We start from the raw sequence: 144,179 nt of genomic DNA, 5'->3' as shown, positions 1-144,179 counted from the left end.
ATCAACAACTCATGACTATGGGCAGAAAAGTAGACCTTATAGCAGAACAGTTCTACTGGATTGCATTAGATTGTACAGGTGAACCCAATAAATAAACAACCTGTACATTCACATTATTGAATGATGAAATCCTGTCCTTGAGCAATTTTCAAGACTGTACTTACAGAATAATTGGATTTTTTTTAGAAAGTTTTGTGCAAGAGATGTGGAATTGCATTTAAATCTCTTGTGCAAGTTTCATTGACTGTCTAATGGAAATCATGAGTCATTTAACAAGCACCAGCACCCCCACCATGAACTGGCGCACTTCCTGCAGCGTGTTCCACTTCAGTGTTTGCCTCTCGTCAGTCAGAGCCCGTCTGATGTGAAAATTAAATACGTACAAAAGAGAGTGACTGACTGCTCTGTGCCCAACATGTGCAGGAGACACAGGTCAGTTACTGCGTTGAGGCGGTCCATTCACCAGGAAGATCTTTTTAATTAGGCTATGTTCTTTTAATTAACCAGCCAGCATAATGTCTGTGTCCATTTGTCACCCCTGCTTTGCTCAGGCAGAGCTGGGCGACTATACCCTCTACTGTCTTCGCAGTTCCAGAGGTCGCTGCTTCCTATTATGTTTCCTCATTCACTGAAATGTATTTTTTCATCCTTTCTTTTAGATTAGCATGATAATACCCCATGGAGGGGAGGCAAAGTGGTGAAGAGCTATTGCGAAACTGCTCATCAGATTCACTGTGTGCTAGACCGTGGTCATTATCATACTGAATGCACGATCAGTTAACAGCCCGAATTCCGCCATTTATCTCCAATATCATAGACTGACTGTCAGTTGCATAGGGAGCACCGTGGCAAATTATGGGTTATGTCTTGCTCCTTGGAGTCTGAATCTCTCCCCAGTGTAATTACGCTATGCTAATTCTGCCCCCCTCCATGCACTTCTCATGACAGAAACAACTGTTGGGATGTCACAGACTTGGGCAAAGTAAAATATGACTGAATAAATGTGTTGGTTTATGTTGAGACTCAAGCGCATCCTCTGTTTCTCCCCTCAGCTCTAGGAGGAAAGGCTCAGCTGGGGCTTGCAGCTGTGTTTCCAGAAACGGGGTCAGATGCAGGTCAGGCCACCTTGAACTCCTCAGCTGGATTTATTGTGCTAGAGCTGGACAGGGTCAGGCCTACACTCTTCCCCTCCCATCCTCCTCAACACGAGGACTTTGTTAGTGTCAGACATGGAGCAAACCGACAAATCCCTATTACGCTGTCTGGAGAGAGCCCTGCAGGGGTCAGAGGTCATGTGTTAAGGGGGGCATCCCTGTGGCATGACCTGAATACTGATTGATTTGCTTGAGTGGGTGTCAGGGGAGGGTGGCCCCTGCCTGTTGATGGTAGGGAGGGGTCAAGCCACTTACTCCTACCCCATGTGGCGATGTGGAGTGAGGGAATGTGGTACAAAGGAAGAGGAAAGACACTGAGTTGCAACATGTCTGACTCCTCTGCTCGACTGTGTACCTCAGCGGGTGTGTGTTTTCACTTTTCCTCAAACAAGACACTAGACCACATGTTTTCCTTTAATAGCAAGCTGAGTGGAGACAGGGCAGGCTTGTGGTCTGTTTGCCAGATGATCATTAGGGTTGTTGGCATTTGGTGGAAGACAGAAGAGGTCACCCTCCCCAGTTCTTCTTCTAGATTTATTGGTTGTTGGAAAAAATTGCATGGCCATTGTGGCGATTGACAATTACATCAATCATCCATTTAGTGCCGTTCAAAGTGCTTTATGGGTGACTCACAAGCAAATGCAAAGTTACATTTCCATACGAGGGTTTATTTTTGAAAGAACATGGTGACAATGCGAAGAAGTTTGACAGGCAAAATACAATCAGCCATCATACAGACTGTAGAGGTTTTTAACAAAACCTGCATCATCAATATTTGTTGTGACCTTTGCCCTCAAAACGGCATCAATCCTTTGAGGTACACTTACACAAAGTCAGGGGATTTGTAGGATCACTGTCAGGTGTATGATTAACCAATTATACCAAACAGGTGCTAATGATCATCAGTTTCTTATGTAGGTTGAAACACTTCATTAACTTCATTTCATTAACTGAAGCAGAAACAGCTGCAGGAGGATTAAAACTGGGTGAGGAACAGCCAAACTCCGCTACCAAGGTGAGGCTGTCATCTGACAGGTCGTCATGGTAAGACTGAGCACGGCAGCAAGACACAAGGTAGTTCTACTGCATCAGCGAGGTCTCTGCCAGGCAAAGATTTCAGAGCAGACTGGGGTTTCAGGATGTGCTGTTCAAGCTCTTTTGATGAAGCACAAAGATAAGAGCAACGTTGGGGACCATAGATGCAGTGGTCGGCCAAGGAAACTCAGTGCAGCAGATGAAAGACCATTATGCTGACTTCCCTATGAGATTGGAAGATGTACAGCAGTGTCATTGGCTCAGAACTAGCAGAAACCAGTGGGACCCAGGTACACCATCTGCTGTCTGGAGAAGTCTGGCCAGAGGTGGTCTTCATGGAAGAATTGCGGCTAAAAAGCCAAACCTCTGACGTGGAAACATTTCCAAGTGACTTGACAATACACGAAAATCTAGGAACTGGGGTGCAGAGAAATGGCAGCAGGTGTTCTGGACTGATGGGTTAAAATGTAAAATATGTGGCTGTAGTAGAAGGCAGTTTGTTCACTGAAGGGCTGGAGAGCGGTACGATAACGAGTGTCTGCAGGCAACAGTGAAGCTGGTGGAGGTTCTCTGCATTACTCTGGGTTTGATCAGGATTAATGGTGTCCTCAATACTGACAAATACAGGCAGATAATTATCCATCATCAGTACCATCAGGGAGGCGTCTGATTGGCCCCAAATTTATCCTGCAGCAGGACAGCGACCCTAAACATACAGCCAATGTCATTAGGAACTATCTTCATCATAAAGAGGAACAAGGAGTCCTGGAAGTGATGGTGTGGCCCCCACAGAGCCCTGATCTCACCATCATCCAGTCTGTCAGAGACAGAAGGATCTGAGGCAGAATACATCCACAGAAGATCTGTTTGGAACAACCTACCTGCTGAGTTCCTTCAAAAACTGTCTTCTGTTCGCTCACGCATAAAACTGAATGCAGCATTGAGTTTAGAATCAATGTAAAGCAAAGTCAGAGATTTGTTAAAATCTGTTAAAAAAATGACTGCTGTGAAAAGTCTGAACTTTATATTACTCATTTGTGAGTTAGACTGTTAAGTGTTTCACCGTTTTGGTTATTTGGATTTTGGTGATGCTAAGCAAGCGTTACCAGTAAAGTCTTTTCACTGATAACCAGTGTTAAGATGGCTTGTGTTGGCTGTTTCAGTGTTGTAGACAGAGCTCTTCTAGAGCGACGTGTCTGACGGAGCACTCTGCTATCACTACATTAGGTATCACGAGCACTACAGTCTCTCCGGTCTGTCTCTATCTGTCTAACAGCTGAGCAGTCAACACAAGCCAACCGACACCAGGATCACGTATCAAGTCTAAAGTGATCTAGACTGAGCAGCTTAAAGGAAGCACTGCTAAAATGGCAATGGAATCGTTACTGGCTAAGAAATCAGAAATCGAACAGATCACAGGAGCATCAGATGCATGGAGATCCTAGTGGGTGTGGTTTCAGGACAGTCGTCCTGGTTTCAGTACCGTCAGCGGACATGCTTCCAGCCCCAGAGCAGAGAATACTGCTTATTTTCTCTTTATTTTGAAATCCAAACTCTACATACTTGCCGATTCTTAAATCATTCAAATTTGGCTGGATTGTCAATATCACATTTTTTGTGCTTTGACAAACTCTGAACATATTTATTGTTGCCTCACACAGACTAAGTTAAACTTCATTTTTTTCTTCCAGTATAGTTTACTTTCAGCCAGTGAGCCACTATATTATAAAAGATGTGGTTTCCTAATGGTGCTGTATCTAGAATGGCATGATGTCATTTAAATGTCTCCCATCTCCTCAAGTAAAATAGAAAAAGGTCACAAATAATATTGAAACCGAGAACTCATCATCACCCTCAAACCTGACTGTTCCCTATCAGGATGGCAGTGATATTTGAAGTTGACTTGTTTCTGCTTGAAGAAGCACCAAACTTTAGAGGCACCATGGTGTCCTTTTGCTAAACCTCTGAATAAAGACATTTTGAATTTTGATATTAAATGGAGCTCTGATTGGTTGATAAAGTTTGAACTCCGCAGTTAAGCTTTAAAAGCTGGCGTTCCAACACATAATCAGTTTTGGACTTGCCTGCAGCTTTGCAAAATACTTTGTTCCCCATCCAAAAACGAAGCCTTAGACTTGTTCAGCTGTTTTGTCTTGGTTACAAGTCATGGATATCTATTAAATTGACTGAACAAAAGAAATGGTTGTAATAAAGGGTGAGTTTTCTTTTATATCTCCCTCTCTTGCCCTACATTTGTTATGCAAACTCCACCCAGCTGGAATGTGTTGTACATTCAAAGAAACATTAACTAGTGTTGCTTGACACAGAGCTAATCATTCCTTCGATGCATTCCACTGAACATGTTGTGTATTCTTGCGTTATTAATGGCACCTGACATAACCGGAGTGGTGTTGGTATCATCTTCAACAAATCAATAGAATACTCGATGCACAAGGTTGAGGTTTAAAGAGTCAGCGCATCCATTAATAATTTTGCAGGTTATGTAGGCTAAGCACTCAAGGTAGCCCAGGCAAGCGAACAAGCGAAACAAACGTCCGGTCAGATGCTTCACTGGCAAACATCGATTTGATTACACTCTCATTTGTGGGTCCAAGTTATGTTTGTGTTGTGAACAATTTAAAAAAGAAAAGTGTTGGTGGATTTGATTTTGTCAGGAGTTGAGTCTGGCCCAGACTGGAGCAGAGTTCTTTGGTCTCTTCATTTTCCCAGAAAAGATAAACCCAACACTATAAAATACAAACCTCCCACGTCTAGTTTTTTCTTACTTTGAATGTGTTTTGTTTTGACTGTTTAATTCAACATGTAACTTCTGACTCTCTATTTTTGCACCAGTCACCCCACAATGGTATTGGCTTGCAAAATCAGACTTTTCAAAGGTTTAGCTGTCACCTGTTTCGTGCCCTCTATCTGCTAAATTACAAGTGAATGATAATGGGAGACACGTTGGCATGATTCTAACAGATGGCCGGCTGACTGACATTACTAAAACCCTTCTTTGTTCTGGTATAATGCACATTTTTCAGATTTAGCACTCTGCTAAATTAATCAAGATGCATTTAGGGGCAATTTGTAGTCTGGGAACTTAAAGTGCGTCAGATTGTCTGGAACTCTTGTTGAGCCTGCACTGGAATTTGTTTTCCACAAGGCCTTATCTGCCTTTTTGATGTTTTGTCTTTTCCCCAGTCAGTACTCTAAGTTCAGAGCTAATCTGTTAGAGTTTCTAGAAATGGTGAGCACAGACCCTCGTCGATTAACATTTCGATCTATACCACTGAAACAAGAAAATAATGACGTTATGCCCCAAGGTATCATGCTACCCAGGATAGGCTGTTATTGATACACAACACAACAGTTGTACTTTCCATCTGGGGCTTGCGGTCCTTTTGTCAAAACAAAGAGAACTTGAGAGCATGGAGGAGAAAAATAAGCTGGCGAGCTGGCTCTGCCTTAACCTTAACTGAACCATGCTCAGCATGTGGCTAGCAGCTGGGGTGCTCTCTAATCCAGAGGACGCTGCCGCTGCAAGTATTCCTGGACTCTGTTACTTGAAATGTGCTGGGCTTGAGGTCAAAACCTCAATCATCACCATTTGTCAGAATTAGTGTCTGTGCAGGTCAGGATCCAGCTACGTCATTACAGTTCATAGCATCTCCAAAAGCTTAATAGATGCTTATGGGTGACTATCTTCACGTTCAGGTATGGATAAGCTGCACATAAAGTTGCTAACTTGCTGTTAATGAAGTTCTAAAACTACAAAGAGTGTGGTGAACATGATGTCTTTCACTATTTGAATTCGGCACATGAACCCCTCTGAGATTACGCGTAACATTGAACCTCTGCTGTTTTTATGCTTAATGGTCAATTGAAAACTACCTACCCACCTACTTGTTAGTAGTAGTAGTTGTTGTTGTTGCCCTGATAAAGCAGCAAAGTCTCTATACTTCATACAAACCCTGTAATGCAAAAGGGATTTGCATAAGAGCTCAAAATGGTCCAGTGTTTGAATCTAACTATTTCTGGCTGTTTCTCACTTAAAATTGAGGAACGTTTATCAATATTACTATTGATGTACATTCTTTCTGTGTTTGCATATAGTGCAGTATGTTACATTCAACCATTCAATCCATTGATTTTATGCTTTTATGGTAATTTAATAGTTTGATTGTCCAATGTCAGGAGGGAAAGACAAAATCAGTGAATTGATGGTCTGTGCATATACAACATTTAAGGAGTATACATTATCTTGCATGGATTTGATGAGAGTTTTGTTGCAACTAAAACATGGTCAAAATAAAAAAAACAAGAGCAACATATTAACACCCATACATTATTTGAACTATATACATTTTACAATGTTTTGAGATTTGCTCGTTTTTATGAGCAGAGTGCAAAGGCGTTATCTGCAATACAACAATTTCCTTATACGCCTTAGGTTGTCCTCACTCTAGCTTTAAAACTGAGCCTGCTGCAGCCTCTGAAAGATAATGCTCCCCATCCCTTTGGCGGGGCCATGGCACTGCAGGTTGTCACAACATTTTGCACTGCATAAAATGTGTAATGACGTCACCAACTTGTGGCTCAAGTCAAGACTGAAGTCTCAGTTTTTGACTGCAAAATAAATTAGAGTTTTTATTTTAGATTGAATGACGTCCATAAGGCCGTCCATGCGAGGTACATTTCATAAAGAAACAAGCTGTTTTTTCTGCACACAATGATTCTGCTGGATCCTGTCTTTGAACCATATGATTTTCTCCATTCACTGTTCTTACAGTGTTACTGTCAACCCTCCAGATTCTCCTGAGAGTCCTATTTTTCATTGCCCGCTCCCCCTCCACATTTTGGCAACAGTTAGTCCACAAATTCACTAGTTCAGGAAAACTGTATTACCTGGTAACATTACCTATAACATCCACAACCATTACAATACCTTGGTTAGGTTTGGTGTCCCAATTTAGGCTATGGTGTCTGGAAGTTGACAAGTACGCTGCTCAAACATACTTATTCATAACTGACCATATATATTGACTCAGCTTTTCATCTGTAAATGCTTTAAAACTCTGACTTTGGCTGCTGAACTGCTGAAATTTCTGGGGGTTGAGGATTAGTGACCCCATCCCCTGCAATCTAATAGAAGGCCTGCTCATAAAATGAAACTGAATCTGATTCCAAAGTAAATTGAAAAATTGGCAGCCCTAGTCTTGAAGCATTTTATTAAGTGCAATTCCACATCTACAGCTGTGTACAAATATGTGTCCAAAGCCCGTCTCATGTTAGAGGATGCTGTGGGAAAACTCCTAGGGGAAACACTGAATTCTTATCAAGCCCATTGAGGTTGTCACTTAGGCAGAAATTCACTTTTTGGACGCATCAGTTTGCAGATGAAATATTTTTATTTATATTTATATAGGTTTGTGCTTTGGCAAGGTGAGGTTTTTCCTGCGAGCAGATTGCCACAGCAGATTGTCAGCTTAGATGCCATCATCAGATTTGGCTAGTTTGAGCTTTGGGATTTGTCAAAAGATTTTGTTCACTTATTGCAAAAGCAACCTGCTGTCATGCAAACATCACCAACCATGTCTCTTCACAAAAGTTCAAAGCAAATCACTTTTTAATGTCTCATTTTGGTGCTTTCCTGGTGAAAGTGAATGATATGCTCAGTAGTAATAGTCTGTCATTGTTATATTTAGGGCTGTTTGAAGAAACAACATGATTGCTCTGACTGTTCATAGAAGCTTAGGTTGCATCACTGTAAGATGTCCTGCATCATGTCACAAATGGACACACATGTAATAGTGATCTCTTATTTTCCTTCACAGATCCTTCACTAGCAGCTGCTGTCTTAACCAGCCTGCACCAACCTGCTACACTTACTTGCTTGGTGGATTGCTGTTTGAAAGCTAAGGTAGAGTACAAATGCTGTTCCTCTCTAAAGTGGGTCCTGTTAAATTAAAAGTTGAAGAATATTTGATTTGGGGAGGCTTGTGGTCTCTGTTCACTGATCTTTCAAATGCTGGATTTAGACCAATTGGGTTTACTGTGACAGAGTAAGGTCCACTTTCAGGAGACATCTACAAAGACCACTTAATTAATGGGTGCTTTGTGGAAATACTGCCACTGAAGCAGCTTTTTAAATTGGATATTGTCTACTCAATTACTTATCTACTAATTGTAATCAAATTTCAGGTATTAACTCTTAAATATTTAGCCTATTTTTGTGGGTTTTTCTCCAACCAAGGGCAAACTTGGAGATCAGCTGATGCAATATAACCTCATACACACTGCAATGATTTGGCTTAGTTAGAGTAGTAGTTGTGCTCATTGTTTACTATGCAGTGTTGTATTGTTGATTACCATGTTAAAGGTTTTTTACCAGGTTTGATGGAACCCAACGTTTAATCAGTTGTGGTCATGTCACAAGACAGATTTCTGTAGTTGTGGGGTAATCCACTAATGCTGCCAGGTTACTGTCAATCACGTTTTATCAAACCACAGAATCCTGATAAACCAGATTACTTCAGTTTTATTAAACTCTTCGTAGTTAATACATTAGGATATGTATTTTTTCTGAACTTCAACTTTAATTGTTGTTATTAAGTTGTGACTATTTAATGAAAGAAACCACATTTAGATTTAAAGAGTAACCTGAGCCATTTATTACATTTTGTGATCAACAGGCATCAAGAAGTAACCTGGTCTTAGATTACAGATTTGAGTTCCTAGAAGATGCAGCTCTGTAGTTCATCGTTTGTGTGTACTGGCTTTGTGTGTGTGTGTACGACCTACTTTGTTATTCCATTACTACATTTGTCTGCATTTGTCGAGTTTTTCTTTACCTAATGGTCTGAGGATATAAATTGTCATGTGCCGAGCAGATCACAGTTCAGTAGACTGGGGTACATATATAAACTTGACTACTTTTATTACCAGTCAGTCCATTGCATACTAAGAAAGTGTATGCACCTGACTGTAATTTCTCAGCGAGGTGAGCCTTGTTTTGCGCTTGTCAGGTAGTCAAAGTGGAAACACCTGCGGAAATGCAGAAACCTGTAGAATCACTGAGAAGCTATTGTGTCTAACCGCGCATCTCCCCAGTGAGCTTGAATGTGGACAGTAGAGGACAGGGCCAAGGAGCGGCGATGACAGGACACCTCACGGGATGGTTGGAAACAGATGGCTGGCCAGATGCAGGCCTACTGTGACCTTGAAAGCATCTGAGGGTAAAACCAGCAAAAAATGTCTCAAAAACTAGTGACGATAGACAACACAGTGGCACTTTTGTGTCTTGTAATGTGCTTCTCTTGAGCTTTTCTATTGTCAGACTTAATAGTATGGCAGTAGATGTTACTGTGTTGCATTAGTGTGTGATCACTCATACACTTAATTTTCTTTGGTTTGTAGCTCATGAGAGAAGTTGACCTTTTTTAGCATGTTCTAAGTTGGCTTGTTTTGGTTCATGCTGTTGGATTGCAAGTAAGCCGTGGCATGTAAACAAGGGATTCATGGACTCCCAAAGCTTTATTAATTGGAAAACGTCCCGGTATCCTATCACCCTGCATAGTTGAAGAGAAATATTGTTGTAGAGAGGTCAAATTATTCAGGTTCCAGTCTAGTTTATTTCAATTGTCCGTTTATGAGATGGAAATTTTCTAGACCAGTCAACTAACTGGTTTCTGTGGTGCATGTTAGAAAATAGTGAAAAATGTCCAGAATTTAAAGAACAAACTGCAATTTTGATGATGAGAGAATAGTCAGACCTGATGTTCTGATCAAAAAGTGTTTCAAAGAACCCTTTAGGCACACCTCCACAGGTTTCACCTCACTGTGTGTGTGTTGTAGGCAAAAATACTATTCGATAGTCACTGTGAACTATTTGATATATTATTATTTATTCACTGCTCTGTGCATGCATGCCAGAGAAAGATGCTCGATATCAAAGTCAGGAATATTTTAATACACAGCTCATAGAAACATCATTGGCAGTTATTTTGCCAGTGTTTATTGATGCAATGTGTTTCACACAGTTTTCTAGCTGGAACATTACTGGGTTTTCACAATATATTATTCATATTGATAATAATTAATTGGCCATGAACATCAATAGAGATTACAAGGAGAAAGTTTAGCTGTAATCTAATCTGTTTCTATTGAATTTAACATTAACTAGTTGAATCTACCTTTTCTCTTGTTCTCCGCTCTGTCAGTCACTGTGCCAGAGGAGACTGTGTCATACTTGCGCTGTTTATTTGGTTGTCATGACTTTGCGAGTGATTGACATCCCATCAGTACTCCGGTTGCTCATCCTCAAAGTGGAGAGAGAGTGGATGGCTGTGAGGTTGAGTTCACTGGAGCGGACAGTTCAGCAGTCTTGTAATTGCAACATCATAACATTGTATAAAATACTGAAGCGGCGGCGGCAATAATTCTGATGCTGCGAGCTGCCACTGCAAAATGTATATAACAGAAAAACTATAATGGCTGAAAAGAACTGATCTTTTGTCAATACTAGAAGAGATACATTGCTGATGCAATTCAGGCAGCAAATGCCACCAGCAGCCTGATATTGTGCAGGCCTCTGGGGCTTTGAGCCCAGCAAAGGGAGAGCCATGATCAGAGCTGGGAAGGGGGGATGAGGAGATGGAGGAGGGTAGAGGTGTCAGGCGTATAATTGGGGTGAGGAGATCTCTGGGGTGGATAGAGGGAAGCTTTATTAAGACCGCTCAAGTCTGATGTGCTGCACGGCCGCCTAGCTCTTCCTCGCACACCCACGCCTATGGGCCAATCTTCCATTTCCACAAGAGACTCTGTAACAACAAAAGGATGAAGGGCAAAGTCCTCAAGCTCCTTTCAGTCACAGATAAGACAAAAGACCCCATTACTTGAAAAGCACTGATGGGGAGGCAGCAGTGTAGCAGTGTGTTATTCAAATCAAGGCCTATTGTCCCTCACTGGTAAGCCAAGTTGCTATAGCTTATTGATAGTGCTGTAGTATCATGAGACACTGCAGACTTTGTGACTTAGTTGCACTTCAATGACACATTCCAACAATTTGTTCAATACTGGTGACTACTCTGAATTCACTGACTCCTGGTAGAAGAAGTTACTAACTGCCTTTCCCTACGCTTGTTTGCTAAATAAAACATTCTAGTGATACACTTGAAAGGAGCATCATTATTTTTGGTACTTCTATTATATTTTGGTCGATAGGCAAAAAATACATGGCTTTAAAAAGTATTGAGAGCAGAACAATTATGAAATATTTACGGCCCAAAGTGTAGGCAAACATTGGAGCGCAGACTGGATAAAGGAGGAATAATCTCACAAGGGAAAACAAACTTTCCAGGGTGACTTCTCCTGTGACCGATCGTATCAATTCTGATGGTGAGATTAGGAGCTTAACTGCTTATTTTCCCAACTCTGTTAGCATTGAAATGTTACTTTTGAATCAATAAAGTTCCAGTATCAATAAATGAGACCTTAGCAGATGTATGCCTCCTTGACTTGATAATGTCTGACAGCTCACAAAAGCAGATTTTCTGGTGAGTGACATAACAAAGATTTTGGGTTGAATCAGGAGGCGGTTATGGGGAGAATTAGTGGCCGCCCTCAGTTCACTGCTGTAAATTGGTTTCTTCTGAACTCATGAAAAAGGGGCTGGAGGTCTGTTCTCTGCGTCCTCAGTAGCTTGTTAATCCCCCGCAGCTCTGGCCGGAGGGTGAGCTGCTTGCACATACACAGCCCTTGTGGAAATGGCGGCACTCCTCCTCCAGCCCTCTTCCGTCCTCTTTCCACTCTGTCCTGCAGGGCTTGGCTAATCCTCTGCCTGGTCATGGTGGGGAGATTGCAGGCTTTTTTCAAAGCCCTTTGCTGGCTGGACTTCAAAGTTACAGGGATACAGAGACTTGAGGAGGTGGGAGAAAATGAGGTCCACCCCAAGACTGCAAGGGGCTCACCTCCGCTTTCCTTGTGCTACCCATGATACTTTGTGGTGTCATGGGAAAGGTTTTGTTGATTGGAATGACAGGGCCATGGACTAAGTCTCTGGAAGTCAGTTTATAGTGATGCATGCTAAGCTTTTTGGGTGTAGCTGTGAGATTGCTGTTTTATTCTGTCAAAAAACTACACAGCATTCCTTTTTACAATGTTGAAACACGAACAGGTCTGCAGCCATGCAGGGATTTTGCAAATATTTAACATCTGCAAAAATTCACTGTGCAAGGAGAGGCTGATAACCCAAAAATTTGCCTGACAATTTAATTCACTTTCAGAAGTTGATTTGCTTTGAAAGGAAACTGCTCATTCAATGGTGAACTCTCTTCTTAACCTTATCGTCTGTCTTGGACTAGTCTTATCGGGGTCTCATCAGTTGGATTTGGACATACAACATATATTATGAAGAATTTTGGTCCTCTTATTTTTTTTTAATTACATTTGTGTCACAGATTTCTATAACTTGGTGGAAATGACCCGATGCTGATCCCCTTTTAAATACGAAGATAACACTGATTAAGATAATAGTGAGTTCATGCCAGATGGAGAAAACTCTGGTTTTAACATTTTTGTGCATAATAATGGTGAATTGTGCCATGTTTATAAGCACTATAAGTGAAATTGGAGCTTAACTTGGATAGAGGGTTACATTTATTGTTATATTCTACTTTTAAAAACACAGACCAGGTGTTGTGAATTTCAAGTTTCTGAAATGAAAGTCGTAAAATGCAGCCACAATTTGGCTGTGACACTCAGTTCAGTGAGGTAATAAAAGTAATATAAAGTCCATGGCACCCTACTATTTGTATCAAAAATCACACTCCTTGAAAGTTAGAATTCAGTCAAATCTGAACACACAGACATGATGCACATATTTGAGATTCACTGTGTGAGATTCACTCCGGATGTGCCCATTTTTCATCGCCTATAAACATGATGAACATAATTCTGCTTGGAAATCATAGAAGGTTCTTTATAACTCCAGAACTTGCCTGAGAATCCTCACGTTTTTCAGTTTTCTAGGTTTTCTTTCTTGCTAATTTGGCATGCTTTTGATGGTGCCAGTTTACGAAAATGTAAATGAATCTAGGCAATACGGGCTTAAAAAAAACAAGGCTGGAACCTGAAGTGTAACTCACTGAATCAGCAAGGTTATTGCTGCACTCCTATACCCATACTACCATACTATTTAGTGTGCAAGAAAAAGGTTAGATTTAGACCTAATACCTAGTATGTCAAACGCAGTATGCCAAACATTCCAGGATGTAGTATGCAAGATGCGACCAGATTTTGCGACCACATTTTCTGGCTCCTCTGACCCACAATCCTCACAGAGATGCATCACATCGACTTAGGGTACAAACTGCAACAGATGTATGAGCAAGGTGGTTCAAAGTGCAGTGTGACAGTATGAAGAAGTAGTATGTCCAAGATATATGCATACTGCATGCAACAGACCACACTTTGTAAGGACAGCTCTGTACTAAAAGTGAAAAGAAAAAGTTATGTTATTTTGAGCGCAGTACGTGCTTTCATTTTCAACTTGGAACATGTTCATACCCCAAATAGAGGCAAGACAAAGAATTATAAGAACAGGGATGACATCCATCAATATTAACTCTTTCACTTCTGAGGAAGTACCTGTAATTTGATTTCTAAACGAAGCGGTTGCTTAGAACCTGCCTCTCATTTGTTCAACAGATAAAATCTGCATGTGCAACAGGGTAATTACTTTAAATGGTGTCTTGGGGTTAGGGATTATACATTGTTCCCCTTCTTGATGTACAGAAAGTGTGCAGTCAATATACGGTGACTGAGTCAGACCTCAATACAGACACACACACACACAGACACATTCTACCATGTGAGCGTGAGATGTCAATAAGCCATTTAAAGCTCCACCCTGGGGTAAACCTTTTGTAAAGGTTGGTTAGCTTTAGCTCAGAGAGGCAGATTATGTCGTTAACTATGGCTTCCTTAGTCATTTCATTAGTGCCACATACTTGAAATGGATTGTAGATGATATCAGTTTGCTCGGGGAGCAATCAGACCTGCAGTTTGTTTACTTTGTTTTGAACCGTAGCAGAAGTTTACTTTGTTGGAACCACTGACCAACAGCTTGAAACCAAAAGTTGCAAACGTGCCTGTGAGCCCAAGCTTAGGAATGGGCTTTGATACGCTCTCTTCATTTTTGTGTTTTTATTGGGATTATGGCTGCAAGTACTGATGAAACCCTGTTGGTAAGGTATTAAACTCACAGTGAGAAAAGTAACAAACCTCTCATGACGGCTCATTTGATAAAGTATCAACATTCAATCCATAAAATGAATTTATTATTATTTTGATAACTGATTAGTCATGTAAGTCACATTTAGTGATTCCAGCTTCTCACATGAGAGGATCTGATGCTTCTTGTTGTCTAATGTGGTAGCAAACTGTATATCTTATCTATTATCTGAGTTTTGGATCGCTAATAAAAACCAATTGAAATACATCACCGTGTGCTCTGGGAGATTATGATGTGTTGTTTCCCTATTTTCAGACATTTTATTGACAAAACCATTAATGGAGAAACTAATTGGCAGATAAATCAGTAATGAACAACAGATTGGGTATTTCCTTTCCTTTCCGTACCGCTCGTCTCATTCCCCACAGGGCAGTGAAGACACTATTGACCCTATTGACCACAAAAGCTGGTGGTTTATGAGTGCAGTTGATGCAGCTTGTGGTTATTGACCAGAAGCTGTAGGCATAATATGGATGGACCAGTCTGATTGGTCACATTGACAGTGGAGCAGAGGGATTTCCTTTACCTTCTCAATCCAATTTTCCATTATTATGTCAACACATTATCTACAGCTGTTCAACACAAATACAAATATTCAACATTTTGAAACCAAATTCTGTGTGCCACTGACGATTATTTTAATTACTGATTAATCTGTGCATCACGTGTAGATGAATTGTTTAGGAAATACTGAAAAAACTCATCACAAGCACCAAGAAGCCACGGTGATTTATTCAAAATGATTGATCGGCCCGACCAATAGTCCAGAGAGCATTTTTGCTGGTAAATTTATCAAAATAGCTTCTAATTTCTTACTGAACCACTAATTGATTGACTGTTTCATCACTAATTAAAGGTGTGAGTTCAGCAGTGTGATAGTAAAACATGCCACCAGTTGGCCTTGTAGGACTGAAGTGCACTGAAATACATTCGGAGCCTTGTGTGCCTTTTCCCTCAGTAAATGCGTATATTTATATCTCTATGAACCCATAATCACCTAGTTTTTCATTTCTGCTTATGCAGTGAATTGATGAATTACCTTTTTTGTCCTCCAGATCAGTGTGAGTTGAATCATGCAGCCCTGTATCATGACCACCCTCAGCTTGTAACTTCCCTGTGTGACTGCCCCATGATAGATTCTTCTCTGGTAGCAAACGCGTGCACTAAATCTTCTTTTGTCCCAAGACCTCCCACCGCTTTCAGTAATGTCAACCATCTCATACCTCTACATGTGTGTGGGTGTCTGAAATGTGTTCATCTTCATTCATGCCTTCTCAGTGGGCTTCGCCTCTGCACTCAACATCCAATTTCTGTCTATCTGTGCGATGAAGAAGGAGAGCACTCTCTCCACAGCTGCTGAGTTTCTCTACACATCAGCACACACCTTCAGTGGGCCCGGACCATGGAGAGGGGGGTTAAGCGCTCTCCTCATAAGCACATGTTTCTCAGAGATCAGGGGGATGAGAGTGGGCGGATGGGCCGAGACCAGAAGGCGAAGATGGAGCAGTTGAGAGGGTGAAGAAGGTGATCACTGAGGGCCGGCTTCAGCGAAAGTGACACTGGGGAAGCAAGATGATTTTTTTTCTTTGCAGTCTGTCAGACACACACACTCATCAGTCCTTTCTTCCTGTTTGTGAATATTTTCATTCACTCCCTCTCCTGCCTCCTGGAGCCCATTGTCCATTGCCATTATTTGTTCTGTCCTCTCTCGTATTCCTTTTCACCTGTCTTATCACTTCACTCTCCAGAGCTGTGATTGGAGAACACCCAGCACCAATGATCCAATCTCATCCCTATTCATAGACTTCAGAGCACTTTTCCCCTCTTCCCCTCCCCCTGCCCAGGCTCAACATCACTCAATATCGAACCTGCCGCCCCCGCTTTTTACCTCTTTGTTTCACACATTTTGTTTAGCTTCTAAGTCACCCTTTTACTTTCCGACTGACTTGCCTACAGTAAAAAAGTTGACATGGCATCACAAGCAAAAGGCTTGGTAAGCTTTTTAGAGCCAGTCACGGTGCACCATTCCCCCATCGTAATTACTGCTGAAACAAGCAGCTCTGGGAAGTTTCAGCGCTGGTGGACCCGTCATTACTGACAATCTTCCAGCCTTTATCTGCCATAGCTAAGACGCTCGCGCACTGCAGGGCTATGATGATTGCCTTACTAGGCTGAGGGAGGAAGAGGAGAAAAAAAGAATGATCAGAGAAAGAGAGTGCCGTGCGATGGGAGGTTTTTCATAAGCATGAGAGCGCTGTAGCCGAAGCCCCTAAACTGAAAGAGTCTCAAACCAAAAGCCACTCAAACCTGCCAAACTGCCGTCTCGGTTTCCATGGTGATTCGACACTCTCCAGCTCCAAGTGCAGAACTTAAAATCTATTACATTCACATTGCCCTGTCAAGCATGCTTTTGCAGGGGTACTGTCCGCTGCTTGGCTCCCGGCCTTCTGTCAACACCGAGGGCAATAGAGCACTGGATTGTTCATGCTCTTCACATCAACTCGTCAACACTCGGGCATTTTCAGCTCAGGAGGTGTAACAAGCCATTTGCTTTCCTCAAGGAGTGCTTGCATCTGCTAGCAACTTTTACCTTGTTTGCAGGATGAAACTGTGGCTCACAGTTTGATTGACACTAGATTTTTATATCACAACTAGTTTGGAAGCTGATTGTGGTCCAATAACACAAGTGACATTTTGTGGCCAATAATTAAATGTTTGACATGGAAAATAGTCGCATGTTAATAGATTCCAGATTTCTCAATGTGGCAGAAGGAGACGTGTTTTCAAGAATTTTAACAAAGTAATTCAACTTTTTTATGAAAACACGCATTATTGAAAATAGAATATTTCTATGTCCTTAGACATGTCTGGAGGGGGGTTTAAAGAGTTTTCATAATTCTGTACCTCTTAATATTTACAGTGTAAAAGGAATGGGGACTCATTGCTTTAAAAAAAAACTGTTAAGTCTCATAGCATAAATCTGGGGGCCCATTTATGGTCAAAATGCTGTTTCAAAAAGCTTTTCTATCCTTCTGAGGAAACGATTAATTTATTTCTGGCATTGAAATGAGTGGCCAAATATTAGCATAGTGCTATCAATCCATACTGACCCAAAGGCTCCGGAAATGATCTCTGCTGTAGACCAAGCGTTATCAGCAGCCACTCTGCAGCACATACACCTTCTGTGCCCAGTGTTTGTGCTTCAGTGTTCCATGAAATAGCTTGGCTAAATTTACAGCTTGTGGGTGTGTGATAGCATGCATCCTGTCTGTAGCTCCATTCAGTTCCAAAGGGGCGTGGAACTGTGCTAAAAAGGGAGAAGGGTGGAAACTGCTGGCAGTGAGCAACTTCAACCCAGCAGGTGGAAACAGGTGTCTTAACCTAACTGGTCTAAACTGGTTCTTAAGAAGGCAACACAAGGAATTGTGCCCTTTTTGTTTTTCCATTCCCTCAAAACTACATATTTTAGTCATTGTGCTTTCATAAAAGCGCACAAAAGTGTTACAGCACAATTGCCACAGATGGGTTGAAAAGGGCCCGTCGTAGTTCTTCCTCTCGTAGTGTAACACGTTATTTGTTGGATTGAGCTCATGCGACTGATTCAGCCACTGTTTGGCTGTTTGGGTGTCTGAAGTTTAGGATCATTATCCTTATGCGTTTTACAAAGGCTTACAGGACCTTCACAGTTCATCCAATATGGATTCAAGCACCCTCAAATTAAAACGGAAAGGTAACACTTCAACATCATGGCCATTTTTACATTCCAGATTTATCTGATGTACACAGCCATGAACACAACGATGAAAACGATGAAAAACATGCCTGTCCTACTACTTTGTGACCACATTGTACCCCCACACAGACACATACTGTATATGTTTGTTACTGCATATTTCTTTGGGCTCTGCTACCAGTTTTAATAACCTTAGCACTCTACTACTCCATAATCTCATAAATTAGTTATCCCTTTATTTCCACCCAGAGGTCATATATGTAATTCAATAAAGAATTATTCTAAAATCCAAACTTTATTGGTGGATTGTCTCACATTACTGTTGGGTAGGAGTTTGTAAAAGTGCAACTTGGTAGTTTGGTTTTCTGAGTTTGGTGTAGTGAGTTGATTACTTTTGTTGTTGATTATTAAGTCATGTATTCTCCTCTCAGTTCCCACATGAGCTCAGATGTGCTCTCCAACTGCCATATTACCGAGTCAGACCAGGCTGACGTTGTCTCAAGGGCAAAACCTGAATAGGGAGTAGCTCCAGTGCTCTGTTGACGGATGAAGCTCATCCATGCGCCAAGTTCAACAAGTCAGCTGCTGTCCCCTGGCTGCGCCCCCCTTCTGCCTTTCTTTCTGCACACTGGTCTATCTCCCCCCTGCTACTGCACTCATCTTCTCCCTTTTCAAATGGTAATGGCACTGAACCATGCTGGAGCTCTTCAGCTAGAAGTGAACTCTCTCTTCTTAGAAGAGAATTTATGGATTGTCATGCAGAGTTTTTAAGGTTTGGCCCAGCAAGCACTGAGAATTTTTCCTTGTGGCCGAATCATTTTGGCCACAGTCTCAGCAGCTTACCACAATACACCACGGGTCTCTGGCTTTTGTTATCATGCATAATGGAACAAAATCCAGTTTCAGTACCCTCTCTGTACACCCACCCCCCCACTCTCTGCTCCACAAAATCCACTGATGATATGTCGGGTGTTGCCTGGCTTCTGCCTGCTAGTGCGCTGACGACTATCTAAACTGTTACAAAGTGAACAAATGAAATGTGACTCTTGGGCAACATAAACAGCTCACATCCGCAGTTGTTCCCCCAACCCTCTCATCAAAGCTCATTTAGCCAAAGAACAGACAATGACGATCAAAAGCTGAGCTCTAGCATGTCTGCTCTACCGACGTGACGTGTTTGGTTTGTGGAGAACGTGCACACGATCACACAAACTCCAGAGAGAGAAGCATCCTGCTGCCTTCTATTTTACAGTTCCTCACCCATTTATCCCACAACATCAGCTGTCAGGGCAGCTGCCAGATAATGAACAGGTAATATTTGTCCAGACTGAGCTCGATGAGATGCAGCACTAGTTTCAACTTGGCAGTGATTTGTTAATGTAATTACATGACAAACACGAAAGCAAATACTTGAGGGTACTAATCATTTAAAATCACAATATATAAAACATACATTCTTATTATGTTTATTAATCTTAATTTCTTGTAATGATCAAATCATGATCAAACATCTTAAAAGAGTCATCCTTGGCTGCTATGAACATTTTACATAAAGTGCACATGACTTGATCCATGTACTGTAACTGTATATAACAAATGAACCAGGCCACCTTTCCCACCCACACTCCATGAACATCCACCTCTGGTTGATGAGGTTTAGGCATGATCCTCCTGTGATTGGTCAGTCACAAGGTAATCTTGTCGTAAAAAGAACCCTGATTTATTGTGTATTTTATTCTAAATGGGACGATAATTTACAAAGTGAATGTGACGCTGTAATGAAAGAGACTTAAAACTAGTGACTGAGACCATAAACTTGTTAGGAAAATGTTTACTGAGGTAATGAATCCAGTAAGAAGGAGGGTTTTTTCTCATAGACTTCTCTAACATTGGAATTCCTTTTGCAGCCAGTAGAGTCCCCCCCCCCCCCCTAATAGCTATTACGTGTGTGTGTGAGAGAGAGAGAGAGAGAGAGAGCATGCATGCTTGATTTTCAGTGAGGCAGCAAAGTATGGCTCTGTTGCCTTAAACTCTTGCCATACAGGAAAAGTGGTTTATAGGACAGTGAGGTGCATCCCCTGTATGTTTACTGCAAGTTTATATTAAAGGTTTAAATGAAGAATTACAATGATGAAACAGTCACAAACCGCGCTGGTCAGCAAACTAAAGTGATGTCTGTCTCTTGGCTTTATCTTGGCAACATTGATTTTGTAAACAGCCAGACCAGAAGGCGTTGGCCAAGTCCATTAACATTAAAATGAAAAGCTTGTATTCAGTTGTTGTCAAGCATAAATAACAAGTTTAGACATGTTTTTGGGAGTCAGCAGTTAAAGCAGCTGTTGGCACATTACCAAAGCTGTTCTAACATCCAGTAGCTGAGTGTGATCGATTGTCAGCTGATCGGGTAATACCTACTCTAATCATTGTTAAACAAAATCAAATTAATTGAAAATGAATACAAAATAAACCCCCAAACTATTTATTAACTTGTTCTTGGGGTGTAAGAGTGGCCAAGACAGCTAAGAGTTCATGTAAAGGAAATGCAAAGTATAACAGTCCAGTGCTTATTCCTGGAAATAACGCTGAACAAATTGGGTGCAGAGGCTGTGGAGAGAGAGGACAAGCAAGACTAGATGACCATCTGGCCCTTGCTGTGTCAGTGACCCCAACTGATTTGCTCTCAAATTTTCCCTTTAAATCACCACAGCCTTTATTGCCAGACCCTTTTCAGAGCCGCAGATCTTGGAAGAAAACTACTCTATAGTAAACAGTGGGTTGTGTGCTTGATTATAGTTGCATACTTGTGTCAGTGTGTGTGTGCGTGAGCAGAATGCGCCTCGGATGATTGTGTGCACGAGTTGATTGGTGGTGATTTGTGCGAATTAGTGAGGGATGGATAGAGGGACACAGCAAATTGAGGTGGAGAGTGGAATCGTTGACTGCCAAGTCGCAGAGTAACACTGCATTTAAAGACTGGACTAAAGCTTTCGGCATTACTCATCTGTTTGAAGGGCCTTTCACTACATAAAAATAGGAAGAGGCAGACAAGCACTTATACAAATCCTCTCAGCACAGATCTACCCCAGTTTGGCACCTCTTTCAGATGATCCCCTCTCGCTCCAAACCTCTTCATTACTCTCTAACAAGCCTCTCAACTTGAGTGTTGTGCGTTCTGGCAATTTCAGGCATTTCTCAATAATTAAAGCACAGGGTTAAGAAACACTAGCTTACCTCTTAGCTGTTTATTTATTCCTGTTGTGGGAGCCCATTGGGACCAAAGATTGGTTCACCATATGAAGGTATGGCAGCAGGCCGTTCAGCCTCAGCGTTGTCGCTCGGGGTGTTGAGGCTGCTGCAGCAGTGTGTCACCACCACTGCATTTCAACATGGCAAACACGGCTGCTCCTGCAGGCTCCAGGCGGGTGATCAAAAACCTGGCAGTTGTACCATTGAGCATGCCTGAATGACTTTTCTTTCCCCTCGCTTGCCTCTTTTTGTCATATTCACCGTTAATTACTGGTGTATAAATAAGTCATGCAGGATCAATCAGCTGAAACTTGGCCAAGGGGGAGGCTCTAGGATTTTATAATGAGGTCATTTAAATAAGAGGGTGTGTGGCTTTGTTTTTTAAGAGTTTGTCAGAAAACATTCCCACTCTCACTCCCGGTGGATTTGGTTCTTAATTGAACGCTGCCTTAAAGCAAATTGTACATAATTCATGACTGCATGATGACAGGAATGGAAGAAATCCTGTTTCTACAGCAGATGATGTTCTCACGTCTGACCGTGCGGTGCTATATTCATCCGAATGTTGTCTTCTGCACCCGCCCCAACACGGCTGTGTTTGTTCTCAGCCGCTTTCTTTCATTTTTCCCTTTGCTTCCCTCCTTTGTATCCTCCCTTTTCCCTTTTGTTCTCCGCTTCCCCTGTCATTACCACAGCAAAAACCCGTTTGCTGCTCCTGAAACACTTAATTGACTTTTCATTGACGGCGTGTATTGACCCTGAGCCCCATTTGATGCTTATGGCTTTAAAAAAGCACCTAATTCTGAACAGCCCAAATAGAAAGAGTTCTGCCAAAATTGGTGAAATGTTTTCCTGAAGATAAATGTTAGATGTGTTCATAAATAAATTGCACTTATAATAACCTCAGATCTTGCCTCATAATAATTACATTTTCATTAGTATCAAGTTATACAAAGTCTTATTTGCATATGATCAAAACCCAAGAAATCCTGCACACTCTCCATCCCTTGTATTCACTTTATTTAAGTGCTTCATCATTTCTTCCAAAGAAATCAAATCGAGATAGCAGCATGAGTTTGCATGGCGCAGATTCATTCATAAGCAAATGTAGGCAGAAAGTAATAGGGGTTAGAGTTTGGGTTACTGACTCCATGGCAACATGGACATTTCCTCTTTGGGTCAACCAAAGCATGATGGGAGCTGTAGTGCCAAAACTCATGACTCATTCATTCCCATTGGAAATATCAAAAAGAAAAACATGAAAATTTCATGAAACTTTTTTTTTCAGTCCCAGTACATGAATAGCACCACTGATATGCCAAATGATTGACAACCTAATTTAAACTGAAAACAACAATGCATAGCATTCCTGCCAGGCATGTAATGACTGTGCCAGAAGTCTCTAAATAAAGAGAGTGAAAACTGCAAGAACAGCCTCTGGTCAACTAGATGAAGTTTTCTACCAGTGTTCTGAGTTAAAAATGCATTGTGTTATGTAAACATTGCATTTGCATTGCATAGTACTGGTGGGGAGAAATGTGTATCTATATAGGTTTATTATAATCAATAGGTTCCCTTTTCAAACAGACTGTATTATGGCAACATCAGGCATGAAGATGTGTGTTGCGAGTGCTTGTCGATAAGTCGAGGTCAGTCTCCGCCTCTGCTTAGTGCTCTAAAAGTGGTTCCCACGCTCTTTGCAACCAGTGCAGGAAAGATTAGAGTAGACATAGATCCTGTAGACAGCATCAGTTTGACACAAACAAACTTTTTCCTCCTTCTTTGTTCCAACTGGGAACATGGCAGCAAAACCTGGGCACTGCTCTAAGATGTCCATAAACTGGTAGACTTTAGGATGGCCTGTTGTTGTTTATGCATTGCTTGGGTAGCAAACATGTCCAATCCCTTGACGGTTTCAAGTTCTGCAGCTCAGTAGCCTTTTCTCACATTAGACAGAGAGCCACAGGAGACAGGGATTAGCATGCATGAGTATTTTCTCACTTTCTGTCCCTCTTTCTACTTTTTACTCCCATGTCTATTTTTTTAGTATCCCACCATCAACGCCCTCTCCTTTCTCCCCCTCTTTGTCACTCTCTGTCACCGTCTCTCTATGTCTTTCTTTCATTTTGCCCTTTTTCACTCTCCTTTGTTTACACTCTCTCCTTTCCCTGTTGGCTGAATGATCATGAGTGACGTTTAGCAACTCTTCAGCCGCCGGGGAAGCTTTGGGAGAGAGCCCGCTCCTTTTAGACCGTCCGTGATGCTCCCCAACAAATTGTGACACTAAGACGAAACGTAAGCTGGCAGCCAGCGTGTAAACCATTCAACTCCCTGGACCTTGGACAGGTTTTTTTTTTCACTGCTCCATAAGACTCATTCCCCTCTCCTTTCACTCTCCCTTGGCATCAAGCAGGAGAATAAAAGCATTTCTTCTTTTTCTCCTGGAGGAGGGATGAGAGGCAACCTGAAGGCTTGTGAGTTATTATATCAACAACGCCTACTACTACACCTACACCTTCCTGCAATGCCTTTTACTAACTGTCATTTCAGTAATTGTTTGGAGATTATTAAAAACGTCACCTCTTTAGTTTTCATATTAACTGTTACAACCAAACCAGGCTAAAAAGTCAAAGTTCTCTTCTCACCTTAACAGGAAGAATTCACTTTGCAATCCTCTTCCCCTGTGTGATTAATTTTGGTGGAATTGTGAGGGAGGGTTATTATTTCAAGTAATTATAGGTATTGCTTAATATTCAGTGGTTACCCAAGGCCATTCTTTAGACACTACATTAACTATAAATCATGAAAAATAGCAAGACTGTAACAAGCACAGCCGGAAACCTGAAAGAAAAGTATTGCTCACAGTGGAACTTCTGGTGATTCTTGGTGGTAAAACCATGCACACTGTGTACAACTTCTGTCCAATTCATGATTACTAATACCCTATCATTTGAGTCTCCCTCATCTCTGAGGCTATGAAACCAGGCTGATAAGGAGGCCTGCCATTTAAAAGGCCAAGTATTCTCACTGTGTCATGTCTCATTACAAATCACTGTGAAATTTGTTTACACTTCTCTCCTGGCCTCCTAGCTCTCTTATCAAGACCCGTCTTTACAAGAGCCATAGCAGTCTAAAAAGCCTTCATTGAAGAAATGGGTCTAAAAATTTCTACATTACAGTCAAATATCTGTGCTGTCTATATTTTCCTTCCTCCACTGCCCCCTCCACAATGTTTTTTAGTGAGATCAATCTTGTTTCCGCACAATTGCACAGATTGTAATCTATTCCAGCTAAAAGAAGAAAAAAAGCACAACTTGAAATAGAGCCATTCATCACAGAGTAAACAGCATAACAGAAGGCCAGAAAGAAGGAGCAGGAGAATGTTAAGAGAAAATGCTCGGGGTAAAGAGAACAGAAAAGAAATTGCCACTGGAAAGGCAAACAAACCATGACACCCTTTGCTCGACAGAAGTCAACGAAACCACTTGCCATTCCCCGCTCTCCTCATGAGCATGTGACTTTTAAGAGGGAGGTGTCTTGTCATTGCAGGCCTAATTAACATTCCACAATATGCCAGCTGGAGACGGACCCCTGCTAGTGCTGTTCCCCTTTTCACCCTCGGTCGTGTTTGTCCATGACGTTCTGTACTTCCTCTAAATGTAACTGGCTCAGTGACTGTTCCCTCGTGCCCCGAGGTTTTTATTGTGTGACGATGCACAAAGGCTCTGCCAGTGTCGTCTCAAATGTTCCACTGTGGTCAGTCCATTTGCCATAGCCAAAGGTGTCAGGCAGTGGTAACCATAGTGACAGTGTTGGGCTTGAATTGTTGGAGGTGTCGGAGCCCCCAGGGCATCACAGATCTAACTACAAGAATCTGTCTTGCTCCATGCATTTTCTTTGACATTGGTCAAAGGACTATAACCGACCTGGTAAAGAAATAAGTCATGAGCCCACAACCTAATTTCAGCACAGAAGTGAATTCTGGAATATAATTTTCACGTACGCAGTACAGAAATGTCTCTTTCTAGTTTGGGTGACATAATTCTCTATTGCCCTATGGACATTGCTCTTCCTAGAGATCTGTTGATGACGCAGGTGGTTGTGTAAAAATACCTGTAAAACAGTCAAACTGGAGGTGGCTTTTTTCAATGTTATTATGCCACCATAATTATTGCTGTGCGTGCTAACTAGCCTGTGTTGTTAATATTTTGTGCGTTATTTGTATTAAAAACAATTCTGAGGAACCCAAAAAGAGTGTATTCACCCACTGGCCATCACGGCTGTGCACTAGCATCTGGTAGTTTTAGTGTCTGAGCTTAAAGAATCGTATGACAAGGGGGGGGGGGGCAGCTCACACAACCGAAAGAAAACACCTAAAATGTTGTCTCAACCTTTTTTTTAGACGGAAAGGTTAAAAGTAGCAAACCTCTTTGATACATGGAGAGGGGATTTGAGGGAGAACTGCTCTTATTGTTTCTGTCCACTTTCTGTATAATGAATAGCATCAAAGCCTGTAGAGTTCCTGGCTATATCCAAAGCAGAGGAGGGGCTTTTTTTTTTTTTTTTTGTCTGTTCATGTTGGTTTATCTACAATATTCTGATTATAGATCGTAAATGTGTTGCCAGCTGGATGTGAAAAGGACTGAATACCCCCCTAAACCAAATTTAGAAAAGTCTAATTTATTACACAGTTGAAATATTTTGCTTTGCTCAGTGCCTGTCTGTGTGGATAGCACCTGGGAAAAGACACACCGATACTACCAGCAGTGATCTTTGAACCTTAATTGAATGAGAAGGCGTGAAGCACACAAGATTTAATTCAGAATTTTCCAGAATAACCAAAAATACACCGAATAAATAGGCTTCCTCCTGGTTTCAGTAAGTGTGTATGTGCTGTATTGTGATTTATTCATCACCTCAGTGTTTGGCTGCTTATCAGCAGGGCAGGCAAGTATTGCGCTTGTGGAGATGACAGAATTGCAGGGCTTGCTGTGCCGGGCTGAATCTCTGAGCCTGGAACAATAGATGACAAAAAATGAGAGTGGCAGTGCAGAGTTGGGGGCGTTGTCACTTGTGTAAAAGATAGATGCCACACAGAGCCTGGGCAGAAAGTGGGACAGCTCTCAGAAGGACAACAGAGGGACAAGGGGGCAAGATATCAAATAGCCTGTATTTCTGTTTTTTCAAAATCAGCAGTCTGGGCAGATCTTTCTAGGACTGATTCAGCAGTCTTCAAGACATGCCTATCTTATAAATAATAAGCATGAGTGATTTAGTTTTGATGTTTGGGGGCCCTCCCTTGCTGTAAGTTTGAATGCAAATTTCAATTTAGACTGTGTGCCTCTTACTGTAGGTGGAGTTTTCTCCCACTTGCAGTAAATTCCAGTGACATTTCATTGTCTTTGATATCCTTGATGGTGTACTCTACCTCAACTAAAACACAGCCTCTGCAGAGTCCTTGCAGGTCTCTGTTGACTGTCTCCACTGATCAATTCCTCAGCCCATCTGTCTGCCAGGCTTATTCACAGGGCCGCACAGTGGGCGAGACGAACCCTCGCTGCTGGAGTCTTCATTAAACCAATCCTCCCTACCTCCTCCTTTCTCCAGGCCTGGACAAAGTTAATGAGAAGATTCGATCAGCTGGCACCCCCGCCTCTCTCCATCCCCTTATCCTGGCCATTGTATTCCTCCCATGTCAGCTTTGACTCATTCAAATAGTTAACAGGGGGCGAGTCAATCCTGACCTCGACTCCCACTCCAAGCCCAGTCATCTTTAACAGGCGTTCGGCCAGTCATTTGATATCAGGTCTAGTTTAGACCAGAGCTGCCATTCGGAAGTTTCTCCTTGACCACAGCAACTTTAAAACACTTCAGTTTATTTTTGGAATCAACAGTCCAATTTTTCATTCATGATGACTTGGTTGGCTCACTTAAATGATCACCTCAAACTACTAAGTTATGAGCTCATAGTGATCCATCAATCCACCTTATGCAGCAAATCCAAACAGTGACCCAAACAAATCTGGTATGGAACAGACATTAAATACAGCTTCTTGGTCTATGTCATTGAAAAAGCTGATGTGGTGAGTCACTCCATTCTGACAAATCTTATCCACCTAAACAATAGCTGCACCTATTAAATATATATCCTTTACTGTGTGAAACAGTGTCTCTGTCCTTTTCTTGAAAAATAATTTTTCATTAAAATGCACAATGTTTCTGTTAGTGGAGGTGGTCTTTGTTTCAGGCTCCACATAAACACTGTAGTAAACCATGATCTGGAGCTGCAGCCTCATGTTACTTTACACTTGTATATTAATAAAATAATCCCTAACACTGGTATCAGATCAGTATTTGATGGTGGCACCAACCCAGGTCTATATGTCAGAATGAGTTTGGGAAGATAAAAAGTAGGAATGGTGCGTCCCTTGTTTAAGTGAGTGTTGTCCTGTTTTAATCTAAATGGTGTTGCAAAAGGTGTTCAACCTTCACAGAGAAACTTTTGGAGCAAATTCTGAATATTAATAGGATTTTTTGCATTTTGATTGTTAAATGTAAAGATCCTGGACAATTTAAAATATATAAACATCTTTAGCCCAAAAGAATCCAAAATTAGTATTGAAAACCCCTTATCGGTAGAACCCCATCTCTCCAGCTGCTGCTGTGCTGTTCTGTGTGTGGGAGGTGGGGGGTGACGGTGTGGCTCAGTTGCTCTGCCACAGAAATGGATTTGTAGTGATGGATGGCATCAGTGGTACTGTACAGGTCTCAGCCTGTTGCTGAATCATAGCTTTAAACTAATTTTGTGGGCACAGCGGAGCCGTTGTGCTTTGTGCCTGAGCTCAAGACCTGGCTCATCTAACCGTCCTGCTGAAGCTTGCATGCCAATTACCCCCGGCGACTTGCCAAGAAGAGCAGGCAAAGCAAGAACATAAAGAAGTATTTGCTCACTTGCTGAGGCAAACACTTTCGTTTAGTGTCCTTGTTATTCAGTGCCATAGGTAGCAGGAGTGGCAACACCGACGACCTCTGACTTAATTTGATTATACTTGTCAATGTTATTTCCCTTTTGTTGAAAGACTGTCAGCATACATGTACTTCTTATAGCAGCCATTTCTGTTTGATTCATCATCATCATTTTCTTCTGTGTAGGATTCAGATCTGACTTCAAACTATTGGGCTCACCACACAGTTTACCTTCTGCATGCTTTGCAGAAAGTCAAAAAGTAGCTTTGAGAGGTAGAATTAATTTCACTCAAGACATTTTCCCGCCACAGCGGGGTGGATGATCACCCTGGGGGGAGAAGGGAGAGAGCTGGGATCAGAGCTAAGTTGTACCTAAGGCTGTTCCTAGCTAATGTCCGATCGAGGGAAGATGGACTGTAAAGATGTGGGCACAGTCAGTCTCTGATTCTTCGTTGCTTAGGCAGCCTGTTTGTGCCCACATCTTTACAGAGATCTGGCTTCATCCCAATCTACGGCTCCTGATGGACTTACTACCAGGCGCTGGTAAAAATGAAGGAAAATACTTCTTAAAACATGACGATGGACGTATAAACTATTCAATTACTTTATACTTTAACGACTATTCAAATATTTGAAATCGTGGCCCATCCAGTCCACATCGCAGCAAAGAAGATTTAGTTTTTAAGGGCATGATATCTGCCTCCACTGTATCCCTGGAGGTGCTGAACTCTCCTCTCCTTCTGCTGTAAGCTCTTTATAACAGGTTTTGATATGGACGATGAATCCAAGAAAGGATCTTAAGCTGCGCATGGATTCACCTGATTAGTAGTCTGTAATGCATGCATGTACAGTACGTATCAAAGGACAAATCCTCTTACATTGTTAGATGTCATCATTATATATTCATTGCCTTAGTTTATGTTGGGTTGTAATTTTCTCTCTTGCAGAGAACGAGTATATATTTGTTTTCAGTCATTGTGAGTAAATATAAACAGCTTAAAGGCATGCATGTTATGTGGTGAGCTGCATATAATTATGGCTGTGCTCCTGACTCACATTTCCTTCTGGGTACATTGCATTATTGTGTAGTTAGATTAATGTATCACGATTCTAGCCCTTTCAGACGGGGAAACGTCAACCACAGCAACTGCTACTGATCCCACACGGCTCTCCGCAGAGTCACACAGCAGCCCTCTCTACGCCAAGCAGCAAAATGTTGACATGGTCAAACCTTAGCAGCAGTGAAATAGAATCGGGAAAATCTGTGTTCCTTCATGGTTCCCCCACCCCCTGTCAGCTCTGTGATGCAATGCTTCTCATTCATCCAGTGGAACATTAAAGGGTTACTTAATTGATTTTCATCATCACGTTACGAGAAACAGATTTGAAAAGTTTCAAAATGAAAGCAGTATTGACCAAACGATACCCTGACTTCTTGTCTTTAGTATGGGCTGAGCTCCACAGACACGTAATCCTATGTTTCTCAGAATGCAAACAAATAGACTTTTACTAGACCGTCCTTTGGTGGTAACTCCACACCCCCAGGCTTTCTGTTTCTGTTTTTACTGTAAGATTAGCACAATATAAGTACGAAGACATAATCAGAGCCATCGTCAGACTTGACAAAGCTCCTCCAGAGCCACAGAAGACAACATTTTTCACATGCTGTGTAATCCTACTCATGACTAGTGCGCTGACGTTGATGTGTAAAATCATTGGATTCTTTTAATGCTTGAACACTGTCCTACAACAGTGGTGGCTTAGGAATGCAAAGTGTGCTGCCAGTAGCTGTTTGTGACAGCGTTAAAGTGCTTTCAGGGTGGACATTGGTAAAACATTCTCTTAACAGAAACCAGTCTCTTAGGCCAGGCTGCCCTGATGCAGGTACTGTTAGTAAGGTGATCCAAACATTAAACTGACAGTACTGTTCTGCTCATATCTCTGCACCCCCCACATCTCTCCTCCCCTCTCAGAATCAGACAAAGGAATTCATGACCGCAGTGAGTGACCTCGGACCTGTTTGGGTCTGTAATGCATTAAGATGAACGCAGCTGTCCCACTGTCAGGTGATGAATTGCGGGCTCCAAGGGAGGCTCCTGCTATGTAAAACAGGCACTTGCAGACATGGCGCTTTCATCAATCAGAAGGAGGGCTGCCGTAATGTTGTTGCACTGCAGAAGGAGGAGCCTCTGTTTATATGCAGCGGAGAGATCGAGCCTCTATCCATTTCTCTTTTTAAGCTGTTAACCTTTTTTGGGGCTTCAGAGGTTTTCCACTGTGTAATCAGCTGTCTTCACACAGGTATAACGTTGCCATATCTACCCTACAATCTTCTCGTTTTGCAATATCAAGGTCTCAATTAAAGTGACAACAGAGGTCTCGCATTCACACTTCCTCTCAAAAACCCAGCAGAGCTCCCTGACAGTGAGCCTGGTGCTGCCTAGTCAACACCTCAGAGGCCCTGGAAGTGATTTTGGGCATAGTGTAATGCCCCTGGTGGAATGATGGTATGCTGCAGCAGAGTTGAACAGCTCCAGTAAGATTGGAGCAGAGGTTCATGGGGCAAATACAGGGTGAACAAAGCCAGTGTCATTTCCACATGACGGGCAGAAAAACTAGAGGAGTGAGAGGTTTTTCCTGTTTCCTTGTTTCTTATTTCCTTGTTGTTATTGTTACTTATTGTTTCAAACTAGAACTGGGCATCAAGATTTATCATAAATGTTGTCTAGTTCAGATCATTAAGGAACCATTACAATTAAGTGTGAGAATTTTCTGAGCTTATGAGGGTTGTAGGACAATAAGAAGGATAAATGAGTGAATGAGGTTTTCTTAAATGACCAAAATATCATATATTGCCCACTGCATTTCGAATGGTTGAATTACAGGCCCTTTGAATACCTACTGAAGTGTGTCCATATACTTTAATGTCAGACTGCCAAATACAGGAAATAGGGAAATCAAAGTTTTGAGTGTATTTTGAGAGTATTTTGTTCAGGCAGTGTTGCTACATGGCTGTAGAACCAGTATCAAAAATGATACCCAGCACTAACTTTGAGAAATATGGATATTGTTACATATAATGACACCTAATGGTAAAGAGCGTCTGACAACCTACCCCTTGAAATACTGACAGTGTTCCCTTCTCTCTAGCTTTGTCTACAAACAGCACCTTCTTATTGCTCACAGGATCTAATGATTCTCTGCTCTTTTGTGTGTTGCTGACCTCCTCCCAGAACCTAGCATATATCTACCTCTCTGTTCCCTTGTCTCTCCCTTCCTGTTGCTACCCTCTCATTCTCTCTGCATGTGGTCGTTGAGTGGTGGCAGTTGTTGCAGCAGGAGGTGTGGTGTAACCCTGGCTGTTTTGGCAGATAAGCCTCAGCCTGCCCACCTGCTTCCCCGCCACTCGTCAGCCAAATAGGACCTGCGCTGTCGCAGGCATTCACTCAGCAGCGGAAGGTTGCCCCCTCGACAGATCCACTGCAACTGCCTCACCGTTTCCAATTCTCATCCCTGGGAGGGATGGGGAGCGTCTAGATATCCTTAAAATAAATGACAAATGTAAAAGTCTCCAAAGAATGATGCCATCGAGTGGAAAAATGGCTCCACGTGTCAGTCTGGAATTATTCATTTCTTGATTTTCCCAGGATAGTCTCTTGAGATCAGGATGTTGCTTTTATAAGAGATCCTGCCAAAATGGCTGCAATTTACAAACAACAAGTTGACTTACTGATTACAAAATGCTGGTGATGGTAATTGTTTTTGGGCAGATAGCTGACCCTCGTCAATCGGTTCTTACTGGTTAACTAGCAGTTATTTATAATGTACAGATGTCGTTCTGTTACCCATGAAAAAGAATCAACTGTTCAACATTGTTTTATTCATAATGAAGTACATGTACATTACACTTAAGTAGATACTTGCTACTTAGAACTGCTGAGCCTTCCGTTTTTGTGTGGTAGCATCCCCGGCTCTCCCCCTCGTGTTTCACAATCTCTAGCTTACTAATCTCCTCAAGTCTCACTGTGTGTCCCTGCCGGCAGCCGCCCCAGCGAGGCAGCCTCTCTCACCGCAGTGGCCTGTCAGCAGTCCCACACTGACATGCTTTTTAACGCTGGTGTGTGGAGAGGGGCACAGATCCCCCACATCGCACCCTCTGTCTCGTGTTGATTTAACTTGTTTTAATTAAGCCAGTACTTTTTCTGCTTTGTATTATTTGTATACTTTGTACAAGCACTGTGTAAGCAATTTTTATATGTGACACCATTTAACATTGGCTAATTTTATGCATTGTTTGTTCTATAACTTTGTAAACTTTGGATTTTGGGGTGCCATTTGATGATGCCACATTGATTAACTGTCCAGTTATATGATGTTGAATGGGCATGTTGTATGGTCATTAAATTTCAATCAATCTTTATTTATATAGCGCCAATTCATAACAAGAATTCAAAATTAAGAATTCAAGAATCCCCACATGAGCAAGTATAGTAAAGGCTAACCAAAAAGACTGAAGCAAGGAGGAAACCCAGTGGCAACATAATGTTGTCAATTTTTTTTATTTTGGATAGACTACTGAATAAAGTATTTTCAAATGTTCCAATCGGATAAAAACTGTTTTAAAGATTTCCAATCTATAGAGGTGAAGCAAACATCAGAGCTTTCTTTCCTAAATCTGCACGGGTTCTGGGAATGGACACAAGGGGGGCAACAAACCAGTAAAACAGTTATTAATACAAGTGCAAGTTCAACAACCTACGTTTAGTCAAGAAGGGCCAGTTTGACCTGCGTCATTGTTGTACTTTTATTTACAAGGCCCTTGCTTAAGGGCATTATCTTTACTTCAGGGAATTCACAGACAACCTGTTTGTAGCTGTGAAATTGGCCGTCTGCAGTCAGGTTCCGGTCTGAACGAGACTGACCGTCAAATGGTTTGTTGTGAATAGGCCCATACGCCTCTCAGGCACTTGTGTGTACACTTAAGTGCTGTGATTCCCTTTAATTGATTTGTTGCCTCACTAATGATGGTTATAACATCAAGTTGTCTTTTTTTGATGATCCAATCATCGTGGCTGTCAGGCAGGCACTCCCTCCCCCAGGCACTGGCTGGATCCTGAGCTGTGAATGTAAGAAAAGCCAGCTGCACGGTGGTGGATTTATAGCACCGAGCAGTCTCCGCTATATTTCTGTGCCTTGAGCCAAAGAAGCGATTGCCTGGTGAAAAGCGTCATGGTAAAGGTCAATAAACAGTGGCTCAGTTATTGTGTGGTGGATGGAAAAAGAAATGATTTTGTGGTGGAGGAAAAGAGGTGCGTGTGTGTGTTTGCATGTACTCTTTTTGTTTGTGTGTAAGTGTGAGAGTGTGTTTAGGCGCAGCCCTATGGCCTGTTCCTTCCGTTGAGAGTTTCTCTTGGCAGCGAGTCTTCCAGCTGACCTGTCAGTGTTAGTCAGCCTACAGGGCTGTGAAATGACCCACCATGGGGCTCACCTGGGGCTCCCGCAACCTCTCAGCTCTTCCCTTCATACTGCTTCTATGCTTTTTTCCATCTCCCCTTTTTTCCTGCTTTATATTCACCCACCACACCTCATTCACTCACTCTTTTCTCTCCCTCATGCAGGCAGAATCGCTTGCCTTCGCTCTTCTCTCCAGAGACTTGATGTTTCCTGTTTGGATCCTGTTTGCAAGTCTTTAATAAGAATCACTTAATGTAGTGAGAGATGAGTCGGACCCCTGGTTTTTCATAGACCACTGAAAACGTTCCAGGAATAGGAACAGCCCATCTCAACAGCACATCTTGCTTTCTGTGGTTTTTGGCTGCGTCTGATGCTCTTCTATTATGTTCAGAATGAGAGTGCCAAGTTTTTCCTTTTTTGTTTTGTCTTATTTTTCACTTTAGTCCTGCAGTACATTTATTTCTTCATCCTCACAATACTCACACACGTTCTATCAACCTGCAACATGAAAGCTTGAATGTTTTTTCATTTGTGGAGTTTGACTCCAGAAGCACATCCATGCCACTCTGGCCCAGCACACCGGAGTGCTGTACTTTTCCTCTGATGGTGAGGAGATGGATGATGGAAAGAGATTGATCCTCATGGCGCACACATCAGTCAAGCTGACAAATGGCAGCCCCAAACTTGGAAAGCTATTAGCCGACCGGGGCAGCAGTGAAGCCGGGCCAAGCCCCACTGATTTCCATGAGTCTCCCTCCCAAAGTGCAGGCTCGTGCCAGGCCACGACATGGCGGTGGGTGTTAGCACCACCTCATGTCCCATCTAGCCTTTGCTGCTACCGGCCAGCATGTTGACATATGGCCGAGCCTCAGTCATTAATGAACAAACTCTCCAAAGAAACATGGAAGGGGTCAGCCTGTCTTTTCATTTAAACGTTATGACTCATGGAATTGGCTAAGAGCTCTGTGGGAGTTGAAAATAAGTGCTTTGACAGGCATTATGTATTCACCGCCCAGTGTTTACAGTTTGTCAACACTGACGTCATGATTCACACTGGAGTTTGGACAAAGTAAAACAGTTTTTGGAATAAGGCTCCTAATGTGAACATGTGCTGCATTAAGTGCCCGTGAAGCCTCTGATGTTGAACATTTTCTCCTTTATGTCTTAATGCTCTCCTTCTCTTGCTGGACACGTGCCAATTTGGAATCAATTTGATTTTGAATCACATTTTCACTATATGGACCAGACGAACCAGCTTTTTTTGAGCTTACAAGATCAGGTGATAGATTAGCTTTTCTGCCTTTTGACTGAGCTCCACAGCGGACATCAGAGACCACTGTTTTTCTTTTTGGGTCTTTCCTTTAAGCAGCTGCTTTTGTAAAGGAAATATTGTTTTTTTTGCTCAAACAGAAATAAGGAGCCAGCTGGGAGAGAGGGCATTAGCTTCTCTAAACGCAGTGCCAGAACTCTTCTTCTACAGTTACTGTAAAGTAACACTGAATATGCCAAGGCATTCATTTATAAGGATGTCTTGGAAATCATGTCCGACTTTGCGTCTTGTCTTCATACAAAACGTTTGAGTGAGAAGGATTTTGGATTGATAAACACTGAAAGAGAATCAGGGCTGCTAAATGTTTTCAACAAAGCAGTTGGTAAGAATTACATTATGCGGTGTTTGCCTGGAGATAAAGACTCTGAAATGCTTTGGCAGTCTGTGTGTAGGGTAGACTGTCATGCTAAAGACAAAGAGGAAATGTCAGAGCATGATTATAGTGTGCTGGTAAACAAAACAGATACTGAAGTGTGAGATGTTTGAAAGCTGTTGCCTCGTAATGGCAGACTGTGTGTGTGTGTTGGAATGTAACACTTGTGTAAGACACCACAGTGACACACAGGTAAGGGAGAGAAGTCACTCTACAGGAAATGTCGTGATGCACATGTAGATATAGCATGTAGAATGTGACCCGACAACCCCTTTGCTGATGAATGATAAACTTAGGCGCTTTAAACCAACGCAAGAAAGAAAACTGCATCATACGGATAAATCTTTGGATTAAAACTTGACTTCACCACTTGTGGAACGCTCAAAAGGCATTGAGTAAGTAAGTAGGGCCTATTTACTATTTCTGCCTCGTCGTCTTCTCTGCAGTAGAACACTTTGTCTCTAGCTCTGTATGAGCAGTTTAACCTTTAACGTTAACCAAATCATCATTGTGATGATTGTAAAACACCCTCACTCCTCAGTTACAATGTGAAAACCATCATAAACACAGAGGAAATTGTGAGTGTGAGATTTCCCTGGGTAACAGTTTTTAAATGAGACTCTAAAACAGCCACCATGGACTCAAAGACCCTGAATAAATAAATAAACAAATTAGTTAAAAGTATTTTTATATTTTGACCAACTTATGGACAATGGAAAAACTAATTGTAAACTTAATCTCCTGTCAAAGTACACGGTCATGGAACACAGGTAGATAGCTGATAATCACTTTATGACAATTCAGACAGATCTGCCTGTTTAAGTAGCTGATGCACCCTGAACTCAAATTGGATTAGATTTAAAAATATATATATATTTTTTTAATTTATGTATTCTGTTTGACTTTTATTGAAGCAGGATGGTCTTTTGAGATGGAAACCTGCTGCCCCTGGCCAAAGTAGCAGCACATTTGTTACATAAATGAACACACACACACTTTATATTGTAAAAGAAGAGGAATGAGGAAAACAAGGGGGAAAAAAAAACTTTCAAAAGGAGTTTGATAGAAAAGGATAAGAAAACACTAAAGAACTTCACTCTGCCAATGTCCAGAACATTGTTTTGAAAGCCTTCTAACGTCACTAATATCTGTAATTTCCAAGTCGGTGAAATGACCCATCTGAAGGCTCATTACAAGGCAATTTTGATATGTGATAATGATGGTACTCAGAAATGAAAAAAATCCTCAAGAGTGAAACATCTCTTTATTTAAACCTCTTCTTGCATTCAATAGTTTCAGTGACTCACCTAGACCAAGTGAAGGACACACAGACACATCTGTCTGGTACTTCAGACAAAAATGCTATGATCTGTCTCTGCAGTTATGCCCAACAAGTTCGTATTAATATTTGTATGTGATCTCTGGAGTGTGTTTGTATTCTCTTGGTGTAAGCAGCCCAACCATCCCATCGACCAGCAATTGACACTCTTCTCGTGGCTGGATTGTCCATCTGTGGTTGCCTGTTGGAGGGATTTTAAAACGATATGAAATATCATCTACCACCTAGATGCCTTGTTTACTGAAGAGCTCTGCACACCTGGAAACGGGCAAACTGGAGTTTAAGAGCGCGGCTGTTTGGGGATGGGGGGTTGTTGCATTGACAAGGCTATGGGAGCTCATTATGTCATAGTCTATGCTGGTTCACGGCGTGCCATTGATGGGTGCCAGAAGAGAGTTTGGCGCAGACAGATGGGGTTGCACCCTACGTTTCGCACAAAAGACAACTGAGCAGGAATAACATGTCCACGGAAATGACATGTCGGTGCTGTAATCCTGGATTACCTGTCTGTCTCGCTCTCCTTTGCTATGCGTCTACATGTCGCGCATTCCGACTCAGACAAGATAACACACAGTGGCTCAGCCTCCACTGCTGTGAGACTGTTTGATCACTATTGTCAAGATAGAAAATATCTGCAGCCGGAGCCCAGCTTTCTAACCCTCCCTGTGCTCATTTGCTGCTGACTAATTTTTGACAGGGTCTATGATGCAGGGACAGGTGAGACTGGGGCAGTTTAGGTAGAGGGGAAGGATTTGTCACTTCAGGTCATGCAGTTGGCATTGTGACTCACAAGTGATTACTGCTCACATCTGATTTTGTCTGGGTGAGTGATCATATCTACTGTATGCAAGGTTGCAAACCATATCTGCTGCAGTTATCATCTTCTAGTGATGTAAAGAAGGCATACCTACACAGAGCCTTAATGACGAAAGATGCCACATCTGTTTTGTTTAAAGCTCTTTTAAACTTAAATATTACAGCATGTATCAAAAGTTGTCACCCAGCGACAAGTGAAGGTCCAACACTGATTGAGGCTCACGAGTGCAACATTAAATTATGGAGACAAGCTGGTGCATAATGCACCAATCAGGCCAATAAGGAGATGTCCTGAATAAACTTTTCAAAAAGTTTTTAAACTTTTAAAAAACAATCACATTGCGATCTCCCTCCAGCCAACACTGGTTGTGCCATTACAGCAATTTATATTCACATCACATTGTCAAATGTATGTCATGTAAAGCCTCTTTCACACATTGTTTCTAGTAAATTACTGGGGATAGCTTTTCAGGCACTGCTGGTGATTGTCACTATGAACATATGCAGCTACTTTCAGGAACATTTCTCTCTCCTTTTCACACACGCCATGACAATGCTAGAATAGAGGGGTTAAGGGACAGTCCAGCAGATAATGATAATGCAACACTTGGATGGCAATGGATGCCAACCACAATAAAACTCAGAACAGAGTCCCGTTTCCAGCCATTGTTTGAAAAACTTTGCAAACAAAAAAGCTTGTATTACCTGTTAGTTATGAAATGAACCACCAAAGTATTGGAAGGAAACTGTAAACAAGTTACAGATTCAAATGCATCAACAGTGAAGTCTTGTGATTGGTTCACAAGAAAGCGTCTTCATGTGCTTGTCCCTGCAACGTTACTGCTTCCATTCATACGAGGTGAAATTGGTTGTACAGATTTTTCTGAATATCGATCTCTGCTTCCATCCACACATGACCCCTTGCAAAAAAATGCTCCCAAACATTTCAGGGACACACTTCATGTGAAAGAGATCCATTGAATGCAATTCCATGTAGCATTTTCATACAAACACCAATTTCAAGTAGCTTTTCAGCTTCAGTGTGCACATGGCTACAGAGATGCAGCTCTGAGGGTGAGCACGGTACTCAGAGATTGCCTTGGACTGCTGCCACTGGTCAGACAACAGCCAAAGGAGTCTGGAGAAGAAAATGCCCTGGCTCATGCCATTTTTAAATCCCCATCCTCATTGTTTTATTTCTAGATTGTAACAACTTCCTTTCTGAGAGTTTCTGAGCTGTTTACATTCTTGTCTCTCAACTGTTAAGCCTTCTTTGCAGGATGTGTTCTGCAGCCGCTGTTTACTGAAGGGTGCATCTTGTGTTGGCAAGAGCTGAGTGGGAGAGAGGGATTTAGTGTTTTTCCTGCACACAAGTTGCATGACTTTAGTTGTGCGCACTGTGGCAGCCTGCATGATTTTTAGTTGCATTTAGTTTGCACAAATGTCCTCTAGCTGTGAGAGCAGATTTGATTTGGCCTTGTTCCTCACTTGTTTGTCATGCAAATGTGAAATCTTTTGTCCATAGTCACAAAAAACTAAAAAGAAGCTGGTGAGTAATGTTTGGTCGGCTGAGCAGAGCAATGATGCACTTTACAATGCAGTTGCATATATTCTTTTATATCTTGGTTTATTTTGCAAAGCACATATGGTGTAAAGTAGGTTTTTTTGTGCAGTAATATAGAAGTGAGGCATTAGAGTTGTTTGAACAAATATTCAGAGCCACATCACAGTCAGCTGCAGCCAAGAAATTACTTCAGAACAAGCCTTATGTATGCTGCAGAGACAACACACACAGGACATAACTGATTTTCATTTGGGTGTCTCTCCAAATATTGTCTGCAATCTTGTACTTTCTAGGGATAACAAATCTGCAAACGTGAACACATCAGACCCCAGTCTTTGATTAAGGGCTCTTTGCTCTTTTGACGCCTTTCTCAAAGGCTCCCACCACAGTTGTAGATGACAGTGGAGGGAATGTGACATTCTTCAGGCACTCCTGAGCAGAGTGTGGCGAAAGGTATACCACAAGGTTTAGACTTCACATTGCTTTAATTAAGGCAGAGGTCCTCAAGAGCACCGTAATGTCTAATGAAGTCTACTATTTCGCTTCTGCATTTGTTCGTATGAAGTCTTGGTCTGAATGTTTCCACACTGTCAACATACTCTATAGGGTCTATATTGATGCCACATTTCACTTTATTGCCATTTCTTTGTCAGCTCACATGACGCTTACTTTTGACATTTCCCAATATAGCTGTCAAAGAAAATACAAAAACAAAAAAATAATCAACAAAGCAGAACACACACACACACACACACACACAGAAATACCACACTCTGTTGTGTACACAATTTGGCCAATAACATTGAAGAGTGTCACTAAGAAAAATCAGATATGAATAAACATTCATACATCCAAATGGATGCGTCTCACAGTGGGAGGGAGACGTGCTGTAATTGTGATGCGAGAGGGTGACATGTCAATGTAGAAACAATGTCAGTCTGTCTCTCTGTCTCATGCACATATTATGTATATAAAAGCTCTTAGAAATGTATTTGTGCCTGCAGAGGAACATATTTGTATCCTTGCGTTTGCATAAATATGAGTTGAGGTGTTTATAGCAGGGTGATGTAGGGGTAAAAAAGCCTCCTTTCAGTATAATGTGCTCTTTTAATAAAGACACAGGTTGGCAGATTGGGAGTGTCAGTGCATGTGGCATACAGCCTCTTCAGGTGATTTATGAGCGCGCTGCTAGGCTATTACATTATGGGCCCCAGTCCTATTCAGTGAGGGTGATAAGAGCAGCCCACCTCTATTGAAACACTGCAGGTACAAGCGTTTGGTTTTAGCGGAATATCACTGCTCTTTGATAAAGGAATTAAGTATGAGTAGAATCTAATCATGCTGTCTGTGCTGCAGCTGTAGCTCATCTATTAGGTTAGTGTTTGTGCTTTTGTCCTTCAGAGTTTGCAGAGCATGTTCAAGGGAAGATGCCTGGGAATTGTTTGCATCTACATTGAATTTCAAATTCTAGACTCCTCTTTATTGTGTTAACAACATTATGCATCGGTTACATTTGCATAAAGCAACCAAAGCAAAAACAAGTAGAACAGTTCTCACCAGAACAATTTCTGCTAACCATACCACAGGAAGAAACGGTGGAAGCCTGCAGTTTCCTCCAGGTTTTGGACCTGGCCTTGTGTTTGCAGAGAGAGGCCAACACAGCGAGGCCAGAGTTCATGCCGCAGAGCGCCGCAGCCCAAAGGCCAGTTGTCAACCGCCAGCGGAGGCAAAAACAATGGGGCATCAGCCAGAGCAGTCTGGAAAAAGGACGAATAAGGGTCGCTTTCAATTAGCACAGCATGTCATCACTGCATGAGCCACAGGGGCTGAGAGGAGGATGTAGGAGGCAGCCTTGGACTTGGGGAATGAGAGAGGAAAGAAATTAGACTACGATTGACTGGACTCAAGGCAGAAAGACAAAGTCAGCCAACAAACAATCATCAGTATAGTTTTATTGAGTTTAGGTTGTATTAATACTTTGTCTTTATTGGAATTACAGACTAAACAGATTACAGTGAAATCTGTAGAATTTGTTTGCTTACAAGCTGCTTTATTTTGGCTGGTACGTCGTCTCTATGTAGGTGGATGAAAAATTGGTCAATCATACCTGCTTTCTGTCAAAAGCGTCACAAGATCTGGTTTTTGTTTGTTTTGAGGTTGTCTAGATTGTTCCCCGATTCTCAAAGTTAAATGGTATTCTACTTTCTTCCCAGCATTTTTGTGTTTCTGGTCACGGTCCTGAAGGCATCTAAAGGCCAACGGCAACTCTTGACAGTTTTCTGAATGCCGGGTGAATGTGTTGGCTTTATTGTCCTTTGGGGTGATGTGCCAACAGATTCCAGTGTTGGCAGTCCAGCGAAATTCATCTTTAGACATTTGCTGCTACAGCAGTGGAGTTGAGCAGAGATGAACGTTGTCAGATATGAGAGACTGTCTCCCAGCAGAATGGAAGAGCAGAATAATTAATTGGTCTAATGTTCCACTTCACCCTGACAGCCCCTCAAGTACTCATTTGTGACAAGAAAGCATAAAGATCCATCTCACTGTCAAAGATACTGATAAAGACCCATCTTCATATGATTCAAGTCATGAGAGAAGAGGTCCAAAAGAGCACGCCCTATGTTGGGAAAACACTTTACTGATGCCACCACTGTGTCAGAGCTGTGAGACTGATATGGATAGCAGTTTGTATATTTGAATGTTTTCTCAATAGAAACTGAAAAAACATATGTGGATGCAGCAGACTGTAATACGTGCTAATGGCTTTTCTTCAATTGGGCCAATTGGATGTCTTCTACAAGCTCACTGGAAATAAATAATTTTCCAAAAGTTGAAAAACGGCTGAGTTATTGCACTAAACATACCAATGCATGATGGGACTCTTGTCCCCCGAGGTTGGCGAGCACCAGCAAACGAGGATTCAACTCGCCATGGTCTGCTAGTGCAGAGGCAGCAGCGACAAATACTGCAGCTCCCTATTTGGAAGGCATTATCCCCTCAGAGGTGTGTGGCTATTTATATTGGTGGGGTGTATGTAATGTGTGGCCATACCAATGTGCCAATTAGTCTAGTCAGAAACTCACACATACATGTCTGCCTCGCCACTTGTTGGGAATGAAGACGTGATTTTGCTGGAAATGTTAGCAGCAGTGATTTTGATATTTTGATTGGATTTTAAGCCTAATGCCAGTTTTAATTAGTATTCAGTGTTTTCCAATGATGTTGGTATCAGGATGGAAATATTCCAAAAAAAAAATCTTTTGACAATGAGACACTTAACATTGTTAATTAAAGTCAAGGATAATTGAAATTAAGAATAACAATTTCCCACAGACTGTTAGTTCAGTCCTGATCAATTCTGCAATAAGCCCGTTCTCAAAACAAACATTCAGCATATTCATCATGTTGGAGGTTAGATAATGACACTAAGTGGCCAGTATTGACTTTTGATCAAAGGCAAGTATCATTGTGGAAAGCAGTAATAGAATAGTTAAAACAATAATTAGTATCTTTAAAACATTTAAAGTCAAAAAGAAAGCTTTACCTCAAGAAGTTTGCCCCTTCAGACCCAGGTGTGTATGCCACAGTCCTGATGTGCGTTTTATTAGTTTTATCTCTAAAGGACAGCAGGGAGATTAAGTGGCACTCATTCTCACCACACCTCTGCACCCCAGCAAATGACTGTGTTCTGCAACACTATTATTGCCCACATTACATGAAAACTGCAAGGTAGTGGGACTTATCATGCCATGGCTTCCAGATAGTGGTGGCTAACAAGACACAAATGTCGGAACAGCCAATAACCCCAGTGTCTTCCTCAGTTAGCAGTGTGAACAGTGCAGCTGAGTTGTTTTCTTGTGCTGCATGCAGGCGCATTGTAGAGAGAGGCCTGCAGTGAATTGAGCAATTTATTAGACATTTTTAAAGTAAAAGCTAATTGGATGGACTCCAATTGAATTCTTGTTTATTACACAGATTTAGGCTATTTTTTTCTGAATTGTATAGAAGAGAAACGTGCATTCGTAATCCGAAAAGTCCTTTTTTAAACAGTGTCTTGGATATTTTTCAGCCGGCCAAGCTCCTCTGCCCTCGCACTTGTCAGGCCCCCAGTCTATTACATTCTCCTCCTTTTCTAAAAGACAGCAATTAATCTAATTAGTAATCAATCAGCCGTTGGGCCTCCCGCCTCCTCTGTGCTAATGGAGGATATGACAGGCCTGGACCTTGCATTATTAATACCTCCATTCCTGGAGCCCAGGGCCCCCCTAACGCCCGCAGCCAGGGGCCATTGATCACTACCACAACCCAGTGAGCACTGCAAGGCCTACAGGGAAATATCCAGAGTAGTGGGAATGGAAAAAGGAATTTAGTGTGTCAGTCTGTCTGGGATGAGTCTGTTTAGGGGGCTTTAGGGTTATTTTGGAAAAAGAAGAGGATTTTGCCAAATTTATTGATGGGAAGTTGAATAGATGCCAAACTCCTAAAAGCAACTTGTTTGCTTGGTGTGTAGGGTCTGAAGGGAAGCTCAACGTGCACGTTTGAAGGAGATGAGGGATTATATGAGTGGTGTTAATGGGAATATTGTGCCTGAAAAGCTCATTTGGTTAATGGGGCTCACCTCAAAACTATTATGGCAGAATAAGGGGACCTCTCTGTGGGACTGTTTCTACAAAATGAGATTACAAATTATAGGATGCCACCTACGTTGGGGCACAGTGATTGCAGTGTGGCAATGAAACAATCACAGCATTATCATTAACATTATCCTTCATCTCCCATGTGTCATATGAGAACCCAATCAAAGCAGCTGAAGTTACAGAGCTGGATAACAATCCCACCAGCTCATTCTCTCATTCTCATCTCATTCACTGAAATCGATATTGGAACCTACTCTGTGCAGGCTCATAGGGAAAAAAGAAAACATCTGAACCAAACAACAAAACCTCTTTGCTAATGGTAACCTTTTACTTTCTACATCTAATAGACGGACACAGGGCCCCCATCAACTTCAAGAGGAATCTAACTGGATACGATCGTATATAATTTCAAGCTAATTTTTATGAAAAATCTCCAACTAAAGTTTTTATTACATGTGTGGAGGGTTATTGCACATTTGCACTGTAACTGTACAAAGAAAATCCTTTATGGAAACCAACTTTTGTAGACTTAGTTTTCGCTGGCCCCATGATTCGGGCAATAAAGTGTACAGACATATCATCACCTTTTAAGTTGGTGGAATGGTGAACTTATTTCCACATCCAGCAGTTACTGAACAACTTTAGCTTTCATTTGAACTTGCCTTTGACATTTCAGTGTATCAGTAATATTTTAATATCTCTTTGCTAATGGTAACCTTTTACTTTCTACATCTAATAGACGGACACAGGGCCCCCATCAACTTCAAGAGGAATCTAACTGGATACGATCGTATATAATTTCAAGCTAATTTTTATGAAAAATCTCCAACTAAAGTTTTTATTACATGTGTGGAGGGTTTTGTCAGATCTTCAATTCAGTGGCTTGTTTTGCATTTGACTTGATGTCACTTGGATTATTTTTGATTTCGTACACATTTATAATGGCTTAATTGATTAGGTTATCGACAGAAAATTAATTACTCTAACTGCAACTATTTTAATTTATTAATCGACTTTTTTCAATTACAAATGCAGAAACACACGAAATGTTTGAACTGTTGGTTGAATCAATAATGAATAAAACAATTTGAAGATGTCACAGACAAATCTATACCAAAAGTAATGCTTAGATGCAGCACTTCATGTTAAGACAGGTGACAACTTAAAGAAAAGACCTGATTAAATGAGATGCCTCCATATAAGGCACACCGGGCCATTGAAGGCTGTAGCACATGATTTACATTAATGCCATATTAATCAAACATTCACAGTCCACCCAATCAGAAACAAACTGAACACCTTCGGGACATTTTGAGATATTAAACAGCACTCTCGGCAGATATTAAACGGCACTTTATGTCTGTTTTTGCTTCAATCGTTCACCCATCTGTATGTTGGTAGCGAAAAAAAGACATTCTTATTAACAGTGCGATATTAATTTCAACCTTACCTCCCAGCCCAATTGATGGTGAAAAAACAGCTGTATCCTGTCCATGGTGTGACAGATGTGTGGGAAGATGGAAGTAAGTGGTCAGAGGTTGTGTGTAATTGAGCCTAGTACACTTTAAATACAGTTTCAGAACTGACATTACTCTCTTTACTCCACCAGGCCACTTCCCATGACTAAGATCTAGTGTCATTTGGCACAGTGGCCATAACCTTTCCACTAACAGCCACACATTCTGACACGAGCCCCCTCCCCCGTCTTTACACCACACAGGTTAAGTCACCATAAGCCAGCGTGCCAAAGCTGTCACACTGCTCTGCTTAATTTGCAGAAGGCTGGGGCTGTTAAGTATTTACAGGCCTTCGGTGGCTTTATGAAGCCGCGATGGGAGTCAGCGGTGGTGTTGAGCTCACAGCAGCTGCAGTCAGCTGCCTCATTCAGGAGGGATTGGGAAAGCAATGCAGCTCATCTGCTGTGCTGTGCGAGTGAGTCAGTGAGTTGGACATGCTTTATCCATGGCAATAGGATGTGAGGAATCGCTCTGTGGTCACAACCTCCATCTCCCCTCCTTATTTGAGTGCCATGAGGTATGTAAGGAGCTGAAAAAGTCTATAGGAGGTAAGCTTAGTAACAGACAATCCGTGAACCACTTGCCATTAGTCACCACTGGACAGCCTGTGTGTGTGTTGGTGTAAACCCCAGCTGTATGTCTTCAATGAGTCTTTTGAGAGCACAGACAAGCTTCAAGTGAATGGAAAAAGATTTGAAGTTTTGAAAAGTCCAACAATATTTAAAAAAAAAAAAAAAAAGTTACAAGCAACGTGATGAATGATAAGAGACCCGAGAGGCTTGTAAGAAAAAGCTGGACAGTGCAGGAGGTTTCTCTGTACACGAATATCTTTCTACTACGCTGCTTTATGTGCTCTTTGTTTTTTGAGAATTGTTCATCTTTGCAGCATACATGCTGAGGTACGTCAGTCTTGCTGCTCCACACAATGTTTCCCATTGTCAGTTACCAAAGCAATCTTTGGATGAAGTGCCCACGCAGTTTACCATAAGCATAGGCATCTTAAACCACATGGTGCGTTCAGTCTACAGTAACATTTCTGACTTTGTATAAAGACACAAAGAGTGTAGGCGAAGGGTTGGGCATGAAAAATGAATAATCATGAACTCATGGGTTGTCTGTATTTTTTGTCATTATATAGACACTTGATCATGTTTGTGTACATTACAGCAAACGTACACTTTTTTGATCCAACAAAAATCACATCAAACAAAACAGGGATATATTGGCAGGTTAATGCAAACACACATAGTTGTGTGGTATAATGGTAGTAAAAAGGCAAAACACTTCACAGTATTTTTCATATCGCTCCCATCTTTGGGCCTGTCACATCTGGCTCTATTTGTGGCCTCTCTGCTTGTATGAGCTGTGATGTTGTGACAGCAGAGTGACTGAGGAGATCACACTTGGGGACAGAGCCCTTCTTCATGGTGCCCTGTTTAAGCAAAAAAAGACAAACCCCTGATGTTTTTCAGTGGTGTGTTTGCCAGGCTTCTGGTTCTATTGTATTGTTCTCATTCTCTTCTTCTTTTCTTTTTGCACTCACAGGAAGTTTGTTGAGGACTAAACGTTCTTTGAGGGAAAACCTCCAAGGGGGTTTCAACCCCTCACACCCCACCTCCTGGACCCTGCTAAGGTCATTAGCTAAGGCTGAGAGAAGGAGCAGGAGCTAAAGACGAAACCTGTCTGTAAGTTGGCTTATGATTCCTGATTTTTTAAAAATCTTTTTCTTTGTACACACCTTGACTGCCACCAGTTGTAGCTATTTTGAGCCTTTACTTTTTTGACCTCATAATAGTTTGGAAAAAGCAAAAACAAGACATTTCAATCAAGGATCAATACGGAATCTCAAAATCCTATCAGTATGCTTCTAGTATTTATGCATGACAGAGATAATCAATGCAACTCCAGGAATGTTACATATATTCCCTTAGAAAACACAAACAAAAGTCAATAATGTCAAAAAGTCAACACAACCTGAGAACCTGGTTCTATTTCTACATATTTCAGTATAATTTTGAATATATGTGACTGAAATATGACTGAATAACCAAACATCCACCATTTCAAGATCTCTAAGCTACTATTGAATAACAGTTTAGCACTCAAACAGTTAGCTGCGTGGGTGTCCTTCGATCAGAGTTTGATCTGACTGGCAGCGATGAGCACCACATGTTATATCATATTCATACCTGCTGTCTCACATTGCACATTTGCACTGTAACTGTACAAAGAAAATCCTTTATGGAAACCAACTTTTGTAGACTTTGTTTTCGCTGGCCCCATGATTCGGGTAATAAAGTGTACAGACATATCATCACCTTTTAAGTTGGTGGAATGGTGAACTTATTTCCACATCCAGCAGTTACTGAACAACTTTAGCTTTCATTTGAACTTGCCTTTGACATTTCAGTGTATCAGTAATATTTTAATATCTTAGGCAGAACCTCAAACAACGCTGAAAGCACTGGCAAACATTTATCTGAAGTATGTCCCCATTTTTATTCACTCTCACACACTCAATCGCTCAAATTCCACACTGTAGTTTGTCCGAATGGATGTAGGACATAATGACATATTTGTGTGCTATTATTTCAAGTTCACACCCCGTGAGGCTGAAATTGGCCACAATATTGGAGAGACAACTGCCTACCAATGAATAGCCTTCCCCTATTACAACCACACCTGATTGTATAAGCCACAAACAGGTCATGGTTTTCAAGTGTTTTTCCAAAGTGGCAAAAAGACTGATGAGAGCTTTTAATCACAGCTCTGCCTCACACACCCAGGTAGATGGACATACCACGTAGACATACTTTATTCAAAACTCATTGTTTGTCCAGGGCTAGCTTGGGCATTGTCCCCATGAGCTCTTATTTTAAGCGATTTGAGAGTACAAATGCTCATGTTGGGTGATCTCTGTATTCATGTCCCCTTTCATTGCGCGACTATTGTGCTGTGATCCCTCTTTTGGCTGTCCGTGCATATGTGCAACACGGGGCCATTGTGGAGCATTGCGTTAGTCAAAGTGAATGGAAGCCCACCACTTTTGCATAGCTCTCTCTGACAGCAGGGGAACAATGCACGATGGTTTGGTAAAAAGTTTTGAGTAAACAGGAGTGAGGTGTTGAACTGCACTGCTGGCATCATGGTGGCACAAAGGCCCCGATGTGGACAACCATTTTCTGCCTTTTCTGTCATTATTGATGACACAAAGATGTATCAAAGGGGGTGAAATGGGACAGAACGGCAGTCAATGCGGGTGCACGGGCGTGAAACATGATCAGACCGCTGAGTTGAATAGAGGTATTATCGTGCCAAAAATGTGAGAGGGAGACGGAGGCAGAAAGAGAGTGGCATTGCTTTCGTGTTTTGTCACCCACTCACTTGACAATGCAGGACTGTGTCCTTCCCACTATAAGTGAAGCATAGTTTGATGCATGTTTTGGATGTATGAATGTCTGCTCACGGCCCACATACTTTACAGGAAAAAAATTATCTTTGTATGTCAAACCAAAACATGAGAAAGCTCTTGCCTTGGCCTGTGTCTCAGTTTGCACAACAGTTCATGCACACGCACTGAATGACGCTGTAAAACCTACAAGATGTGACTGATGAGGTGTTTTTGTTTTTTTAGAACCATTTAGCATGTTGGGCACCCCACCACCTCTCTGCAGGAAGCTAGTTTTAGCACCTGTCTTTTCAGCTACCAAATTACGGAAACATTCTTCCAAATGTGTGCCACACTGAGAATGCAGCTGTCTCAGTTTGTGTTGTCATTTTGTTCAGATGGTTTTTTTTGGATTTCTGTCTTTGCATAAAAAGATTAGACCAGAGAACTTGGTAGAAAGGGGAGATGTGACAAATGTCCTGGTTCAGATTTAAACCCAGGGTGTTGCCGGTACATTATGTGGTTTGTACCTGCGCTAACTGAGCCACCAGGACGCCCTCTGTGTGTATTTCTTGTCTTTGCCCTCTGATAAACTCCAGTTGACCCCTCTCACTGTTCACCCAGAGGGCTGCAGTCTTTGTCAGTGCCCTTATTTTCTCCTCCCTCCCTTTTCTTCCTCACGTACTTCTCTGAGTCGTGCTCTTGCTCAATGTTAAATGAGGGCATGGCCACACTTGGATGTGCTGTGACAAATTGGCACAGAGGAGGCAGATGGTGATGGGGAGGAGACTGGTTGTCATGCCGTTTGCTGCAGCGACATGAATTGATCTCTGTGCCGCAGAGCAACCACACTTGCTCTACTTGTGTAATCCTGACTTTGGTTACCCCATATGCACAAACACACACTCCAGCGAACTCTGACACAAATGCCAACCTACACCAGCCCTCCGTTCCCATTAGTATCAATGATGTGTGCAGCAGAGGTGCTTGCTAACTGTCAGAGGCTCTGCGCTTGGCTCCACTTGGAGAGGCAAAGGGATGCTGAGGGATTTGACAGAGAGACAGAGCTCAGACTAAAGGTAGGCTGGTGGGACTCTGGGAGGCACAACATACAGCCTACTACAGCAACACATGCCATCACTGATGTGCTGCACATGTCAGCAGGCTGTTCTATTTACAGAGTCGCTGTCTTAACAATGTTCACCCACGAGGCTTTGCTACAGCTTGACTAAAATCCCCATGGGTGTTTTTCACTGCAACATGACTTCTGGTAAGATCATAGTTTGTCTGGCAGGACTGGCATTTGTCATTAGACTGTGTCCCATGGATGTGAAAATGTTCCCCAATAGGGTTTTCTTAACAGCTGTGTTGGGAAGGTATTTTAACATAGCAGGTCACATGTGGTGGAAAGTGATTCCTAAAGAGGGCAGCAAATTGCAAGAGCTGTTGATCTGTTGACCTGTTGGCATAAAGCTTCACAGATGTGCAGAACACAAAACGGTTTACAAGGTCCGCTCAAGAGCAGCTATGTGGTGATTATTGTACCTCACTGGATGTCATGACACTTTTCAGTGTCCTCACTGTGCAGTTTGAAACAGAAAAACAAACACTGAACTTTCTTACACTGAATTATTTACCTGACATATTAGTAGGTCATTACCTTGAGGCCTGAATTTTAAGTCTGTCAACTCTATAAACAAGATCACATTCATATTAATATCAAATATACATGAATAAAAACCATCATTATTGACATAGGGATTTTTAACACCCTAATGCCCCCTTGATCATCTCCCAATAAAATATGGCCAAACTGCAGTTCAGTGGAGACACTGCTCGATGTCATAATGCTAATAGTGACACTGGTGAAACGTATGAGTCTCATATTTAAATAACATATTTGAGTTTTAGTCTGATTGAGACCGTTCATACTTAACTCTCTGCCTGCAGCGGATGCAGAACTGGCCGGGCAGGTAACTGATATTTATAATCGGTAGACATTTATAATTGACGCTATATTCTCAGCAACTGTAACGCCTGCTTTCATGACAGAAAGATCTGTCTAGTCACGTTATAGCTCCATATGGACTTAAGCATGAAAATACAGGTTTTTTAATGAATTGGGTTTCTTAATGGATCACATTCTCTTTTCATTGAAAATTGCTCTGTTGGCAGGAGTGTAGGGATAATTGCTGGCTTTAGCTCTCCTCACCTGGAACGTGACAGGATAACTTTCCCACGGTTGCTTAATATTCAGTGAACCTGCCCTAAGCAGGGGATATCGATCAGCACATGTGGTGTATTCCCTGCCTTCCTAACAGGCATCTGCAAAGTCATCTGTGTGGGAGCTGTGATGCTCCTTCAGCACCTCAGGAGCCAAACACGAGAGAAAAGGTACCTGCCGAAAACTGAGAAAGCACAGGAGCAACATTCTTAAATGGCTGACGTCCTTTCAGGATTTTCCTCTCAAGCACTGAAAAGAATAAATGTGTTATTGATCACCATTTGAGACGCTATTCAACACTGATCTGATGAGCTTTATAACTACAGAGAGAATCAGATCGACTTTGCTCTGAAACATGCCTTTCAGACTAATATTTGAACTTCAAAAAAAACCTTTTACTGACTTTCATGTTCATCAACAGCTTATTATCTGCACGTGGGAAAGATAAAATGATACATCTTCTTGGGGCTAGTTAAACTAGCCTGCTTAACAAAACAATGCTCAAACCTCACACAGCATGCAAGTTTTATGAGATGTCCACACACTATTAGACACTCTGAGATGCTGGATTGGAGCCAGTTTGTTACAGAACACACACAAATGCAATTGCGTGTCCATGCTCGAGCAAGCTGTGCGGAGAAAGACAGCCCTCCATTTGTGATAACAGCTCTTTCACTGTCGGTACGAACAATGTGCGGGCCTTACTCCCCATAACCAGGACTAGTGTTTACATTTGCCATATTCATAGAGAAACAAAAACCCAGAACATGGAGTGCAAAAACAAATCTGCAGCCACGTTTAAATGAATCATCTCTCTGCAACGGGAAAGATAACCCTCTAGAAGAGCATTAACTGCTTTGACAGTGTCAGCAAACATGGCTGCAGCCCTGCAGCACGCCACTCAGCCTAAACATCTGTGTTAGGAACAAGATTCAGGTGCTGTGGATGCGTACTTTACTTTAACCTCAGTCCTCTCATCCCCAAGCAGATTTGTCCCTGTGCTCAGTTTTGAAACATTTAGCAAATTTGGACAATGAGGCAGCGACCACTTGGAAGTTGAGGTGAAAGTCAGGAAGCCCTCCAAAGCCGACTCAAGGCTATTTATAATCACAATTCAAATGAGCAAAGGGTCAACAGTTTAATACATTTTTGTCTTAAACACGGGTCAAAATATAATGAATCTTATTTCAGAACTTGTCTCGAATTACGCTTAATTTATGGTAATGCTCCGTGCTATTGAATAATGTTTACTATGAGAGCAAAACCCAAAATAATTAAATTACAATAAAGTTCATATATTTGCCTATTAAAGTCCTGTCAGTTTTACCCTTCAGATAACTCCTTTGCACATTAAAATTGATTTATTTGGGCAGTTGGCTGGTATCCAAAATGGCTGCTTAAGATGTAATAGGATCTCTATTTTTTTAGCTTTTGGCTGTTTGCACTCGTCAGCTTGACAGTGTTTTTTTGTTTCCCTTTTCCTCATGTCATGAATTAGCTTTTTTAATATAAGTTTGTAATCTAAAAGTAACATCAGACTAGCCTTGTTTCCGCTGCAGTCTAAACCAGGTGCCTCAATGTAGCTACAGGTTTAGATGTTAGTAACCTATTTTTCAGTGTGTTTTCCTACAATGAGGTTTATCCAGTCACAATTTAGCGCAACAGAAGCCGTCAATTCTGCTGAATCATAGACTTCAGGGTGTAAGTCTTCTAAAAGCTATCTTTATCCAAAGAGAGAGAGAAAAAAAAGTGTTGTGGATGATATTGGAATCCAGCCAGCTCAAATACATCAGTCACAGTTAAGAACAGAACTTTTTTTTTGCAATACAGCAGTAGATGTAGTGATCCCAAGCCTAGCTTCAGTCAAAATGCGGCGAGAGGCGAGAGCAAGCCTCAAAGCCCTGCCTTTTTAATGACAGAATGTGCTCTGTCATTGAGAGGACTGATTAAAAACCCTTTGTGTCAGGGTCCAGGCGGCAAGAGCATATGGCCAAAGGGCTTAAGCACGAAGAGAAGACATCTGCAGATCCAAATCACTGAGACAGAAGCACGGAAACCAAATCACAGAGATTAAAGTGAATCTGCCTCTTTCCTCGTCCAGAAAGATGCCTCATTTGTGAATACTGGCAGTTTTGAGTTTTGATTATGATACAGTGGAACATAGAATATAAGAATAATATATAGAAATAAAGTATAAATTCACCATCACCATCTGCCTTTAAACTGTCCCCATAAAGACAGCTCTTCCTAATGTGCTTCCTGTATAACACTGCAGGACAAACACACAGCCCTCATTCTGAAATATAAGAATGTATTTAAAATTTCATTTAAAGCTAATATGAGAGCAAAGGTGTCTCTTCCAAAGTTATAGACTTTTTGTATATGAAAATGATACATTTCTTGCTGTCCCCCCACTGCTAAATAAACATGCCCTCCACCTATGACTGCTGAAGCCTCATAGTAGCCTCTCGTTTGGAATGCTAAACTTTGGAAGACTCAGAACACCGACTGTGGATTTTGTCCCCCATCACTTAAGGATGGATATTGTTTAAAAAAAATACCAGCACCAATGCCAGTAGCCCTAAAGACACCAGAGGTGTGTTGTATACGTTGTACATTTTGGTGGCATCTTGGTATGCTGAACACCGTCGCATGCACCGCCTTCGACTTCACCACCATGGAATGTATGGCTTAGAGCTGCTGCGTCATTGAGCCAATCACGTCGCATTACATTGAACAATGTTTGTGGTGATTGGCTTCAAGCAAAACAAAACAGTAATCCTTTTCCTTGATCTGTGTACAGATATAACGTATAAATATACTGGCCCTCTTTCCTTGTGCTTAGGCGTTGCTGTAAATGGTATATATAGTAAGCTACAGTGTTTTTCTTTTCTTGGACATTTTCAGTTTACTTAGTTTCTGCTGAAAGTAGTTACAGATATATATATGAATATGGTTGTTCTTTCTATTGCGCTCTTGCCTGAGATTTATTTCAGAGCACTATTGCACACCCCAAATTTTCATTCAGAAAATTCTGAATGAAACCTGTGTTATAAGATAAGATCAACTTTATTAATCCCGAAGGAAATTATTGCCAGAGTACAGTACAAAAGTTGATGCAGCAATACAAAAGTTGAATACAAAATACAAAATACAAAGTGTAAAGTGTCTCTAAGTGTGTAAAGTGTCTTAAGTGAAAAGCAGAGAAATAGTGCCTAACAAATTAAATAAAATAAGTACAGAATGTAAACAAGAAGCGGATAAAGTGAAATTGAGGGTAAACAGTAAACCTTTGACAACTATTGCACATGATGATATTGCACATGATTGATTGAGTGCTTAAGTATCCTTCCTGCAGAAGGAGGAGGAATTATACAGTTTGAATGCCACCTGTGGCGTTCTGTGGTTCACCTCGTGCTCTCAGTCTACGACTGAAGGTGCTCTGACAGGACGTCAGTGTGGCATGCAGGGGGTGAGAGTTGTGGTCCATGATGCTGAGCAGCATCCTCAGCATCCTCCTCTCTGACACCTCCACCACAGACTCCAACTCGATCCCAGGACAGAACCAGCTCTCCTGATGAGCTTGTTGAGTCTGTTGGTGTCAGCTGTCTTCAGCCTGCTGCTCCAGCACACTACAGCGTAGATGATGATGCTGGCTACCACCAAATGATAGAACATCTGCAGCATGGTTCTGCAGACGTTGAAAGATCTGAGCCTCCTGAGGAAGTACAGTCGGCTCTGACCTTTCTTGTAGACGGCACGAGTGTTTTTTGACCAGTTCAGTTGATTGTCTATGTGAATGCCAAGGAATTTGTAGTCATCCACAATGTCCACCTCTGATCCATTGACGGTGGCTGGGTTCGGACAGGTCTTCCATTTCCTGAAGTCCACCACCAGCTCCTTTGTCTTCATGACGTTGAGCTGCAGATGGTTCAGTCCACACCACTCCACGAACCTGTCCACCACACTCCTGTACTCAGCCTCCTGGTCCCTGCTGATACAGCCCACGATGGCAGAGTCGTCCGAGAACTTCTGCAGGTGGCAGGACTGTGAGCAGAACCTGAAGTCTGAGGGTGTAGAGTGTGAACAGGAAGGGAGACAGGACCGTCGCCTGTGGCGCCCCCGTGCTGCTCACGATGGTGTCCGAAGTAATGTCCCGAAGCCTCACATACTGTGTGCAGCCTGTGAGGTAGTTGGTGATCCAGGCCACCAGTGGAGCATCCACCTGCATGTCCAGTAGCTTGCTGCTGAGAAGGGCAGGTCGAATGGTGTTAAACGCACTGGAGAAGTCGAAGAACATGACTCTCACAGTGCTGTCTGCCTCCTCATGGTGAGAATAAACTCTGTGCAGCAGGAAGATGATGGCATCTTCCACTCCAATATGGGGCTGGTACGCGAACTGCAGGGGGTCCAGCGATGGTCCAACGACTGTGCGGAGGTGCTTCAGGCCGAGTCTCTCCAGTGACTTCATGACGTGACGTCAGTGCCACTGGTCTGTAGTCACTGTGCACCAGCTTGTGCGACAAATTAACAGCATTTTTTGCGTGTATGTACATTTGAAGATCTTTGTGTGGTTTGTACTGCTGGGGCAGAACTTTTAAGACTGCAGAGGGCAGCTCCAAATATACATAGATTTTGCTCCAGATACAACAAGTGTTACCTCAAAGCCATTTCAGTCCTGACCAGCATTTAAAACTCTGCTGCTCATCTATACTGTGTTTCTATTGTAGAAAATATAGTGTATATATGTACTTGTAAGAACTAAAGCTTCACAAATAATGCAAATGTATTCCTTTGGTGGTAACCCACAAGCCCCATCGTTGTCCCTCATTTTTTTGGTTCTAGCTTAAATTAGCATGTGCAGACTGCTCAGAAATTCCCGTAAATGCCCCAGGGACTTCCCTAAACAAACTCCAAACAATCTGTCTGATTACCTGTCTCTCTGTTTACCTTCCTGTTTATTATTCTGTCTCTCCAGTCTACAGTATGTAGATTTGTCAGAAAGCTTCTATCCCCCTCTCAGTTTTGGCTTATGGGTTTTGTGATGTTTATCTTGCTAGATTTCACTGCTTTCTGAACAATCTCATCACTGTTCTTTGAGTGAAGCTATGTTTCCACCACCAAATATTTTCCTCATGTTACTCGCTCGAGTTTAATCAGCAGATCATTTGTTTATTCACGCAAATGATGGGAGAGCCGGAGCAAACTGGAGCTAATGCTCATGCTAACTTGCTTGATAGAAAAGTACAACCCAACACTAGAATCATGCATGCGTGACGAGTGGTATCATTGAGCTCCGGGTGTCCTCAGGCTCCGGTGGAGATGCTTTTTGTTAATTCAACGTCAGGACTTCAGCGCTGAGATCCATTTGGGGATACGTTCACTAAAGCGGTCTCTGCGGGAAACCAGAGCTCTCTGCCAGGCAATTTTCTGTCGAATTTTTCTTATTTGCGTTGTGTCTCACCTGCTGCAATTTTGCATCCTCTCGCGTCTATTCGTGTATTTGTAAATACAAACTTTGACTCTGTAAATTTACTTAATGTTTGGAGGAAACACCGGTATGGTGTCAATTATTGAAAGAGATTTTTTAGTTTTTACTATTTTTCTATTGCTATTATACAGGTTCTTCAGTACCCAGAACAATGTCTGGCATTACAGAACAACATGGGGCCCGCTCTATACACACTCATACATAATGAAAAATATGTGGTGATTGAGCATCAAGGTCATTGTGACAGAGGGTTTTTCTCGAGGGCTGAAAAGTCATCTGTGGAGTTGGCAAATAAGGCCAGGTCGCTGATGAACTCCAGGAATAGTTTGACAAACCTTAACACCAGTGACAAATTAAAGTGTCAGCAGCTCTCTTATGTGGCATCACATTTCCTGTGTTGTTCTGTGATAAGCCTCGCCACTGATATGAGCCAGCAGCACATGGCTGTCTGCAGAATGGTCTGAGAAGGTGATGAGGACAGAGGTACAGTAACAGGAGACCCAGGCTGATGCTTGTCTCTGAGTATTGATTGGGCCAGACGTCCAGACGACTGTTACAGCCACTGACGCAGGCAGGCAGGTCTGGCGGTTACCTCTCCCTTCATCCCTTCTGCTGCTGAAAGGATTCATTCTGAAAATTTGATGTGACATACTGTCACAGAGCGCCAGCAGATAAAGGACTACATTTCTTGGGTACATATAGCCTTTTGCTATCACACCTATAAAGATACCATGCTCCACTGTGTCAGTCAGAGATTCAGGCAGCTTAAAAATACATTTTCACACAGTGCTTATGTTGCACAGCATGTTTCCTTGTTTTTTTCCTGTAGAGGCTTTGTGTCACTAACTGTCTGGCTACAGCAGCCACAGTTCAGTTTAAGTGTACAAAAATAATGGCCAGCTGCATAAGGACTTGGCAGAGAGGCTGCAATGATTGTTGTGGTGCGGGTGTCGATTCAATTAAGGTTGCTAGTAGGTAAGGAAGTAAGATTTATGATTGCTGTGACACAGGAAGGGGCTTTGCTGCTGGCCACTGTTTCAAAACACAACTTACAAAGTCAGGTAATTCAATAAAGTAGCTAATTCAGTGGGAGATGGAGAATTCTGATATTTAACAATTTCCAAATATATGAGAAATCGTGAATTCTCATAGTTCAACCGAAATTAAATAGCTTTTTCTTTTTGTCTGCTACATCATTCATATCTGTTCTATGAATCACTTGTACTATGTTCTCCTCTGAGGAAAAATTCAGAAACCAAAAGAATGAAAATTATATTTCTCATTTTTTCTTGGCTTCATGATGTATAACATGCCACTTTAGCTTTCCTGTTAAAAAAAACTTCACTGCTAACACGAGTTTGCAGGCCAGATAACTAATTAGTTGCTCAGCTACAGCACATTAAACAGCATTTAAACATTCCTTACTTTTCAGTACCATTTAACAACACACTGTCTGCCCATGACAGGAAGGCAACAGTGCAAGTTTGCACAATTTGTCTTTAGTTTCCTAAGAAACATTGTGTCCACTTCCTGCCTCCTGAAAGTTACAGTAAAAGACAGCAATGCTACAGTGAAAAATAATCAATCAACCACAAAAAGGATTGATTCCATGGTTCCAGGGCTGAGAAAGAATAAGTAACATTCCTAACAGTGCTACATTACAGACATTGTGATATTGAGCCTTTAAAATGTAAATTAAGTGCACAATAACAACAGTAAAAGCTGTAATGATTCTAAATGAAAACCAGAAAGAGAGAGAGACTGAACATCTTGTAGCTTTATTTCAAAATGGTATAACATTGTCTCTCCCCTGTCAGCGTTACCCTGACTAGCAACAGAGATAGGCTACCATAATACATTAAAACGTTCACTGATTCTTTGCCTAAGCCTAGGTCTAACAGATAATGTACATTTACAATTTCCTTAAAAACAGAAAAAAGCTTCTGTTTTTTTATTTTTAACTTACAAAGTGAAAAATCTGTTCAGATGCATCAATTGTAAAAGGATTTTAAAAACTTCCCAGTCAGAAACATTACATAAGTTAATCATGACACTGCTAAGTCATGCTATCGATACTACCAGCTGTTGCGTCATAACTGAAGATCTGTGACTATGACTGCCTGAGAGCATGATAAGTCATCTACACTGCCTCAATCGTCCCAATAGAAGCACACACTTTCTCTTGCTCTTGTACACAAACACATTCAGCCCCTTGTCAAGGCAGCCACAAGAATAATGGCCATTGGTCTCCTCCTGAGCACAGACTAATGAGAATCTCAAATCCGACAAGCAGAGTGCATTTATCACAGACTCACACTTAATGACAGCACCACCCAGGCTCAACAGCACGCTCACGCCAGTATTTAGCCCAGTTATACATGGCCCTGTTTGTCCCCACGTAGTGGTGGTGCTGGTAGTGGTAGTATTAGTACTATAGTTTGGTCAAACATAGTGGAAATAGTGGGTGAGGAAGAATATGGCAGCTGACAAGAGAGCTTTGTTTTCTCCTGTCCATCTTTTTTCCCCAGCCCTGCCAGTGTGAATTGGTCTATTCTCAACTTCTTTTATTCTCTTTGTGTCTCCATCATTCGTGTCTCTGAAAACCTAAAATGCAGATGAGTGGAACACTTGGGCTCAGGAGTGGCATGGAAGTCGACAGATGAATACTACATTTGCTGCTTTGATCTACCACTATGAAATGTTGTTTTTTATTTGTGGGTGACATGGGGCTTTGCACAAGGACTCTTTATTCAAGGAAACATGGATTTTTCCAGTGATTTATGCTTCTGATGGTGGATATTAAGCAGCATATTGCTTATGTGATGATTCAGTAATCAGTAAAATGGTAACCATTTTAGGCAAAATCCCTTTATTAACATACCTCCTTCTTATAATCCTATATTTCAAACTCCGGCTGCAATTACAACTAATGCTCAGTTCAGCAGTTACTCATGTCAAGTTAGAAGACATCCTAAATGCAATGCCTGTATAATCATCAGTGTCCATTGCAATGATCTTTATGGTGGAAGGAGGAAAGGACGATTTGATTCCTAATTAGATGGACCTCTAAGCAGGTTCCTTCCACCACTAATGACTGTTGGGGATTTAGACAAAGATAAGAGCTTATCCTCCATAAGTGCTGGAAAGACTACATTATCTAAACAGAGATCTGGGCCATGCTTTAACACATGTCAGACACATCAGACACATGCTGGAACAGAAGCTGCCAACAGTCTAACTTAACAATACATCTGCACTACTGAGCTGGTAAAACCGCCACGTTGTCAGAAAAACAATGGACAACAGTGATTGCATTGATGTCACCTCAGAAAGATGAATTGAATTAGATCTGTCAGATTGGCGACAGTGTTTTTATCTTTCGTCATTTCATTTGTCAACTCAGAAGAATGGTTACCTTCCCCAACTCTGACTCTGACAGTCTTGGGCAACAGGTACAGACCTAAATGTTTATGAGCAGGTGTGTTTATTTCACTTAACCTAAAAAGTTGTGAAATATCAAGTGCTGGCAGTGTCAGTTTACACTTACGAAAAACTACACCCTCAAATTGCAATTGAACCCTCTTAGCATATTTTAAAAATGCAACTGGGGAGTGAAGGAGAGTTACGACAAACACAACCCTGGGAATTGCATGCCATTGCTTAGGATACTAGCACTTGTCTCTGGGCTGTCTGGGCCTGACAGCCAATAGGTAGATCATGGCAGAGAGCAACGACTGGAGGCATGGCTACATAGTGTGGGAACATTCAGACATTCAGACCTCAGTATCTTGGTATTTTTACCAATTTTACCAATGAGGCCATGCTTATATATACAGGAATACATTTTTCCCATGTACAGCATTGTTTTGGCACATATTAAGCTTGCTAATGTTACTAGCAGCCATATATGGGAGTCCCAAAGTGAGGCATCTTTCGGCCATTATTCTGCTAGTTCAGCTGCAACCACGTTTTGGGGGGGTGAAGATACAAAATAGGCCTCTGAGGCTTGCCTATTTCGTAGCAGTTGGGGAAAGGCGAGAGAATTCAGCTGAACCCAACTTTCAATTCCAAGTGGGCACATAAAGCTAATTTTGAGCAGAAAATGCACTTCTAAAACACAAACACAGTAAAATTTTGTTAGCAATCTATCTGCGACTTGCTGAACTGCAAAGAGATGTTAGATTGGTGCTATGTTTATAAGTTTTGTGGCTTTAAAAAGGTTTCATTTTCTAACAGATACTACTAAGATTTGGAGGTTGCGCTTCACAATAGGATTATCAGTGGAGTGCTAAACCCAAAATCCAGTGAACATATTCCAAAAAACAGAAGAAAAAAAAACATGAAACAATAGCACATCTTAACAAGTCCTATATTTCACTTGTTTATTTGGCTCAGAGCACAAAATAGCGTTTTTATGTTTGAATGTAAGCCAAATAAACAAGTGAAATGTATGAGTTTTCTCTTCTGTTTTTTTTTTTTCGAATATACCACTAGGATTTGTAGTTTAGCTGGACCTCAGTAGCACACAATGGTATTTAACCCAACAGAGCAAAGGATCTGCTCTGTCTACTAAAATAATAGTACTAATAGTGCATCTACACTCTTTTTTTGTAGCAAGCTAACGATGTGATGTGTGAAACCAAAAAGAAAGAAAATTATTTTTCAAAATCTTTGTCTCTTGAAGATGGAAAAATAGTGCCACCATGTATGTTACCCATAGCAATTGAATCTGAGATGTATTAAGTGAATTCCCAATGGAAAGTTGCAGGCAGTCATTCAACAAGGGAGGAGCTGAGGAACAGTCAGTTTTATACTTTTCTATGTTACCTGCTTGTCTCATTTGACCACTTTCACTCGTCATCAAAGTAATCCAGCACTGTTGCTAATTTGGTTCTGACTGTGATGCTCAGTGTTGTTGAAGCAGAAGCTGCCAGCCTGAATGTGAGTGATGCAATTGATTGTCTGGCTCATTCCAGACCAGTGAACTGTCAGACGCCGTCATTCCCCTCCTCCTTCTCCTTTTCCTCATTGAGATTTACTGTCTGTCTTACTGTCACCGTTCACGTCCCGTTTCTGTTTCATGCTCCTCCTTGTACTTTTTTCCTCCCATGTACTTCAACACAGTGTAGCCTTTGATGAGGTGAGAGGAGCCACACTGCTCTTTGGTGTATGATTGCCTATGGCCATTGACTTTTGTTGGGAGAGACAGAGTTGTTAGAGCCATAAAATGAGATAAACCAAGCTTGAAAGCTTCTGGGTCTTTCACTCTGTGTTTAGATGATATCATCAGTATGAGACAGCGGTAATAAAAGTGAGGTCAGCTGCCACTGTAGGCTACTGGCCTGAAAGGTAACACTGTCCTGTTAAAACTGCTGTCTCTTTTCATCTCTCCTCTCAAGGCTTCTGTTGTGTGATGGAGTTGACATGTGGATGTTGGGTTTGAGCGTAAAAGGGGTCTAATAATTGGATGCATGCTCTATGTACAGAGACTGTTTTTCCCAAAGACAATGATTAAGTGTTTAATCTTCCCAGGAACAGTGAACCACACAGGCATGATGATACCATTATCTCTGTGAGGCACTCTCACCAAGAAGCCTCACTCTTGCCCTTGATTTATACGTCCCTTCATCAACATCTACCACTCAGATTGCAAAAATCATTCATTTATAAAAGCAGGGCTCGCTGCCTACATTTCACCAAATGTATAATTGTCACACATTCCCTTGGTAGCTTTTCTTCCTCCTCTCCTCTTTATAATCTTGTTGGGGTAATGTGACAGGGATGGATCTTCTGGGTGACGGCTGTGTGATTGCCTCCGCTAACAAGGGATAAAGGCAATGGCAGAATCTTTACAGCTATTTATCTTCCTTTGATCAGTTCTCAACTACTCTGCCTCCCAGTGTTTTATATTTTGAGTCGAAAGCTCTATTTTGGAACTCTTGAAACAGAAATTCGCAGGAGACCTCCGCATTGCATCATACTGAAATAAAAGATGTTGACACTGAGCGAAGGCAGTGATCAGTGCGAGAACCTTGGTATCTAATATCCTTCAGAGCTCTTAGCGTTCCCTCATTTGAATGAGCCAAACTTAAGAGATATGCCACTCATAATTAACTTTTTGTGGGCAGGGAATAAAAGTTCCAGTAAATTGCTAATACATGTAGGAGGTGTTTCAAAAAAGGAAGCACAAAGAGTTTGAAATGCAAACGGTGCAGCAATCTAATTGTTACCACAGGGGAGATGGAGATCAAAGAGCCGCTGTGTTGATAGAGCAGTCTGACTCTGTTTTTGTCCTCTACTGAGTGAACGGACACAAAGCCACTGTGAAGTCCTCAAAGTAGTGGTCCTTAACTAAAGCATCCTCAGCAGAGGCAACAAAAAATTGCATGCGTGTCCACTCAGTTTATTACCCATGCTTTAATGGCCGTTTTCCAGTTATTGGACTCTATTGTCCTCCATCAGCAAACTGTGACGCCATGGAATGAATTGCCAAATTAATGTCTTCCCATGTTAACTCTAAATGAGTTATTTTAGGTGATTTGAATTTAGATTGACTATCAAAAAATCCTGACAGATCACAAGAACTCATGCGTGGAGCTTAATCTGCATCAGTTAATTTCTAGTCCTATACAACCAAACAAATCAAATCCCTCGAAATCAACCATGATAGATCTAATTTTAACAAGCAGGCCACTTAAGTACCCTTTTAGTGCAGTTTTTGCAGACATCAGTGACCATTGCCCAATCGCTTGTGTGCGAAAGACCTCCAGACTAATGCCACTTCTTGCATAGTAAAGAAAATGAATTTTAAACATTTAAATGAGCAACATATTTTTATCCCATTATAACATTTATATCACTCAGACCTGGACAAGATTGTAAACATTTATAATTTTAGAGTAAAACTACGCTCTAATCCGTGGTTCTCCCAAAACAACTCCAAGGTTCTTATTCTCAGAGATGCTGCTTGGAAGCCAAAATTACTAATCCAGCGAATTTTAGGCGCCAACGAAGGAAAGCCAAATCAGACTACTACTTGGATCTCCATTAGAATTTGCAAGTGAGGACAAGTGAATTCTGGAAAATTACTAAAAAGGTTATATTTATGTACTTGCATCTCACTTTCATTTCCTTTTCTTAATTTTGTAAATGTACATTGTGTATCTTCTTTATTTAATTTGTATTTTATTTTTCATTTTACACAGGTCTCTCTTGGAAAAGAGATTCCAATCCCAATGAGACTGTGTTTAAATAAAGGATTAATAATAATTTCTTGACTATGATGGTCTTTCCAAATCAGGTTAATGTAAAGGAAACATACTGTATGAAAAGCTGCTTGACAGATGTAAAACATGAATATGAATGGCCGTGGGCAGAGAGTCAAGACTGACTCTGAGACCTATAAGGCATATGTCTGATTGGCCAGCGTTTTTTTTTTTTGTTAGTTTTTTTGTGTGTATGTGTCTGCAAGGTTAGTCTTAAGGTCAGTACCCTGCGTTGCCATTTGGATAACAAAAGGTGTAAATCTCGAGGCTGGCGCAGTCTTGCTGACTAATCATTTTGTGTGTCTCCCAGGATTTATTTTGAGTATTTTTTGCCTACTGCACTGACAGCAGAATGCGGGTTTACCAAGCCAAGTCCCTAGAAAACCCCATATACACGGTCTGATCACAGTATTAATGCATATACATGTGTGGGCACACTCATAAATCAAATCTGATCAAAGGGCAAACTACTTTGCTCTGTTCTCTTCCCTTCCCATGAGTTTGTTTGTACACCTTAGGGAACAAAGGGAGACCCACAAACATCACTGAAAGCCCAAACTGACTGTGGTTTATGGTCCAAAAGTCAATCTCCTGGCAACAAGGTTAACCTTTTCTTTCTCTCCTCAATATATTAAAGCTTTTTCTTAGCATATTTTCATCCTCCCTGGTCTGCTGAATATTTGCTACATCTGGCTAGCTTCTGTCTCTCGTCATGCTCTTGTAGGGGTCAGCAGTTGTGTGTGTGAATCATGATCATGCTCAGGCAGTACAATCATGTATTCTGAGACAGGAGATTGTATCAGCACTTTTCTGCATTGTTTTAGTATTGGAGCAGACAACCAAATATTGCATTAGAACATGGGTGTCACAAATAATTTTCCCTGGGGAAACACTACTTTTACTTTTAAAAATGTCTCGGGGAAATACCTGTTCATGGTATATTATTTTTGCATATCTTTACTAATGTTTTTAATTCCACAGACAATTTTGCTGCTGGCGTTCATTCATCATGGATCTTAGTGCTGCATGGAATGAGATTATGTGATGTGTTGATTTTAATTTTAATACACAGTTGTATCAATGTCTTTGCTAGTTAATAAAGATGACACAGCTGCCCTTTGTTGAATGATTCCTTTTGTAATCCCACTCTGTAAAGTTAGGATACCCAAAACAAGTTCTTACCCACCTCTAAATATTCCCAAGGGATTGTCCTCGAATCGATAAATTGCCTGACTTCAGCTGTTGGGTCAGATTAGAGTCTCTAAAATAGAAGGGTAAAAATGGAAACACAGAAAATACAGAAAACAACAACACTCAACCTGCTTTCCCCTCTTGCTCTGCATTTCGCAGCAGTAGCCTCAGGGGGTATCCAATTATGACGCCCTTGAGGGAATGACAGTGCTTGGATTTCTGTCAATACAGGGTTCAGGTAGTGTTTCTCAATAACATTCTGAATTATTGATGACGGAGAGATTGAGAGGAGAGGGGGATAGTTAACATTCACTTTTATGTATGAAAAGGAGGGAGAGAGATGAGGGAGATGGGTTAGCACAATTGCTGCCCAGCATATTTTAAACTGATCTGTTTGATTTGATGACCCTGAGGTAAGACTCATTTGAAAATGCCTTAAGGACCACCGAAAATTGAAGGTGCATCCTGACTGACAGGGAGCACAGAATGGTCAGGGAATTATAGGCCTCTCTGAAGATGAATCTAAATAATTAAGAGGAGGCAGACAGATGAAGAGGATTCCACTGGTGCACGCCTGATCCTTCTTCCACTCATAGCCTTTTGGGCTTCTTTTTTGCCCATTGCAAATAGACATGAAGACAAAGGATGATGCCTGCAGTGGTTTTGCTGATCGATCAGAGAACCGTCTCACTGTCTGAGTCCTATATAGATCCCTCTGTGTGAAGTCTGGCCAACTCACTGTCTAGAATGAAGTCCTGAGGGGTAGGCCTGATTGGAAGCAGCACTAAGTTTCTCCACAAGTGATACCCATGCACAAAGCAACGAACAATTTTGGTTTGTATTGAATACTGAATGTTCAGACACCGGTTTTTGTATCCATGCGCTCACAACTGACAGTGTATATTGTATCAGTGCAGTGCTGAAACTACTTTCAAAACTTTTGTTGGCTCTTGCTGTCAGCTTGGTTTTACTTTGACATCAATCCCCTAAAGATCTGCCATTGAAGCTCGAGTATAAACCAGGCTCTAATCTGTGGGGATTCTTCGATGAGGACAGAGAAGAATAGTCTGACATAGGGTGACAATCAATGGCCTCTGCGACAGGACAACCTGTCACTTGTCTGAACTCTGTGGGCGCTGAGGTTAAAGCAGCATTCCTCTGGGAACACACTGAGTGGCACTGACGCCAAGGAGGGTCCCAACCTCCCCTGACAGACACATCTCATCCTGGATGCCATCTTGCCCTCTCCCTGCCATGGCACTATGCAGACACTATGAGAATGAGACTACATTATACTAACACCAGGCAGTTGACATACTAATCCAAGAACTAAAGGACTACAGGGACCATTGATTTTCTATTCATGGTAAAAGGTAAAAGGCAAGATCCGAGCCATCACTCCTCTTCGACCAAGGATGCTAATGGATTTTTTAAAATGTTGCCACAGCGATCCCCTGGAGCCATTCTGTTGTTGCCACTGCTGGGCCTTTGAAATTTACCAAAATCCCCAGCTCCTTTATCTGACATGTTTGTATTCAACAGCCCAGCTTGGATATCTGGGCAGTATCAAGTGAGCATCTGCCTGGTCAGTAGCCGGCAACACTGGAAGTCTAAACTCAGACATCTGATTTAAGAATGAAAGTAGAACGACAAATAAAACTACTCGGTGTTTGTGCTCAAGCACTGAGTAGTAAGTGTTCAATTATTATTTTAGTTGTACCAGTTACCATTTAAGTCTGTCAAACCTTTTAACAGTTTTTATCTTAAGTATGCAAAAAGGTGTACAAAAAGGGTTTCGTTGAAAACATCATCAGATCCCACAGAGAACGTTTGAAGCTTTGTTTTGAAAGAACATTTAATGACCATTTTTATTTGAGGTCGATTAAGATAGCAATGTGAAATGAAGTTCTTGCTCTAATTTTTGAACCCTTATCATTTCAGTGTAATCTCAACGAATAAACCCAAATGTGCTGCAGGCAGGTCCAAAGGCTACATATTTTGATGAACTGTATAAAATCCAAAAGGTGCTTTTAAAGGCATTCTTAATTGAAACTAGGTTGTAACTACACTAGAATGAACTCATTTGCACCTCATGTAATGCCCATCTGAAAACTGGCTCATACAATCCACCTCTATGTCCTGTGGGGGTAGTTCTCTCAATTGCTGCCCAAAGCTCCTTGATCCCAATTCCAATTTGCTGCGACGGCGTCTACGTGGTCAGCCATTGGAAATCTAATTAGTGAGGTTTTTCCTGTATGAGAGGCCTGAGTGCAGAGTTGAAATGACTACCGGGTAAAGACAAGAATAGCTGCAAACAGACAAAAGTGTCTTCAGCTAATATTTTTTGTGGAAGGAAAATTCAGTCAATATTCACTAACAACTGAGGTAAATCCCTCAGGAAATTGTTTTTCACATCATTTGTTATGTTTGAGTGTCAGCCGAAACTGTTTGTGAAGAATCAACTCCAGGAAGGATGTGAGCTCCAAGACAAAAACAACCCTGTGCAGATAGTGATGGGCTATGTGATTCGTGTCATGGGATCGCAGAAAGATTGGTGGTCTGATGAACCTTCCAAAAAGGGTTTGGGGAGGGACAATATGGCTCAGGCCTAAACAATGAAATGGTTGTCTCAGCATGCACCGTTCATATCATGTGTTGTTTTTTCCTTCTGTCACGTTAAAATTCCCACGTGGTTGTTTTGACAACAACAGAAAGAATCATCAGGCTGGTTTTTATATACTGGCCTGGCAAAGCAAGGAAAGTTTAACTTGGCACCCTGTTATTTCCTAATGCCAATGGGAGAATAATTTTTAGTCCTCAGATTCCTTACAGGATTTTATTTTTAACATGTTCTATGATTAGCATGCATTATAAGACATCACTTTCAGTATATTCTATAAGCAGGGTCTGTCTTTTTTGCCCCCTTTTTGCTAATTCCCTTTCTTGATGAATACTATCTGTTGCTTTGATACAATTATAAAACTTACACTTGACTTGTCATCTGGTCGCTATATTCATTGTGTTCGCCACTGAGAGCAGAGGTTAACATGGCTAATTGTGTCTGAAGCTATCAAGGAGGCCATGGATATGCCCAGTCATTATGCTGGCCAGTGTGTTCCACAAATATGTCAGAGTGGCGGATAGCAGGGCTTAAAAATGTTCACAGTCAAGGGGCTGAAAGAGGTGTGAGGTGAAAGGTATACTCTATTCTGTAGCTATCAAAAGCGAGTGGATTAGCCTCACCGCTACTGAAGCGCTGGTGAGGTCAGAGAATATTAGAGGGTGATTCTACATTAGGATAATGCTCCGCTGTTTAGTTTTGTCCAGCAGGTGTTGGCAGAAAATAGATGCCCCAAGAGTCGACAGGTGCATACTGTGCCATGCAGTTGATTGAGGATAAAACTGGAATTTAGGATTTTAAGTGTGAATTTTTATGGAGCCATTATTCCCGGCCAAGCAGGGATTGTGGAACATTATTTACTTGCAAGAGTTTTTGTATGAATTGAAATGACTCCATGGCCTCATTTATACCAACTAATAAAGGCCAAGATTCCCTTATTGTTAAAGTCATATTTCTACATTAACACTGTTGAAGGTCTGGAGACTCTATAATTCTGTGAGGACACATCCCATCAATCTGCAGACACAGCACTGTTGATTAATCCAAATGAATGTCAGATACTCAATGCAGAGTCCCACAAACCCATTTACTGCAAAGAGGCTAGGCTGCCAATGTCTCCCAGGTGGCTTAACAAGTCCAGTTCAATGAAAACAAAATGATCTGAGCCCTCATGTCCAACCTCTAGAACACAGAGCAAACATGGGATGGGATAAGCGGTCACTTATTTCCCTTCAGCAGCTGTCAGCTCATCAGCAGCCGTCTTCAGACTGCGCAGAGAGCCATTTGCTGATTAGATGTTGTAAGTTAATTCAGAATTCCAGAGGGGAGGTGCATTGTTGCCACATTTACATAGTAGGTAAACATGGGAGCTTAGCGACAGCAGGTGCTTTTCTGCTGTGTCCATTTGTGTTGAAAGGGTCAAATGAGGATAAGCAGCCATTTTACACCCGTTGTACTTGGGAACAAGCTGAACCGTAGTCAACCAACCTCTCAGCTGTTTGTTGTGTATTTGAGCCTAATTAGAATATCAAGATTGAAATATATTTGTTCTCTAGCAGGTCACTAAAATATAAGAAAAAAGCACCATAAGATCCAACCAAGAATAGCACGAGCTTATTCCGTCATTTCATATGTGTTTTGAAACTACAGTACACATGGAACAGGTATGTGCTGTTTTCAGTGTACTTCACATGCAAGATTAGAACCTTTTTGATTCATTGATGTGTTCCAGGGTCTTATTTGTTTGCCTGTTTCGACATAGTTTCTAACATATAAATCTGTATCTGTGACCATGTCATTATTTGAGAAATGATTCCAAAGCATCAACCCTGCTCTGAAGTTGAAGGGTCATACTCTGACATAGCATTTCTCTTCATTGTTAAAAGAGCTGACTGAGGGCTCATTCATTTCTTTTTACATCATCAGAGATCTTCACTCTTACTTTTTCACCAACTTACTTTTGTCTGGTTGTCCTCTGGACAATGGCTAAAGGCCATGGCAGTTCAGGTTAACTGGTTCTACAGCAACTAGAAGCCAAAGGAGGGTGTTTTTGTTGACTTATTACGTTGTGTCAGTGATGCTGTGTACGTCTGTCCGTGTCTGTTTACTGTGCTGCTTACTGACACAGTTTTCTATGTGCTGCAGTGATATGGCAATCAATTCTTTAATCCTGAATGTGATATGGCCTAGAGGCAAACCCTCCTTCTCTCGTCCTGTCATCATGCCTTTCCTCATAGTTGAAGGGAACTCTGTTATTTTCATGCAGTGAAGCTTGCTCAGGATAATAATAAAGCCATCAACCGAGTGCATGACCTGCATGATGTGTCTTGGCTTGTACTAGAAGTCCCAGTGTATGTGACTGGTCTTGCATAAGCTGTTGTATTACTCACTAAAGTTGTCTTGTTTTTCATGCATTATCATCACACTCTACTGGCTGCCGTCCTTTCACTTAGCACCCATGTAGTCAATAAATGATCTCTGTCCACATAAGAATATAATGTTCCTCCACATGCTGTTAATGTTTTTAGTGGCACTCTATATATATTCGTGTCAGAAGCGAACTTGTTATGTAGATTGCTTGGTATGTGGGACCCCTTGCATGGTCTGTAAGAGTTATTTTGGGTGTTATTTAAGCATATATATGACCAAAGTTCGCCCTGAATGTTTTTGAGATTTTACAGGATGTTTCTCATGGATTTGTGTCTTGCAGTGATACTTCTATAACATAATCTTTGTTTGTTCAAATGGCTTGGCAGGAAAAAAAACATCCACATCATGACATATGAGGCTAATCCATCAGGTATATTGTCCTCATATATCGCCCAAGGCAGTCCACACAAGCCGTTGTAATTCACAAAGTAAACACAAGCAGACACCCGCCCACTCCCCTCGATTTATGGCGTTGTGATCATTGCTTGACCTCATTGCTAAATGCAGCTTTCTCCTCTGCATTTAAATGAAGCAGACTATTATCAATATTGATGACAGTTCATGTCTCCGTTGACTTCATTTTCTGCTCCCACTTAAAATCTTGTGGCCCAAGTCTCATTGCCAAGCGACACAGTACACAAACTTTGGAAGAACCCCCTCGGAGGACACACTGGCCTAAATAAGTTGGTTGTGAGCACAGGTAATGGCAGATTGTATCGACAAATCTGTCTGCCATCCATCTGTCACTGTCTCTTCACTCATGTTAAAAAGATGTGGAAAATCAACATTTGTGCACAGTCTCAGCGTTGCACACAACCACCAGAGCTGCTGTTATTCCCACATGGGCTCGATGCCTGCTTTTATGGAAAACTTTTCAGGGGAGCCATTCTCAGGACTCATTTGTCAAACAAGTTATTGTTATTGTAAGAACTCATGATCTGTGACTTTGAATTCATGCAGGTGAAGTTTGCAGCATCTTTTTCTGATGGGGGATTTTTGTTCTGTGAGATCACTTGTCAAAAATGGCAAATGGTGATGTAACATCTTTATCTTCATAGTAACAGCAATCTAAATTTTTTGTCTCAAACTTGTTTGTCACCACTAGGGCGCATGGCCTTTGTTTAGCTACCGCATTGCATTGGTATCGAGAACAAGTGCAGTAAATATAATAACTATTATAACACATTATCATTTTTCTTTCATGGTTGCCAAGAAGAAGCAATTGTTTCCAGCCTTTTTTGTTAAGCAGGATAACTCAAACATGCAAACTGATTTTGATAAAAAAAATTGGCGGAAAGTGTGACCTTGGCATAAAAAAGGTGATTCGATTTTGGTGTTCAGCCAGACGGGGATTTTTTTAAAAGTATTCCTCACCCATAAATTACTGCGTTTCCATATCTGCAACAAAGTACACACAGTGCAGACATATTATTATATTTTAATAACAATATTAAAATAACCAATTTAAATTGACGGAATATATGATCTCTGAGTGGTGAAGTAATGAAAAGACTAAAGAGGCGCTATACAAATAACATCCCATTTACCATTCAAAAGTGCTTAAACACTAATGTTGCATTCACCCATTCACGCATCGTTCATACACTGAAGGCAGGTTGACAATCTGCCATCAGAAGGAAGCTCATCATTCACACACAACAGACACACACAGCTTCGGGAACAGTTTGGGGTTCAGGGTCTTCTGATTGGTGGACAGCCTGCTCTACCTCTGAGCCCCAGCCACCCCGCCGAATGGATTCAAGCTGTAATTTTATTGTAATTTTTTTACTTTTTTATATTTTTCTCTTCTTTCTTATACTTTGCTATTCATACTTTGCAAGTAATTTATTTGTCTGTACTGAGTGAGAGGCCAGATAATGCTTACAGTTTTGTACACAAAAAGGCTTCAAATAACCAGTGGATTCAAACCCCAGACCTCCATGCAGTTGTTTTTTTTTTTTTAAAGATGCTGTTGAAGTATGCACATACAGACCTTTAACTGGACTACTTAATGCTACCATCAGGACCGGGTGCCAACACGGATGGAGTAGGGCGCTCTCCTCAGTGTGGGCGAAGGCTTAATTGTGCTAAGTCACCTGTGAAAGACATTGGTTGGCAGTAAATGAGGCAGTTGTCCCGGTGGCCCAGACCCCAGCATCGTGCCCCGTGTCCTCGCTACTTCCCTCTCAGTATCTGCTTCTCTCTCTGCCTTCATATACCTCTTAAATGTGTGTATACTCTTGCTTCTCGCCAGTTCAGGGGACACTCCGTCACATCGCCGCATTGACATAAGGCAGTGCATGCTAATAAGAGCTTAGGTGCCACCTTTAGATATTACTGCTGTCATTGTTCAGTCACACAATAGTTGCAATATTTTTTTTACCATGATTTAAAATGATCTTGATATTCTAACCCAAAACAACGTAAGGGTTAGGATGTAATATAATCAAACTTCTATTAGCTCTAGCAGTATGTCTTCACTCCGTGATTGTTAAGGCAGAGGTGGCTCATATATGCTAACTGTCCTAACCCTAATATCATTGTGTCTCATTGTAGGTGGGAGGCAAATCTGCTGCGTGCCATGTGTTTCTGGTGAGGTCTCATCTTCTGCCAAAATGAGGCTGACCCATGGCTCGCCTCGACCCGTCCTGCCAGCAATCCTGGCTCTTACCTTAGCTGCCTTCTTACCTCAGCTGTCCTCAGGAGTCACGCCGTTCCCCCAAGACCTGGAACCAATCAGCATTGTGGGCAGAGAATGTAAGTTCAAAATCCATTGTGTTGCCATGGTGATCCTTGTTGCAGGAGTAGATGTAAAAGTAAAGCCAGGGTCACAAAGGTATTCTATCTCCACTGGGCAACACAGCATAGAGACATGGATGTGTTTAAGGGCATGTTCTCAGCCAGCAAATTTGCAGAGGTTTATTGGGCTGCTGGAATATTTATTCCAGCAGTTTTATTTGTATAGTGTGAAAAAGGCCATGTCAGCCAAGGAAGCAATACCAGCAACATGCATGGAAACACCTTTCTCAGTCCAAGCTGAGGTGCATTTTGTAAGAAGTGAAGGTCTAATCCTAAACTATACTTACTTACAAAAAATGGTTTAGAGATATTATTGCCGGCTGTAACTGTCAGCATCTGGATCATTTTTAGTTACACCTAACCCTGTAAAGACAAAAGACACAGCAAACATTTACTTTGGTTTGGACCAAAGACAACAAACTGTATGTGGCCGGGCTATATTGATGAAATCAGTATCACAATATTAGAAACTATCCAACAAATGATTTACCTGTACATCCATATGATTTTATGTTTGCACCTGTTGTTTTGTTTGAGACAGTGTGAACACACAGCAGAGCTAAAATGGCAACAATTGATCTTTTTATTTACTTAAAATGTCTATGCACCACGATGAGGTAAATATCAGCTAAATAACAAAACATTTTCACCTCATGTAAAACAAAATCATCAATAACGAATTTTGTTGCATTATTGTTATATAAAATTCTTATGTCAAAATGAACAACAATCACAATACAATTACAATGACAATCCAGAACGGTTAAGAATGAACTCAGTCTTACATGTGACTGCAATTGAAGAAAGTGAAACAGAGTTCAGCTCCAGCCGTTAGAATAAGATTTTGACTGCTGAGGATCTTGGACATCTGTGACACTCTTAAGACACTGCTGCTTCGGACCACCCTGGGGACCCATCAGTGGCACAGAGTCACTGGGGAGATCCACAGAACAGGTCCTGGCTGCTAAATGTAATGGCCCATAATTGATTTAAGAGGTGGCTGAGACCGTGGCCCGCACACTGTAATTGATCTATGTGGAAGAGAGTAACGCAACCATTAGCAGAAATAGCTGCGCTAATAGCGCTATATGTGGAGCTCCATCCCAGGTGTAATGACAGCAATTTGTCACCTCTGGTTCCAGCAGGTGACAATGTGGCACAAGGTCCCTCACAACTCAGAGATGTTCATTATGAATTGTACTACTTCATCAGGGCTGAAGTCTATGAAATCATACCTGAGTCACTTCTCCTTTTGGAAAGTAGGCAGACAACTTCTTTGTCTTTTTTGTGACAGACCGTTTGCTTTGTCGGTTCAGCCAATGTATGCTTTGGGAGGCTTGTAAAGATTATATTGGAGCTGATCATAGATGAAGCTGCTCTCATATTTGACCTTACATGTTAGGTATTGACTTTTCCCCCCAGAATTCAGATACTAGCAGGATGCATACGCTCCATGTTTTGATTATTGGTGTCCGAGTGGTGTGGAGGACAAAGTTATTGAAGTTTTTGACACAACCCAACATGAACTTGTGATTTAGACCATCTTAGGACACTGACACCACCACTGATGACATTCTCATGAATTTCCACTCATCCCTTCTTCTGAGAGGTCTGTGACACATGATGTTTCATTTCATCTACTCATGGTGAATTAATTCCATTTTTTAACCATGCCATATTAAGTATATGAAAATTGTATACAGTTTTCCCTTTTACAGACTAGTTACAGTTTATGTCATGTGTATGTTAATTAGTATATTGCTCGAACCTTAACACAAACGCAAGAGGCTGTATTGTCATAGGTTTTTTGCAAGAAGCATTCGTGATATAATGAAGCAATACAGTAAGAATAATACATCCATCAGTTTTACTGCATATGAAATGCCAGAATACATTACAATGGTTTGAAATACTATTTGAAACAAATGTACACCTTTCGAAAGTTACCTTTTCATCTGGAGCATTGCAAGATGAACACTGATATGGCGATTCACTGCTTAATATGCCCATCACAGTTTTCTAGAGCCCAATGTGATGTCATCAAATGTCTAGTCTAATTAAAGATGAATTAATCATTATCATTTGCATGTTAAAAATCTGTCCATCGAGCAATCAAATAGTCAACTAATATTTGCAGATTTTTTCAAAGTGATCAAAGTATGACAAAGGATAAGTTGATTACAACTTTTGGCTGGAACATCTATCCAGGATGCACCTGGTGTCAACGCAGTGGTCTGTGCAGTGCCAGTGTCAGACTGAAGCCCAAAGATGTAGGATTCTTGTTAGATTCAGTCTTTGGCCAGCAGCGTACCTGTGACTCTACAGGCAGTGATCTTAAGTAACTCACTGCACTGTAACCTGCTCCTGGATTTTGCCCTGAGCGGTGCCCCAGCTCCTCCCCAAACTTTAGAGGATGTGAAAGTGCTGAAGAGTAATTAGAAATCCTCATTTGCCAGGGGGAGGATAGCGGGGCGGGCCATTGAGCCACTGGGAGTCTCTTCACTTGACAGCACAGCAAGGTCCAGAGCTCAGCCAGACATTAGGCGTTTAAATCTTAAAACAGTCAATTCAAGACCAGCGGCTAGGGGCGCGTACAGCTCCCTGTAGAGAGACTAATTTCAGATTGTGGTGTATTTCTAGCGGGGTTTCCAATTCAACAGCAGCCCAGGTCAGATGGGAGGCTGGAGGGCACTTAATGCAGTTCTTCACAGATCCAGAGCTCAATGGCCCTGAGCTGAATCTTTGCTCGCCTTAAAAAAAAAAACTGAAAAAGGAAACAGCAGGGGAAGTCTCTGTGATGTGGAAGACAGCCTGGTGTCAGTATTGAACAGGCCAATTTCATTTCTGCCTGGAGAGCATCTTTTTTTTTTTATTGGAACATTTGCAGCGCACGTCCATCTACTGACTGGCTGTCATTCTGTTATTCGAGGCCATCTCCCATTGTTTAAATTAATATTTCCTTGTAGTGAGTTAAAAAAGGGAAAGACGGAACTAAGATGCAGCATTGGAAGAAGGAAAAATGAAAATCAGCCATAGCGCAGCATAGAGTTGATAAATCACTCTCCCTTTGCAGCACATCCCTCACTTCCTCTTATTTCACTTCACTTTTTGCATTGCTGTACACACACACATTTTTTATTACTTGAATGTACCTGATTCCATTGTATCATACATACTATGTAATGAATGTATACTGCTTGCGGTAGCCATTAGTCATTATTTTTTTAACCATGTACTGTTATTTGTAATAGACATATTTCTGGGTGGTTTGTCCAGGTAAAATAATTTAAATTGTATTGATGACAACACAAAGTTTAACTTTTGTGACCTCTGGAACATAGAAGCACTATTTAAATGCAGGTTGACTAGATAGATTTTCTGTTGAGATGGTTTTGATTTGGTCCCTTGTCCTCACTTGGCACCTTCCCCAGACGGTTCTTTAAAGAAATGTTTACCTGGAGCCATTTATTTAAATCAGACTGACTTCTGTGACACAACCAGCTAATTTGCAACTGTGGATGCTATTTTTCCCCTCTTATCCACCTCCACAAGTGCACATTAGCATACAGTGTATGCTCTGGATTTTCAACACAATAGGCCAAATTGTAACCTTGGTTTAGTGTTCCTTAAATTGCCAAAGTGTAATGTTTTTCTAAGCTGCCAGTTTGGGATGAATGTTGAGCTTCTGTAATTTTACAGATGTTAAACAGACAAGCAATTGAGTGTAAAAAACTGACGTATGACAACCAAGAATGAACTATTTGTTTAAAAAGTAAGGCCTTTGTGGTAAACAGTTTGCTAATAAAATATTGGATGTTTCTCATTGAACTATGGTGGAGTTTGAGTTGAGTTGACTTTCTCTTATAGGTTTGAGAAGAAATGTTATACAAGACCTCAAAGGGATGTAATGTGTTGATCTCATGTTTTCGAACCTGCTGAGAAGGTATTACCTGGTGTTTCATGATCTTTTCCTCCATCTCTTTACCCATGCAGCCTCCTACCTCTACCCCAGCTTCCAGGGACTTGTGTCGGACAATGACACCGTTCGCCTGGGCCTGGACTTCCAGAGGATGCTGAGGATCAACCATATGCTCTACATCGCTGCTCGGTCAGTCATCATCACCCATCTGCTTCATCTACTACTTTAACATTGGAAATAATCGTTTTCTTTTAATTACATTTTTTTTCTTGTTGTACTTTCTTCTTGTTGAGATTTTAGTCAGCAAACACGAAACCTACCCACATTTGGCACTTTGTGGATGTACATGTTTGACCCTGTCTGTGTGGCAGCCATTGGTGATGGTCGATAGCATGGTCCATCGGCCCAACCCTACTGAGTTCTTACGTAGCTTCATCACCAGCCAAAAACCCTTGAGTGCCCATCCCAGTATATTAAACAATGGAGTTAGTTGTTGTTATGCCTTCAGTGTATAACCAGTAAAGTCGGTTAAGTACAAAGTCAATTGAGTTGCTGTTGAGACATGAGAGAGTTAAAAATGGACAGTGTGCAATGGCATAAGCGGGGAGATAAAAAGTACTTAGCAAAAGACAACAGAATATCAATAGTAAAGAATCTTTAAAAAAAAAGACATCTGGATACCAAAAGAAATAAGAGGAGCAGAATGTGATTTTATGAAAAAAAAGTGGAAGCATGTTAGTTATTTTACTGAGAAACCTTTATATGTATGACAGGCCTTTGAAGGCAGAGAGAGTTTTGGTACAATTCCAGAGTAATTTATAGAGCTCATGTATAAATCTAAAAGAGAAGGCTCAACAATAAATTCTGGCTTTTCTGAAAAAGTTTTTATTTCATTCTTTTTTTTTTATTGCTGGCCAGATTAGTGATCAGACTTCAGAGTATCCAACCTTGTATTATAGTGTAAGGCAGCACCACCACACCAAACTGATTTCATGGTTCCAGTTTTTTTTCTAGTGCATCTATCAGCCTAATTGCACATTGCTCTCCTCTCAATCAAGATGTCGTAGGTTAATTATCTAAAAACTACAAGGTAGCATCTCTCCTACTTATTTTCACTGGACAAAATAAATTCTGCTGCAGTTTTTTGGCTCTGTCTAAAGTGCTCTCATAGCCAAGAGCTCCATTCAAAAAGGTGTGGAGATTCTTAATGTACCTAAGTGGTCCACAGCTGCGTACAACAAAGTGCATGCCTCACTTCACAAAGTGATTCATATTGGTTGTGTCGATAGTTAGGGAACTTTCGAGCTGGATTGGTTTTGTGAGGTTATGAAGTTGAAAAGTCAATAAACGTTGGCTGTTAATCCACCTTCCACCCTCTGTTGTTGAACAGGTTTTCATGCAATAGTTGGATCAGAGGGTTGTAGAGCTTTGCTCTTTAAAAGCATGTGGAGATGGCCCCACTAATGGTGTGTCTCTATCTCTTACAGGGACCATGTGTTTGCCGTCAATCTCGCCACTTCATCTGAGCAGATAATCCCACAGCAGGTAGGAAAGTCTGTCAACAGTCATGACTGAAAATGTTCTGGTGCTCACTATTGCCATTCAGTCACCAGTCAATGGGGAATATTTGGGTCCACTATTTAACCTTTCTTGATACATGTATTTGAACCACTATCCATGTATTTACTCAGCATTATAAAAGTAGAGTAGTAGTGAAGTGAAACCATGAAAAAGTCACATGGTTCAATTCTTACTGCAAGACTTTTGGGATCCTTCAGATTCAATGCTATTAATCTGTGTGTAACCAGAGGTGGTTTTGAATGACCCAGCCTTACTTGACATTTTTCTGTGATCGATGTTGAAATGTGCTTAAGGATTCTGTGGTCATTAAATATACAATATGAGAAAACAAGTCTTCACATAACAGAACATGGGGTTTTCCTTGTCAGTAGTGGTATCCTGGTTGATATACAGACCTAAACCTGCTCTAAAGAAGGGTTTAATGCAAGTCTGTTCTTGTTTTTCTGAACCACACTGCGTGCTTTTGTAAAATTCTCTTGTAATGTTTGTATCTCATTATTTTCCATTCTACCCTTCACCTGCCTTTTCATTCAAGTATTAAGCAATCTCTCTTCAGACATATATCCAATACAAGTGCAGCAGGGCTCTTGTGGCTTTTGAAGTGCCATGCTCCCTCCTATCTGAATCTCATTTGTCAAACGTGATTGCACTTAAATAGAATCCCTCCGAGGCCTGAACTTTTTGTTTGCTTGTATTTAGATTAGTGCTAAACACAGATATTCATTCTGATAAGGCCACCACTCCATGTCAAGGATATCAGAAGTATTGATTTGGGTGCGAAAGGAAATGGGAACTTCTGAGCACTACAGTGTTAGTCCATCTTTTTTCAATTATATGAGAACATGTGAATGTATGTATGTGATGCATGTTTTAGCTATTCACCCAAACCTCTCCCGCCTCCAATGTGACAGTGGGAAAAACTATTGATGACTGTACCCATATTCTGCTGTCAGATTCTCACGCCCGTATTCCTGCTATCCATCTAAGCTTGCTCATTAGTCTGACAGACTCATATCACAAGAAAATGGTGGGTCTTCTTCATCACAGCTCCATTCCTCCACTCTGGTTCATTTTTAAACTAGCTCCTCATATATCACACCAGGCACTCATTCACATTTTCTCTTTCACTGATCTCCCCGGGCATGGGTGGTCATAAGTAATTATTAGTAAACCAAATCGAGCATGGACAAGGCAAGAACCATTACCATAATGCTGACTCCGACTGAATCATGTCAGATCTTCACAAAGTCATGCCAGCGAAGTTCCATGCACGAACCTGGAAGGAGGAGTGCTGCCTGTAAAATCAGATACGACAAGGACTACGTCATTCTGACTGAGCTTTTGACGGCAATATGTTGTGATTATCTTGTCTTCTTCTCCCAGCCCTTTAAGGAAAAAGTTTACATCTTTCTATATTTTTCTTATTGTTAACGAATCTCTTAAAGACCAAAACCAAAGAGAACTTGATCCTAATAGCAACATGTCCTGTCATTACCATTATCACAACCACAGTAGGATAGTTTTTCCCATTACATTGCACTGGTGATGTAAAAACTCATTCATATTTATCAATATCCATTCATCCATTATCTATACCGCTTATCCGTCAGGGTCGCGGGGGAGCTGGAGCCAATCCCAGCTGACTTTGGGCAAGAGACGGGGTACTCCCTGGACTGGTCACCAGCCAATCACAGGGCCTCATACAGAGACAGACAAACACTCGCACTCACACCTGCGGGCAATTTAGAGTCACCAATTAACCTCACCTGCATGTCTTTGGATTGTTGGAGGAAGCCGGAGCACCCGGAGAAAACCACACAGAAAGACCCCAGGTTCAAACCTGGATTCAAACTTTGAACCTTCTTGCTGTGAGGCAACAGTGCTAACCCCCCATATTTATCAATATGCTACTGAAAATAGTCCTGAAGAAATGCAGCATTAATTCCGGTTTAGATAAAAAAGGACAGTGCCCAGCTGTTTCAGGAAATTACTTAGCCTTTTTAAAAACGTGAAACTATGTCTTTAAGACCTATTTCAAAAGAGGTTTATCTCCAGAAAGAACCAATTGGCTTGGGGCTGAGTACCTCAGAAACGATAAGGAAGTCAGAAAATATTAAGAGAATGATTAACACCTTGTTGGTTTTGACCTTTCCGAGGGATTTTTTTTATAAGAAAATTGTAGAATAATGGCAGCCTTATCCTTTAATCTTTTCATCTTGCTGTATGCAGTGGAAATGAACCAGTGCTGGTTTAATGCGTTCCAAGGTGTGAAGCTAGAAGCCCTCCTCAGTCATAATGTCTGTATGTCTCTTCTTCAAATTCTAACACTCCTGTTCATCCACCACTCAGATTGCATTCACCTGTTCCAAGTGGCCTCTGTTTTGACTGAAAAGCTAACTCTTAAAATGGAAAACAAGAACTGACAACAAGAGAACAAGGGGTTTATGGGACAAATGTTGTTTCAGAGACTTGCAGACCTCTTGGCTCCAATAAGGTATCAAAATGTGTTAAACTGCAGGGTGACTCACCCAGGGTGAGGTTGTAGTTGAGAACACTGAGTCGCATTTAAGACCAAAACATAAAAAAAATAAAAGAAGAAATGTCTCCAGCAATGTGTAATACCTTTTAGCATCAAAGACGTAGGACATTCCTTTTTTTGAGACCACATTTTTTACTTCCGTTCTCGCTTTCGTTTGATGAGGACATAAGGACATACTTAGAGATAAACAAGTTTTAAAGTATTTATACAGAGAAGTAATTAAATATGTCGGTGTCAGTATCAGAGAAACAATTTTAAAAAGTATATGTCTAAATGTTTACATGTTTATACAAATACAGACCATTTACCATTGTTAGGGGCGGCTGTGGCTCAGAGGTAGAGCGGGACGTCCATCAATTGGAAGGTCACTGGTTCGACCCCCGGCTCCTGTGAGTCAGCATGTCAAAGTGTCCTTGGCCAAGACACTGAACCCCAACCTGCTCCTGAAGGAGCTTCAGTGTGTGAATGTGTGTGAAAGAACAGTCTCCTTTAACTTAGACTCCTCCTGAATGAATGATGTGTGAATGGGTGAATGAGAACGTGATGTAAAAACGCTTTGAGTAGTTGAAATGACTAGAAAGGTTCCATACAATTACATACCATACAGACCACGTGAGAGAGTAGGTCTGAAGGAAAGTGTGTAGTATAACTGTAACAGGAGAAAGTCAACATTCAAAAGGGGCCGAAATTTAAACCTGTTTGAGTCACAACTACCAACCATTAAAACTTTGTCTGATATATCACAGCAGAGGCTTGAGCCTTGAGCTCAGACCACAGGTAAATAGACCAAGAGCAGATCTGAGCCATGCTGCACTGCTACAGCTTGGAGAGGCCATCCTATAATACCCAAGATATGTCACTCAGTGAGACATCAAGCTCCTGTCTGCTCAAATACTGTTCGAAGCTGTTGACAAAAGAACCTTCAGAATGACTTGGAGCTGAAACAGAAGTGTACACAACCGCCAGCAATCCTCAGTGGTATTTCTGAGCTCAGGGGAAATCTGGATTTGTAAGGTATCCGACAGTGGAGGGGAACACATTAAACCTTCAACTGGCTGAGCTTGTTAACATGTTGATGAATCCTACCTGGACGACTAGCGCTGATACAGGAAGTGTGTGAGGACTGAGGGCAGGGCTTTAGGCTAATATGTTAACTGGGGCTGCTCCTCACAATCGACAGTGAAGTGAAGCAAACATCTTTTGCAGACTCCCCTGTGTGCCTTCACACAGATCCAGACTTATGTTGCACAGTGATTTTTTTTTTTTTTTATCACCACGGAACCACAATGTTTAACTGCCCACTGACAAGATGAGCAGGCCGTTGCAGGCATTTCTGATATTTTCCCCTGTTTGTTTTTCTTCACAACAGTTTATGAAATTAATGAGATTTTCATCACAGCTGTCTTGTAATAGCACTTGAACGATTGGGAACAACAAAAGCTGGGATGGTGAGAAACAGCTTGTCTTTGAGCTGACAGTTGGCTGTCTTCTCATTTTTCAGAAACTGACTTGGAAGACGAAGGATGTAGAGAAGTGCACTGTGAGAGGGAAAAACAGCGTGAGTATTATCTTCCAGACACATCTTCATCTCTCTGTGTTTTTTTATTTCTCACTCTTTTCTCTCCCTTTCTTTGTCTCTGCCTTCTTTTCCTGCACAGTGAAGTTTTCTAATAAGCAAAGGTGTTCAGGTAGCTTTTCAGAATCAGTAGCACATCCATCAGGAGTCGGTGGACTGGGGCTTTCGGCACAGCATTTTCCTCCCCAGCGCTGCGCTGAAACCATAAGAATCAGCCTGGGGGATTACAGTAATGAATGTAAAACCGAGAGACGCGTGTGTGTGTGTGTGTGTGTGTCGGTAAAATGCTCGGTCTACCTGCTGCAAATCCTGCTTTCATTCTGTCGATGGCGTGCAAGGAGCCAACATGGACCTGGTCCCTAATGTACGACAACATCAAGCTGTTTTATTCCTCCTGACAGGACGAATGTTACAACTATATCAAAGTGCTGGTGCCACGCAATGACGAGACGCTTTTCGCCTGCGGCACCAACGCCTTCAACCCCACCTGCCGTAACTATAAGGTAAGATACTGTACTGTGGCTCTGCTTCCTGGCTTCTATTACATATAGGAGATCATATTAAGCTGTTATGAGATGTGTTGGGTTCTGTCCTTGTGTGCTGTTTCACTTGTACCCTGTTATTTAAATTGCTAATGGAAATGACAAACTGCAAACTAAACCCGTATCACATTAGCGCCTGGGTGGCGTTTGTAAAAGTGTCATTATCAGTGATATCATGTCTTAAACACACACACACATAAACCTGTGTCAGACTGGCACAGAACAGATGTTTCATACATCAGTGAACAAAGCGAAATGCTGTATGAAGTCAGTTTTACACGTATATATCACAATACATGCAATCTCATAACAAAAATCTGATATAATAACTAATATTCCAGTTTATAGAGGATGATCTTGTTTAATGAAAAAATATGCTGGATATTTTACAGTTGATAAACGGTACAGTAAACAGTAACGGCATAATATATACGAATGGTCATTGCAAGATTGTATTCATTATTATGAATAACTATAATTAAAGTAGGGGCAGCACGGCGGTGCACTGTTGTGCCAGCAGGTTTGCGGTTTGAACCTCGGACCTTTCTGTGTGGAGCTCAAATGTTCTCCTCGTGCTCGTGTAGGTTTTCACCAGGTACTCCGGCTTCCTCCCACAGTCCAAAGACATGCAGGTCAAGTTAATTGGTGACTCTAAATTACCCGTAGGTGTGAGTGTGAGTGTGAAAGGTTGCCCTGTGATTGACTGACAACCAGTCCAGGGTGTACCCCGCCTCTCGCCCAATGTCAGGGATTGGCTCCAACCCCCCTGCTTCCCTTAAGGAGAAGTGGGCTAGACAATGGATGGATAAATAAAGTACAATAGCTCAAATGTATAACATGAATTAAAGAATATTAACAGACAAAAAATGAACAGGAAAAGATGAAACTGCAAATTTAGTGCACTACCACTACTACTTCACTGCTACAGATCCAGTACACCTGTGACAGGCTACTAGAGCCCAAACAATAGATAAAATAATGTTAACACCTCTCAGAAAAGGACATCTGCTATGAAATAACACCTACACAAGCGCTGCTCCTAAGACGGTGGATACCATGTTGAATGCAGGATTTGTCAGCTCTAAAAGAAGTCTGGCAGCCAGCATTTCAGTTATGATACAACAAACAGCTGTGAGTTCAAACTGCAGACACACATGCGAAAATAACGGAAAATAATAACTGGAAAATGATTAAACGCATTAAACAGGACGTCTGAAAAACCCATTTGCAAATTGCAGACCCAAATCAAACCAATCAGACAGCAGCAGCAGATCTGTGCTGAATGTGGCTATATTTGTGTTTTGTGTGGTCGGGTGACTTCAAACGCTTGAAGTGCTGGTGGAATAGTATGTTGGCACAACAAGACGGACAGAGAGCAGTCTGTTGACAGAGCACACGATATGCTGATGGTGTCAATAATACAGCAGCTTCTTTCATATCTCTGAAACAAGAAAGCTGAAGGAGGAGACGAGATGATAGGAAGAAAGTGAGAAGTGGGAAGATGGGTGGGGGTGGGGGGGTGGGGGTGGGGTGGGTCAAGAGACAAATCCATGCCTCTCAGCTACACCTTGTCTCTGTGGTTATCCTTTCACTCCACTGAGAAATGACAGTGAAAACATGATGTTTTTAAAAAGGCACCATCACTTTAAGGACAATGCAAAATCAAAGCTCCTGCAGTTTGAGGTCTGTTAAACGCAACATGACGTTATGGTGGAGCCTCGGAGGTGACATCACAGGTTTGGACTGTGATTCACAGCAGGCCATTAGAGGAGGAGGGAGTACCGGTCCTACAGCACAGACTGTAAATCTAACAGTGTGGGAGACTGAAATAAGGAGCTCAATAACTCGAGACTTTACTTTTCACTGGGTTTTTTTCCCAGCGCACCGACCTATGAACTAACCCAGTGGTCTGTGTCAAGGAGTCAGGGTCACTACTACTGCCAGCAACAATTAGATTATGTTTCTAGCCCTCTTAATGCAAATGGAGGCAATTAAATGTATAAAAAATGAATACAGAAAAAACTACATGAATGAAATGAAATTACATTTAAAAACAACACCACAATGAATGAATGAGTATGCTGTGCAATGTGTGGTAAATGTTTGCCAAAGAAATAGCTAGATTTAATACAGAGCAGGACAGAGCCGCCAACATTACCCAAATCCTGCTGCTGTTCTACAGGTGTCACTTCTGAATGGGGCTTCTTCTAACTTTCTACTGAACCACATTATAATGTACTGCAGTTAATGGTATGCTGACTAGTGACACTAGACTACTACTGTAGATACCAAGCCCCATGTGCACCGTGCCACTTCATTTAGTGGAGAAATCCAAAGGTCAGTAGACCTAGTTATGACTGGGGGAGGGCTTTAGTTTAGGGGTTAGGGTCAGTTAAACCCTGGACAAAATACAGCATCTCACTAGACAGTATCTAAATACTTCCCAGGATTATACCATACTATTTAGAAAGTCAGAAAAAAAAAGGAGTATGTCCCAGTACTTAGTATGTCAAGTGCAGTATCCTAAAAATACCTCCTACTGCATCCAGTGACTATCCTGACCCACAATCCTCTGCGCGGCAGAAGATCCGCCGCATTGACTGAGCTGCTGAGAGGCAGATGATTGGACATAACAGGACTTCAACAGATATTTGAGCAAAAGAGTTCACAGCGCAGTGTTATGTAGAAATTGTATGTCCGACACATACTCGTTCCCACGTTGCAAAGGTAGCTGTAGTACATAATAAACGTAAAAAGAAAAAGTATGTGACTGAGAACGCAGGGTGTGTCTCAGGTGTCATAAAGACCTGCACAGTCTCATTTCTCACCTACAGAGTATGTCCAAAGGTTAATACGCGGGAGCAAGATTGATGTAAAATGTCTTCCTGTCACAGAATCCCTTTAGTAAAGAGCAGCTGATTTATACAAAACACATCCTCAAATTCTTTCTCTCTGCAACCCCCCAGCTGTGTCCCCCCTCCCCTCGTCTCCCCTCGGAAAAAAAGTACAAGAGATGACTATCCAGACAGCTGGGAAGACAGAGAGGAAGTGTAAATCATATCAAGGAATCTGTCTCTGGGTCTCCTCGAAGAATCTGTAGAGGACAAAGGGGGGATTGAGTGAGAGGCGTCGTCTGTGTACTGTGTGTGTGTGTGTGTGTGTGTGTGTGTGTGTGTGTGTGTGTGTGTGTGTGTGTGTGTGTGTGTGTGTGTGTGTGTGTGTGTGTGTGTGTGTGTGTGTGTGTGTGTGTGTGTGTGTGTGTGTGTGTGTGTGTGTGTGTGTGTGTGGTCAAAGACATGAATGAATGCTCAGCCATGAAGATGCAGCTTCACTGACCAGACTGCTGAGACAGCTGGTCTGTAGACAACCGAGAGGCTGTCTTCAACATGCGGTTGTGCTGCAACAAAACCTTGAAGCATCAAATCCTTCTGTCTTCATCTGCCCACTGGAGTAACGATCCTGCAGTCGTTTAATCCTCCGTTCTCTGTGACTTCCAAGGTCTACTTTTTTTTGTGATTAACAGACTTTCACTTTAGATCACGTCACTTTCTTTCTTGCTGATTTCTAATCAGATTTTAAACAGAATTGAGTTTTATTTGAAGAGTGATTAGAGACTGAATGGTACTCTTAATCATGTTTAGTCCTGTTTTTATGGTCGCAATCCTGCTGCTAATATTTCCTTTTTTCCATCAATCACTTGAAGTATTTGTTCGTTTCTGTATGACTTTGCTGACTCGTGGGCTCAGGATCACATTGCTGGAGGTTAGCTGCTGTTTTCTGGTTAGTTGCAGAATACAATTAGCCCCGTGTGAACCTTGTCAGTATTGGGGAAAAGAACTTGTTGCCCTTTTTGTACACATGTTGTCATAGAAAACAATCATCATGTGAAACTGCTCCTCCTGCTACCACTATACCGAAGTATTAACGACCCGTCCTCCTGTAGTGCGCCACCTTCACCCTCACCAATACCTACAAGCTCCCGAAAACTAACATATCCTCTAAAAAGAATTGATCTCCCTGCTCCAAACCTGCCAGCCCTCATTGGCACAGCCACCACTCGGAGAGCACTGACCACAGCACATGACCCCTGCCACCCCTCAACCCGTGCTTCACCCTCCTCCCTGCTGGCTGTAGATACAGCAAAAAAGCATACCATGGGAGGAGTCTTGTGCCCTCCGCTGTAAGGGCTTTAAATAACCTGGGCACACTGTAATAGACTTCTGTTGTAATACTCTTATTTGCTAATAAATGGGTCTTGACATGTTTGTGTCCAACTGGTCCCACTGAAAGTACTTCTAGGACCACTGTGGGTGAGCTCCCTGCTGTTTTAGGTCATTTGTCTTTCTTGCTTCTCCTCATGTTTCCTCTTCCTGTTATTAAAGTCCAGCCAAACTGGAAAATACATTGAAAGCACTTAGTCTTTGTCAGTCCCGTCAAATCTAACCAAAGCTGAATGAATGCTGGACTGGAGATAGATCCAATAAAAACACCACCTGAGCAAAATAAAGCAATTTATCACAACAACACAAACAAGAGACAAAGTCTGAGCAATAGATAGACTTGGAGCTTCGCAGAAGTGATATTTAGAGCAGAGCAGTTGTGTTGGATTGCATCAGGTTCTTTGTACAGATGTCTTGGGACACTTCTGTTGTGCAGTTTTGGATCACTTCTTTTCTCCTCCACTGGATGGTTTTATTGTCACGTATATACAGAGCAGCCATGAACCCACCAATCTCTTCAACTAGGTGGGAACTAAAACAAACAAATCTTCATTGGACTTGTGCCCCCTGTGAGAGACAGAAGAAACATGATGTATCTTGAACAAAACACCATGACTGAAACAAGCCCAGAAGCCCATATGTGCAGTTTTACCATTCATTCTTGTGACATCTCAGCTTCAGTTTGAACCAAGTGACAAACCAGCAACACTTACAACAGCTGGTTGGAGACTTTTGTTGTTGTTGTGCAAATTGTACAGCTGTCTGAGACACATTTTGAACCCAAACTCAGTTTTTACACCGAAAAAGGTTGTAAACTTTCTGAACTACAAAAAAGTTACATGCCTCTATTGTACCAGAATTGTCTTCAAACTAATTTACATCTGAAGTTTCTTGGCACAGTGGCTTACAACACTAAACCAACAGGACGAGACACATAAAACTAAATGATGCACAGCAAACATCACGTACCCAGTGCAAACCTGGATAGCAATAGTAATCATTCTTATTTCTTATAATGAACTGTATGAAAAGTCCATTAAAAGTCTTGCAGTTGCAGTGAAGGTAGTTGGAGGTCTTTCCCATAATAACAATAAAGTAGCAGCCAAGCCTCGTCTTAATGGACTGTTTATGTGGTTTGTGTGTCTCAGTCACCTTGTTGCCACGGAGGATGTTGAATCTGCTCTGCATGCATTTGGTCTCCACACACACACACACACACACACACACACACACACAGACACACACACACACAGACACAGACAAACAAACACACACAGGCACACAGACGAACACAGACACAGACACAGACATACAGACACACAGACACACACACACACACACACACACACACACACACACACACACACACACACACACACACACACACACACACACACAGACACAGACACAGACACAGACAAACACACACAGACACAGACACAGACAAACACACACAGACACAGACAAACACACACACACACACACACACACACACACACACACACACTCTCACACACACACTCTCACACACACACACAGACAAACACACACAGACACACACACACACACACACACACTCTCACACACACACACACACACACACACACAGACACAGACAAACACACACAGACACAGACACAGACAAACACACACAGGCACACAGACACAGACACAGACATACAGACACACAGACACAGACGAACACACAGGCACACAGACACAGACATACAGACACACAGACACAGACGAACACACAGACACAGACACAGACGAACACACACAGGCACACAGACACAGACAAACCCACACCACTGGGTTTTGCTTATTGTCTTACATGGGGTTTACAATCTTGTTAACAGCAGCTCAGAAAATAACAGCTAAATATCTGCAGCTGAGAGATAAAGTGTCCCCTCTGCACATGACAGCAGGACAGCAGAGTTCACACACCTTTTATGGATCCAGCCCGCAATACAGTAAATCACATAAAACGGATCTTTATGATGCGTGAGTTTCCTTTCATAATCACAGATTGATTTGGTATGCATCCCTTGCATTCAGCCACAAAGACATTGAGGTTTGTTGATCGATTTGTCAGTTGGAGCAACCTCGTGGGTTTACGAGTGTAAACAGTAAAGCTGCTCACTGCTGTTTGTGTCATAGTCCCAGTATCCCAGCATTTCTTTTGGGTCAGCTCTACGGTTCTGTAACTGGCCGTCTGAAGGATTCCTCTGTGCTGTGTCCTCTCTGACCTAGATGTCGACACTGGAGCAGGAAGGGGAGGAGGTGGTGGGACAGGCTCGATGTCCCTTCGAGTCTCGCCAGTCCAACGTCGGCCTTTTTGCGGGTGAGTAAAGGAGGGTGACCCAGTGGTTGTACAGATGGTCCCGTAATGGAAATGTCACAGGTTCAACCCCCACAGGTGTTGTTCTGTGTCATTAGTCCTCTCAAAGTGTCCTTTAAGTTCCAGCAATATTTAGTTTTCAGACTTCATTTTTATTTTGGCTTTTAAACGGGTGAAGCTTGAAGTAATGCACTCCAGTGTTCTGTTTTAATTAAACTGCTGTTTTAAGGAACCTTAAGTTCTCCCTGGTAGAACGTTTTCCATACCTGACTACATCTGCCAGTCCTACAAAGGCTAACCTGCCTTTAGAAGCTACAGACGCTATGGCAGCATGTTTTCACTCCTTAAAAACAAATGATTCATACATTTTGTGGAAGGTTTTCAAATGTTTTAAAATGCTACAGTTCTAGATTTTTGGATTTGTCTTCAGTCCTCAGTGAACATCAAGTCTGCACCAATTTCTGTCCATTTTACATTTCTCATCTTCTCTCCTCTCATGTGGTACTCCAGTTTAATGTCACTGAGAGTCTGTTTATAGATTATTGATTATTGCACAGAAATGAGTGGAAACCAGTGGTTGCCTGGAGTGGTAGAATAAAAACATGATCTTTCTAATCCACACAAGTATGATTTGAAACTAATTAACTGTACTGAATTAGATATGTAAGCGTGGTACAATTTGCTTTATATCAGACGTGTAGTCATTGAATACAAAATGCACAATAAAAGAAGAAAATGTCAAAAAATAGAGACAGACTAAACTACATGTTTACTACAACTTCACGAATCATCCCAGGGTTTAACCTGAATTTGCCCCTCAGTGGATGCTGATTGGTGGCTAACTGTCTTCACTAATCATAGCAGTGAAGAAAGCTGATACTTTGTGAACATGTAGGGGTCAAGTTTAGGGAGAAGTGAAGAGAGAGCCAGACCTGCACTCAGTCCTGCCAGGTTTCCACTGACATTTATGCAAAGTTCACACGGGGTGTTCATTAAAAGTGACACATCCTCCGACACATGTTATCATCTGCCTCCTTTTAAAGGGCAACAAAAGTCACCGGTGACCAAATTAGACAGAAGTGTGTTGTTGAAATTGTGATCCCTGACAATGTATCTCAATTACTTTCTTCCTGTGTTTCTCAGGTGGTGATTTCTACTCGGCCACCATGACAGACTTCTTGGCGAGCGATGCAGTGATTTACCGAAGTCTGGGAGAAAGTAGCCCTGTTCTGCGTACAGTCAAGTACGACTCCAAATGGCTGCGAGGTAAGCATTCAGCAAGTGTAACGTACGGCTCTGGTATGTATGAGGTCGTTGGTGTTGACATTGTATTTCTTTTATATGTCAATATCTCCGTGACTCGGGTTGGGGATCATCCTCTGAAAAATGCCAGGATTCGCTGAGCTCTGAGGATAACAAATCTCCCTTCAAATGATGTATCTCTCTTTGTCCCACTGTACAAAACATTCATTATTTTCTTGATTAATCTTTCTTCCCCATGCAAGAGTTATTTTTCTGGCCATACTAAGGATGGTGTAGGGTCTCATAATATTGTCAAAGGGGGCCCAGATCCTCAGGACTTGCTGTGTTGTCAGTATGTAGTTAAGTTCCCCTAATTTCAAAACCTACTGTACATAATCTATTTGATCCCTCTTGTGAAGACTATTGCTTCCAGCCGAGAAGAATAAGCCTTCTTGCAACGGAACCAGCAAATGTTTACATAAGTGTCATAATTGTTTCTGGGTAACAGCTCCAGTGTTCAGACATAGGCTACACCTGTTATTTTAGTAATGCTGGTTGTGTTGAATACAGATCTTAGTTAAATCTTTGGGTTTTCAGTATTTTAGGTAGTTATACCTTTAGCTGGACTTCATTCTGTATTCCGATTGCATAAAATGCTATCGAACTTCACCCCTATAATTGACTGCAATTCTGACTTCAGCTCAGTTATCAAGGTATTTTTATCAGCACTGAACCAGCACCAGCTCTGCTATTTCAATGCAATGAATGTTATCTCTGATTATAAATTTGTTTCTCCATATCTTGCTGTCCTTAATAATCAGATTTTTCATTTTACAACGCTCTCCCTGCATTTCTCTTGGACCCATTTTCCAAGTTGAGCATCTGTGTTTACCAGCTCCAGTCCCGGCTTGCTCACAATGCACTCATGTTGTAAATAAGGCATCACTGCCAGCGTGCCTGTCACATATCTTTTCTTCTTGTCTTGCACAGAGCCCCATTTCCTCCACGCTATTGAGTATGGGAACTATGTGTACTTTTTCTTCAGTGAGATAGCAGTGGAGTACACCACTCTTGGCAAGGTGAGGGACTCATTTCAGACCAGACACTCACCAGACTTGTGGTTTGTGGTTTCTATACTTCATTCCACTGTTTCTCTGTGGAATGAAGTCGAACAACATCATTTCCAATGCAAACCACATGCCTACAAGATTTTTAACTGCTGTTCAGTATTCCATGGTGGCTCTGCCTGAGATTGTGTCGTAAATGGTCTGATTTCTAAAGTAGAGTTGTCACCTCTAAGAGGTTTTCCCCTCCTGTTTCTCCGCAGGTGGTTTTCTCCAGAGTTGCACGTGTTTGTAAGAATGACAATGGCGGTTCACCGAGGGTGCTGGAACGTTACTGGACATCGTTCCTCAAAGCCCGGCTGAACTGCTCTGTACCAGGCGACTCCTTCTTCTACTTTGACGTTCTGCAGTCACTGACCAACGTGCTGCAGATTAACCACCGGCCGGCTGTGCTTGGCGTCTTCACCACACAGGCAAACAGGTTGGGATCATAGGTGTTGTTATTCCACTACCTCAGTCATTAGTGTTACATTGTTCGCAACTAATTTTCACCTCTTATTCTGTCACTCACCACTGTTTCTGCTGCATCTCCTGGAACATTGTTAAACTTAATTACCGTCAGGCTCTGAACCATCTTCACCATCTCAGTGAGGTGAAGACTGAAGAAGAGCTGCAGTCACTGTCACTGCCTTCACATCAGGCACTGAATAAAACGCTTCAGGTCGCATGAGCGAAACATTAGCCATTAAGTGACCAGTTGGTATCTATGTATGTGTGTATGGTTCTGTGAATTTTGAAGAACCACCAGGTCATGTCAGCTGTGGTGGGGGCATTTTCAAGCTAAAATGAGGTGTTATGGCACAAATACACAAATAGTTATGTCCTGTCTTCCAATTTCATATTACAGTAGTATTGCATGTTTAAATGTATGTATAAAACGTTGTGGTTTCTCTCTGGTCCGTCCCTTGACAGTAACACAAAAAGCCAGGGTTCTCTCTGCCTATGTAACTCAAACACCTCAACTGACACCTTTTTTTGAAAATTCTGACAAAAACACAAAGGGTTGTTTTTTTACGCCAAACTATTGTTCTGTTTTTTAGCAACTGCTTTGATGAGCTAGGTTTATGCCTGATGCAGTGTTCCCAGCACAGGGTGCATGTGCCAAAAATGTCCTAATCATGTTTCATGTGTCAGTGCTCCACCGGTTGTCATGGCGCGTGGTCATGCACCTCCAGATTTTAGTGACTCAGCACTCATTGCAGCAACGTGGCGCAATGAGTTCATGCAGTTATATTCCTAGTTCCTTCCAATATAACAGCCACTTATAAATGAAATAATAAAATTTAAATCCCAGCAGTGTGTATAACTTAAATCCCCATGGACACTTCATCCATCAAAATGGTGATTTTTCTCCACCTAAGCATCTGGCCCTCTAAAAGTGTGCGTACTAGGATGCTCACAACTGTTGCATTTCAGTAGTCATCATGTACTCTTCTAAGTAGTCAAATAGTGGATTAATTGCAGGTGATGTATGTTTTTTTTGTCAATTTGATCAATTCTCATCAAAAGGGTCCCAAATACACCCAGGCTAACTAATGTTGGTGAAATAGTCCTCACTTAGCTCTGAGGCTGTTTACAAATGAACCGCCGTCTGATTGGACTAAATCTGGTCTAAGCTGGAGATTCTGTTTTCTGCAGGGACAGTGGGAGTCTTTCTGTTATATACATATATATATATATATATATACCACCATGGCAGACAGAAATGAGACATTAAGTATCAATATTTCTTTTAAGTTAAACTACTGAAATACAGGAAATGACTTGATGACTGCCAATTAACTTGATCACCGTGCTGGCATTTACTTCGCCAGTACCAGCTGGTGGTTGACAGCATATTTAGAACTTATGAATCTTACAAATCACAGGATAAATGAAATAGTATTTTCAGGTTGTGCCAGACTTGGAAAGATGCTAACGTCCAGACCTTTTTCTTTGTAATGTTATCTTCCTTTGTGGCCCTCCTAACAGCATCACTGGCTCAGCAGTCTGTGCGTTCTACATGGATGACATAGAGAAGGCCTTCAATGGCAAATTCAAAGAGCAGAAGAACAGCGAGTCAGCGTGGACACCTGTTCCAGAGGAGCAGGTTCCAAAACCAAGGTAAGAGACACATCTTTAAATAGCGAACTGTCACTTTCCAATAACATGTTTTTCTGCCTCTGACAATTGAGCTTTTGCAGCTGCTGCTGTTATTGTTCTGCATAGACATGTTTGAACAAAAGAACAAGAAGTCACACAAGACACCTGTGTTCCCCTCCTGCTTGTCCCTAAAAACAAGCAGCTGCCACTGTTTTTACATCTGTGGTCGTGGAGCTGGAGCTGAATTCACTCCTAATGTTATTTTTGTTTGTTTGTTTGTTTGCTGCCGTGGTACAGGCCAGGATGCTGTGCCGGGGAGGGCTCAGCAGCTGCTTACAAGTCATCCACCACTTTCCCGGATGACACCCTGACTTTCATCAAGTCCTACCCACTCATGGACGAGTCCGTCCCCTCCGTCAACGACAGACCTTACTTCACCCGTACCACCAGCAGGTATGGCGTTAGTTCAACGGAAGGACAGATGGAAAAAATGGTGGAACAAACTTTATTCTCACCTCAGAGCATCCACGCACATCAAGGTCAACGAGCTGAGTTTGTTCCTATTAAAAGATACCTACAGAAATATGCAACAGAATATTAATCTGTGATCATTTTGATATTTTATTAATGGCTTAAGCAATCACAAAATAATAACCAGATTAACTGGCGATGAAATCAATCAATAGACATAGCCCTCATTGCCACTGTACATTCTGTACGCTGTGTTTCAATTATCAGTCAATCAAAATGCAGATACATTCTGCCGAATTTCTGCTGATCATCTCAAAAATTAATAGATTCTTTGTTTCAGCTCCAACAACATTTTGGAACTTAAATACCTCAGTGTAATTTATAATGACAAATCTGTTTTCCCAGATGTTACTGATGTAAACCACGCACCATCTTATACATCATAAATAATGAACAATACATGCAGACATCTTGTTCAAATGCGATCAAATGCTCTGTACTTCATTGAATCGAATTAAAAACATAACTAGTTGGACGTCAGTGTCAGTCAAGTTAGTTATAAAACAGGCCTTTAAGAGAAAATGCCAGGGCCTCTTTTTTTAATGGTTAGTATACAGGTATTATTTTCCTATTTTCAATAGCAACATAATGTACCGGGAGTGTTTTCACACTCGGGGCTAAGATTGTTATTGATGAGTGAACTCAGGTGGAGCACACAACCTTGTCCCTCATTAAAACCCATCGGATTTGTTCAACGGTCGATTTCAGCCCACATCAAAGACAAGTCGCACGGGGAGGGGGCTCTTCCTCGAGCGTTGACCCAGCCTGCAGCCACTCCTTTCCAGCTCATATTGAAGCAAAGAACTGTGTGTGTGTGTGTGTGTGTGTGTACACCATGTATTTCTATGGTGGTTTAAGGTTAGGTTTAGTAAATTAGTTGTTATGGTTAGGGTCAGGGTGAGGCTCCAGCTAACTATCAAAATTTAATGAAATGTCCTCTGAAGTGATGAAAGTGTGTGTGTGTGTGTGTGTGTGTGTGTGTGTGATGATGATCGGGTGAATTTGAATCACTGTGTCTCCCAAGTGTTTCGGACAGTACAGCATAAACCTCAGACATGGATTATACACACAGCAGATGCACATCACAGATTCAGCTGTAGACACACACACACACACACACACACAGTGTACATGAGTCTCCTCCATGCCTCCTGAAGCAGAGCCCGGCTGACAGCCAGCCAGACACTGCAGCGGCTCCACACTGGGGAAACATGTGCCGCTTCGCATCTGGCGCCAAAAACATCACATCTGCCTCGCCTCTCCCCAGAGAGGAGCTAGATAAATGAAATCTAACCAGAAGCGCATCACGCAATACTACAGAGCCATTGCGGAGACGTGCCAGTCAAGTCCATGTGGGTAAACACACCAGCCTCTGTGGGACCATCTGGGAGGGACTGAGGGAGAAGTGAGGGCACAGGAGCAGCCGCTGGTGTCCTTTTATAGAAGAATGTAGAAAGGGTGTCATGCCAAAAGAAATTACTGGGTTTATTAGATGAAGTTTGTTTGTCCAACTCCCTGAGCCAGAGAGGGGAAATTCAGGCAGATAAAATGAATGAGTAAAGTTTATCCCTCTGTCAACAACCGCTGGACTCAAGGTGCCCTTCAGCATGGCGCTTAATCCTCAACTGCTCCAGTGGAGTCAGCAGTAGACGACTGTGGTGATACTGGGCAGCTCCCATGTGTCACAGCGTGGAGCTGGATGCATATGAAGCAGGATGGTGCATGAAATAAAGCAACAGTTTACTAGACGTTGCCATAAATATAAGCTAGAAATATAGAACTGGGCCTCGAAAGCAGACAGCAGCGAGTTGAGGAAAGCAGCTAAATAACAGGAAGAATGGATCGATTGAACCGGTGTGGGTGGATGGATAGATGGGTAGATGAATTAACGGGATGAAGGGATTAAAGGATGTAGGCGACGGAGGAAAGGAATGGTGGGTTGGTAGATGAAGTGATTGATTGCACACTGAAGGATTATACAATGAGCTCAGTGTTCGCCCACCATGTGTTTTGTTTATCATGGGAAATCGACTTTGACAAAACAAAACAACAACGTTAAGATGCTAACCAGCACATTTGGTATTGTGAAGCTGTCACTTGACGCCAAACAGACATCACTTAGAGGATCTTCACTGTAGATGGTTGACTTAAGTCACGGTGTCTGATGATGATGATGATGATGCATCTTTTCCACCAATGCATCACTACGTTTACCATAGTTGATTTAATAGTAGTGGTGTTTTTCTTGATGTTTCATGCAGATTCAAGTTGACTCAGATAGCAGTGGACACGTCTGCAGGGCCGTACAAGAACTACACAGTTGTGTTTCTGGGCTCAGACAATGGCCATGTGCTGAAGATCCTGGCCAGCACCGAGGGAGCCAACGCGTCCTTCAACACCCAACTCCTTGAAGACATCGACGTCTACGACCCTAACAAGTCAGACTTCTTATTAAGTTGATATTTTTGGGCATCTGTTTTATTTTAAACCCTCCCATGTTTTTCCGTAATTGTAGGTCCTCTTTTCTTTCTCTTCCTCTCAGTCGGTTCTGTCCTTTACTTGGTATTTTTTCTTTTTACTTTCTCTCTGATCTTTTCTTTCTTTTCTCCCCTCTGTGTTCTGCCTTGATATGTCCTGCCCACCCGCTCTTTGGTCTATTGTAGCACTTTGCATCACCCTGTACAGCTAGAGGGAATGCTTTTTTTCTGTGTCTTCTTTTGTTTTCTGACTGCACAGCTTGTGAAGTCTATCTGCATGGAGTTCAATTCACAGCCGGCTGTCTGTATAATTCCTTCTGTATAATTTTCAGACTGTGTCAGTCGTCTGCAGTACTTATTTAAAAATGAAACAAGATCAAAAATGTCTTATCTTGACAGTTGGTGTTTTTCTGCATTCCTAGATGTAACGTGCGGGGTGAGGACAGGAGGGTGCTGGGTCTCGAGTTGGATCGAGATCATCACGCACTCTTCGTAGCGTTCTCCAGCTGTGTGATCCGTGTGCCACTGAGTCGCTGCTCTGACTACAGCACCTGCAAGAAGTGAGTTCCCAAATGAGTTAATCATTGAGTTCTTTGATCAGCAACTGAACACCTCATCTCACCTGTCAGGAAACAGTAGATGTAGAACAGTAGGGTCAGATGCAATGGGAGGCCAACAGGCAGACTGATGTAGTGCCACGGTGCTGTGGACATTGTATCAGCTGTTATCGTAAAGATGATAGCTAAATTAAAACACTTGACTTGACAACCCATTGACTTGTGGACCACCGTTTTCAAGCATATAGACCAAGACCAGATAGTCCCACCCTAAAGCATACTCCACTGTATTTTTCTCTATTACTCTTTTTTTCTCTATTATTATAATAATTTACTGGAATAACATCATGCTGAGACGATACAATCATTAGAAAACTGCTTACTGAGGCAATAAATCAACCAAGGAGTAGGCTCATTGTCTCATAGACTTCCATCCTTTTGGACTTCTTTATGCAACCAGCAGAGAGGCCCCATGTTAGCCATTGGAAACAATGCAGCTTTAAGGCACTTCCACATTAGCTTCGCTAGCACATCCACTTTTATGCAGTCAGTGTTCAAGAGCAGAATTGGCACTTAAGAGTGCACATATCTTTTCACAAACATAAAATTGTGTGTTCATATAGATTTACCTCCAGCAGACCTGAGAACAAAATGAGCTAAGGTTGCACAAATGTTTGGAACATGTTTAGGTAGGCAGGAAATTCAAAAGAACAGAAACAAAACAAGTCAAAGGTCGTGAAACATTTGAAAACCAGTATGAAGACTGAGACTACACTCTGCTGCAGCCCAGAAAAACGGCATAGATTTAGTGTTTCCTCCCCGTGTAGCAGGAAGAAAAGGCACTCACACTACCAGGTAACGCAGGTAAAGTAGGATCACATTTTCTCTGCAACTACCAATTTAAGAACTGTGTCCACTTGTGATGCTGTTAGAGGTTTTTGGACAAAAGTCTGTACCACCGAACAGATGTTATGCTATTATCTGCTTGGCTCGACTTTCCCCAGAAAACACTAAGTAAAGAAGAGTAAAATTAAACCGAGCAGCAGGTAAGTATGGTGTGGCTGCCATGTAAGAGATGCTGTGGTTAGAGGCAAGGCTGAATTCTTCTACAGGCTGAACTTCTTCTATAAGCCCATTCTGATTTAATTCTGATTCAACAAGAGGAAGCATTATTCATGTGCAATAAAATAATAAAATAATAGTTTCACTTTCTTGGGATTTACAGCTAGCATGGTAACTGTAAAAAAGTTAAATAGCAAGCATTAATGCCCCAAATCTGCTGGGTTCTGCTGACCTGTGACAATTCATTCATTTATTTTTCATATTCAGTATTTTTACATTCACATGAAACAAGATTATCAATCAATCAATCTTTATTTATATAGCGCCAATTCATAACAGCGTTATCTCAAGACTCTTCCCATAAAGAGCAGGTCTAGACCAAACTCTTTAATTAGAGAGAGACCCAACGATTCAGGAATTCAACATTAAGGATTCAAGAATCCCCACATGAGCAGCATCAGATATTATATTTAGCAACAGTGGAGGAAGAACTCCCCTTTAACAGGAAGAAACCTGGAACAGACCCAGGCTCAGAGGTGGGGGGCTTTCTGTCAGGGTCCTTGTTGGGTGGATTACTGTAATTTCTGTTTTAAATTGGCTTGGACTAGGAAAATCAGGGTTCTCTGATCCCAGACCTGATTTGTAGAACTGTGTTTCTCATTTTCATGACACTAAGAATCCGGTTACTGCAGGAGGACTTTAACCCAGTTACTTAATGTAAATGCACTGCTTGTAAATTTAACGTCACTTTTGACTCTGGGAAATTGTGATGGACATTTTTCACTATTTTGTGATATCTTTTAGACCAAATGAATAATCAGTTACTTTAATAATGGACAGATGAAGCGATAATGAAAATAATAATTAGTAGGCGTGGCAAAACATTTATGTTCAGTATAAGCGACAGCTCATTGCCCCATAAACACAGTTGCTATAGATTACCGTCTGGTGTAACTTCTGTAAAAGATACAAAATAAAAACCTTGAAAGTGCTGCCGTCAAGAGGCTGACATTGCTTTTACAGCAGGTTTATGAGCTGAGCTGAACCTTCTTGTGTCTCTTTGTCTACAGCCTGTTGTTTTGTCAGGCAGTGTTTTAGCCCCACTTAATGTACTTGCTCCCCAGCTTCAGGATCTATTTTAGGGACTGTGAGGAATGTTGGCCCCATGCATCTCCCCCTTCTTCTCAACCCCTTCAACCCAGAGAAAGGATTTCTCCTCACCTCCACCAGGGAATACATATACCCCCATAGCATGCTAAACTCTCATTGCGAAGGCCTGGAGAAGCTCTTAAGACAGTTTAGGCCTAAATTGGATCCAGCTGATTGGCAGGGAGCCAGAGATGGTGGCCACCATCTTTTTTTCTAAAGCTTGAGGAGAGAGAAGAGGAAAAGAAGGAACAGGGAGAAAATGGATGGGCCCTGTCTTACTTTAGCTTACGGGGCGGCTACATCCCCAGATCCTTTTTAGAGGCTAGAGCTACAGCACACCTCATCCTGGGATTAGGGGCCCCGTAAGCCTCATCAGCACTGGCCAGGGGGTCAGGTTTCAGCCACAATATCCTCCTTCACCACACCACTGAATCTGTCTCCCTCCAGATGAGATTTACCCCATCTATCTGTTTTCTGCCTCCATTTTCTCTCTCACTGCATTTCTCTCACTATTGGCTTCTCTCTCTCTCTCTCTCTCTCTCTCTCTCTCTCTCTCTCTCTCTCTCTCTCTCTCTCTCTCTCTCTCTCTCTCTCACTGTAGCCTACATCATCAGGTTTCTTTTTTCAGTGAAGGCTCTCTGCCAATATCAGGTTTCTGAAAATGCTCTTTTTTCAACAGCAGCTAGGAACTGTGTGAAATGGGAGTTAAAGTAAAAAATACAATGAAAGGGCCAAAGAGGCCTCAAAGCCTGAAAATCTGTAGATCCAGTGGATATTTCCCTTTTTTTATCTGAACAGTTTTAACTTAGTGCTGAGGTACAATAACGTCTTGCTTACCATTACTGAAAGATCATGGTTTGTGTTAAAATGCCTAACTGCCTAAGGTGAGGCAATGATCTTGTCATTGCTAACAGAAACCAGTGTTGACTGCAGTAGAAAACAGGAACTGAACAGCCATCCCTGTGTCAGTCCATCCACCCTGACCCCTCTGTGTGCGGACTGTATGACTCTACAATACTAAATCCTATGGCCTTAGAGGGCTTTGTCAGTTGATTGTAAATGAGCATTTGCTGAAATAACAGACACTGTTGGTTTTTTTGTGGTGTCAGTTTTTTGTGGTCTTAATCCATTACTGTTCAGGAAAACTGTGTTTACACAAGTGCAAGTACAAAAGGTCAACTTTGAAGCAGGAAGTCGATCTCTACACTGTAATGGATGGTTACAGTTATTTGGTACTGCTCACTTTCATTTCTCTTCCAAATAAGTTTGACTAGCCTGTATTTTTAGATTATCTGTCTCTTGTCCCATTGGACCTCTTTTTTGCAATGTTGCCTCATTCGTAGAGTTCTGAAATAAGACTGTAATATTGTTATATTACGGTGGCCAAAACTGTAGAAATAAGATCTAAGTTTTTATTAAACCAGAGTATTCATCTCTCTGACTAGATTCTTGTAAGAAACCCATTCTGCAATAAAAGTGGCATTTTATTTTCTGGAGAAACATTACATGATAAAACCTCAAAGCAATGTAGCAAATGTAGCATAACAGCAGTGTTCAAAGTTTGATATATTCTTTTATATTTGTGTTATTATCAGATAGCTTCTTCACATTTACTTGTTCACCAGCAGCATCATATTAGCTGAAACTATCTCCAGTAAATCAGGACTGTATTATTCCCAGGATATTGGCTAAATGACAGCTGGAAGTTATGAGCCTCAGCCTCAGAGGCTGGACAAATCCCTTCTCCTCTCAGCAGCTAATGGATGTTCCTTACACACTGTGGCTGCAGGCAAACATACACACCTATCTGTTGATCATAGCATGACAGAATATGAGCAACAAGGCGGAGTGGAAATCTGAAGTTTTAAAGAGCAACAGGAGACGCACACAAATACATGTCGTATATAAGCTGCTAACAGAACAACTTCAGACAAAGAACATGTGACTTTGCATCATATCTCTTACTAAACCACAGCTAGACACGACTTCTCAAAGTGCTTCAATGTGGAGGTTCATTTTCTGTCATGTAACTGTAGAGGAAGGCATTGATGAAGAGGAGGGGGGCAGAATGGGGAGGGAGATGCAGATATACCTTATGGCAAGTGAATGAATAATTTATTAAAGCTGCGCGAAGCAGTGACACATATTGGCAGCCTCACACACAAGCAAAAGTCACTCTAGGGTCTCGATACCCTGAAGTCCTCCGTCAGGTTGTGAAGCTGTGAGAGAAAAAATTATTTTTGGACAGAAAGTTATTTCTGCTGATGACAAGGTTTGTATTTCACTCTGAAGTTTAGACTTTAGTGTGCGTTTTGAGGCGTCGACACTGCAACAGACTTTAGTTACAACAAATGATAGTAATACAAGAAGTGAGACCTAACAAACACCATTCACTGCAGCAGGTCAGCAGTGAAAGCCAGTTAAGGGACATTCAAAAGGTTTAGTTTTCAACTGACTTTTGAAGGTTTAGATTCAAAGCAACTAGAAAGAACTTTGATTTTGTGTTAGTTTTGGTTGCTCCTGTGGACAAAAGCACAGATTCCACGTGTTGTACAAATCTTGTTCTGGCTAGCAGGTGTTTTGGAAGCGAGTGAAAGAAAGACGCAACTTATTTAATTAACACTATTTTACTTTTAACAGCTGTTTGCAGGTAACATAGTGATGAGTTCATGGAGTGTATTTCTGACAGTTTGGTCAGAAACATGCACACCAGTAGCCTGCTGCAGGTCATTCTGTAGGGCTCTGGCAGTGCTCCTCCTGTTCCTCCTCACCCAAAGGAGCAGATACTGGTCCTGCTGCTGGGGTGATGCCCTTCCACAGCCCTGTCCAGCTCTCATTGTGTGTCCTCCATCCTGGAGGAGCTGGACTACCTGTGCAACCTGAATGGGCTTCAGGTACCACTTCATGCTACCAGCAGTGATAAGGACACTAGCAAAATGCAGAACTAGAGAAGAATCAGTCAGGAAGGATAAGGAGAGAACAACTGTCTGTGGCTACCACCTGTAAAACCATTCCTTTTTTGGAGGTCGTCTTGCTGTTGCCTCTCCACCTGGTGTCACTTTCATTTGCACCAAAACAGGTGAAACTGATTCACAATCGCTGATGCTTCCTAACTGGACAGATTGATATCCGTTAAGTTTAATTGACTTGGTGTTATACTGTGATGATTAAGTGTTCCCTTAATTTTTTTGAGCGCTGTTTGGGTTTCAGGTTTAGACGTGTCATGGTTGGGCTGTGCACTTATTTCAAAGTGTATATTGTTTTTGTGCCCTTACAGCACAAATCAGTTATACTTTGGGATTATAAAGCTAATCATCTGTTTCTTTATCCTCACCAACGTGTGGCAAAACAACAAAACAAAAAACTTTGAGGCAAAAAGCATGGTTTTTGAACAGCATCCTGTCCTTTTGTAAAACAGCCGGTTCCATATTTCTATGGCATACCCAGATTGGGTGGTGGTGGTTGTTCTTGTTATTGTTTTTCTTGTTGTTTCCATAAAAAGCAATTGAAAATAATACTTGCATACATACAGAGTACTTTGAGGACCCAGACAAAGGCATGCAGTCACATTCAGTTCCCAGCTGCAGGTGTACAAGGGGTAGTTTCGATGTTGATTTCCCTCTGTTCTGTAGGAGTGACACACTAATGTGCTCTCTGTGGGATTTCTCTGTAATGTTTACTGACTGAGGGTGAAAATGGTGTAACGCCTGCACACTCAGTTTAGATAGTTGTAAATAATTTTAGATATTTAAAACAGGTCACAGGAGTCCTCATTAAAACTTGTTCCCTGACTGCCACCAAGGTTTTATTTGACATGATGCTGCACACAGCACCAGCACTGTGCAGACTTTTTTTTTTTTTCCAACTTTCACCTCTGATGGTGTTATCCAGCGTAATAGGCTAAAATCATTCCTAATGTGACTGTAGACTGGCAGCAGATAAACATTATTGTTTTTTTTTCTTGTCAGTGTTTAGTCTCTATGTACTTTATGCTCTTTATGTTGGTATTGCTGGGTGAATACCACGGACTTTCAAAGAGTAAGGTCTGCAGCAGTAAAAAAAAAAAGATAATGGTTAATGATAATGTTAATCCCCTCACTGACACCCAGTGTTGTTTTGTAATTATACAGTGGCAGGATAAAGGCCAAGAGCATCATTCAACTCATTCCAGAGTGCAGGATTAAAAACTGCAGACTTAAATCAATGATGGTGCAGAGGTACTGACAGCAGATCAGTGGAAGGGTATAATCAACAAAAGTGTCATGTGAGAGTCTCAAACATGAGACTGGAACATGTTAGCAGCCGTTCACTCAGAGTAAGGTCATTCACAGCTAGTCAGGAAGACTGCTGACACCTGATGATGGGCTCAGCGACCTAAAGTGACTCTGGCTTAAAGGTACAGTCCAAACATAAACACAAGAGTTTACAAAAAGTTGGAAACTGCTATAATTATTAAAATTGACAGATTTTTAATAAATTAAAAAAGCAAAAAATTAATCAGCACCAGTCAACATAGTCAAAGTTTTTATAATTAGAACAAGCTATCACAGAGCAACTTTACTTTCCCTGTTTTTTAGCTCAAGCACACCCCCTTCACAAATTCAAATAATGCATTTTAATCACTCGTCCCCCGTTTTATTCCTGTTTTATAATGTATGTCTTGATTGGGGGCATTGCTTAGACAGTGAATGTCACTAAATCACACATTTTTCCGTCTGCTTTTTCTTTTTGTTTGTTTGCTTTTCATTTGAACAAGAGGGCAGAACCAATTGATTATCTCAGGAAATAATAAAGTGATTTGATATTTAATTTTCTAATTAACTGAAAAAGTGGATTTAGCTTTAAGCATTTTAATTTTTATTCTGACACTGTTGAAGGTTTGTTTACATCAGTCAATCATCATAAACACAAAAGAAAAACAGGACTATTTATTTTAATTATGATCAGTTAATCTCAGAGTGAACAAGTTGAATTCTTCAATTATGCAGGAGTAAATACTAATTTATATGGTGAAAACAATTATGGATCGTGATTTTAAAGCAAAAGTAAGAGACGGAGAAGAGTATAAACACAAGCTTTGTGTTTATTCCCTTCAGTTCAGTTAGAAGCTAGAAGTCCACAGCCCTGACTCTAATCCAGAGCTAATCTGATTGCAGTCTTCCCCTCTGTCTTTTTGTATGATGGTCTGCATTCATTTCTGTCATGGAGAAAACGGTAATGTTGGCGTATTTGTTAGTCAATGTTTGCAACTGAATACTAGCAAACATAGTTAATTACTTATTTAATTCACACAGAAAAGCACTGCGCATGCTATGATGTGAAAGTTGTAAAATGCTAACTATGTGTTGTCACCCAGTCATAGATAGATTTAGCTGTATTTAAATGCCACACATCTCTTTATCAACAGACTTTCTAAACAAATTGATGCATTTGCATAAAAACAAGATTATGGGAGTTGCAGAAAAAGTCACAGCTGCAATTTCAGCGTTCACAGTAATGGTGCTTTTTTGTCCATTAGAGATGCTGGTAAATGATAACTATTCGTGCAACTTTTCACTAAACTTAATGGGGAAAAATGCAGCAATTTGATCTTAAATTTAGTGGTTTTTTTCTTCCACTTTTGTCTTTGCCTCATGGGAGCCAAACTTTTCAGTGTTGTGTTTCATACCCTGTTATACATGAAGCTCATTTCTCCGTCTCGAGTTGAGGACAGATGTGGTTGTAAGGTGGGTGGCAGCTAACGGTTACAGGGCTCACTTTTCTTCACAAACGATGCTCTCCCCAAGGACTTCCATCACTGACTGAATATTTGCCTGTGTCTGTTTTGCAGAAGCTGTCTGTCTTCACGGGACCCTTACTGCATTTGGCTCAAGGCAGGCAGCTGTGCCACTGTCTCACCTGGCTTCAAGTAAGACACAGTCTGTAACGACACCTATACTTACTATAGAGGAGGGATTCATGTCACCACAGCCACCTTCAGCTTCAGTGCCGAGTCAGTGTTGCCACTGATAATAGTGAAAGCTGTCTCACTGCTGTGCTGTGTGGTTGTATCTCGTTCATTTCAGTTGCATGCTCAAATATTGTCACATTCATTCCCCCTAATGTGGTGCAAGAACCACTCGCACAAACACCTTAGTTCTGAACTGATTCCTCCTGATGAGTGGTCCAGACCTGTTGTACGAAGTCAGTGCAGTTAGTCAGCCTCAGGGGGAAACACTAGTCTGACCTGAAGTCATAATGCCTTTTATCTCAATGAGTTTGGAGTTTAAACATGATGCTGTAGTTAAGTTAAATGAAATCTATTGAACACAATGCAAAATGAATCTTCTATCCACCAGATCATCAGCTTAGTCTCAGAAGTTGTTCAGAAGTTGCCTGTGGCTCTTTATGTTCCTCGCTGTGGGCTTTAGTAATCTCTTGTGTAATATCTGTTTTTAGCATATATCTTCATGTCAGCTCACTTGTTATTCATGTCACTGCTCTGACAGCTGTGTCATTAATATCTTAATTGTTTGTTTCAGCTCCTCTAATATGTCTGTTGATACTGACAGAACCTGAAGCTCTGCAGTGTAAAATTCTTCTTTTTGCTTCTCTTTTTGTGAATGAGACTTGCCCACTCGGAGCAGAACAGCCCTACGTGGCGATTTTAGGGGTGTTAATTTAGCTAATTTACAGGTCTCATGAATACACTGAGTTCCGTGCAGGTTTTTAGTGTTATGACTGAAGCATTTAATGCCATGAGCAGAATCTTTGAATGAACTGCAATCGATAGGTTTGATTTTTATAAAGTTAAAGGGATTTTTATCATCCAAAGAACTATGCTGGTGTCTGTAGCTCATGGCTGAACTGTAATTCATTCCAGCACAGTTATTGTTCCATAAATGGGACAATTACACTCTTTCTTCGACTCATCTTTCAAAATAAGTCATCTGTAGAGCAACTAGAACCACGTATTGACAGCAAAACAGCACTGCATGTTTAGCCGGCTTTAAGGCTCAGTGAAAGGTAATAAAGGCCAAACAAAGTCAGAAATGGTATCTGACAGCTCCCACTTTACCAACAGTGCCAAAAGCTGTTTGCATTACACAAGGCTCTTTAGTGATGGATTCTTTTTTTTAATTCTATGTGAAGGTGTAGAGAGGGTTGGCAGTAATAGATGGAGAACTTTTGACATGGTATATTGAATGGTGAAATCTCAAACTACACATAATGTTCAATCCGACAAAACTCAAGTTCCTGGGAAGATGCCAAAGATAACAGATATGTCAGGCTGAAGTTTGGGAAATGTGTATAAAATGATGCACATCTAAGGTTTTCCCATTGAATTTATAAAAATTACATTTCACTGAAACACATCCTACATGTAGTTTCAACAAAGAGTTTGAGCAGGCAGATACAGTAAGAATATACGTGATAGTGTCACAGAGGGCGGTTTCCCGACCTTAATGCTACTTTATGGGAAATAAGGGAGTGAGACTGAATGTTAAGGGATTATCTGGTAGAGTCTCACATTGCAAAGTGACAATGAGCACTTGACCAGAGAGGCTTTTCTAGAATAACACCTGTTTTAACATCACCGGTTGGAGTTCATGCTTCAAACCTTCTGCAGCAATTTTCTGCCTGATGTGATTCATTGTTGATTTCCCCTTTAGCAGAGAGGTCTGCGATCATAAACCACCACGGGACACAAGTGTGCCGATTTGTTTTCCAATCAAACGCTCTAGGAGGAGGTTTCAGCCGTTAATTATTCTCTGGATAAAGTTCTACTAATTAGAGAGATCATCCACTGTGGTGTTTGGTCAGCGTGGAAGCACATGGGTGGAGACGGCTATATAAAGACATTATTAGTTCGCTAACTCAGTCACTGCGGACAGATTTGTAACTTAGTCAATAATGTTTAAGCCGCAGCAGTAATAATTTTCATATCACCTCGCGCTCCTCGAGCCGAATGTTTCAGCACTGTGCGCATCAATTGGACCTGCATGCACTGCTGGGGCAATGCACTCTTGATAATCAATAGCTAATCTAGAAGTAGATCAGTGGGCAATGTCAACATGATGAAAACCTGACCAACAGTTTTTACTGAGCACTTAGCTGGTCCCATTTGAGACCCACAACATGCATTTGTTTATTAACGAGAGGCCAAAATGTGTTGAGCGTAGGAAAATAGAAACCTCCCTACTGTTGGTGCTGTGAGAGTAGATGCAGCACAGGATGTAGAGTAGTGAAGGAGGAAACAGTCAATCAGAAAAATGAGACATAATTTACTGTCTATTCTTGGGGACTGGAAAAGAGCCGTTTGACACTTAAAGTTATTGACCTGCACCCTGTGGTGGCAAATACAGGATTTGTGTTGTAGTCCAGCTGAAATCATAAGTCTTCTTTTAGCTGTGAAAATCATGTCGAAATGTTTTTTTTTTTTTTTTTACATAATTGTTATTTTTCATCGTAAGGAAGAAAGAAAATGTCCTTTAGCCTTTAAGCCTCTGATTGGGCGAGCCAGTGTATGTATTTGATTGACAGATGAGCCAGCATGGGGCACCGAGACACAATGTAAACAACCTTGTGCTGGAAACTGGCTTACGTTTGATGAGAGTAAGCACTAAACTGACCCGTCTTCACACTTTCCAGGCAAGATTTAGTGCTGTTTAAAGTGATGCAGTTGACTAGCTAATTAGCCACTGTATCTAGCCTGATAACTGACGTTATCAGTGCAGTTTTCTGCCTGCCGGATGTTTGTTTGATTCAAAAAGTGAAGGTTCATTTTAAGACATGTCCATGCTGTAGATAACGAGTAGACCTTGAGGGCAGGTCAAACAAACTGAGGCGCTTTTTAACATCGTAGCTACAGTCACAAATAAATCCTAAATCATCAATTCATAAATCCAGACCTTCTTATCATAGAACAGTTTCAAGGAAAAATAACAGGAAGCTACAGCTTTATGTAGATGCAATTTAGAATAAAATGATTTGATCAATAACATTTCCGAGCAATAAGATCTCAGCTGGACGTTGATGTGCGTGCGTCAGACCAGTCATTCCCTACGTTTTCTACATCTTTCTCCTCACGTGCTTTGTTTTGTTCCTCTCTTGCTCTCGCTCAAAGCCTGTCATAAAATCAAAAGTGATGTTCAGCTGCATGTGTTTCAATCACACAGCCGTGTAGCGCACTGTCTGGCAAAAGGTGAAGAAAGATGGATGGATGGGTGGAGGGACTGATGGATGGATGAATAGGCAGACAGATAGATGGATGCGATAAAGGGTAGAGCAGAAGGAGGAGGAGAGGCAGTTAAAGGTACTATTTTCTTCTCCTACGTGTCTCCTGACAGTCAAGGACTCTGCATGTCCCTGTGTGGTTGATGTACAGCCCGCTCCTGAAACACCACGCTGGGGGTGTTCTTTTCTCTTTTACCTCTATGTACATTGCTTGTAAAATGTGTGTGTGGAATTTTCTATAGACTGACATCCCACTATACTTACCTTCTCTCTCTCTCTCTCTCTCTCTCTCTCTCTCATGCACACACACTCACGCTCACACACTCACCACTTCCACTGTTGACTGGCTTCCAATAGATTATTTTGACGGATGAAAATGTGCAGGCCTGGAATTATTACATATCCCCTGCTTGGGCACCCAGACATATTATTTTCCTTGCCCCCACATGGACAGAGGCTAATGGGATTTTTCTCTCTTATAGATGCACGTTTCTGTATTGCCTCTTATATTTTTGTTTTTGACAGTATAGCATTTGGGTTCCCGTACTTTTGTTTTCTACTCATAGAGTGAGGGCATCCTTGTGGTGTCTTCAGGTTTTTCATTTTAAAGGAATAGTTTTTGGGAAATATGCTTATTTGCCCTCTTGCAGGTTTCTTGGCCAGGCACTGACTTCCTGGAGTCTTGTCTTGCCAGACAACCAGCTGTTTCCAGCAGCTGGTTAGCTCCTTTTAGTATGAAGACAGGAGACAGCTGGTTGTCTGGCAGTCTCATGGTGATGACAAGACTCCAAGTTATTGTGCCCAGCTTTAAAAGAACCACACACACAACCCCTCCTGTAAAAACACAACGTGTAGTCTTTATGATTTTTTATACAGATTAAATAATCAAAATGTATATTTTGTTAGAGTCACAGTAGCTGTTTTCTCCTGCTTCCAGTCTTTATGCTAATTTACCGTACAAACACAAGAGTGGTGTTTATCTTCTCTTCTATTGGCAGGAAAGCAAATGAGTTTATTTCCTACCATGTCAAACTTTTTCCAAAAGAAACTGTATTTTTAAGGCACTGCTGAAAATCTGCCTTAACACTCAACCCCTGTAAACTTGAAAGGCAGCTCTGTGGCTTGCCTATTGAAGGAGTCACAGCAAAGAAAAACATCAGAACTTCTAAAGAAACTCTTCACTTTTCCAATAAAGCTACTCTCCTGGTGCAGCTGTAGAAAAAAGCAGGACACAGACATGGTGTATTTAGTTCTGGGGAAAGTGCTTGGAGCAGTGAGCGTATGGATTAACAGCAGAGAAGTGGGTTTTGCTGCAGGAATGGTTCGAACAGTTTCCATGGACATTTTTTTCCATGGATCTATTTTCTTGCCTGACTCTGGGTCACCATGAAGGAGCAATTTTTTCAGAACCACGTTTCAAGCATATAGGTGGCAGGAGTTTGATATTAAAAGATTTTTAATGAGGCATATCTTTTCACCTCCTATTAGATATTTTCTTTAATTTGTACAAACACTGAACTGTAAAAACAACCGTTCATTATGTTACGGAGGGTTTCTGCTCCAGGCTATTTCTTGGCCAGGAGCAGTTACTTCCTGCAGTCTTCGCTGCCTGTTTGAACTGCTCCTGGCCAGGAAATACTTCAGCTATGTTTCTTTCATTTCTGGGCTCGTGTCATGGTCAGTCAGTCAGGCGTCCCACATATTTTCAGTTTAGAAATGCTGTCTATAGAACTTTAATTGGTGCTGTATACATTCTCTGATACTTTTCAAAAGGGCTTTTTCATCCAGGGTGGGGCTGGGTGGTTAATCTATTGATCTACTTCCTGCTGAGATGCAATATTGTGAGGAGAGGGTTTTTTAATTTGTTCCAAACAAGCAGGTCTCAAGTAGTAAGAGACTGTAATTTGTAAGTGGAAATCTGTGGAAGTTTTCTGGGTAGGAACTTTTGTTTTGCCTCCTGGTACACACTGAGATAATAATTAAACATGCACTGCTTTTGAGGAGGTAAAAATAATGAGATTTTGATAGAAAAGATGTTTTGGTTTATTAAAAAGGTATGAAGAGTTGGAGAGAGACAAACTTAGTAGTTTTTAATTTTGTTGTGACTTGAAGGATTGAATTTTTGGATTTGAAATAAGTTTGTAATTAAGATTCGGGTTAGGTGTGTCAGGAGTTAGTAGCTGTCACTGGAAGGGTTCTCACAAGTCCACGAAACTGTGTCTTAGATGGAGAGAGGACGTGCCAATGTGGCTTCATGCTGGCAAAGTGCTCCGAGCTGCTTGCTGTGGTTTGATTTATGAGTTGGTGTTTAGCGTGCAGGACGGAGTTGCACCGGAAACCAATGGACCAGAACGCAACAGAGATCGGCCAAAATATCCTGTGCAGACTCAACTGGGAACTATGAACAGACGAAAGAGAGGAGGAAACAGGAAGAGAGGAAGACAGCGAGGAGAAAAGAGGAAGGAAGGAAGAGAGAGAGAGAGAAAGAAAGATTAAAGGAGGGGAAAATGAAGGAGAAAAGGTGGGAGTAAAGGAAGACTGAATTCAGTCCAATTCCAAAGTGCAGAACATCTGTTTTTCATTTAGCGTTTTTCTGGTCTGCTCAGGCTGTCTGTGTGGATTTTGAACGTGCATTAAGTGATATCTTTATATATGCGTTTATACCAGTGAAAGGAGGTGAGGAGAGGGTGGCGAGAGGAGAAAAGGAATGAGGATGATAAAGCGATGGTGGCGGGACAACGAAAGATGAAGTGACGTGAATCAGGCAGCAGAGAGAGCTGACTGGAGTCTGAGATGAAGCGGCTCAAAAGTCATCCTCCTCCTGGGACCACCCCTCTCTGTCCTTCTCTTTTCTCACCGTCTCCTCTCTGACATCACTCTTTCATGGACTATCAGTCTTTTTTTCCTGCTGCCCTTTCTCATCCAGAGGTGGCATAAATTTTAATGACTGATTTGTGGCCGATCCAAAGGATCGGAGAGGGGGAAGAGAGGATTCATGGTCCTCTTTCTTTCTGTCTTTTCGTCTCACACACTGAAAGATTGTGTGTTGTGTGTCTGGGCGGCTCGACTTCTTATGGTCTCTGGGTGTTTCAGTTTATGTCTCATCCACAATACATTTGACATTCACTTTCCCCAATTCACAATGCCAAAACAAAGGACAGCCAAGGACAGAGGATGAATAAATATCAGCTACACAGTACAGATTGAAACAATAAATACCATGAGAAGGAATGAAGGAAGGAAGGAGAAAGGAGCACTTATTGTAGGGCTAATAAGAGCTGGAGCTGAATAAACTTCTTCAGAGTGAGGTGAACTTTAGCTGATGTGTGGCTCTGAACTCATTGATGTGATTTTAAATTAGCGCTCACTCTGGAACGGTTGTCAAAATGGTGGACAAGAACCAAAAAGCCTGACACAGAACAGTCGAGAGCTGTTCAACATCGCATAGTAACATGCTGCGTAGTTCATACTCAATCACTATGTACTCTATACTGCCTACTAAATGAACAATTAAGTATGCCATTACCAGCGAACTGTTCACACCGAAGCAATACATCTTCTCTGCATCACATGACTGCATCGATCACAAGTATAAACCATTACCCCTTCCACTTAATAGAATATTTTCTAGTATTAGTTTGAGGCAAATTAAATGAATGTTTTAGTGTTAGAATATTTTTTCCAACACTATATTATATGAGAGCTCTCGTGTTTTGCTTCTTACTGTACCTTACTGTACCTTACTGTTCACAGGGTGGGGCCAGAACTGTCTGCCTAGCACTTCTCCTTTGGATACAATGTATTTTGGGGCTCACGGTGCAAACTTGGAAATTCTTGCTTGTCTAGTTAACATCTAGGCACTTGTCACATACACAAAAGCCACATGCTATGCAGTAGGAATGCACTACATGCTCAATTTGACGTCACACTTTGCACTAAAAGTACATTAGTATGTGATTCCATGTGCCAAGGTATTGACTTTACTCTGCAGATCAGAGACTAAACATTTCTAGCCATTCATCTTTTATGCTTGTAGATTGAAAAATCAAAAAAAATCTGTATTCTCAGATTTCAATCTGCTTTAGCAATCATTATTTCGTGCCAGCAATTTGCCTTGTTTATGGACTCACCCTTTACATCCACAGGACATCTTATTTAAGGTTGAATCAACACTGCATTCATTAAAATTGAAGGCCTGCCAACCAAAAATATATTTTTTTCTCATTTGTTAAATGAAGTCAACATTATGCCACTGAGTGTACAAACCAGGTGGAAGGTCATTCAGTTTTTTTGGCAAGTGAGAACAAGGCCTTTCAGACTCACATGGCAGCATCACAGCGACTGAAAATTCAGCTACCAAATCATTTTTGATCTGTTTGTTCAAAGAGTGTAACTGAGCCAGCGACAGGACATGAACCCAGATTGAAAGGGTTTATGGGAAAAAGCAGACAGATGTTGATATCTGACAGCCAACAGCTCCTTGTGTTTGGAGAGCTGAGCAGAACAAAATGAATTCTTGCCTGATGGTTGCGTTTAACTGTTTATTCATGTGCATGAACACCAGAGAAGGTCAATTATGGTGAAGTCTGCTGTGCTTTTTCAAACGTAAAGGTGACCTGTCATCACACTAGTTAACAAAACTCTGTTTACAAGCTTTGGTTCTCTTTACACAGCGTAAAGGCCCCCTCCACTCATAAATTCTGTTTTGCATTGATGTGAAAGAAGGTCCACACTAGGCAGATGCCACTAAGCATGCCTGGGCACATACTTCAATGTTTGCAGCACTTTCCTAGTTTAATGAGCTGAGAAGAATAAACTTCACCTGTGTGTTGTGGAGATGAATACTGCAATGTCAAGGTGATTTCTTCAAAATAATTCACACATTGTTGGCATATCAGGTTTTTTAATTTACATCTTTCTTAGGAATGCACATACAGTAACAGTTTCTACACAGTAAAGGATTCCTGTGATATGAAATCATGGTCTATCACAGACTAGAAGGTTTAAGTCATTGTTTTAGCTTTTTTGTGGCAAATGTTGACAGTAGAAAGATTTTTTTATTTTTTTTTAAACAAAAAAAAACTAGCATAATACTATTGTTCACAGGCCAAAAAGGTTGGAAACCACTGCATTAAACAGCTGAAAGTAAATTAAGAAAACTTTCCACTTTAACTCATATCAAGGACAACAGACAAGCACAAGCATCGTTTGCTGTAGTTGTGATCAGACCATTGTGACCAACTGTTCTCACGCTGTAGAAATGCATCCTTTAAAGATCTATGCGCTTGTTTGAAGTTTGGTCTCTCCCAGGCTACTTCATTCTGGACACAAGAAAGAGAGGGAGAGAAAGATTAGGAGAGGCTGTAATTTAGTGCAGCAGGTGTGTATCTGTGCAGTAAGCAGCCTCCTCGCAGCAGGTTTTACAAACACACATTCCTAAACCTGACAGTTGTAGGCAGAGTTGCTGCTTTAACTCATGCTGGAGAAATTGAGGTGATTAATTCTTTGAGCTGATTTTTCTCCCTCCAGCTGAGTTCAGTCCTCTCGCTCTTTGGCTGTTCACAGCTTCTGCCTCCGCCGATACATCGTTGTTTCTCTCAGGAGCTGTGAAGTATCTTAGTAGATCTAAGGATCATGTGTTTGTCTTGTCCGTGTAGGATGTTTGCATGTCTTATAGTTTTAAGTTTTTTGTTACTTATAGCTGGGTGCTGGAGGACTGTATGTAATCAGTGTGAGCTGTAGGTTTGTGTTTAGGTTATATAAGGAGCTAATTGGCTTGTTAGAGAGTAGGTATGCATGCATGCTTGTCCAAAGTGTTTGTGCGTGAATACTGGATCATTACGTGCATGTGCAGCATACGAGCCTGTGTCTATTTTACTTGGTTCATTACAACGTGTGGGAAGGTTGCTGGCGTGGATGTGAAGCTCCACTCAGCTAGGAGGGCTTCCGCTCCACTGTGCGTCAGCTCACTGGAGCTGGGATGGAGAACAGCGTATCAATCGTAAGCACATTCTCATCAGAGCAGCAGAAAATCAATAACTGTCAGATTGGATTTGTTGTCACTTTGGAAATTCAGAGGATTTGGTTTACACACCAGCAAGTTCTAAATGCAGGAAATTGCACAGTAAAAATATTTTTTAAAGATTTATTTGACAAGATTGAACTTTTGTTTCCCTTTTTGCTATAGAGTAGATGTACAGGCGTGGTGAAAAGGCCGCCTCATCCATACCTTATATGAAAATATATAACAAAAATATTCAGTCATTCTTTAGTCACTAGTGACACGGACAGATAGTGAGATTTTGTTTTTCAGCAAGACTGTGTTTGTTTCTTGAATCAGCACACCTTGTCCTTCTTTTTGTCCACAGAAAAACACTTGATGATAACACTTCCATCTCTAGTCTTTTTTTCACCGTGTTTTTCTTATTCCTGCAGAAAGCTGGCCAAAATATAGAAGTCTTGTCTTGGTATATTTCCTGTGCCATTAACAATGGGGGGGGGGGGGGTTTCCATGAAAATATCATACCAGTTTCACCAGCAGTAGACTCAGTAGACCAAAACACACAGCAGCTTCACAAAGTAATATGAATGAAGAGAGGGACCCAGATCTTTAAAAAAATGACTAACTGAAGGTCAAGCAGAGGAGGCTGAGAGAGAGGGAGGACACACAAAGTACATTTTACAACTTTGAACACAACTTTTCGTTGAAAGTTGAATCTGCTGAATGCCACAAAACTGATGATACATGCAACCTTGTAAGAAGATCCAAGAATGAATTTCCCCTTCAGGTCCGGCCACCACATCTGTCCTAACAACAAATGCAAGACTCAGACACTCTGACCTCAGCCAGACACAAAACAAATTAAATTTTGTCCCGGTGCACATACCCCCCCCACAACCCCTTTTCTCTAAGCAGTCCTCTTCAACAAAACCAAATTTGGAAAGACTGAATGAGGTGCTTTGTTAGAAATGGGCAGCCAGGGAAATGGATTGATGCAAATGTACTGATGTGTCTCTTTGTCTCTGTTGCTGTGTGTGTGTCTGTGTGTGGGTGTGTGTGTGTCTTTGTTTGGTTCTTTTCAGAGGCAGGTTTGAACAGGATGTGGAGAACGGTTACCATCAGCACCCTGATACCTGCCACGGTGAGATTTATTTGTCACTGATTTACATCGGCAATAAAGAAAGAGGGAAAACGCCTATTGACTGGTATCAGATCTTGATGGCGGAGCGACAGCAGGCACAAGTGATTGTGGACCCAACGAATTATAATGGTGCTTTATGATGCATTTATTTCAATGAGGGCAGCAATTCAGTTCACATTGAAGGAGGTTGAAGAGTAGTTTGTCCGCCCCCATTCACAAACCCTGCTGGAATACTGTTCTCAATCTTTCTATGTTAATTAAGCATTCGCTCATAGAAGTGTTTTTATGTAAGACAAAGTGGGTTGTTGTAGCTCTCTTGCATGTGTCTAGGGTATGATCAGGACCACAAACAGGACAAATTCAACAATACTTGTCTCCCATTAGAAATGAGTGAATTGCATCCTAGAAACCAAGAAAACAAATCATAGCCATACACATTGATGTCATTTTGAATTTCTTTGGTTTTCTTTCTCCAGATGTCCTGGCAACCACTCGCAAGCAAAACCCGGTGCTAGATTCAGCGTATGGTCAGTAGACATGTCCTTATCTTTTCATTTAACTTCCTCTGCTGATTTTAGATGGTCACCATGAGCGCCATCAGACTAAAGGCGTCACAAACTGAACTTGCAGTTTGCTGTCTTACGACCAAGTAGGATACCCGAAAAAAGGTTATGCTTTAATTCTTGCAGCATCTAGTTAGTGTCTGTCAACAGCCACGCTTCGCAATTAATGAGTTGGGTGTTTTTGCAACCTGGGTCTAATTTAAGTAGTTTTAGCTCATTCCCATTGGCATAGTTAACAGTTTACCCAAACATTTAAACTGTTTAGATGGCGGGACTACAGCAAAGTATATGAGTGGTCAGATGTTGTTACAGATTGTAAAGAAGCCCAAAGTTTATCTAAAACACTGCTTCAATGGTGAAACTGTAAGTGTGCGTTGGTTATGATCCCATGAAATAGTGTATTTACACAGCTACAGTATCCAAAATGGGAAAGGACGGGTTGAGACAGGGTAGCAATATTTGTCTTGATTTTATGTGGTAAAACTGGAGGTTTGTTTACAACCAGTCTGATCATCTGATTACTTGTATCCCCGTCTTTTCTGATTCTGTTCTTATGTTGACAAAGTTGGTGAGTAAACCATTACAATAAAAGTGGCACTTAGAACCACAAAAATAACAAGAAAAGGATTTAAACTGTTCTTTAAACATACTTGAACAACATATTGAACCTCCACCTACTCACTCACAGTCATCAGATTTATTCAATTCTACACCCACAAAGTAAATGTTTCTGCATTTTACAACCAGGGAGGCTACAGGATATTTTATTGAGGCAGCTGAATGGCCGGTGCCACCTCTCAGCCAGTCTGACAGATAAAACATTGAAACCATTGTCTGAAGCAACACTGCTTTGATGGACCAGGAGCTCTGCTGGCAAGGCTGCCTAATGCCCTGTATCAAGAAGGATCATCATCCCTGTCACGTCCCATTACTCCCCCGCTGGCCACACCGTGCAGCCACTGGCATGGCCGGAATAGAGATAGAAATGCCACCAAGCTGGCTGGCTCTCATATAAGATTGAGGAGGTGATGTTGAGACAGTTCTCTAACACTGCAACATTCAAAACCAGCCATTTTCAATCAGATAGCACTTGACCAGCCTCATTTGCTTTTATCTACACAACTGAAGCACCCAGCCTCAACTTTATGAGGAGTTTAAAGACTTGCTCAAAGTCAGATCCCTTTGTCATTGGACAAATTGGGACACTGGGGAGCAGTGGTTGATCCAACAGTGATTAGTACTAGCACTGAGCCCATCATGCTGGAAGATGTCAGAAGAACCATCCATCCTGCATCTCCCTCAGCCCCTTTCTCAGAACAGAGGCCACTTTGTTTGCCAGAGGCATGGCCCGGACCCCCACAGTCCCACGCTGCCTCAGTAGTCCGTAAAGCCTCCCTGCTGGAGGAATTGCCACTCAGTCGGTCGCAAGACTTGATGAGCAACCCTGCTGCTTAATCCTGCGGGGCTCCTACCACCCCGACGCTTCACTGCACTGTTTGAAGTTCTCAACACGCAGTCAGATTCTGTGTTTTTTACACAAAAACGCTTTTAAGTCTCTGCACTGACGATCAATTATCAGCTTTCCTAGACAATAAAACACCCATATGCTGAACAAAGCTGTCACACAGGGGCTCCGTTCCCTGTTCGAAAGCACACCAAAGGCAGAGACGTTTTCTTTTTTCCACTTCCCTGTAACCCAAACAATCGCAACCAGCAGAGGGAAGGGCGTCTGCCTGTGTAGGTAATCAAATGTTCCTCTGTTGTATAATTTTTTGTGCTTTATCAACAGTAAAAAGGGACAAACAATACGATCCTTCATGCACACTCAGAATAACTCGGTTGTTATGAAATTGAAGTAATGATGGAGCTATTGTCCGAGGTGCCAGGGCCAAACACCCCCTGGTGTACAGGTTTAATTTACCCGGCGCAGATGGCAAACTGACGGGGCACCTCATTCAGAATGAACACTGTCAACTGGCTCATATTGAGAGAGTGAACAAGCCTTTCTCCTCTAGTCTGGGTCTGAGATCTGCAGAATGCTAACATTATGGCTGGCTTATTAGTGCAGGAGCCTGAGCCAATAGCAGCATGCTACTCGCTGGACCTCAAGGACAACAGAGAACTAATAATGCAATCAAGATGTGGAGTGTGTCATCAAGATGAATATGTCTGATAATACAAGGCCTGTGGTAGCTAATGCCCAGCATGTTTTTTGGCATATGTTTGAAATGATTCCAAATGTGGCCGTCACAATGTTTGCTGGTCTGCCTCAAGGTGACGGAGTTTCCTGTGAAACAGCTCAGCTCGGGTGAGGTAGTGGAAAAGAGCTGTGGTGAAAAAAGGCATTACCTGGCCAGCCACCAGTATCTATTTCAACGTATCTGTGAAAACGCTTAGTGTGTGCACACAGAGTTTTAATGGCGGTCAGAGTTCAAAGCCATGTAAAAATATAGATAATTCAGTTAAATAAGCTGGAGAACCAGGATTAAATGGTGACTGTGTGGTTCAGTAACAAAAGACAGTGGAGTTGAGTTTCAGTGGAGTCGCTTTCCCAATTCATGATGGTATATTTACCCAGGAGTTAAGTATTATAAAAGTGCCTAAAGCCATTCAACAATGTTAATATGCATTATTAGTTTAGTGTCAACTTTTAATAAGCCAAGCCTCTCCTGACAAACTGCCACATTGCTGTGTTATGATGTTTTCAGAGGATATGAGTTGTTTTTGAGTGTTGTAATTGCAGCCCAGCAAGAAATATTCTGGAGAATCAAGGATATGTCATGGCAACCGCAGGAATGCCAAAGTCACCAGGAGTGATTGAATATGGGCATTAAGCAGCCTGTAAACTCCGCTGCAGTGTGAATCTGTGGGGAAGTGAACTGATGGATTAATTAAATTCTGCTCATCATGTTGCTCACTGTCATTACTAGATCTTTATGTTAATGGGTGACGGTTTTCTTTCCACTCAGGACTCACCCCCATTTCTTTGAAGCTGATTCTTCGGGCTGATTCACATTTCACTAATCACTCACTCTGTTGCCCTCCCCCCTCCTCCTCCTCCTCCCCTTCATTACAACCACAGGGAAGACCACACCCACAAGCGCCAGCACAACCTATCATGGGGCGGCATTCCCAAAGGAGGCAGGTGACCCTGAAAGAGGTACAGGTCCTGATGGCCCTCCCCCCATGGGGGAACAAGGGTCACCTGACTCGGAGCCAATCAGTGTGGAGATGGAGGGTAAGGGGGAGGGATGTATGTCCTCAGTGAATCTGCAGGTGATTGCACTGCTGGGCCCCAAACATCTCGTTGTGCACCTCTAACCAGACTGACCACTAACAAGAAAAGATGTTTCACTCTGGTAGAAATGCCTCCCATTCTCAGCGCACAGGCCTGCCCAGATCAGTTCAATCTCCCCACTTACGTTTCCTTAGCAATGGCAGTCATTTCAAACAGCGAGTGTGAAAATGCAGTGGAGACAAATTCAAATCAAGTGTTATTTTATGTGCTCCATCTATTGTTGCAATTTCTGATGATGTTAAACAGTGGCAGAGAAAATGAGTCCTGAGCAGTAAAAGCAGAAAGCAGCAGATGATCAAGAGGTCATGTGATGGCACACATGCTAATAAATGTTCTTCCAGGGTGAAATGTCACTTTCATTAGCTCACTAACACTTAACTCTCTAGTCAAACCAATCTCTTAGTGAAAACTAGAAAGCATTGTTAATGGATTTTTTCTTCTGTTTTTTTTTTTTTTACCCATACACTTCATTAGTCTCAACATTACCTGACGTGATGCATAATTTCCAGGGCAGCTTCACTTAATGCTTCCACTGACTTACAGCCTGGTCAAATGGAAGGGTGCTGAATGATAAGCTTTCAATAAGACAGCCTACATATGTACAAAACAGAGATTGTTTGAATAAGATGCATCTTCTCATCCTTTCATGCTCAGCCATACATCTCAATGTGCTCAACACAGCAACCGTGATTGTGAAAGATTTAATGGCTTGAAATGAATAGTGCATTGCCTCTAATTAACTTCTCAAATCAAGTCGAGAACCTGAGTCTGAACAACACTGCTCCCACAAGGCCTTTCCTCATCTTTTATTTAGCTCATCAACACATAAATATTCCCTCAATGTTTTCCAACACACCTGAAAAAACTCAAAGCACAAGCCAGGTAGTATCTCAGTCTCCGTATCTGACCATTCATTTACATTTATAATTTGCATTCCCATTTTAGAGGACACCAGAAAACTCATTACCCTATGCAGCTAACACACATTTGAAAGTCCTGACGTCAACTTCCAGCCTAGCTGCTGTTCCACAAGCTAATATAACTCAAAGAAATCTCTCATTGACAAATTATTTGATCTGTCTCTCTGGTAAGGTGAAATGTGTGTCCAGTGTCCAGCATCTACTGCTGTACTTAATATTAGAATAGGATTTTAAATTATTCAGAATTGTAACTAAACCCAGAAAAATGGGGTAATGGATCCCCTTCCAAAAAGGCACACTGCTCCATTAAGACAAGCCTTTATTAATGTGGCTACATGACATTAAAACAAGACCAACAGCTATCAACTGCATGCTGGTCTCCATCAAGGTCAAGCACAGAAACAGACAAGTGATGAGTAGAAGATTTAATTATGTGAGAATGCAACATTGCAGCTGTTTGGCTCCCTTATTCCTCTATGCTGTTCAAAAGCTGTCCATTTTCACTCTGAAACAATGTCCAATCAAGGCCCCTAAGACGTCTAGCTATATCAAAGAATCGACCACGTTAGATGTTAGGTATTGTTTCTCAAAGATTTCCCCTCTCTGTCTAGACATATGGACATTGAACTCTATATTGCAGATTCTCTTTGTCAGTTAGCTGTGTGGTCTGTTAAACATCAGAGAATAGTGGACCAACAGTCTGAAACCCGTGGAGTTACTGTAATGTAAGACAAAAACATCAGCACATTCTCAAATTTCAGACAGCTGAACCATCAACTTTGGCATTTTGGCTTGATAAAAAAACTTAAAATAATTGACCAATCATTTCATTACTTATCAATGGGCTGTGTGTTCATAATTTGTGTAATTACAGATGTCAAAGTGATTTTGAATGAGCTTTCTTTACTTCTGGAGCTGAAAGTTGTTTTCACTTGAGCTTTCCATTCACACATTTTTAAAGGCATCAAGTATGTAATCTTGCAATAAAAGCGCAGACTCTTCAACAATTAGACCACACCATCCCAATAAATGATGTGACCTATAAAATTCCAACCAGTTCTTGAATATTTAATTACTTCTTGATCTTTATGGGGTTGAGTCTCATTAATTCTTACATTTTTAATTTGGCAGTTCATACTCATAGTGATTAACATTATAGGCTTCTTCAAAAGTAGGAAACACAGCAAAACGTCTCTGTGACCCTCAAATAATTATGGAAAAAAAGCAAGAGCTGCAGAGCAGAAGAGAGAAAGTTCAGGGGTTTTTCTCTTTCTAAAGACAAGAGCATTTTCCTGCAGGTTTAGGAAGTAGATACAGTTCATTTGGATGTGACTCAGGAAGGACGAGGCGGCATTAAGCAGTTTTTGTCCTCCCCTTGCTGCTTGCATGCACAGGCACCGTGTCAGAAGTCCATAAATCCTCAGCAAGTGAAAGAAGCTTCCATTCACGCAGACAGACTCTCTGGCTGCAATGATGAGCTACTCAGGCTCAAATGAGAAAAGCCCATAACAAATAAATAACCAGCAGGGGCCTGAGCCATGGAGTCCAACAACGGAGGGGAGGGGGTGTAGGATGTAATAGAAACAGCAACGCAATCTATTTCAGCCAGAGACTGTGATGCTGGCGGTTCAATCAGAAGAGCCGGGTGGGTTGATAAGACAGGAGAGGAGCATCACAGTTCTAAGAGGGCCTCCAATCTCTCCCACTTCCTGTCCATTTCTCACCAGATATCTGCTGCTCTGTCTGTACTGTCTGTAGAGGCTCTGCAGCTGTCTCACTAATCTCCCAGCAGCCACAAAGAGGCCCAGTACATAACAGTACACAGATAAACACAAAACACTTGTCACTGTAACAACAAAAATGGTCTTGTCTTTACTCCAAAACAAACTAAGTTGCTCCAACAAACCGGAAGCTCACCAACTAGCCTCCGGGCTAAGTTAGCAAACCAGCAAGTGTTTTTGGAAACATACGGCCACCGGCCTCTATGAAGACTGGACCTGTAGATTTGACAACTATTGAGCCTTTATTATATATTCATCTGTAACTTCTGCTGCTGCTGCACTGTTTCTACCATGTACCCAGTGTAGACAAGGCGTTACTCTGAAAGACTTAAGACCTTACTTGAAGTTGTCTCAAATTACTTTTGACTCAACCTACACTTTCACCCAGAGGTTTAGAAAAAGCTCTCTTGGTTTTCTAAAGACAAGTTTTAGTAGCTCCCCAACTGGCCATCGGGCTACCTAACTTGTACATTTTAATTGTCATGTAAACATGCAACCAATGGGCACTAATGTCCTTTAAAGTGCAACCCTGGGCATGTATGTATCGTATGTACATACCTAAACACTCACCATGAGACAACACACATTCATATGAAATGCACAGGAGCAGATCGGGTCATCATTTAAAAGATAGTATACAGGTTTGTTCTCACAATAGCCCAGAGGTTGCTCCCTTGAGCAGGACTCTGGACCCCACCCACCTTACCTGATTGTTTCAGAGAGATATGAAACCTCACATATATTTGATTCATTTACTGGCATGAGTGCAAATGCATTATATTAAAATGATCAGATCCAAGGATAGTTGGGAAGCCAGTGAGTGTTGTGATTGATCAGTCAAGACAGATATCACAACTCAAAAGTTCTCCTGTCAGCAAACATGTCTTACAGATCATATGAGTAGAAGCTGTGGATGAAGTCTAAAGCCACTTCATCCATAAAGGTCAGCGAGATATAAACTGTATAGGCAAAGAGCACAAAGGCGGTCATTCACCTAACACACAGAGCCCTGTTAATCCTAGCCACATTTATCTTCTTTTTTATATTTTGTATAGCTCAGTCACGGACAGATAAAAGCTGAAGTGAAGTATTCACTCAGATGTGGGTAGCTGCATTACATTATGTAAACACCAGGGAAGACTAAAAGGAAGGGCCAGGAACCTGTTGACCTGCTGCTATTTAGAAAAATGCCAGCAGTCAGGTTGCACTAGAGCTGTTTCTGGCTGGAGAACGCCCACCTCTCCACCGTGTTTGAACACACAGAAAAATGAGTGTTAGCAAAATTGTGTTGCACACGACTCCTGGCTCTACACCTCACTGGTTTGCCTTCTCCCCCTCTCCTGGCCTCTATTGTAATTTGACCTTTCCCATAACTCCACTGCACATTTAGATGAACCAGCGTGGGTTGGACTAAAAAGCCAGGCTAGCAGCTAATTTAGCTGACAAGCACAGGGAGATAGCTCGGTAATAGAATCAAGTGAAACTGGTGTTTTCAGACTCATTAAACGCTACAGGAGGAGAGCAGAAGGTGAACTTGGGCTGAGCCTTTCCATGAAGAAGGGCTGGCATCCTGGGGGGGTGACATCGATGCCAGCTAGTTTTCTAAAGAGTTATTTATACTTGGGAAGACCATGGCAACAGACCCTGCCTGAATCATCCAGTCACTGACTGTGGCTGTGTGTCCCCTCTAACCACCATCACAATATCTTCTCCTCAGAGAGGCTTCAGTCACCACCAGCATTTCGCCTGGTTAATATTCTGTGTTATACCTCTGAAAATGTAAAAACAAGTGCAAAAAGAAACAGATATATAGAAGGTTTAAAGAAGATTAAACATCACTCTTTTCAGCCATAATCTTCAAGAGAAGTAATACTACTTAGCTCTTAGAGGTTCTCAGTTTCATCAGTCACTAGTTAAAACAATAACTAGCAGCGTCAATGACACGACCAACACTTCATTATGTTTACTTTCCAGGTTCCAGAGAATGTCTGAGGTTGAACATTACAATATTTAATTTAACTACATATTTAATTACATTTTGGGTCCAATTGAGGCTGCATATCCAGAACACGCTCATTATGACGGTTAAATAGAACCACCGACTGTCAAACTTCATTCAGCCCCCTCATCTATGTTGACCATACTATTCTTACAGGATTTATCACAAGTCAGGCCATCATGTGTGTGCACACACTTCGGTTTTTGAAATGTTACTGCCAGTTTGGACTCCCTGAGTCATCGTCATGGTGTAATGGCACTCATTAAAGGTCACACAGAACAAGGCCATTTTCCCTCCGCTCAGCTCACCAGCACTTTACAGCGATTAGAAGTGACATCATGTTTTACTACAAAAACACACTCAGCAGTGTGCTGTAAAAAATAACCTTCAAGGCATTACACATAGCATATACTTCATCTGCCATAACCAACACTTTTAATGGGTCTTTGTTTTGCGTCGGCTGTTGAAGCTCAGCTCAGTGTCCAGAAGTAGATCCGTCAGCTATGAGTGTCACAGGGATCCATGGGGCCCACAGTGATCAAATCCACCCATGCAGTTGTCCCGGCTCCTAGCCCTAACCCCTTTACCCTTTAATCTGTCTCATTAATCTGGGGAGTAATTCTCCCATTTAACCTGCCTGTTTTTCTTTGTTCTTCTCTTTTTTTAGTTGGACTAACCCTTTAGCTGTACCTGCCTCCTTTGTTGAATTCTCTCTCACTGACCCTTTTCACCGTCTTTTTATGATCTGCCTTTCTGGTTCTATAGCCGATGGCTGAAACTGTGAGCAGGTGTTTGAGTGGCCCACAAGCAGTTTCTCCATCTCTTAAAGCAGCAGTTCACTCCAAAGACAGTGCTACAGGACATGATGATAGATTTAGAGGAAAGACAAACAAGAAAGATTATTTGAAAAATAATCTCATGAGCAGTGAGAAACTTCAGATAAATGTCCATTTAAGGCATTTTGTTATTCAGGGTCAGGGTTTCATTTTAGTTGGCTGCATGTTCTTTGTATATTACCAGAGATTAAGCCAGAACAGCACCACAATGAGGTTTTAAAAAATCATGCTAAAACTGGCTTTGGTGTGGACTGTCTCTTTAAGTTGCTTGGTAAAGCCAAGATTCTTCCAGTGCTGCCTTCCCCTCTTAAATCATCACAGCATCAGATGGAAGTTTGCATTGGAACCGTTTTGCTTTACCGGCCACTGAATGGCAAATAAACAGCTCTTCTTTTTTAAGTTTCTGGTGCAACTGCATGTACAAAAACACTCACTCGGTGCATGTGCTCTGCTTGGTTTAATGACCTATGATAAGTTAATTAGAAGCCACTTTAAAGGGTCGGTTCACCCAAATTACATATTTTCTTATTTAACCGTAGTGGTTTAACCGTAGCCATGGAGATGGTACTTATTTTACAATATCATAGTTTTGCCTCCACCCCATCAATAAAGGTGACTTGGGCTTTGTTTGTGCTGGTCAAAGTAGTGAAAAGTTACATTTGAACAATTCACCAGCAGCGGCAATTTTGGTAGAAAGCAGTTTCTCTGAAAACTATTCATAGATTGTTTTTAGACAGACACTGCTTTTGAGGTTTTCACGTCATCTTGCTCTCATTGGTACAACCCCCCATGAGCACTGGAGTGGCCACGGAGATGTGAGGAAACTTGTAATTTGATTGAACCACCCCTTTAACCAACCAAGATCTGTTGCTTTGAGTGTTTGAAACAAAATGTCTACTGCTACTTAAAAACTTGACTTTCCCTTCAAAACACTGGTGTAAATACTGAAGGACTTTATACAGACAGTATGGCTCTGATTGCCAGATGCCACAGCACGCCTAATTTACCAGTATTCAATCAAAGTTGTAATGAAATCTATGCTCTCTATGCATCAGCACACCTGGAATGACATGCAGTCCTTATTACCACTACTTTTCAATTGGAATGGATCTGTTACATTACACCGTATCACCTTAGCTCGTGTGCATATATTAAACCGTATCCAATTGGCTGAGCACTGATGTGGAATATTATGCAAATTCCTAATAACAAGTGTACATGATTGAATTCACTTAGTCAACAGCCAGAGCCCTGCACACATACAGCACAGATATGCACTGTGTGTGTGCACATGCACACTGACACACAAGATCATGCTCTGTTTGCTAACCATGTCTGTCATTGCACAGACATCAGGTATTAAAACTGTCAAATTACTAAAGCTCACAGCAACAGGGCAGAGCTGCTCAGCTTTTCACCCAGATTTGAAAAAGGAAAATAATTCATTTGTTCCAATCTTCAACCTCAGGGTGTCTTTCTGGAGTTAAATTGTTATTTTTAGTGTGGAAGAAATAAATCTCCAGCATTAGCGGGAGAGGATAATGCTCGCCTATGAAGCCTGGGGCCATTTTGTCTCGTTGGCTTCTCATTGGGATGGAGTAGCCATTAAGGGAACAATTACATGCACTTGTAAGCTTGCAGAAGCAGAAACTAATTAGGGCTATTTTGGAACGTCTTCACTTGATGCGCCAAAATAGAACACAAGTTGTTCTTCAGGTTACAAAGTATTTAAATGCACCCTTGAGAAAAGCCTGATACAATGGAAAAGTTATGTGCAAAAGGAAAAGTTCGTCTGTTTAAATTATTTCATATCTGACCTTGAAAGTGTTGTCTGAAGTAAAAGCAGCCGTTCCTTCCTGCTAATATTTTAAATTCCAGTTTTGTAGGGTTCTGATGCTTTAATGTCCTGCAATTTAATGTCAAAATTGAGCAAGTATGAATCTTCAAAGTGTTCAGATTACCAGTAATTGGTGTCATCGCAAAGCTTTCGGGGGCTGTATTGTTAATGAAGTCGATTTTAAGATGTCTGCAGGAGCTTGCAAAGACAGCAGCCATTTACTTAATCACTCACATGCCTTGGAGAAGTTGTCACTTCCATTGGAATTTGTTTTCAGACTCAACTTCTTCACCTGCAGGGAAAAAAACACTTCACACGTAACTACAGCCAGACCACCTTACTTTATTTTCGTTATGCAAAAAAAATCATCGCCAATTAGTAAGATGTAGCACAGATAACGCTGTGTAAAACTTGCCTGTTTACACAACCTACTGCAGTCTATTTTTAACAATATGGATGCAATCACAGAGAGCTTCTCTTCCTACGGCACTGTGGAGGAGCGCAAGGGTTGTTCTCCAACCATATCACAGCTGCCGCAGAGCACCAGGCTTCAAAACCCAGCAGAGTGACGGTCTGTCACTCACCCCATCACGCCTGTCTGTCTCTGCCTCTCTCTCCATCCTCCTCCTTCAAATCTGCTCCATGTGCATACATGAACTCATTCTCTCCACCTCCTTTTTTTTTGGCTCTCTGGCTTTCATCTTCGCTCTTTTCCCTTGCTCTTGCTCCCTTTTCTCTTGGATCTTTGAGTCCTCTCATATTCATTCTCCTCTTCATCATCAGTTTGTCACCAAGGTTGAATTTCATCCCTTCATCTTCCTCTTCTTTTTTTCCCCTGGCTGTCACCATCCCTCTCTCCTCTTGCCTCCCTTGCCTCCACTCCCGCAGCCCATCTGTCTTTTTACCTTTTGGCAGACATTGGTATCTCTATATTAAGCCTTCTCTGAGCCGAGACCATGTTGAGTTGATGCAAAATATAATGTGACAATGTTAGAGAGGAACATTGACTCTGAAGGTATGTAAACAAAGAAGATGAGTTGTGAAATGAGCATAAAGCCACATTAATTATCACATCTACTTACACTGACAAACAACCCAGTTTCAAACCCAACTCTTAAGTTTCCAGCTGCCCCTGAAGCAATGCAAAGGAAACCAAGTTGGTGTGTACAGTTGGCCACAGTTTCTGCCACCTAGGTGGTGCTTGCCAGGTTGTGGGCATGATTCACAGGGTATTAATTTCACTGTGACCAGTGGCACCATATGTCCCACATACTCAGTGATTGAGTCATCCGGCCTGCTCATGAAACGTGTTGTGACAGGTCATTCGTAGGCTCTGGATTTATTTACCTCAGCTGCGCGTTTCACCCCCTGTCGTGGCACTTGACTCATACCCCTCGACCTGGAGGGACCCTTCAATAGGCCTGTAGCCACAGCTAGGGAGGGAGGTGTTGTGGTCTAGGGGGAGTGGATGACTCACAGGTACCAGGAAGCTGCAGGGGTGACAAGAGGCAGATATCACACTGAGATAAGAGCAGCTTTTCACTGCTCATTACAAAAGCTGCATGACGCTGATTCTGCTGGGATACTGATCACTAAGAACCAAAAACTTGGACCCACGACGTTACTGCAGAGCTGACTGGTGGCCTGTGTAATGAGACAAAAAGAAATTGTCCAAGATTAAAAGAAGAGGTATTAACAGCCTCACTGCAGCATCACTTTTGATTGCCTCTCCCACTGGGATGCAATTATGATTTATGACTTTTTAATGTGGTCATAAGTCAAGGCAATCATAAGAATAAATGGCTAAAATTGAGCATTTTTAATTGGAAGCTCTATTCAAAGCGTTATTTCCAGAAAGATTATAGTGCACCCCAGTATCTCTACAGGGAAAATGGTAGCAAAGCATCCCTCAAATGAATGTTGTGATACATGACGATAAGATAATAAGCCTTTGCGAGCACACCTGCTCTGTCTACCTCTAGATAATGAACAGCAAAAAGAACTCACCAAGTTTCACAGTAACTTAATGACCTAGATAATAAACTCCTTTTGAAACTGTTGGTCAGAAACTGTGTACAGTACATACAAATCCGTCATGACAAGAGATAAACCATGTTTGATTCTAAATTTGCCGTACCCCACCCCGTCTGTAATAAGATTCTGTCAAATTAAAGCTGTAACGATGACAGAAGGCAAATGGCTTGTCTTTCCATATCATGTATTGTGTAGTTACCATGGTGTCAGGTGCCTTTTGAGGTTTAAGAAAATGAGTTTAGACCTCACTCATTTGTGCTTTCGTCTCTTGTGAATTTCAGATGAGATTTGACTGAAATCTATCAAGTCCCTAATCAGATTTTCCACCTCTGTACTACTTTCCATTATTTGCCACTACACACATTGAGTAAGACTCTTATTGGTCTTTCAACACACACTCATTTCCTTTTAATAATGTTCATCCTGGCTTCACTGTTTCAGGGGTTCATGTTGGAGGTTTTATGCCCCCCCCCCACCGTTCCACTAATATGAAATGCTATTGAAATGTTGGTCTCAACGGGACCATAGAATTTCATCAGTTTGGGAGGATTCTGGTCCTGTTCATGGCTTCATGTCTCTGGCAGCATTGGTCGATATGATACTGTTTATACCTTGAAACAATAGAGATTAATCAACCATAAGAGATCTTTCTACACAGATTTTACGGAAGTAAAATCAGCCAATCTCTCCCTGAAATGTCTCTGCTTGAGACCTTTGTCTCATGAATTTGTCTGCAGTGTGCTTAAGTACCTTGATTTATCCATTTAACTGGCCTAGCCAAAAACAAAACATTCCAATTTGGTTATTTTATCTATAATTAGTATCTCATTTGAGCTTCTGGAAATTTTGCCAGACCAGGATAATACTGTATGTCACTACTGCAATATAAAATTAGACACTATACCCTGATGGATTTTATCCTTATCATCTATGTCATAACTCATTCAGGGAATAACTGTGAATTTCTGAAGAATAATTTTCTGGAGAAAAGAGCCTTCATTCTGTCAGTTCTTAATTCAGAGAAAAGATTAAGATTCACACTAATGCAGACCTAATTATTGATCTGATTACTGATCTCCCTTCTACTCATCCACCAATCATCCTAATATTTTCAATTTTGACCATCTCATAAACTATCATCAAGCCTGGTTAATCATTTTCCATGTTCTTTCCTCAATGAAGCTTTCATTAGCTGTTGAATTTAGCTTGTTTAGAACACCTGCATTTTCCCCTCAGTGCAGCTCAACCATTCCCCTCCACAGATTGATCAGTCTCACAGAAACTGTCATCAAGGACAGAGAGAAGGGTCTGACACCACAGATGGTAGCAGCCTCTTGCAAATGAGTTCTGATCATGAGAGGTGGCAGGTTTTACTCCTCTTATCGTCATTGCCTTTCACACCATTAGGCAAACACAGTGCTAGGGGTACAACACTCAAGGACATTTACATGGCAGACTTGCCTCAGCCAAGTAACCTTGTGTTCTTGGTGCACTGTTGCACAGACTGTCCCCTCGGCTTCATTTTGAAAGAATTTGACAACCTGGTTTGAGTCTGTGCTGGCAAAGGCGCCACATTCTATGAGCAATTGGATAGACCTGTTATTTTTGGCTTTTTCATCATACCAGGTGCTCTCGCCCCTGATCCTCGCATTGGAAAGCAGAGTCTGTGAAAATGACATCAAGTTCCTGCTGCTGTGTTCCCATCAATATTTAAAGCTCCAACTCATTTCAGAGTTGATTTCTCACTGACTGAGCTGACGGAGCTCTTGGCCTCTGCCAGTCTGAAGGGAAAGCACAGGTCCTAGAAAGAAAGGCTGTATTGATCTATCAACGGTGGAAGGAAAGGAAGCCAAGAGCTTAGTTCAAACACCTCTCCCATGCTGTTTCCCTCATAGTGAAGCCCCTGTAAACACAACCTGTCTGTCCCAGCTGCTACTTGACCTATATTAGCTCTTGAAAATGTTTTTTTTTCTTCTGGCTCAGTCAGAAAAGCTTGAACTAAAATACCCATTTCTCAATCTCTTTCTGTTTTGAAGGTGTGAGGCGGCCACCAGAGCTGGAGAAGACCAATCACAGTGTCCATTATACTCTCCTGATCGCTTGTGTTTTGGTTGCCTTTATCCTTGGCGCCTTCCTCTCTGGCTTTTTGGTCTCCTGCTACTGTAATCACACGGGCCACAAGACCAAGAAGTTGTCAAAAGATCCTGAGGCCCCGATCCCACATGCTCTGTCCCTCCGCAGTCTGGCCAAGCTCAATGGCCTCCTGGATAGCCAGAGTAAAGACGACAAGCTGGAGGTGTCATCTCCAAAGATTTACAACTCTTTCTTCGCCAGCAGCAAGGAGCATCACCCACCAAGGAGAAACGGCCATCACGGAATGACAATGGGAGATCTGGTCCACCCCCACCACCACCACCACCACCTCCACCATTCCTCAGAGCTGTCTGGCCTGCCTACACCAGACTCGACCCCAGAGCTGCCCATCAAGAGCATGAAAGCCTTCAAGAACCAGTGGGAGAAAAACCAGAATTGCAACAATGCCAAGGAACCAAAGTCCCATAACATTGGCTCAAGGCCCAGCTCAGCCCTGCTTCACCAGCAGGTTTTCCCATACTCTCATGGCCTATCCAATGGGCAGCCACTAGGCGGAGGTCACCTCCATATAGATGAACGCAAAATCCACAATGTTGAACGCGTGCTATCTCAGCAACCATACCCTGGTTACTCTCAGAAGGTCATGGAGGTAACCTCACTGGATGAGCTCCTGAAGCATATCCATGAGGCAAGCAGTAGCAAGAACTCCCAGTTAATGAGCCCATCAGGTCTGATGGCCAGCGGTGGTCAGCTAGCATTTGCCAACCGCATCCAACCTCAAATTCCTGAGACAGAATCAGCCCCCTACTATAGCTCATCCACTTTACCCCGAGACAGCCTCACCCGACGCATGGATGTTCCTCCGGACATTCCCCAACACCACCAGTCCACCCTGGAAAGGAGGCACTCCTCCCAGAGGCATTCACTGATTGCTGCAGCCACCAAGATGCCCAATGGAGGTGGAGGGGGAGGAATGATCCCTCGCCAGCACAGCTTCAGCCAACGAAACGGTGGACCCCACCAGCCGCCTCCCCTCCTGGCACGGATGAACTCAACGGGCAGCGCCTGCGAGGTTCACTATCCCCTCATCCCTAATGGGTACCTGGCACGCCAACACAGCTACAATGGAGAGCAGCAGGAGGTTCCACACAGGGGTGCAATTGTCCGCCGGGCCTCCTCTCTCAAACCTGACGTCCCTCCCAAGCCCCTTTTCATACCTGCCACGTCTCCGGTCAACCAGCAGGGAAAGTTCAACTACTGAGGAGGTACACATCTGGACTTAACAGGGAGTCTCCCTTATTGTGTTTTCTTAAAGGAACTTCCCTTTGAAGAAATTCAGTGGGATCAAGATTGCAGACCTTCACAAGAAAACACAACCATGCGAGTGGCAGCCAGTGCCGCTCTGGCCGAAAGCCTCAACCAAACTTGTTTTGTCCCTCTTCTTTTTGTCCAACGAATATCTTTGTACCATATTGGTATTGCTCAGCTACTTGCTTATTATAGAACTGCTGACTCGGGTGACGTGACGCCACCTCCTTATATTAGGCTGCCAATGTCCTCAGTGTGGATTTACAATGCAACTTAGTTTTTAGACGCACTGATGTTGGATGAACTTTACACATCAGTCGTCTTGAACTGTTAAAAGCCGGAAGCTCCTGCAATGCTTAGATTCATGCTTTTGCTTAACCTTTTCTGATGTAGTGTTGGTAACCAGCCTCCCCCCCCGCCCCGACCACCCTCCCCCACCTCCTTACCCCACCCTCGAATGTGTTTATATTATGCATGTGTGTGTATATATATGTGTGTTTATATCCACACCGTATATGTATACATATACATATGCAGTATATGTAACCTGTGGTGAAAAGTCAGCAAATTCCCCTGAAAGTAGTTATGTCTTTGCCTTACTATACTCTTTCATCTTTGGGCATATCAAACGATCCCTTCCACCTCCTAAGAAAAATCTTAGGGACACCAAATCATGCACATCTTTAGAACTAATTGTCAGTTGGCTAAAAACACTGAACCAAATGTATTCATGTTGACGAGAAATGAAATACTTCAACAAAGCAGCTATACTCATCCTCTCGCTCTTTTCTTTGCCCGTCCCAGCAGATGTCAGGTCAGAAGTGACACAATCGGGTCCATTTAAGTTCCTTGAGAATGTTTCTCTAAGATTGGTGCTCCACAAATGTAGTGGGTTGAACATCCTCTGAAATGGAAATAGACAATACCTTTTACTCAGAAATATTTTGGACCCAAAGAGGACAAGTCAAAAATGCCATGCCATCTGGCATTATGTGAATGAACATAAAACATAAAACAGACAGCAGTTATCATAATTATTAACTTTGTGGCTATTGGTTGTAAATAAAGGAATAATTACTAGCCAAATTTTAACTGTATGTGTAAATGTGTGCCTTATTTAATAATAGTGTGTGACATGGGGGTAGGGGTTAATGCAAGGGGCTCAGATGGCTACTATGCTCCAGTATATTGGTGTTTCATTTTCTATGGTTGTCAGTATGTGTCATACAGTATCTATTGTAAATCTGAAGAGTTTCATTCCACAATGAGAGATTCGTCATTTAAAAATTTGCCACCTTTTCTGCTAAACTGATAACTGCAAGTATGATTGTAACATTCATTAATGAACCAGATGTTCGGTTATATCTTGAATATTGAGCTTTTTTTTTTACAAAGTAATATTTTATTTACAAATTATCATCTGTTATTTTGAGAAATATGAAGTACCAGAGTTTTGGAATGAAACCCTTCATTTCCCTTTTTCTGTTTTTTTTTTTTTTTTCATCCCAGAAGTGTGAGCCTGCAGATATTTTTGGAAGTGTTTGGCAAAGTATGTGCACACAGCCTGAGACTGGACATTCAGGTTTGACTGCCTCCGTCACTTTCCAATGGGTGTCATTTCCCCAATAGGTGCCATTGTTAACTTTTTCTTTTAGCAGTAGCATTAGCATCTCTTTGGGTTTCTAAAGGGGCAGTTCACAGTTCCTCTTAAGTTGTCACCTACAGACTCGTAGCCATTGTAGAAGTCAGCTGGAGCAGGAATGTGGTGTATTGTTAAGAAATATTTTTTTAGTTCTTTATTTAGGTTTTGAAGAAAATGTGTTACACAATATTGTTTTGGTATTCTACAAAAAAGCAGAAGTTAGATGCAGGATGAAGGCATGAAACTGAACTTCTACAAAGGTTACGGCTGTAGGTTTTGACTTACCTGTGTCACCACATGTCAACTTCAACAGTGTATGAAGAAAACAAACAGGAGTGGGCATAGCAAAGTTTCTGTTTAGGAAATATGTGGAAACTTGGAAAAGTGCAATGAACTCTGATCTATCAAGCTGAGATTGTCTCTTGGATCTCTAAAATCGTGGTTCCCAGGTGATCACGCTGCCAAACATCTGCTGAGGGAACTTCCTCAGGGATGGTGATGCAGTCGACGCTGCCTCAGAAGTATCACAGCCTCCAAACTGTGTGCTGTCGCACTTTTCAGCAGAGTCACGTTGGCCACGGTTGACTGGAACCATGATCAATTCTGTGAAAACAACACTACATTATTTACTGTATCTGAAAGTGGTGTTTATTGATTGAAATTTCCCAGAGCTCATTTGACCCAATATAAAGTTTACTAGTCACAATCCAACTCCAGTAAATATGGTCGACCACATTTGTTGCAAGGAAAAAACGTTGATTTGGATATTAATAGGCAGCAGAGCATTAAATGGCTTTTGAACAACAAATACAAAACATCCAACTTGGTTTAAGGTCATGACTGTAATGTTTCAGAAGAGGAATTGTGGCAGCTACAGCGTTTGATGAGTGGAAATGTTTTTTTTTAATCTGCCGGTGACAGATTTTATGAAAGAGGCAGCGGTCTCGTCTCCAATCGCTCTATCAGTATTTGATTTGGTGTAAATACATTCTATCTGGGCGGGGTCTCATTGATTCAGTATTATGTTTTTTTCTGTTTGATTTTCAGGCTACGCCTCTTGAATTACTATGAATTTGGTCTCACAGAATACCATTGTGTGTCTCTTATACTAGGAATAAAATGAAAATATGTTGCAAGTGTCTCACTGGTGAATGTGTTAAAATAATCCATGGCAGGTCACTGTGGGTGAAGCACAACAGGTGAACACAAAGAAGAACCAAGTGTTTATTCTAGCTTACCACAGTAAGCATTCAGGACTGGTTCCCATGCAGTGAATGAGAGAGCCATGTTTTAAACTAATGTTTGATAAGCAGGCAAACAAGCTCTTCTTCTAAAATGGTTTCATTCTTGCGTTTTGGCACATTGGAAAAAGCCGCTCTAAAGGCTGACGGAAACAGATTTGTTTGAAAACACCTTGATGTCTTGGTCCTTTTTTCATCTGCTGCAGGCAAAGTAGTCGTGTCATTTCAAAACAGTTTCAGTCGAAATATTGGCAGTGCTTTATTTTACAGGTCTAAATTTCTCAGTTTCCTGTTGATTTCCTTGCATGTTTCCTGGAAATAAATAAGAAATATGGCTTTAATCACAGTTCCAATAGAGACAATGTTCAATAAATTCCGTTTTACTTGCAATTATGACAATTAACAGCCAAACTAGTGTAATCTAATGCCTTTCAGCCGATGCACAGTAGGTCTCAACATCCAAAAATGAGCACTCACACATATAAAAAGAATAAAGTTTCCAATAATAAAAGAATGACCAGAACTGTGTCTCTGTTTTTCCAATACAAAGTACCAAATTACATGGTTATTTCCAGGAAACTGGAGAAATCATTTGGGAGTTATTAGAAATGGACTCAGGATTGAGCAGCCTTGGTGGAGGTACACGCTTTCCACTGTTACACAGGTGTTTCTTTTATTTTGTCCACCCTCTGTATAACCTGCCACAGGTTGTGGTGGACAGACGTGTCATCCAGTAATTACCTTGTACACAATGTTCCTCTTGCACAGTACAATAATAACATCTTAACCCCAACCCCATAGATCCATGCATGACATGCAGCATGTCGCCACATACGGGGGGGGGGGCCTTTATAATATTTGTGTGGAAAATCCGTGCAGCTTTAGAATTGTGATGGAGGTTTTGAGTGCTTTGAGGTTTTACACTGCCTCGTTAGTTCAGAACACGTCGCTGGAGGGAGAAATGTATCTGGATAACACAGACTCCACTTCTGACAGGTTTTTTTTTTTTTCTGTCTTTGGAGAAGGTCAGAAGGACTCAGAAGCAGTTCCATTGTTTGACAGAGTTTTGGTTAACTGATCCATATAAGATCCATATTTCAGAAGTTTCCAGTTATTTGACGCCACCTCAGGGTGAACAGTGGTGTTCTCACCAGTCTTAACAAACTCTGGATGTATTCACAGGAGTAAATCTGAATTCACACTCTGTTACATAAGAGACAATAAACAGTGGTGGTGGGAACACCCCCCCCCCCACACACACACACACACACAGTGAGGAAGCAGCCACAAGGTTAAGCATCTTGTTGAGAGACATTTCTACAGTGTTGAAGTCTGCTGACAAAAACACTGCATCTGATTGGTTCACAGATACTCATTCTAACCACCAGACCAGTCTGATTTATAAGGCTTTAAAGGGTCAGTTCATGCAAATTACATATTTTTCTTCACCTTCAAGGTTTTGAGAATTTGTTTAATAGAAAGCAGTTCAGATGAAAACAGGATACTGGTATGTGTACTATCCAGAATAATGGGGACACTGACAGTGTTGGAACACAGCTAGAGCAGCACATATTTCCAATAATCCTCATATTGTGTTTCTAGCAGAAATCGGACAGATTCCTCTCGTCTGAATGCAGTGGCCGTGCGGGAAATGTAAAGGGCAGTAACAGAGCAGAACCATCGCTGCCATCATAAGAACGTTATTAGGCCAAACCGTCCCGTAATGTCCCTCAGGCTGATGCGCCATCCTCCTGTGAATGCATTACCACTGAGGTGTTCTTGGATAAACCTAAATAATGTTTTCGTCTTAATATATACAGCGGAAGGACTCTGATGGGTGGTGAGATTGACCTTTTAGCAGAAACAGTTCTCCTAATGAGGTGGTATTGATTAGTTTATGCAATTATCCTCCCCGCAGTCTATTAGATAATCATGTTTGTGTTTGTGTGTTTGTGTTCACTGGCTGTGCATCCCGACGAGAGGGACTGACTGACAGATGGAGGTGTTTGTTACAGGTGCAGATTTGAACCCAGCCTGGATAATTGACAGCGATTAGTCACACCGTAATTATTAGATTCCAACAAAACGTCAGTCGATGGCCCACACTCCCAGAGAGGTCGAGCTTTTCTCATGCGTGTTTGCACGTTTCCGCTCACATGACTGCTGCTGATGATGAATGAGCCTCAGCCGAGGTCATTGTTTGACCCGTGTCAATAAACCTGATCACTACACAGGGAAATGTCATTTCACGAGTGTGTTGCTTCCCTAATTCATTATTTACACTTGAAGAGGTAAATACTGACAGAGGACACATGATCTTAAAGTAGAAGCACATTATGGATGCGTGATATGGACGCAGCAGCTGATCCAGATTAAGGTAATGGCAAGTAAGGTTTGATAAGACAGACAGACAGATGAGACCGACAGAATTCATCATATTTTGACGTCAAGGAACAGAAAACCCGCAAAAATACAAAACATAATATGTATAAAGCAAGAATGTGATAACTAGGCCTATAACAGGTCAACAGTAACAATAAACTGACCTAACATGACATCACACAGGGGAATGTATTCAGTATATCGTGGCTTTGCTAGACGTCAGTAAGATGGACACCAACTAAAACTAAATCTAAAGCAAAACTAAAAGAGAGCACTCCGTAGAGAGATCATAGGTAACAGTGACGGGGGAACACTTAGTGTCAGGATGGCCAGGATGATAACAGAAACAGGGATTTATGCATGTTGGATCATGTGCAACTGTAGTGAATCATAACGTGTGGGGTGTGGAATTAATCTGCAGATGCTCTGGTTCAAAACCGGACCAAACTTTTCCATGGACGTCAGCTTTTGACCCAAAGGCCAAGATATGTCCAGAAACAGATGTGCTAAGGCCTGTTTTAGCCTAGCATGCCTAGCAGAATGCCTTTTGCTCTGTGATGTCAAGCTGAAGCACTTGCTGATGACTTGCCTGGCAGAGATAACGAAACCCAAATCCCCCCCCATGCATGGCAGCACATGGTTTGGCCCAAAGAGCTGGCTCCGGGATTTAAGAGTCCTCAGCCACACCTACTGGGGTGTCCCCCAACAACCACGGTCACTCAAAGTCAAAGAAACAAACGGCTATTGTAAGAGAAAGTGGAGTGTGTTACCATCCAGTGTTGTAAAGTGTGCACTTCATATAAAACAGCATTCAGCTGAAAGCAAATGAACAGATTCCACACCAGACACACTGTGATGTTGATTGTTCGGGTGGGGACGAGCGGCACTGGGATGTTATTACCTTGCGTGTCTGTGGCCACCACAGTAAGTATAATCTCCAATGCACTGAGCTGAACACAGTGTTTGTTTCTGTGAACACCAGCCGTGCATACAGAATCGCTGAAAATGCATTTTTTCCCATGAAACACTTGACTTGCTATTGATTTGAAATCTAAAGGAAAACAGTGAGGTATTGGACACTTATTGTTATACAGGCAAAGGATGTAAAGATTCAGCCATCAAGTTGAAATTTTTTTCAATTTATCATTGTGATATTTTTTCTCTCTTCCCGCATCGCCGACTAAAACCTGAAGAATTTTTAAACAGGCCTGTGTCTAGCTCGGAGCTATTTCCAAATCCCCGATTCAAGATTGTGCAACTTGCAAGTAAAGCTGACATTTTTACCTCTTTGTTTCTGTGCTTTGCTTTATGCAGTGAAAATTAATGTGGGCAAATTCCCCTTTAGACATTCTCCTGCAAAATAATTTGTTCTTTAATCCACTTATTGGCTCTGACCTCATCTGCACTGCAGATGTCTGAAAAAGGAAAACAGGGTAAGGCAGCATCATGGTCTGACTGACAGAGAAAAAACATTTTCCAATTACTGTACATGGTCCCCCCGCCTCCCTTAATCTGTCTGACTGGTGACTCCATGGATTTTTTGTACCCCTTCAAATGGGTTTCGTGTTGTCAGCCATTCCAACGTGACCTCTCGCACCTTTCCCGCCACACTCTGGCCTTCCAAAAAATACATCTACAGTGGAATCATGGGTTGCAGCTCTGCACCCTGGCAGCAGCCAGTGACAGCTGGCATCACAATTCATTAGGTCTCTGACAGAAAAGGCTGCAAAGGGCCAGGGAGGAGCTCTCACCATATTTAACTACTGAAACCTGTCAGTGAAATAATCAGTGGCACTGACAAGATGCCAGTGACTCATATTTGTTTTTTATTCTACTCTCCTCTGTCAGACAGGCGTATGCTGGGAAAGCACTCCTTGTGGTTTCAGCACACGTGTGCTGTTGCTTGTCGCCGGCTTTAAGTCACACTCCTGCCCTTCATCAGCGTCTTCATATTCTCTCATTCATCACTGTCAAAAGCTTCCAATCCCTCTCGCCATCCAGCAGAACATGGAAGCTGTGCTGTACAAGCATGTTCATGTTCACTAACACTCTGAGTATTTAAGCACAGTGATAGTGATGCATTTACTGGACAGATTTAAAGGAGAACTGATATCTTTAAACATGGACCTTACTTGTGCATATTTTTATGACTAAATAATAGGTAGAGAAAAGTGTTGGGTTTGGTCCAGTAGATCACCTCAGTCGCAGCCGTGTAACTGTCTGCAGTGGCTGTAATGTGAGTGGAGTTCCACACCAAAGTCACACAATAACAAACTCACCGACGGAGGCAGCGCTACACCAGAGGGGTGTAGTAAGAAGCAAGTTCAGCGTAGCCAGGCTTTCTCTGTGTGAACTGGCTCGACGAACCCTAAACTCACAACCAGAAATAACGAGTATCATGACGGTGGTTATCAACTGTCTTTGTTAACCAGGCTTTCTTGTTCACGCTCTGTGTGGGTTCCCATAATGGGGGCATTTGACACGCCGTTAAGACTCTTCCTCTGCATAAAACTGCTGAATGTTTTCTGACTGAAAAAAGACTGTTGTTGTAAATAAGGCGAGAGAGGAATGCTGCAGTGAATATGTTTTACCACCCAGTGACTCTTTATTTCTAATGTGGCAGCTGCACTATGTAAAGCTCTTATTTAATACATATTTCAATATATTGGATGCCCATTTCCCCCCAATGTGTAGGTCTCAGATTGTAAGGTTGGAATAAAATCATCTAAACCTGGAGGGAATGTGTGGTTTCTGCAAATAGGGCTATCCATGAAGACTTAGGCGAACTTAGAGAAGACTGAATTTGCCTCTGTATTCATAAAGAGTTCAGAATAACTGGGCTGGTTCTGTACAGTGGAATTTTTACTTTGATAGAATTGTTCAAATGTGCAATAAGAGATGTACCCCCGCAGGCAGCCTGTTTAATCTAAAGCCAAGAAAGTGTGATTATTAGAGTGGAGTCAGAGTGTATGCTTTTCCTCCACAGGGACAAAACCCTCTTTTAGTTTTTTTTTTTACATAAATGGTTTTTCAATTTTCTGGCCCCCTTATTGTTCCATATAAATGATGAAATAGTGGAATCCAGTTTCTTAAAGTAGTACAATGGTATACAGACTGGTAGACAGAAATCTGGCATGCACAACCATTTTTATTGCCTTAATGCAGCCTACTAGAGAAATGAGTAATGTATCCCAGGATTCACTGTTATGATGCAACTTTTAGGTCCTATTATCCCATTTGGACTTCAAGAGAAGACCACATTTTTGCCTGATAATAATACCTAAACTCTTAATTTGATTATTCACAATCCTAAATGGAATTGTGCAGAAACTCTAGATCTATCTCATCTGATACTGGAAGTAATTTGCTATTTTCCCAATTAATATTTTACTCTGAAAGGCTTCCAAAAGTTTCAATTAAATGCAAAAGAGAAGGAAGAGATATTTTGGGGTGGTATAAATACAGTGTTATGTCATCTGCAAAAAGTGATGAACTCGAATGGGATTGGATTTACTCTGATTTGACTGGCAAGCGCCTCAGTGCAGAAACTAAATAGATGTGGTGAGGAAGAGCAGCCTTATCGAACGCCTCCTTACAAGTGGAAAGGCTGCATTTCTCCACTGGTGATGATGGAGGCTTGAGGTTGAGGGTAGATGACTGTAATCCAATTTATGAAGGATTTGCTAAAGCCAAAGTGCTTCAAGGTGGGTGATATACATTTCCATTCTATATGATTAAATTCCCCCTGAGTGTAAAACAATGACCACACACTCCTCTTTGTCATCGTGGTACATAACATTGAAAAGATGGTTAGATTAGTGTTAATATGGCAAACGGGTATAAAACCTGTTTTGTCAGGGTGTATTAATTTGTGAATGTGTTTGCACAGCCTGTTGGAAAGCTCTTTACTCAGGATCTTCATTTCCATCAGGAGCCAGGATATGGGGCGGTAAGCTGGCATGTTTAAAGGGTCTCTGTCTTTTTTCAGTATAATGGCTATATTTACCTTGTTGAGCGAGTTTGGTAGCACAGAAGTTTCTTTTGCATCCGTAGAAGTAGCAGGTCAATATTAGACAGATATGCTTCATCTGGTCCTGGACCTTGTTGTTTGGGAATTAGAGGAGTTGGAGGAGATAATAAATCAGATTTTATCAATTGAAAGATGTTAGAAATGATTCATCGATTCATCCCAGGTTGTATCAGTGTGTTTTTACAGCTGATTTAATCCAACCTTCTGAACATAACCTGGTCTAGTCCAGGTTAAGTTTGCAGCATAAGTTACCATGGTGATCCAAGCAGGTTAAAAGAGAGTCAACTTCGAGACACTGACAACCTTGGCTTCAGAATTAACATGTCTCACCAACACACAAGTATTTGTTGCTTTGTTTTACAGCCATTTCAGCCTGTTTTGCAGCTGAGGCGATCTACAGAACCAATTCCAAAACTTGCACCTTTTCGACACTAAATTATGCACAAATAGGGCCCAGGTTTAAATACCAGAGTTCTCCAAAGGCTGTACTATTTAGCTAACAAATTATTTGATAAAAATGAATTATAACAGCTTCTAATAAGTGTACTATAGACAAGGAACGAACTGTTAAAAAATAATGTGTATGGTCAATATACATATGAACTTTCTTATCAGCAAAGGCTTGAAGTGCCATTGTTTGTTCTATACCGTCTAGCTCATTTAATACTGACATGATAGCAAATTCAACAGAACGTTCCATATCAGCTGCCGTCCTGGTTGTTTATAAAAACTTCTTCACGATGTATTGCATCATATCATATATCGAACTCACCCCATATTAGATTAAAGGTTGTGACTGGTCGACCGGGGCCGGGTTAGCTGGAAATCTGTTTAAACGGAAGAGTGGCAAGATGCATCCGCCAAGGCAAATAAAGCATGAGCTTCCAGATTCGTCTGCGTCCCGGCTACCTATTATAGCTACTAATATGTGTAATATGAACAGACTTTCTCAGACTTTGGCATGTTTGTCTATGTTTTCAGGCTCTTCCATATTATTCAGGACCAGCCAGGACGTCAGTGTTTGTAGTCCTGGGAATGAGAACCGCTTGGGATGAAGGGACAGCTGGTGCTTTGGTACATCTGCTCAGAGCGTCTGGTATTGCTGCAGAAGGGCACCTTGTGCTTCTGTATGAGATACTCACACAATGGCAGTATTTGACACCCTAAAGCAGAACACGAGGGTTATTTAGACACATACAACTGTAGTGGCTGAAATCAGACAATAACACTTTTGGTGAGTAATTCAGAACAAGATCTTGGAAATAGTATTATTGTTGAATTTATCAAAGTGATGAAAATGTACATTATGCTCAGTTGGGAAGCACAGCATATAAAAGGCACCAGGCGTTTATCCACCATCGGTTTTTTCCCGCTTACATTTGTTCACGTCGACCACCCACAAACCATCCATGTCTGTACAAAATTTTATTGCAATCCATCCCTTAGCTGCTGAGATAATTCACCGTGGAAAATGTCAGTTCAATCCAAGTGTGTCTCTGATGACTGTCAGCTTTGTCATTATTATCCAACATCTCATCTTGGATCAGAGGGCACTTTCTGTGTCTTTAATTTGATCTTTTAACTGAGGGACTTAATTCTACCTCAGTGCTCTGTTCCCTCTCAGGATCATATGTAAAGGCTGCATTTCTGCTCGCCCCCAAGACTCAGTTGATAGGATCTAAGAAAGTGTCTGATTAAAGCAGGCATTCATTTGTGATTGTCAAACACCACGACATGACTTTCATCTACTTTTGTGACGGAAACATCTTGCTGAAGTTGACAGTAAAGGAAGTTTTCAGTTAAAAGTCAGCAGTTGGATCTTTCCCTGCCAGGATGGATTGTGAAAGGAGGGTGAAGGAGCCGGGCCGAACTTAACAGAAGTCCCTTTTCTAATTAACTTTTCAAGGCTTTGAAGCATAGTGTGTGAAGTGTGTGTCCACGTCTGAGAGGAGGAGGTATTAAAATGTGGCAGCTGTGGCTTTGAGGCAGAGCAGGTCGTCCACCAAGTGAAAGATTGGTTCGATTCCCTGGCTCCTCCAGTCCATAT

General features: G+C 41.6%; 1 protein-coding gene and 1 long non-coding RNA gene across 3 annotated transcripts in view; both read left to right on the top strand.

The window, feature by feature from the left end:
• The window catches only part of LOC139204654 (uncharacterized), a 59,203-nt gene extending 12,116 nt beyond the window's left edge, over positions 1–47,087 (top strand). Inside the window, exons 2-3 of the long non-coding RNA XR_011584440.1 lie at positions 8,027–8,112; positions 47,005–47,087. This is a non-coding gene — a long non-coding RNA (uncharacterized lncRNA). The remainder of the gene's footprint in view (positions 1–8,026; positions 8,113–47,004) is intronic.
• A 25,538-nt stretch (positions 47,088–72,625) lies between these two features.
• Positions 72,626–133,242, top strand: sema6cb (semaphorin 6Cb). Of its 2 annotated transcripts, XM_070834816.1 has the most exons (18): positions 72,626–72,825; positions 76,861–76,975; positions 78,274–78,331; positions 82,408–82,464; positions 82,884–82,985; positions 89,498–89,588; positions 90,729–90,851; positions 91,818–91,906; positions 92,155–92,372; positions 93,923–94,054; positions 94,331–94,486; positions 96,826–97,002; positions 97,464–97,601; positions 105,640–105,717; positions 116,109–116,167; positions 116,644–116,694; positions 119,813–119,968; positions 131,472–133,242. In XM_070834816.1, exons 1-18 carry the CDS (start codon positions 72,684–72,686, stop codon positions 132,788–132,790), a joined length of 3,261 nt encoding a protein of 1,086 aa, XP_070690917.1. In that variant the 5' UTR covers positions 72,626–72,683; the 3' UTR covers positions 132,791–133,242. The 2 variants fall into 2 exon arrangements, with proteins under 2 accessions (XP_070690917.1, XP_070690919.1); XM_070834818.1 differs by lacking the exon at positions 119,813–119,968.
• Positions 133,243–144,179: the final 10,937 nt, after the last annotated feature.

This window comes from Pempheris klunzingeri, chromosome 8, assembly GCF_042242105.1.
Source record: "Pempheris klunzingeri isolate RE-2024b chromosome 8, fPemKlu1.hap1, whole genome shotgun sequence".
Taxonomy (NCBI): domain Eukaryota; kingdom Metazoa; phylum Chordata; class Actinopteri; order Acropomatiformes; family Pempheridae; genus Pempheris; species Pempheris klunzingeri.
The sequence above is the reverse complement of the archived record's forward strand: the minus strand, read 5'-3'. Positions and strand labels throughout refer to the sequence as shown.

Coding starts and splice junctions, on each gene's coding strand:
- sema6cb (XM_070834816.1), top strand. CDS start 72,684: ATGAGGCTGACCCATGGCTCGCCTCGACCCGTCCTGCCAGCAATCCTG. Junction 94,055..94,330: donor GAGCAGGTTCCAAAACCAAG/GTAAGAGACACA, acceptor GCCGTGGTACAG/GCCAGGATGCTGTGCCGGGG. Junction 97,602..105,639: donor GACTACAGCACCTGCAAGAA/GTGAGTTCCCAA, acceptor TCTGTTTTGCAG/AAGCTGTCTGTCTTCACGGG.